This window comes from Clupea harengus, chromosome 26, assembly GCF_900700415.2.
Source record: "Clupea harengus chromosome 26, Ch_v2.0.2, whole genome shotgun sequence".
Lineage (NCBI taxonomy): Eukaryota > Metazoa > Chordata > Actinopteri > Clupeiformes > Clupeidae > Clupea > Clupea harengus.
In genome coordinates, this window is record NC_045177.1 from 7326942 (window position 1) to 7469174 (window position 142233).

The 142233-nt window shown below is 42.8% G+C and overlaps 6 protein-coding genes across 16 annotated transcripts in view; 3 read left to right on the forward strand and 3 right to left on the reverse strand.

Annotated features, from left to right (window-relative positions):
- Nucleotides 1-4885: 4885 nt before the first annotated feature.
- On the reverse strand, nt 4886-20813 carry LOC105900442 (NACHT, LRR and PYD domains-containing protein 12-like). 3 transcript variants are annotated; one of them, XM_031563809.2, is made up of 10 exons: nt 20084-20813; nt 17169-17290; nt 12283-12338; nt 11810-12082; nt 9969-11574; nt 9266-9442; nt 8864-9037; nt 8599-8772; nt 7725-7771; nt 4886-6850 (listed from the first exon to the last, which is right to left on the reverse strand). In XM_031563809.2, the coding sequence occupies exons 2-10, from the start codon at nt 17225-17227 to the stop codon at nt 6306-6308; spliced, it is 3111 nt and encodes a 1036-aa protein (XP_031419669.1). In that variant the 5' UTR covers nt 17228-17290; nt 20084-20813; the 3' UTR covers nt 4886-6305. The 3 variants fall into 3 exon arrangements, with proteins under 3 accessions (XP_031419669.1, XP_031419670.1, XP_031419668.1); XM_031563810.2 differs by lacking the exon at nt 20084-20813 and adding an exon at nt 19090-19170 and having other exon boundaries at nt 7725-7747; XM_031563808.2 differs by lacking the exon at nt 20084-20813 and adding an exon at nt 19090-19170.
- A 26424-nt stretch (nt 20814-47237) lies between these two features.
- On the reverse strand, nt 47238-63606 carry LOC122128880 (NACHT, LRR and PYD domains-containing protein 12-like). The gene is made up of 5 exons (XM_042703867.1): nt 63118-63606; nt 61384-61560; nt 59661-59834; nt 58431-58604; nt 47238-47532 (listed from the first exon to the last, which is right to left on the reverse strand). Exons 1-5 carry the CDS (start codon nt 63564-63566, stop codon nt 47355-47357), a joined length of 1152 nt encoding a protein of 383 aa, XP_042559801.1. The 5' UTR covers nt 63567-63606; the 3' UTR covers nt 47238-47354.
- Nucleotides 63607-83013: 19407 nt separating this feature from the next.
- On the forward strand, nt 83014-86590 carry LOC105888640 (mpv17-like protein). The gene is made up of 4 exons (XM_012814381.3): nt 83014-83729; nt 83994-84064; nt 84331-84360; nt 84741-86590. Exons 1-4 carry the CDS (start codon nt 83426-83428, stop codon nt 84930-84932), a joined length of 597 nt encoding a protein of 198 aa, XP_012669835.1. The 5' UTR covers nt 83014-83425; the 3' UTR covers nt 84933-86590.
- A 135-nt stretch (nt 86591-86725) lies between these two features.
- On the forward strand, nt 86726-101039 carry bmerb1 (bMERB domain containing 1). The gene is made up of 6 exons (XM_012814382.3): nt 86726-87235; nt 92658-92778; nt 94506-94579; nt 97470-97584; nt 98564-98646; nt 99205-101039. Exons 1-6 carry the CDS (start codon nt 87133-87135, stop codon nt 99321-99323), a joined length of 615 nt encoding a protein of 204 aa, XP_012669836.2. The 5' UTR covers nt 86726-87132; the 3' UTR covers nt 99324-101039.
- Nucleotides 101040-101663: 624 nt separating this feature from the next.
- On the reverse strand, nt 101664-124724 carry LOC105888639 (meiosis regulator and mRNA stability factor 1). Of its 6 annotated transcripts, none has more exons than XM_031563587.2 (27): nt 124368-124724; nt 123341-123553; nt 122090-122899; nt 121586-121760; nt 121008-121222; nt 120308-120425; nt 119895-120067; nt 118075-118608; nt 117302-117453; nt 116793-116933; nt 116222-116411; nt 114801-114979; nt 114525-114605; nt 114195-114431; nt 113717-113836; nt 113367-113566; nt 112600-112820; nt 112190-112332; nt 111619-111752; nt 109947-110149; nt 109344-109571; nt 108737-109024; nt 107667-107897; nt 106834-106894; nt 106020-106124; nt 105695-105862; nt 101664-105291 (listed from the first exon to the last, which is right to left on the reverse strand). In XM_031563587.2, the coding sequence occupies exons 2-27, from the start codon at nt 123494-123496 to the stop codon at nt 105038-105040; spliced, it is 5517 nt and encodes a 1838-aa protein (XP_031419447.1). In that variant the 5' UTR covers nt 123497-123553; nt 124368-124724; the 3' UTR covers nt 101664-105037. The 6 variants fall into 6 exon arrangements, with proteins under 6 accessions (XP_031419447.1, XP_031419446.1, XP_031419444.1 ...); XM_031563586.2 differs by having other exon boundaries at nt 113385-113566; nt 116793-116969; nt 124368-124723; XM_031563584.2 differs by having other exon boundaries at nt 116793-116969; nt 124380-124722.
- A 703-nt stretch (nt 124725-125427) lies between these two features.
- The window catches only part of LOC105910172 (transcription activator BRG1), a 22328-nt gene continuing 5522 nt past the window's right edge, over nt 125428-142233 (forward strand). The window contains exons 1-28 of one of the 4 annotated variants that reach the window (XM_031563811.1): nt 125428-125620; nt 126528-126706; nt 126816-126951; nt 127093-127530; nt 127865-127960; nt 128166-128424; nt 128732-128858; nt 129163-129336; nt 129719-129892; nt 130603-130785; nt 131187-131237; nt 131569-131699; nt 132301-132355; nt 133291-133391; nt 133721-133868; nt 134590-134753; nt 135721-135787; nt 136562-136672; nt 137655-137897; nt 138243-138356; nt 138700-138807; nt 139128-139214; nt 139396-139442; nt 139563-139729; nt 139999-140162; nt 140500-140727; nt 141924-141950; nt 142118-142195. In XM_031563811.1, the coding sequence (XP_031419671.1) occupies nt 126536-126706; nt 126816-126951; nt 127093-127530; nt 127865-127960; nt 128166-128424; nt 128732-128858; nt 129163-129336; nt 129719-129892; nt 130603-130785; nt 131187-131237; nt 131569-131699; nt 132301-132355; nt 133291-133391; nt 133721-133868; nt 134590-134753; nt 135721-135787; nt 136562-136672; nt 137655-137897; nt 138243-138356; nt 138700-138807; nt 139128-139214; nt 139396-139442; nt 139563-139729; nt 139999-140162; nt 140500-140727; nt 141924-141950; nt 142118-142195 (3849 nt within the window). In that variant the 5' untranslated portion in view covers nt 125428-125620; nt 126528-126535. The remainder of the gene's footprint in view (nt 125621-126527; nt 126707-126815; nt 126952-127092; nt 127531-127864; nt 127961-128165; nt 128425-128731; nt 128859-129162; nt 129337-129718; nt 129893-130602; nt 130786-131186; nt 131238-131568; nt 131700-132300; nt 132356-133290; nt 133392-133720; nt 133869-134589; nt 134754-135720; nt 135788-136561; nt 136673-137654; nt 137898-138242; nt 138357-138699; nt 138808-139127; nt 139215-139395; nt 139443-139562; nt 139730-139998; nt 140163-140499; nt 140728-141923; nt 141951-142117; nt 142196-142233) is intronic. The other 3 variants (XM_031563812.1, XM_031563813.1, XM_031563814.1) reach the window with 3 other exon arrangements.

The window sequence follows — 142233 nt, forward strand, 5'->3', positions numbered from 1 at the left end:
CATTTTGTGTCTGGGCATGAGGACCCAGTATGAGGAAGTTTGGCTGAAATTGCATTGGAGCAATTATTCATTTGGAACAATTCGACATTTCTAAACCAATCTAATGCTTGCAAAACTTCAGTGTGGTTCCAACCATCCACATGGATTTATATACCTTTTTAATGAATTAATGATAACTTGTGTAATTGATTTAACCATTTATCTTTCTTACAGTGGCTGAGACTAGCCAGGGTGGAGCTGCAGTCCAGTATCTGGCGGTAAATGAATTATTTATGATCGTAATGGTGGCCTTCTTCGGAGCTCTTGTAGGGGCAATTCTGGGGGCAACTGATGGAGTACAAGGATCGCTTGTTGGTGTGATATTTGGAAGTGTGATTGGTGTCTTGTTGGCTATATTATACATCAGACTAACCAGGTTTGTGTTGGGCAGTGGGGGAGTAAGTTTTGTCAGTGATTCATCTTGTTCTTCTAAATCAACTGAAAAACTTAAAAAGCAGTAGGTGTAATTGCTAATGGACTTAACAACTCCATATATAAAGTCAACAATAGAATACCTTTACTGTCTGCAAGTCATGCAAGTGCTGAAAGTGTGATGACTGTACACTACAAACGTCCACTAGTCAGCCTTTTTTAGGTGTTTTTCACCTAATTTGGAGTGCAAGCTCTTCATTCTGACCCTTCTCCATTGTTTGTTTGTCCTCTCGCAACTCCATTTTGTACTCAGAGAAGAGCATATCCCAATATCCACCAGTTGACATAACATCTTTTATAAAATAAATTAAACTATTGACCCAAGGGCTGCTCAAGGTTGTTATGTTTATGTTTTCTTTTCTTAAATCAATGTAATAGTGCCCCTACTGCAAACACCATGTGATGTGAGTCATTCAGTAGCAGATCAGCCATTTAACAGTATGAATCAAAACATACTGCAGTAATGATCTCAAACTTATCAAGCCCATAATGTTTTGTTTCGTGGAAAAGAGATATTTTTACAAACTTTGTTAAACATGAAGGGGCACAGGAAGAACTGTACAAGCAGTGTAACATGCACAGTAATATTGATCATGCTTTAAGTGTTACATGATTATAATTGTAATTCCAGGTGTATATTATTCATTATAAATAAACGGTACAAAACAAAAAAAAATTCTATGATGTTTGAAATTACTATCATGTCTTTGCCAGGCTTAAAAAATACTTCCCCAACACACCTCTATCATCACCAGTTGAGGAAATACTTTGGCTTGCTAAAGTATTTAACCCCCCTGAAAGTATTGAACCCCTATATATTAATACTTGGTCAGTTCCAGCTCTGCAGACTGGTCCTCATTCGCGAACATTTTCTGAAGTTTCTTCTGAAATGTTTCTTACGGACTTCGGAAAACCAACGTAAGAAAAACATCTCCGCCAGATTCATGAACGCCTGAAAATGTGAAACGTAATTGTTAATGATACAAATATTCTCATATTTATTATTATTATAATGATTTAAATCCGAGGATGTCTGTAGAGTTGATGTGGACGCAATCACCAACGATTTCTCACAAATTCAGCCCTTAACACTTCTAACACGGAGCGGCCCAGTGGGGCATCTTGTGGTTTTTTGAGAAATCGAATTTGAGAAAACTCTGGCCGATTTACGACTGCTATTTCGCGTTCCGAAAGTCTTCTGAAGTTCAGAATAAATCCCAGATGAGAAAACTTTCATGAATGCCAAATTTGTTCCTAAATCCACCGGAAGTGGAGTTCAGAAGAAATTCCTTCTTAAATTTTCTGCTGTGTTTTACCCCATTCTTTTTATTTAAATAAAGTGAAACAGAGTTTTGCTTCCCATAGTTGATTAGGACAATGGTTTTGTTGGAGTGTTTCAAAGTTTTCCATACAGCCATTTTTGTTTAATAGCCTACACTGTTTCATATGATGGGGGTTTTAGATGGCACAGGACCCCCAATGCCTCCCCATGGCACCAGGACTGGGTGTATCTAGACTATAAGCAATGTCACAAAACCAGTCGCACAGATGGAGCCCCTGAATTGTACTTTCTTTATTTGATTTGACTTGACAGTCAGTTGTTGACTACATACAGATGTTGATACATACTAGGCTTCTTTAATATATATGGCACTGAATCATAATGCAAGTTAGACAAGTTAGACCTCTAACTGGACCTCTTTGAATTTTAATTCAATACCCCTGTTCTAGAGCATAAATGAAAAATACTGAAAAAAAACAAGTATACCTTATGTTGAATTTATATACGATGCTGTTAGAAACCCAACTATCACTACAAAGAAGGGAATTGCATATGACTTCATTCATTCTTTGAGAAGAAGGAAGGCCTTGTGTCTCGTGGTAGGGTGTTCCCGTGGCAACACTGTGATGTGTTCATGGTTCTCCTCTGCTCGTCTCAGCCTCTCCACGGATCAATCTTCTATGACTAGAGAAAATAAAAAGAACAATCACAATCAGAGTATCCAGTAGGACTTTTCCCTAATCTGTTTGTGTCCACTAAAACTGCTTATTTAAAGGCACAGCCCAAAATTCTGCACTTTTGGTCAAGTTCAGCACATTGACCCAGACAGTCCCCCAGCCGTCTATTCTGTGTGTGCGCTCCAAAAACTCTGGAGTTGGTATACAGTTCTGGCAATGTAAATGGAAAACATTTCAAGACAATGTACACAATGCTTCAGGAGCACAGAAGGGAGAGATGCAATAGTATTGGCTGTTGAGCTGAAATATCAACATTCTTTCACCAGAATAGCAGACTTTGCCTTTAACAGCCTATAGGCCCTAGCCAGTCATTTATCCATTACCTGACATAGATATGCTATATCCCATGGGCGGTTCTAGACACTTTTTAGGGGGGCTTTATCCTAGTCACCCTAAAACTATCAAGCAAAAATGTCTTAGAATAAACATTTAAACTTATCGAAGACACTGAATAAATGTGCTTATTGACACTGGTAGTCTTCACATCCCCCCCTACAAGTGAAATCCTAGAACCAATGCTTCACTTTGGTCTTCTATATTGGCATTATGGCCTGTCATATCACACAGCACAACACTTAAGGAAACTCCACTAGAAGTCCACACCATATTGCCAATGCAAGCAATATCTTCTCTTGAAAAATATTAAATGAAAGTGAAACAGAGTTTTGCTTCTCATCGGGTCTCATTGTGGGTTGGGACAAATCGGTTTGCTTGGAGTGTTTCAAAGTTTTACATACAGCCATTTGTGTTTAATAGCCTATATTTGTATATATGATGGTGATTTCAGATGGCACAGAACCTCGCTTCCCCCTCCTGTCCATCAAAGATATCACAGTACCTCAACCCCTAAATGTGAATTTGGGTCTGGTCTGGCGCACACACATAACGGACAACTAGTGTGTTGATGAATACCATTTACTATTAAATAAACCAATAAAGAAAACACCTAGGCCTATATTATAAACTTTATTTGTAACATTTTGTACAAAATAATGCAGCTCTTTTTATTTTCATCATTTTCAAATTAATTTGATCATTGTTTGCAGTGATTAATACAATTATGGCCAGCAAACTGACTTCCCTCAAACACAGACAGAACTAAACAGAGAAAAAGACTGTGGATTAATCCTTACAAACTCCTTTTCAACACGTAAAATATCTGATGATGATATAGCAATATTTGCCTTCAAAGTTTCCCTGGGAAAACGTATTATGAATAATTTCACCAGCCTCATCCTCTCACTCTCTGGTCTCACTCATCACAGCTTCCAGAGGGCATGTGCACTTTCATAATCAGTAGGTCTTTCATCTTCAGAAAACATATAGATGATTCAGTCTGCTGTAGAAACTACACCCTCACAACCACAGTCAGGATGTATCACACATCAGCGGTTCCTTCTCTGTTCTGTCTTTTGCCCATCACATTGGCAGGATATTTGGCTCACAAAAGTAAGACAAACAAGTTTATATGAGAACCTGAACACACAATAGTCAATCTGATATTCTCGTCTTTCAACTGATCTTTCTTACAGAATATAGATAGATACATGTGCAGAGAACACATGGGAGAATGTGTGTATGTTCAATTATACATCTCTGTGTGTGTGTGTGTGTGTGTGTATGTTCAACTACCCATCTCTGTGTGTGTGTATGTGTGTGTATGTGTGTGTATGTTCAACTACCCCATCGCTGTGTCTGTGTGTATGTTCGACTAAAGATCTGTGTGAGTGTGTGCGTTTGTGTGCAAGTTCAACTACTGTGTGTCTTCCTTCCTGACATGTGTATTTGTGTGCGTTGTTAGAGAACACCCTGCAGCAACACGACAATCACATCTAGGGGTTCACAAATGAAAACTGTCTACCTGGAGTCCCTAACCTGATGCGCAGATAAACATGGTCGTAAGAGTGTATGAAGCCAATCGAGGAGATGAAAGAACAGAAGGAGCGCTGGTTTACATCCCAGGACTCGGCCAACCCAAGCCACAGGCCCCCTGCGGCCAACCAGCCCCTGCAACCGCGTTTTCAGTTCACAGAAGGGGGAGGTAGGCAGACAATGACGGGTAGCTGGCCCCGACATCCTGGTTGCGCTCCACAAATCTGTGACGAGGCAAATGCCCAGCTGCAGAGTCCAGGAGAGGACCGGCAACCAGCTGTTTAAAATCCATAATGAGTCAATGAGCAGCCGACAGGCAAAGCAATGCCCCCTCTAGTGGATGGAATGGGAACATGGCAGTTTAGTGTCTGACCTAAAGTGCTTACCTGTCCTAACAGACATACAGAATTAGTTAGGAGACACACACACACACACACACACACACACACACACACACACACACACAGTGATGAATAGTTGATCACACACACAGATAGCTAGGAGACATGCACACACACACCAACACATTTTACATCTTTATTTGAGTCACCAATTTAAAAAAATACACTTAAGGACCCAATTTTAGCAGATGCATTAATTGCTCGGACATGATTCAAACATGTGACTCAATCAGCAGTAATTATACAGCAGCACAACACATCTTATGGCTAAAAACAAACAGCAAACAATATTGTGTCTAATGGCATTTGCATCAGAAAACATGTCTGCATTGCACAAGGAGAACATTTGTGGTTTAACAAAACAATTGGTATGTGTCAAAGACTAACCGTTTCGAGAGTCTTTTAGTGAAGGCACAAAAGGCAGCATGGAGAAAAGGCTCTGTTGTTGTAAATGTATTTGTCCTCCACCAGGTGCATAATCCAAGAAGTGAAAAATAAACAAAAAGACTGATTATATAAATTGAAACAAAAAATATTTACAAACTGTATATGTACAGTCAATAGTACACCATGTCCCTACACTGTGATAGCACATAAGTATTATCCTTACTCTCCTGAGGAAAATAAAGAAAAGCATACATATATAGCTCACCAACAAACTCTCATCCAAGAAGTTCTTAGTACAGAACCCTCCCAACCACTACCACGCTAACCCTTTTATCAGGTAGCTGAGCTACCCCTAATTGGCCCATACTACCATAGGCCCACAACACAGGGGTAAAATCATGTGTGAGAAGAAATACACATTATACAACATTAAAAAGGTACCAATAATAATTATGGCGAATACAGAATGAGAGTCAGGGTACCAGATGGAGAGAGTGGGCTGGGTTGGAAGCACCTGAAGTCCGGCTTTGACTGTAAAGATCTGGACATCCTTGTCAATAGAGGTATTTTGGAGAGTGGTGTGAGACACGGAATGGTCCACTGAGGACATGCAGGCTAGCTTTCCCTGAAGTTTAAGCCCAGTCCAGTGTTTCTGGCACTGACCATATTTGGCTGACATCAGGACTGCTCGGCTGCACGCAGTGATTGTGTAATATAGTAACACATTTGGACTCTTTCATCTGTAGAGCAGACCACTCAAAAGGCATCAGTCCTGTTTAGCACATCTGTTATGATGTTCTCTTGGTGTGATGACATTTGCACATGGTCAGCGTATGCCTGCACAGGGTTTGGGGAGATGGTTTCAGGTGGGGCGCACTGGCTCATCCAGTCCGCCTTTTGGTTAATTGACAGAATAAAGTTGACAGTGTTCAATAGGCAGCCAGTTTTTAATGCCTAGGCGCAAGGGTTTTGGTTGTCTGAGCTGTACACCACACACACACACACAAATGTATAGTTGAGTGGATGTCAAGTTTCCCTTGAATACAATGCGGTGTAAATATAATTTAAATAACAATATTTTCCATCACACAGTGGTGTTTGAACAGGAGTGTGTGACTCTTCTGCAGATTCTGATGTCCCTGCTGAATTAAGAGGTCATGTAATCTGGAACAGGGACACTGAGGAGCCAGAGTCAACCCAAAACACAGGATAGACGGGCTCAGTGAATTTGGGGCGGAACGTGTCCAGGAGGGTGAGTCTGTCAGAGGAGACGCTGTAGAAGGACAGAGTGCCTGCTGGCCAGTCCAGGTACACTCCTACTCTGCTGCAGCCGGAGAGGGGGGCCGGGAGGGGAGTGTACTTATCGGACATAGTAGAGGTAGAGTACCAAGAGTAACCAGAGTTACCGGACATATCCAGACACCAGGACTTGTCAGTTTCTCCAAACCTGTCCTCACTCCTCCCTTTCCTCTGGATGCTTTTATATGCCACTCCTATCACAACACGACCACTCCACTCAACCTCCCAGTAGCAGCGTCCAGACAGACCCTCTCTACACAGCACCTGAGGCCAGTAGTCAAATCTCTCTGGGTGGTCAGGATATGGCTGCTTCTTTCTCACACGTGTCACCGTCCTGTTCCCCTCAGAGAGAGAGAGTTCTCTGTGTGCTGTGTTGGGGTCCAGTGTGAGCTCACAGGCATCTGCAGACAAGAGGAGAGAACATCCTCATCAGAATATGGGGTAGGCACTGTTCACTGCACCCATCCATACACACACACACACACACACGCACAGAGGCACACAATCATACAGATGTTCAGATACACACCTCTTCCTGCTTACACACAACCAAACGCATGCTCAAAAACACACCATCACACACAGATCTAACAGATGGTGTGTGTGTGTTCAAGTTCAAGTTCAAGTTCAAGTTTATTATCATTTACTCATAAACAGCATTTATCAGTAATGAAATTCTTTGTGCTCAATGTCCGTTCAACTTAGAGAATAAATAAATGGAGAATGGAGTATCCAGCATAAATAAATAAATAAATACTGGAGAACGGAGAAAAAGGGTAGGAAAAAGAGAAAAAAATTGTAGTGCAAAAAGATATTTCAAGGACAGTTCAGCATCCTGATGGCATGTGGGTAAAAACTATCCCTGTATCTGCTGGTACGGGACCTTATACTCTTGTATCGCCTTCCAGAAGGCAGGAGGGAGAAAAGACTGTGTGCTTCTGTGTTCAAAATTCTAGGAGGAGAACAAGTGTGTGTGTGTGAGTGCATGATTCAATGTATCTGTGTGCGAGAAGGCAAGAGGGAGTGTATGAGTAATCTCTTGTGTGTGTGTGTGTGTGTGTGTGTATGGGTGTGTATGTACATCCTTGTGTATGTACATCCTTGTGTATGTGTGATATTTGTGTGTGTGATTGAGTGAGTGCATGTGTAAATATTTTATCGCATTCATCTCGGCCACAATAATCTCATAGATTAACGCGTTAACTTTGACAGCCCTAGTTCATACACAATCACGCGTATGTAATTTTTCAGGGAAAAATAAATAAAATCACTCACATTTTCTCAGTCCTGGTTTCATCCTACACTCTCCTCCATGGTCATACCTCAAGAAAGAAGGGGAGAGGAAAATACAGTTGAGGCACAAAACTGTGAGTTTAGCACGTGAACTGATTTGTTATCAGTGTATAATTTGTATCATTCAAAACTATATAGGTTTTGTAGATGAACAGGGAAAACACTAAGCATGCAATATAAAAACAGTAATATATTTCATAGTCTGGTTTCACCTGGGATATTTTTTCAGGACTGTCACATAGCTGTCCACAGACACACTGGACCCCCTTTAGTTAAAAAAAGTTACTATGTTTATGCTTGGTGTCAATACTAATCTTTTCAAGGGCCTAAAACAGAGACTTTTGGAAACGCTGCTGGCCCAGTTTAGTTAGAAAAATCTGGGGTTACATTTTAGTTATTAGCGAGCTATGAGCAAGCTATTATTCAAGCGATCTGCAACAATGCCTGTGTCCAGCAGCATTATGGTTTACATTGTGCATAAATGTTCAGGTGATATGCATTTTTAGGCATGTTAGTATGGATGAAGATTATTTCTGATACGGAGCTAAAATACTCGTCTGGATGGAGATTGTTCTCTGTTACAAAATGTAAACGTATTAGTGTGGACGTAGCCTAAGTTGTTGCTCTTAGTGAAAAGACTATTCCCATCCCCTCCATTAAAAATATCCCTCCCAACCCCTTGAGCCTTGGTGCCCTCAGCAACTGCCTGTATCATCTACACCAAGAACCACCACTGTGTCCATTTTAGGATGAGGGAGAAAACCTACACATACATGGGGACAATAGGCAGTCTATCAAGAATACTTCACCTAAGATCAAAATGTTATTTACATCCAGATAAACACCCAGCATTCACCTGAAAGTCTCTAGTTTACAGTTGGGATCATGCAGTCTCTCTGAGAGCTCTCTGACACCTGAATCTCCTGGGTGATTGTAGCTCAGATCCAGCTGTTTCAGGTAGGAGGGGTTTGATTTGAGGGCAGAGGCCAAGAAAGAACAGCCCTTGTGTGTGATGAGACAATGGCTCAGCCTGAAACAAGAGATTATCTTCACAATTACAGTCAGTCAGACTCTACATTTATAAAATATATTGTTTTTAGGTAATGTTTAATATAACTGACCAAACTGTTTCCAGCTTGCATTGTGGATATCTTAGTCCCACACAGAGCAGCTCCACTCCTTCATCCTTCAGGTCATTGTTACTCATGTCCAGTTCTCTCAGATGGGAAGGTGTCCCTTGTAGCAATGATGCCATCATTTTACAGCTTGCCTTAGAGAGTCGACACTGATTTAGCCTGTTTAGAAATTAAGATTAAACATTAAAAGTATTTCGAGGTATCTCAGTTGCATATATAATTATAACTCTTTTATTCATATTCATAGACATGTAAACACACTCAGTGTTATGTAATAAGCATCTCTCTCAGCCAGTATGTCAGAATGCTTTTCCAAAATGGTCCCAAGTTCTCATCATTGTTGTTAACAAGGCTTTACCCACAGAACTCACCCAAAACTGTACTCACCAAACTCTCCTAGAGACTTTCACTACAGGAAGCATTCTGTGGAGCCCTCGCTCTGATCTCAGGTATTTCTTCAGATCAAACTCATTCATGTCTTTAGTTGACATTAGCAGCAGATAAGCCAAAGCTGAACACTGGGCTGGAGTCAGGTTCTTCTCCTCATCTGCTGAGTTTAGGTACCTGGGTAACATTTTAAACACAATATTCATAATCTTACTGATACTTGAAAAGCCTCTGATTATTAGCCTCTTATTTAGACAATGCACCTCTTTACTTCCAAAGTTCAGAACAAAAGAGTAATACAAATGACAAGAATCAGCAGTAAATCAGCAGATTATGAATTTGACACAAGTTGGCAACATAATTTGAGGACTATTCCTTTATCTGGGGAACATAATTGCACAGACTTGATGATTTCAATGCATTTATGATCTTTTCCTCACCACAAACAGTTACAGTACGTGTAGGAAAACCAACATGTTTAAAACAGTAACCCCCCCCAATAACTGAGGCCTGCTAATTGCTCAAAGCCCCTTGAGACAATTGTATTGTTTTGTCGCTAAATGCAATTTAATTGAATTATATTGAATTATTAGTATGTACTCTTTCGGAATCAAACCTATAACACTGGTGTTGTTGACACCATGCTCTACTAATTGTGCTATTTATCAATTCCTTTGAATCTGAAATGGCCTGTATTAATTACCTGTTGATCTCCTCAATCAGTGAGTTGTCCCCTAACTCATTCAAACAGTGGAAGAGGTTGATGATCCGTTCTGGTGAGATGTCTTCCCTGATCTTCTCTTTGATGTATTGAACCGTTTTCTTGATGCTCACACCTCTGACAGCTAACTGTGGCAGCAGCACATCCAGGGGGGACCGGATTTTTGGCTCCAACATTGGAGCCAGGCCGAGGAGGAAACGGACAAAAAGATCCAAATGTCCGTTCTGGCTCTGCAGGGCCTTTTCCACAGCAAATATGTAAAGGTCGAACCTTGAGTGTGTGAACAGCCAGCTGGTCTTCTCTATCCAGTTCATTTCAAAGGGATTTGCCTGATGAACACCTTCATGAACAACATAAAGAGCTGCCAAGAATTCCTGTACACTGAGGTGCACAAAGCTGAAAATTTTCTCTCCAGTTGCAGCACTCTCCATGTTGAAGATCTGTGTACAAACTCCAGCCTGCAGTGCTCCGCAATCTACACCAATGCTACACTCTTTCAAGTCCTTCTCATAGAAGACCAGGGTTCCTTTCTCCAGATGTTTGAATGCCAGTTTCCCAAGTTTAACAAGGAACTGCCCTTTTTCCTTTCCACTCATCTTCTTGTCCTCCGGATAGCTGTCATTCATTCTTTTTATCTGAGAGACACAATACAATGTGTACATTTCTGTCAGAGTTTTGGCTTCTTTGCTCTGATCTTCCAGTATTTTGTCCTTCAAATTGGCTATAATATAACAGAATACTGGTATGTGACACATGATGAGGAGGCTTCTATTCTTGTTGATATGATCAATGACTCTCTTGGCCTGCTCTGGATTCTTTATGTTTTTCTGAAAGAACTCAATTATCTGGAGGTCATTGAATCCCCGAACCTCTGTCACCAAGTTGAAACACTTACGTGGGATCAGACTGCCTGCTGCTGGTCTGGTTGTGACCCAGATGAATGCAAAGGGCAGTAGCATACCCTTAATGAGGCTTGTTATGAGGATGTCAACTGATGATTTTTCTTCAGGCTCAGAAATACACTCTTCAAAGTCCAGCCGGAGTTTGCTTTCATCAAAGCCGTCTAAGACAAACAGACTTTTGCATCCACTGAATTCGGGGAAGTTTTTCAAATCTTTGAGATCAGTGTAAAATTCAAAAAGAAGATCAAAAAGGCTGTAGCATTTTTTTTTCTTTACGTTTAACTCCCGAAATAGAAGGAGAAAAACAAAGTCTATGTCTAGATTTGTTTTTTCCTCAGCCCAGTCCATGGCAAACTTCTGCACTGCAATGGTTTTGCCCACACCCGCAATTCCCAAAGTCAAAACTTTTGTGGCAGACCTGTCTGTGAACATGTTTGCCAACTTGACTTGTTCATCTTCAGAGCTTGGTCCTGCCCCAATCTGTCTCATGTCAATTGTCGATACTTCATGGTCACAGATGACCCCGCCTGTGCGGCCCTCTACAATGTAAAGCTGAGTGTAGATATCTTGCACTCTGCAATCTTTACACTCTTGATGTACAGTAGAAAACCTGCTTTTCAGGTGTGCCCGAAGCTTCTGTTTTAGTGACTCCTTCTGTGAGAGAACAGTGTGTGCTGCATCACATTCTTAAAAAGATTAAAAGTGAGATGTAATGTGGCAAAATATGGTGAAATAACATTGAACAACAATATAACAAACTATTCTATGTTTAGCAAGGTTTAGCATGGTTGTATACATTGCATATGATATCTTGATCTCCAGGTATGGTTTTCAATAAGAGAAGGAGAAGGCGGAGAGTGAGAAATTACTATAGAAGCAACAATATATACTTATAAATATAATGTTTTGTTAAATATATACCTGTGCCTAGTTTTTTCTGTAAGTCTGTGGCCAGCTGGTTCTTGTCCATCTTCCTTAAGATGGTCAACATGACCTTGGGAGAGTCTGCCACACAGTGCTTTTGAACCATTTGTTCCACAATTTCATCAGTGTCAGCTTCCTCCAGCTTCCCCCATGGTATTGCAGATCTTTCCTTGAGAATAGTCTTGAACCTCTTAAGCTCGGCTTTAGACAGATCATCCAATGCGCTCCGCATCAGTTGGGGGATTGAAGACAACGTTTTGCACATTCTGTCTATTGCACAAATACACATCAGAGTCAGATTATTGCAAAAGTATTTTGCCATACAATTAGATGCCATGCATTTTTATTTTAATTGGTTTATAGGATATGTTTGTAAACATATTTATAAATATATTTCTAAAACGTGTGAAATCAAGTATTTTTTTTCAAATGCCCTAGAAATGACCTAGAGTGATAATCTGTCATCTTACCAGGTATCATCTTGTTTTCTTGGTCTTCCCCGGTTGAGTGCTTCATATCATCCACCCTGTGGTGTGGAGTGATGGAGTGAAATTAAAGATGTATACTTTATTTAAAGCTTTTTTGTTGTCTTGATGTATGCACCATTATGAGACTGTCATTTATTATATTTTATGGTTTTGTGATTTGTTTTCCCTGTGGATTTCATAATTTCATGTCAATAAAACATCTGAATAAAACATCAATTAAACCTATATTTTCAATGTGGTGTGATCAGTAGTAAATGATCTTTATCTTACATGCACAGTAAGTTATTAAATAAATACATTATCAAATTGTTTCTACACAGTATGTCTGTGGTTTTTTGTTTCAGATCACAGTTTATGATAACAGGGATGCCTGTCTGATTGTTCCTTAACTATGTGCAAAAATAAATATCTGTTTATCTATCTATTATTCAGTAAACCCAAAATAATGAAATCTGAAAAAAAACACTTTGAATACTAGTAGAAGATATTCAACCCCAAGACAATCGAGCAAAATTGCAATCTATTGAAAAATCTATCAAAGACAACTGTTAGATTTAGGTGGATTTCACATATCAGACCATATTAATAAACCCCCCACCCTTTTAGCTTCAGTCACACCAAATGGCTGAAGCCAGACATACTAGTATTTTAACTAGACCCCTCTGCCTGGCATTTACACCTCAAATACCTCGTTCCTCTCATGCCCCCACATTCACACCTTCACCCCCAGACACACATACCACCTCAAACTCTTCCAAGCAGACATATTGTCCACATCCTCTAAAGCAGGGCCCTCAAACTCAAATTACCTGGGGGCCAATGAGCCAGTCTGGCCATATTTTTTTGATCTGTTGGCTTGCCTATCACAATACTGTAGATACAACTTTTGAGTGTGGCAAATTTGTCATGTGTGATTAGTGGTACAATCGTTAGTGTTGTTGAATAACAATTAGCTGACCTGAGTTTCATTACATTTCATTTACATTTCATTTACATTTCGTCATTTAGCAGACGCTTTTATCCAAAGCGACTCACAAGGATGTATACACATTTTACATTTTACACTGATGGCACACTGGACATCACGAGCAATTAGGGGTTCAGTGTCTTGCTCAAGGACGCTTCGACAGGGAATTGAGCTAGCAACCTTTTGATTACTAAATTACTTCTCTACCTCCTGTACCACTGTCGCCCCTGCAGTTTCAATTCCAGGGCAATGCAATATGCTCTTTGGATAAAGGTGTTAGTTATAGTTGCAGTTTTTGATCACCTTGAAGGAAGCCCATGGATTACATAGTGGGATAATGTAATAGTGGGATAATGTCTGCAGGCATGAAAACGGGTCAGGGGTGAAAAAGGTGAGAAGGATATTACCCCTCTAGGGGGGTCCGGGGGCCCCCGTAAGAACATTTTTAATATTCCATATTTTAAAGCATCAATCTGATGCATTTTGAGATGCTTTTTTTGCCAACCTGGGGAGAGCTGGAGAAACTTAACTTCAGCCATGAGTCCAAAATTATTATGGCCTTCTTACTAAGTATTATGCACTGATGTCACTGGGTCTAACATACAGTATAAGAGGCACAATGTGGTAAGGGCACCACAAATGGCTTAATGCATAGCACATGCTGTAACTTAACTTGTCTACTCTTCCATCATGATTGACAGCCAATACAATGTAATACAATGTTTTAATGTTTTAATTAGGGCTGTCAATAGATACAAAAAAAATAACTAATTAATCTCACATTTTGAAATTCATTAATCTAAATTAATCGCAATTAAAAGTTTGTTTGACTTCTAAAGACTAAATCTTATAAATTAACGAGTAATCACTTTCAGACAGCGGGTATTTTAGACACTGTTGTTTAATTGTATTTTTTTTTTAACACAAAACTACACGCAGAACTGTGTTTTCAAAGAGGCTCAGGCCTATAACTTACCTAGCCTATAAAGTGCCAGCCAGGTACAGACTGTGTGCCGCGCAGAGTAGATGTTAAAATGGAAGTAGCCTAGCAGCTGCCAACACAATACGGGCACTCTCAGTGCCTAAAGTGGTCAGTTTGCCACTTATCTCCCATCTGTTTGAGACGTCGATGAATTCCTCTGCGCAGTCCTCCGCTGTATGTCGCGAATGTTTTTTTTTTTTTTTTTTTTTACTTCCAATGCAAAATATCTCAATTTCCATACATTGTCAATAAAATGAGCTGTGACACCCAGGTAATTGTCATTTCTGACTGACGTCCAGTTGTCACCAGTAAGGGCGACGCTGGCAACTTGTTCGAGGAGCTGCATTTTTCGTGCTCTCTCGCCGTCATACAAGGAATGTATGCGACGGTAAATCGTAAGAATTGTCCCCTGAAGCAATTCGAATCACCTCAGACAGTCCACCGTCCTCAACTATGTTTATGGGCCGACAGTCACCGGCAACCTAAACTGCGTAAGCGTTGGTAACCTTTTCACGGACTGGTCTAGTTATTTTCCTAGTGAAGTCGTGGAGTGTGGGTTGGCGACCATCTAACCTGGGACTGCTTTCTGTCGGGTGCTTTGCATTAAGGTGATAACTTAAAGACGAGCTGCTTCTGTGATGGCTAAATTCAGCTTGACAAATGCTACATACAACTTTAGTTTTGTCGGTTGTTCTGTCATTTTTACTCTTAAACAGAAACTTTCCGCCCAACAATCCCTCTGCTCTCTCCATCTTCAACTACCGTCTCGCCTCCCCCAAAAAACATTTCTCATCGAATCTACACGATTCACGTAGGTCACCTATTTTGTTTTCTAAACGGCGAATTTCGCCGAAAGGTGAGGGATTTTCATGCCTGATGTCTTCATCGACCTCTACGTCTATATTCTTCCTTCATACATGCACATTTCAAAGCAAATGCTGTACTGCACAACTTTTGTATAGCTGGTAACAAGGCTGAAAACATACAAAACAAAGCAGAAAACTGAATAAAGTTTCAACAAAAATCAGAATTAATTTATAAAATGAAATAAATGTATTTATAATAAATATCTTTCAAGTGTATAGTTTCATTTGTCTGTCAAAATACAGCATCTTTCCATCTATAGTGATCTATAATTAATAGTTTACTGATATGCTCATCATTGATGGTGCACCGTCTTCCATGACAGACCAGCATGCTCAATTGCATCACATAGTTGCTCAAATACATCCTTAGCTGTGGTACGGCCTTGCATTGTTTTTACACAAAGTAATTCCTCTGTCACTTCAAACTGGTTATTAACACCGCGGAAAATAATTGAGAGCTGAGCATTTATGTCAGTACTGTAGTCCAGAGCCACAGTGTCACGTCTGTGCTGAATTCCACTCCGGCCACGCCCCCTTCAGCACACTCACTGTCACTCACACTCCCAGCTGCATGCCATCAGTCTCGTGCACCGTCCCAGCTGCCCTGCATTCGCGTCTCCCAATCACACACACCTGTTTCACTCCTTACATATACCCGTCACTCCGTGTCTGGTCTCGTCATTGAATGGACGAACGTACTGCCCAAGACGACCAGCTCCAAACCCATCTAACGCTTCCGGTAGTGATGGCGAAATGAAGCTTCATGAACCCTCAAAGCTTTCCAGCCAGTCGTGTTGAAAAAAGGTTCATTACTCGAACCTTCGAAGGCACACTAGTGACACCTGCTGGTCAATAAAATTTCAGTGTAAGAAAGATTCTCGGGACAGTGAATTTGTTCAATTTGTTGTGGTGCGCAAGGCCTGCTAAAATAGCATGCACACAAACGTATGGTGAAAAGAACGTACCCCCATTAATTCAAATTTCGTTGTATGCGAATACAATGACAATAAAGGCTTTATTTTTCTATTGTTTCTTCTAATAATTGTATGACCAAGGATTTTAAGGATTGTATGGTGGCACAACGGTTGGTGACTTCGCCTCCTGTGTTCATGACTTTCTTGTCCGGCTTTGAACCGTATTTTGTTCTGTTCCGCACCCTTGTACACATTAGCCAGAGTTAGAGTCTGTTTTGTTTGATCTTTAGTTTATGTCCCTAAGTATAGTCTCTGTGTTAGTTTGATATCCCCTGTTAGATTATTAGTTTATTCGTTTCTCCCTGTTTGTGTTTAACGCTGGGGATCTCAGTTTTCTTCGTCACCCTGTTTGTCTGTTCCGGTGTTTTGACACAGCGTATCTTAGTTTCGTTTCACTGTTGCCTTCTGCGTTACACGTTAGTTTGGTTACAATCCTGTGTTCAGCTAGAGGCAGATCCTGACCAAGTACAGGCTCAGTGACCGCAGTCTAGACATAGAAAAAAGGGAAAAAATTAAATCATGGTTGCCAATGGAACGAAGAGTATGTGGTCACTGCATGCCCGGTGAGGTTGAGACTGATGTGCACTTTCTCCTTCACTGTGAGAAATACGAAAATATTCTGAACACCTATTTCTGCAGGTTTGCTAGACTACTCCCAGGGTTCTGAGATGTAGAGGAACTAGAGGTATTGCCTGTCTTGCTTGGACAGACAGAAGCTCTTGCTGCTAAATACATTACTGAGAGCCATTGAGCCAGGGTCAGTGCCTAGACACCACCATTGTACAGACACATACACTCATACACATCATTGCCAACACCACATGCAGGTACACACACACACACACACACACACACACACATGCAAACAGACACACTCACAGACACACATGCACTTATAGGTGTGGTCTTACACATTATTGTGCACATACACACATTATTACATGTAGATTCCTTTTGTACTACGAATTAATATTCTGTGAAAATGGTGTTCACTATTCAACAAAAGAGCCGACAAGGTAGATGGTAGATCTGGGTTATGGCGTCATGAATGGTAAATGAAACACGAGAACACAACATACTCTATCGTGTCCTCCATGTCTGTCGAAACCAGGTTGGGCTTTTGTGATGATACAGCCATCTCTCCTCACAGGAAATCCCAGGACTTGTTAGGGAGAATCTTCACTATTTTACATCTGGACACCTGGGTAAAGGGATACATATTTGTTAAATCAGAACATTAATATATTAATTGAATCTAAATATAGAGGTGTGTTTTTGAGTGCAGTTGTTAACAGCTCCTTTCTGGGGTTACTGAAAAGATATGCAAGATATATATATATATTTTTTATTTTTATTATTTATTTTTTTTATTTTTTTTAGCTGCTTGCGCCACAGCTCCCCAGATAGGCAAAACAATAATATACAACAATATCACTACTTCACTGCCGCAGGACTTTGATTCAGTCAAATCTCATGCTCATATTTTTCAAGACAGTCAATACAAAAAAGTCTGGTGGAGCTTCTTCTATCATGCAAATGTTATGTCAGTGTTTACAGAAAAAGATAAAGGGATACAGATTTGTTAAAAAGAAAACATTGACGTATACATTGAATGTATGAATGGATATCTGCATTTAAATAAAGCTACAAAAATGTTTTGTTACACTGTCATTCTTCTTTTCTTCCTCACTGCAACTGATCAGAGTTCCAAGCTTCAGCCTTACAGCTAAGCCTTCCTGAGAAAGGAAGTCCCTTTCTTACCGACAAAGGCCCAACCCAAAGCTGCCTGCTTAAAGACGTTGGGAAATGTTCCTGGAAAGGTTCCACATGTCACACATAACTCTGCATCTGTACGCACATAATGTGCTACACAGATCAGTGTCTCAGTCTCCATATTGCCACCTAGGTTTAACAAACAAGGCTGACTTCAGTCAGTTTATATTGTCGCACAAACGACACACAGCAACACACACGTGCATATATAGGTGGCGACACAGGACACACACGCACACGCACACGCAGGCCGAGGTCACAGTGAATTAACTCTCTGCTTTTATCCCATCCTGGACTGTCCTTTCTCCGGGACCCCAAGAGCAGTGGGCAGCCTTTAGGCGCCGGGGGACCAAGTCAAGTGATTCATCTTGATCAGGGACGGAAATCATCGTGATAGTCCTCATTGTGATAATAATTGTTATTATTGTCATTATTATTATATCAAGTATCCTCTTGTCTGAAAGACAGGCTGGGATAGAAGGGAATGACCTCAATGTAGGTTATATCTTTATTACATTAGGCAGTAGAAGTGCTTTGCAAAAAGAGAACTTTCTAGACTATATCCAAAGTGTCTGTGATTCCATGAAGTGAATGGTCTAATGAGTGGGCTATTTTTCTATAAGCTGCACTATCTAACATGATGTGCTACACTGATCAGTCTTTCAGTGTCCATGTTGCCACCTTGGTTTTTCAACACAAGTTCTAACTGAAAGCAAAGAGTTTCAAAGAAATGTTTTTTTTTCTTTCTGTTTTGTCCAAATAGGCCCAACCCAAAGCTGTGTAGCTGAACAGGTTTAGTCATTTCAGCCAAAGCTCGGCATTTCACACACAGAGTATCTCTCTATGTCTGTATGAACATGGTGCTTGCAGTCTCCAGTGTTGCTACATTTGGTTTTGAACAGACACTGTGGTCATTGTGGGATCTGGATTATTAGTCCACGACTAACTGGATGATTGGGTTCAGGCCAGGCCAGGTTTATGTGTATGTACTGTATGTGTTAAATATGTTGTCAGAGGTGATAGTACAAAATACATGATCATGAAGGTAGAATTGTGTAGAAATGCAGAGTATGATTTGCTGTTGTGAAAAATGGCGAACTGTAGCACCGAAACACTAATCACAATTGTTATTCACAACTTGCAGAACCACATGTTTGGAGGTTTCAACTATAAATTCTGATCTGCAAAAGTGTAAAAAACGAATGGCAAAAGTAATTTCATACTTACAAAACCACAGGATTTGTGTTTGCAAAGTGCTCATGAGAGTAATCTTATCACGTGATTTTTGGCAGCAAGTCAGGCATGTCTGTGTGTGAAGAATGAAAAAAAAAATCAAGATGTGCAATATATTGATTTCAAGAAACTATAAGCTGTGGCTGTTCTAACACAAGCATCCATTGGGTGGCAGTGTTTCACTGGCCATGAACATTACAAGTGTCATGCTGTTCTGCTCAGCGCAAGATGGGGGGAAGATAAGCCCTTTAGTAAAGCTACTCTCCGGTTTACCTGTAACTGTAATATGTGTGTTGCCATGGGTTTGAGTAAACACAGTTCCCACCCAGTTAGTCAAATTATTCCATTTGTGAGAGGAAAAGCAGATAGCCTTAATAGCCTAGAGGTACAGATGCCATGGTGTATTTGAAGGGGAAAAAGTCTGGCATGTTTCCATATAGAGTCAAAATCAGTATTCAGGACTTATATTTATACACCTAAAAATTACTTTAGACCCTTGTGAATAAAGTGAGTAAACTGATAAAAATGTAGCCCATCTATGTAACTATTCTGAAGACGTTTCACACAAATGCCATTTTAGTGTCAAAATGGGTCCAGTATTCACCAGTGAATATGGGGCGAACAATCTTTTGGTTTTGTATCTTTTGATACAGTTTTCCTCTATGTATTTCCTGCTGCAAAACAGCTCAGAAAGTAGCCTACCTGCTAATATGTTTATGATTGTGAAATAAATCTCTGGTTTCATCCAAGGCATTTGCAGTAGTGTTTATTGTAGCAATACAGTTGTATGGTGTCCTCATATTTGCTAGATACTGCAATTTTTGTTGGTGGTTAGGTGAATAAAGCCATACATGTTTGATGACATTAGAATCACATAGAGTTACGATTACAACGGTATACTATATCACTTGATTGAACTGTCAAAGAGGAGCAGTGTGTGTGTGTTTGTTTGTGTGTGTATCCACTTACTCTAACTCTATCAACTTACCCATGTTTGTCACCAAGTCACAAATCTGGAACACCTCCCTGAAGTGAATTAGAGAAACAAAAACATTGCTGGTTGTATTACAGTAAGAGTATTTTAGAAAATCATGATATGACAAAATGCCCTGTTATGTATTTGTAGATTTGATTGTCACTTCAGCACCTTTAAGCACCAATATCCTTATTGGTCTGTATGCATGTGAATATTACACAGTGTGAGTGTGTGGGTGTGTTTGTGAAATAAATGGACAGTTTGTAATACATAATTTAGATTATAGAGTTTCCATATGTGTGTATGTATTAAATAACTCAGCAGTGCATGCTTCTCTCCCTACAAATAACAGTGTCAAAAGTTAAGGTGTAGGAGGCGCTCTTTCACTATATTTCTGATGATTTCTGTGAACATTAAAACAGCAAAATCAATAAAAACAGTGAACACTAGTATAAATAACCAGCAGGTAATGTTACATTTTGGAGCTAATGTTAACTGTAATATTGTAATATAATGTGATGTCTGATATCCATTTCCACAGTTTACTTGGTAAAGTCTAATTGCAAGCTTAACTAATTGAGCATAATTCACATTATATCTATGAAGCAGAAGATCTACTTTTTATAGCTAAATGTTTATAGTTCAGTGGTGTACATATCTGCTCTCCCACACAGCAGAGTAAGACAACATCAATGTTTTTCACATTCGACCTTACATCCTAGAAGTGTCAATAAGCAGAGCCTCTGACAGAGCTCTTTCAATCAGAAATCTACATGAGTAAAATACATTAACGAATTCATGTTTCGTGTGGTATACAGCTTCTTCCCCCCCCCTGTCTATGTAACACAGGTGAGCACCCTGTACTGTTTACATGACATTGTTTTATCTCATTTAACACATGCTGAAGTCTGTAATTCAACCAACAATCCATACAACATCTCTATGAACCCACAACTCATCAACACCCATCAACATGCATGTCATGATCCACCTTACCTCAGCGTCCAAAGGAGTCGTCCCTTAGCCACTCCTCAACTGTCCCTGAGGACACAATAATTCCACCTGCTGAATATGTGAGAACAGCAATTGAACACGAAGTAAAAAGACTGAGACGGGTCTCTTTTATAGGAAGAGTGACTGGACACACAGTCTATAGAAAAACAGGAAGGATGCGGTTTTGCCTATGCTTGCTTTTATTTTAAATGTTTTTTAACAGTATTCTGTACATACAGTCACATAGTCAGCCCCATCAGTGTAGGCTATTACAATCTCCATGCATAGACTGTAGATAGATGTAAACATGTTATGTTTATTGTCAGTGTTGTGAAACTGTCATTTCATGCTGGATTTGATAATAAATGCACTCCAAAGCCATGGCCCAGACCCAGAGAGAGGCTGATTCTGGGCTGGAACTGGCCCTGATGGGGCCAACATCTGGTAGATTGCCTTCACACTTAGGACTGCTGTACAGGGAACTGGGTTTCCAGTTCATTTTGTACTGAGAGAACTATGTGAATTTTGTATCGGCTCACCAGACAGCAATTGTCGGAGAGAGAGGCTGATAATACTGATAATGTTTAATCTTTTTTTCTTTTCATCAGTATTCATTAATACACACTGAATCTGATAATAAGTGAACTCTTTCCTGACCTGCTCTTCATAGTTTTGCACTGATAGTATATTCACAACAATTAAGCACTACAATTTTAAACACAAAACTGCCTTCAATATAAAATAAGAAAAACATAAAGATGAAAATTGTCAAGTGTATGGAAATGCTATAGGGTAATCTAAAGGAAGTCATTTTTTATTTAAATTCTATATTACTTTTTAATAGGTGCTGGACCACAAAGACTCAAAATGTGAAGTGAGATTGTTTTCTGTAACTGTTAGTTTCACTTCCTGTCAGCAGCAAGGTTATGTGTTTGGCAACACTGAGTTGGTCTCTGTCTCGTGGTGTATTTGAGGGGAAAAAAGTTCACTTTCATGTCTGTAAAGCCTGAAGTGCAGCATTGTTCCATTAATGTAAAAAGTCAAAACGGTATTCAGGACTTATATCTAGTTATAACTGTTGCTGTTATTTGGACAGGCTAGAATGTAAGCATTTCTGGGTGAATATACTTATGATGATTTGACCTGAATGAGGAAGGAGGAATGATTAGTGGTCTCACTCCCTTCCTCTTGGTCAAATCAAAGTGCCTCGATGGACCTGGGCCTCATGAATAGGGTGACACCCCTATACTCAGAGTACATATAAGTGAAATGTTTTAAATGGCTAAGTTAGAAGATTCTTAAGTTGAGCTCTGCTGGGTGAACTGGATCTGTCTCCCTTGGTGGCCACCATTGTACAAGATTAAACCTGTTTCCTGAACTGATCATATCTAAGACTGGGTCTCCAAATATATGGTGTAAAATTAATACCATAAGTAGTCTATCTATATAACTTTTTTTTTTTTTAAGTTTCACACTTTTACATAGTACCAGTGTTACCAAGGGCGTAGGTTTGCATAGGGACTAGTCACGACCAAAGTTTGGGAAAGACGCAATTGTCCCCACCAATATTTCGTTAATTTTAATTGCCTGTTAGAAAAAATGATTTTGCACAATATATTTGCAAACTCATTCATATTATTATCTATACTATGCTCGTCGCCCAGAAGAGTGAAACAAATATTTTTTCCAATGTGCCCTCGAGCCTGCGAGACAAGATGCTGTCATTTCATTGGCTGAAGAGGCTGACATTCTCATCACTACTAAAAGCTACTAAATACGGCAGGAAATAATAAAGCCTCATATTAGTATTTAGTTTGATCTCAGCATTGATATTTTTGACCCTTTTATGCTTTGAAGATAGGCAGTAGCTGGTCTTGTTGAAGCCAGAAGGATAAAACTAACCTCCCCACAAAATGGGACCATGCTAGTTTAGCCTGGTACCAGCAGGCTAGCAACTCAAAAGTGATATTAACTGGTGATAAGTAGGCTTATATGATCCCTTGGATAGTAATAAGGCTACAGTATATCTGTTCCCTGTTATCTCTCGACTAATGTCAGCAGTCAACTAAGCATGGTTAGTGTCTGTATTCAATTGATGCATTTCTGTGCAGGAAAAACAGCAGCATGAAGCTACAGATGTAGAGCATGGTGATGATGAATGGTGATTGAATTGTCCATTTTGGCAAAGATTGCATTAAATTACTGTTTTTTAAGGAATGTTTAGACAATGTTACCCATGAATGTAATCATTCACACTGGCTATTTTGAGAATTAATACCATACTTATATATTGTATTATACTTGTAGGTAGTTAAAAGGTGCTACAAATTGGGATGCCCAAATGTATGTATCATATAATTCATTAATACATTATTTCATTGCTCAGAAATCTAGTACAGATGATGTACGTAGGCCTAGTACAGCTCCATGAAACCTGCACCAATTACCTACATATTAAAAATGTATTTCAGAACAAACAAATGCATTGCATGTACTTCTCATTAGTGTCCCTACCAATGCTGAGACCAAACCTACGCCCTTGAATGTTGCCTCTGCCAGTCAACATATTAGAAAGGGCAGGTTCTAAGAGAACGTGGTCGCCTCTCTTCTGGAAAGATGAACGCAAGCACACTGTACTGTTTACATGACATTGTTTTATCTCATTAAACACATGCTGAGGTCATGCTGAAGTCAACCAACAATCTATACAACATCTCTATGAACCCACAACTCAACAATCATCAACATGCATGCCATGATCCACCTTACCTCAGTGTCCGAAGGAGTCACTTCTCAACTGTCCCTGAGGACACAATAATTCCATCTGATGAATATGTGAGAACAGCAATTGAACATGAAGTAAAAGGACTGAAACGCGTCTCTTTTACAGGAAGTTTTCAACCCCTGAAAGTCATCACCATTTTCTGTTTTACAAAAGACACTGTAAGAAATAACTATATCCTATGAGTCAACATAAGATTCATGATCAAGCAGCTGCTGTGACCACCTTGCCAGCATAATATCCAAAATGGACACCTGGGGACAGGAAACCAATTGAGGTGAGTGACTGCAATTAATCATAATATGGGAATGGGGGAGGCCATTGAGAACCATCTCAGTCAGAGAAACCTGATTATCATACAGAACAGCAAAAGGTTGCCAGAACTATTTGCATTTGAAGCCTAGCTCATTTACATGAAAAGCCTAAGAGGTGTCTTAAACAGTATACTCTAGAGTTGGAGATGGTTGTTGTTCAGATCTGCACCGCTGAATCCGGAGCATGTTCCACATGCTTCGTTACTGCACTTTACTGGAATAAACACAGATTGCTGCATCAACCACAAAAGAAATTTCCCTTTTCTTACAAAGACAGATTGCTACATCAACCACAAAAGAAACTTCCTTTTTCTTACAAAGACAGATTGCTACATCAACCACAAAAGAAATTTCCTTTTTCTTACAACACCTACATATATTTTTTCCAGTCCACAATCAGTCATTGTGAACACTTATATTTATTAGGACTAAAATAGTTATTTCTCTACTATACTAAATAAACGACTTAGTACCAAATAAATACATTTTAAAAGTATTTAACCCCTATATATTAATATTTGGTCAGTTCCAGCCTTGCACATTGTTCAGCTGTGTTAAACCCCATTCTTTTTAGCAGAATTTATACAGAACATCTAGGTTGATGGGATAGCGGCTCTGGACTGTAGTGCCACAGATTCTCAGTAGGATTCTGATCAGTTCTTGACTGAGCCATTCTAGAATGTTCACTTTACTGTCTTTGAGCCACTCCAGTGTTGCTTAAGCCTTGTGTTGCCCTACCTGTAGGGAATCTCTCTCCCAAGCCTTAGTTTCACAACAGACTGCAACAGGCTTTCTTGTGATATTGTGTAGATTTTATTTTCATTCATCATCCCTTCAATTCCTGTCTACATCATACACTTTGAGGATTGTCCAAAAAGCTCTATTTTGGTCTCATATCACCTTAAAAACCTTTTCCCATATCATAGGCAAACTTCATAATAATCAAATCAAAATGTTTGTCCAATGTTCTAAAGTTACCAGATCATGTATGCAACGCAATCATGTCTTACACAATTAATAATACCCTTTAACATTTTCAACCCATTTGTCAATCTGGCAACCAACATCCTATTGCGCAGTTGATCTTTCTCTATTGACGCGCAAAGTTGAAACTGCAAGGGAAAGGGAAAATGGCGACGCCGGTGTACCATTGAAGAAGGTGAAATATGTTTGTAAATGTAAGTGTTGTCGAACAGTCATCTTGCAAAGCTTGTCGTATTGATTTCAACATAGGGCACGGCGGTAAGATCCGTCAACATGTCAAGTCTCAAAAACATATCCGTGCTGCCGAGGCACAAAAGGGCACTCAGGCAATACAAATTACATCACTAAGGGACAGACCGAACAAGAGCAAGTGCTGCAGGCCGAACTGAAAATGGCAATGTTAGTTGCCAAAAACAACATCTCGTTTTCCTTTTGTGATGAGTATTCAGCCAGATTCTAGGGCCTTGTAAGGAAAGATGAGCGCTTCAGTCTGGGCTGAGATTACTTTGTGTCTACAGATGGCAATGCAAGACAGCGTTGCGTGGATGAGTGCAGTGGCCGAGTAGGAGCATAAGCCTGCATGATTGAGTTCCAATAGATGGGTACTCTGTACGCAAGCATTAGTGACTTGAATTTGATTTAAATGGCCATGACTGATGTGGCCGATTGAGGGAAGGCTGTTTGAGCAGAAGTATTAACCCAAGCCTGTTTGGCCTGGTTGGAACCTTTCCAAAAGCCAGTGAAGGATTCATCACATGTGTGATTGCTGGCACAATGGTGGAAGATATGGTTGGAGGAGGTTGGTAGGAATGGTGTCCAGTGGACAAACAAATTACACAACTACCGAAAATACTCCACTCCATGTAGTTAATCATTTTCTTTATTTTCTTTTACTTTGTCTTATTCTGCCCATGTGGGTAGACGGAGGTGTGGATTAGGGGGTTGGATCTGTGAAATATGTGAAATTAATATAAATATTCAATAAATCAACATATTGTGTTAAAGGTCACCCATATTTTGATAGAGAAATGTGAAACTCTGACTATAATCAAGGATGTGTGTGTATTAATTAATGCCTTTGTATCAATTATATGTCTTTGTGTACTGAAACATGGCTTTTTTGTGTTTCTGTGCAACTTTGATTCTTAAGTGCTAACGCCTCTTTCTCTGTGTTTGTGCTTAAAAGTGTACCCTCTGTGCATGTTCGTAAGCAAGGGCTGATAAGAGGAACTAGTAGTCCTTTTTTTTTGCCTTGCTGATGCATGACGTTGCAAAAAGCATAGCAAGATGACCTCGGATGTGGGAGACCCACCACGTGGTTATCTCTAGTGCTTTGGCATCAGATAACCCTAACTTCATTCTATATAAACCTTGTGTTATGTGTTTAACTTTGCTTCTCTCTCGTCTGCTGCAGTTTGGCAGTGAGCCCGGGCTGTCTCTCTCATCCTCCAAGATCCTCCTTGTCTGCCCATTTTCACCTAACATATTGGTTGTTTGTTATATGTGCTAGACTATTTCTGTGCCAGGAGGTAATGCCAGCCCCTTCCACTGGCCACCACCTACAGGTATATTCCTGACCTGTGGGAATGTGGGGGCCGAGGTGGTAAATCCAGGTATATTCCTGACCTGTGGGAATGTGGGGGCCGAGGTGGTAAATCCAGGTATATTCCTGACCTGTGGGAATGTGGGGGCCGAGGTGGTAAATCCAGGTATATTCCTGACCTGTGGGAATGTGGGGCCTGAGGTGGTAAATCCAGGTATATTCCTGACCTGTGGGAATGTGGGGCCTGAGGTGGTAAATCCAGGTATATTCCTGACCTGTGGGAATGTGGGGGCCTGAGGTGGTAAATCCAGGTATATTCCTGCCCTGTGGGAATGTGGGGGGCCGAGGTGGTAAATCCAGGTATATTCCTGCCCTGTGGGAATGTGGGGGGCCGAGGTGGTAAATCCAGGTATATTCCTGACCTGTGGGAATGTGGGGGGCCGAGGTGGTAAATCCAGGTATATTCCTGACCTGTGGGAATGTGGGGCCTGAGGTGGTAAATCCAGGTATATTCCTGACCTGTGGGAATTTGGGGGGCCGAGGTGGTAAATCCAGGTATATTCCTGACCTGTGGGAATGTGGGGGGCCGAGGTGGTAAATCCAGGTATATTCCTGCCCTGTGGGAATGTGGGGGGCCGAGGTGGTAAATCCAGGTATATTCCTGCCCTGTGGGAATGTGGGGGGCCGAGGTGGTAAATCCAGGTATATTCCTGCCCTGTGGGAATGTGGGGGGCCGAGGTGGTAAATCCAGGTATATTCCTGCCCTGTGGGAATGTGGGGGGCCGAGGCGGTAAATCCAGGTATATTCCTGCCCTGTGGGAATGTGGGGGGCCGAGGCGGTAAATCCAGGTATATTCCTGCCCTGTGGGAATGTGGGGGGCCGAGGTGGTAAATCCAGGTATATTCCTGCCCTGTGGGAATGTGGGGGGCCGAGGTGGTAAATCCAGGTATATTCCTGACCTGTGGGAATGTGGGGGCCGAGGTGGTAAATCCAGGCGGTGCGCCCTTCCACAAAGGAGCAGCGGGACAAGACTGGTGTATGAGGAAGTGTGAGTATCAGTAGGTATGCATTAACCAGGGTTTTAAATGGAGACAGGGAGTGAATGGGAAAGTGTCGATAGCAGTTAATAGTCACAGAATTCATCTGATTTGTAAAAGTTTAGACTAAATGTTCTAAGTTTACCTGTTTCAGACCCAGACTGATTTGTGAAATGACCTTTTATGTGTTTAGACCATATAAAGTGCTGTAGTCATTCTTACTTTCTATCTCTTCAACATACAGACTTTAAATTAACAAATCTGTTTCTGAAAGTGTAGATAAGTTGTTACACATCTAACTGAACCTTTCAGACCCATACTGATTTCTCAAAACTTCCACAAATTAATTATGAGATTGCTCGATTCTAGATGTTTCCACCGTTCCTTATTGAGGCATACACTGTTTTTGTCTAGGATACCAAGCAAGACCTGCATGTCAGATGTCTTCATTTAGTTTTTGTCATTCCTGGAATAAAGGAGTACACTGGTGACAGCAATGTAAGTCTGAAACTATTTAGATGTTCAATAAACATTATAATATAGTAGGCTAATCAGATCTGCATTATACCACAGCTTGGTTAAATTCCCTATTGTCCCTTGTGCTTTCTTTTGAATATCAATTACATTTTTTGAATGTCAATTACAACTGCACACCTATGTAGTACTTCCAGGTTGTCAATTCCAAGTTCAAGTTTAAAGTAACAGTAAGGTGTTTTGGCCTGAAACTAGCATGTTATTTTGCCTAGTTGCCTTGAAAAACACACTTAGTAAAATGGTAAATTCCTACATAGTGTTGCTTTAGATCTAATGTCACGTTATGACAGTTACAAATGAATGACACGATGGAAGTACTGTATAAGAGACAATATACTACTGCACATTAAGTACACACACACTTAGTTTCAGTAGGTTACCATTAACGGGTATATCTGTCTAAAGCCTGCAGTGATTTAACAAAGCTATGATTCAATATAATGCTTATGGAATGCCATTTCAGTCAAATTGCAATGTTATGTAGGTGAATTTCATGATCACACTTATTTATTAGAATTTGACTGGCTTCACCCACTGGTCCTGAAAAACATCATTATGAAATGAAATACAGCTTTCAGAAAGAAACTTTATTATGAAATGAAATAGGCTTCAGTTACAAAATGAAACTACACCACAAGTTTTCACAGAACTTAAATATACGGTGTGTAGTTTTTAGTGCCATCTAGTGGTGAGGTTGCATGCACCAAATGTTTATCTATGTGTTCCGGCCGTCATGTGTCCCGATTTCATTTTGCTTCATGTTTTTGCATGAAATATTATAACATTGAATTAGTACATATATAGTTTGCCATTAAAAGAAAGTAAATTAATTTGAGACTTCTGCAAAACACCATAAGCACAATGGACACATTGCATGAAAAGAGAGCTTTCTAGGTCGGGAAATTCAGGGAAACTGTAAAATTATGAACATCTCCTGGAGCATCCTTTCTGCCATCAGTTAGGACTGTGGTGTGAATCCATGTAAAATTCCCTGGAACTCCATACATTTCCACCAAATGCATTTGTTTTCTCTAGCAAATAAGCAGCAGCAGCCATTGACTCTTCAAGGCGTGCAAACATGGACCGCTTCTTCCTGTATTTTGCTGCAGAGATCAGTTGGCCTCCATGGCCTTCTCCCTCCAGGAGCCCTACCTTCCTCTCAGTGTCCCAAAGCCAGTGTCCCATTTTCTGCTGCTCTCTCTTCTAAAGCCAACACTTCATTTTCTTCACTTGATATTTTCTTCTTCTCTGATGCATCTAAGCTATCTGATTTCACCTGTTTTTTATTATTCTTAGCAGATGTTGTAATCATCAAGAAAAGAGGGAGGACAAGTCAAAGATTAGTCCTAAATATGCCCCAACTATGCCATATGTTGAATTTATATACAACGCTATAAGAAACCATACTATCACCACAAAGAAGGAGAATTGCAGATGACTTCATTAATTCTTTGAGAAGAAGGAAAGCCTCTTGTTTCGTGGTAGGGTGTTCCCGTGGCAACACTGTGATGTTCTCATGGTTTTCCTCTGCATGTGTGTGTGTGTGTGTGTGTGTACGTGTTCAACTACTTTGTGTCTTCCTTCCTGACGTGTGTTTGTGTGTGTTCTTAAAGAACACCCTGCAGCAACACGACAATCACATCTAGGGGTTCACAAATGAAAACTCTACCTGGAGTCCCTAACCTGATGCGCAGATAAACATGGTCGTAAGAGTGTGTGAAGCCAATCGAGGAGATGAAAGAACAGAGGGAACGCTGGTTTACCTCCCAGGACTCGGAAACAGCCCCTGCAACAGCGCTTTCAGTTCACAGAAGGGGGAGGTAGGCAGACAATGACGGCTAGCTGGCCCTGACATTCTAGCGGCCCTCCACAAGTCCATTACGAGGCAAATGCCCAGTAAAAATTCCCAGGCAAGTTGATGAACACTCACCTAGCCGCAGAGTCCAGGAGAGGGCCGGCAACCACCCTGCATCAAAAACATGAGCCCCGCCATTGCTCACCTGAGCTGTCCAAAATCCCTAATGAGCCAATGAGCAGCCAACAGGCAAAGCAATGCCCCCTCTAGTGGATGGAATGTGAACATGGCAGTTTAGTGTCTGTTAAGACAGTTAAGCTAGGTGCACTTTAGATCAGACACACACACACAGAGTTAGTTAGGAGGCATGCACACACACACACACACACACACATAGTAAGTTAGGACACATGCACACGCACACACACACAGATGTATAGTTGGTCACACAAACACACACACACACACACACACACAGATAGTTAGGAGACATGCACACACACACAAGCACATTTTACTTCTTTATTTGAGTCCACAATTCAAAACAAGTACACTTAAGGACCCAAATTTAGCAGATGCATGAATTGCTCCGACATGATTCAAACATGTGACTCAATCAGCAGTAATTATACAGCAGCACAACACATCTTATGGCTAAAAAGAAACAGCACCTTCTCCTCCCCAAATGTGACGACCTCAACTGGATGAGATGGAGCAGTACTTTGCCAACTCTTTTGCTTTCATTTTTGAAAATCAAACTATCCTGAGAGCCCTGGTGACCAGCTTATGCACATGACCCTAACTGCCAGAAATGAATACAAGAAATTGACATTTGTAACCAGAACCAGAGATTTGCAAGAGACTGAGATTCCACAGGCTCTGCTACGGCTGAATCAAAACAACAGCCTATTTCCAGGATGAACACTTTAGGAGGGCAGATAGATGGTAAGTTTTTAGATAGAATATCCACAGTTCTTTATAGAAGTTACAGCCATTCAGTATATGGGAGATGGATTCAATGACCTGATCTTGTCCATGGCGAATACAGAATGAGAGTCAGGGTACCAGATGGAGTGAGTAAGCTGGGTTGGAAGCACCTGAAGTCTGGCTTTGACTGGAAATATCTGGACATCCTCGTCAATAGAGGTATTTTGGAGAGTGGTGTGAGACACGGAATGGTCCTGAGAAATGCAGGCTAGCTTTCCCTGAAGTTTAGCCCAGTCCAGTGTTTCTGGCGCTGCCGATGTTTGACTGACATCAGGACTGCTCGGCTGCACGCAGTGATTCATGAATATGTATCAGATTACTACCTCTGAGACGAGAAGAGTCCGCACCATTTGCTACACAGGGAAATGGGTTAAGAGATCCAGCTATGAGCAACTGTCTCAGAGGCCTGTATTCATGAAGGCAAGGGTTATCAAAGACTTTGCTATGACCAAGAGGAGGGGAGAGGCAAGAACACTCACTCAGGTCATTCCATCTAAAGTATATTCAACCAGAAATGCTTACATTTTAGCCCAGGTCCATTTACAAGCAACAAATACAAATTAATAGAAAAAGCATTGGATTATTAAATATTGTCAATCATTATAAGCTCTGACCATTCATTCTGATATTTCCAACTGCCTCAGGGCGCACTGGCTCATCTAGTCCGCCCACTGGTTGATTGACAGAATAAAGTTCACAGCGCTCCATGGGTGGCCAGTTTTGAATGCCTAGGCGCAAGGGTATTGGATCTGTGAGCTGTACACCACACAAACACACACACACACACACACACACACACAAATGTATAGTTGAATCTATGTCCAGTTTCCCTTGAATACAATGCGGTTTAAATCATTTTTTCTGATGTCCCTGCTGGATTAAAAGGTCATGTGATCTGGCACAGGGACACTGAGGAGTCAGAGTCAACCCGAAACCAAGGATAGACGGGCTCAGTGAATGTGTAGTCGAGCGTGTCCAGGTGGTCGAGTCTGTCAGAGGAGACGCTGTAGAAGGACAGAGTGCCTGCTGGCCAGTCCAGGTACACTCCTACTCTGCTGGAACAGAAGATGTTACCCGGCATGGTACTGTTCCCATTGGACGTAGTAGAGGACCAAAGGAAACGAGGGTTACCAGAGATATCCAGACACCAGAACTTGTCGTCACTCCTACCTTTCCTCTGGATGCTTTTATATGCCACTCCTATCACAACCCTTTCAATCCACTCAGCCTCCCAGTAGTAGCGTCCAGACAGACCCTCTCTACACAGCACCTGAGGCAAGGGGTCAAATCTCTCTGGGTGATCAGGATACGGCTGCTTCTTTCTCACACGTGTCACCGTCCTGTTCCCCTCAGTGAGAGAGAGTTCTTTGTGTGCTGTGTTGGGGTCCAGTGTGAGCTCACAGGCATCTGCAGACAAGAGGAGAGAACATCTTCATCAGAATATTGGGTAGGCACTGTTCACTGCACCCATCCACACACACACACACACACACAGAGACACACACACACACACACACACAATCATACAGATGTTCAGATACACACCTCTTCCTGCTTATACACAACCAAACGCATGCTCAAACACACATACACACACCATAACACAGATCCAACAGATGTGTGTGTGCATATGTTTCTGTGTTCAAAATTCTGTGAAGAGAATGAGAATGTGTGTGTGTCAGTGCATGATTCAATGTATCTGTGTGTGTCAAGAAGGCAAGAGGGAGTATATGTGTTATCTCTTGTGTGTGTGTGTGTATGTGTGCTTCTTTATGTGTGTCTGCATCACCAGTGATAATAATCTTATCGTAGTTTGTGTGGATAATGGAGAGTAGTTCTGAAAAGTCTGTTAGAAAAGTGGGACATTGCCTGGGTGGCCTATACACAGTTACTGTCAGAACAGGAGGCTGGCACTTTAGAACTATGGCATGATATTCAAACGAGGTAAAATCATCGAAGGAGATGCTCCTGCAGCACAGGGCATCCGTAGTCCATAGTCATGCACCTGAGTGAATATATAACAGACATACTCTCAAGGTACACACCCAGTAGATCCCTGAGGTCTTTTGGCACTGAATTCCTAACAGTTCCAAAAGCCAGGACAAAGAGACATGGAGAAGCAGCTTTTAGTTTCTATGCCCCCAGCCTTTGGAATACTCTGCCATAATACTTAAGAATGGCTGAAACGGTGGAAACCTTTAAACATGCACAAGACATACCTCTTTGATCTCGCCTATCACTCACTGTAATATTTATCTGTTTACTTATCTCTAAAAAATCTGTGTCTCTTTACAAGTGTTTGTAACCTGACTTCAAGTTCCACTACCTTCTGTCTGAGCAGGAGGCAGGAGTCGCATCCAGGTGCACCACTGAGGGGAGGCATCGTAGCGATATCAGATGGGAGGCAAAGCTTGAATTTATGGATTTTCGTTAGCTATGATGTCGGGGTGACTCGCGGTGAAGTAGTCAAACTTTAAGCTTAAGCTGGCATTGGCTTGCTAGGCTTGCGTAGGCTCGCTGAAATTCTAGCTGGTCAGAGTCAGTATTAGGACAGGTTGTGTTAATGTAGCGGAGGCTTGTACAAACTCCGAGCTCACAGGAAGAAGCAAAAACCTCCTGTTTGTAGGATAAAATACTTCTTCTGCCTTCTGTTTAAAAGAATGACAGCGCCTTCAGCTAACCTGTGAGTTGGCAGTTGTAGTTATTGTAGGCTGTCCTTCCAACGCGAAAGGATTTGATAAGAATGTTTTTTCCTTAATAAAAAATTGACAGTTGGAGGTTTAGATCGGTGTTTCCCAAACACTGGGCCACTTTGTAGTGGGCCGCGAAAATGTTTCAAGTTGAAGCTAATTTTCCACGAAGAACTGATTTTTAGTTGAGAACAATATTAATATGTTTTAAACACAATATAAAATGTATAAATAGGCATAACAGACAGATCATGAAAATAATATCCGATCTTGTTCAAACTTTACAGCGTCATCAAGTTGAGGCGCTCAGTTAAGCTAACGTTCTACTCTGTGGCGATATTAGCGGAAAAATTTAGAAGTTTTTCATGCGAAAGAATGACAGCACTGGTCATACTACCAAAAACTACTCAAATTCAGCGTAAATACAACCCTGATTATATTAGATTTGGTTTTGTGAATGGAGGTGACAAGGTTGAGCCCAGAGCGCAGTGTGTTGAGTGCGCTTTAACGCTGTCTAATGAGGCGCTCAAACCTTCAAAGCTGAAGCGACATTTGGAGACGCGACCAGCACTTGCTGAAAAGCCGGTGGAATATTTCAAAAGAAAAGAAAACAGACTTCAAATACGAAAGAAGACCATTTTGACATTGACATTGGCTACACAATCGAAGAGTGCTTTGAAGGCAAGTTACTTGGTAGCTAGACGTGTGGCACAGACCAAGAAGGCCTTTACGATTGCGGAGGAACCAGGTACGCTGATATGCAACAAATGAAGAACAAACATAATGGGCTCGTGTCTAGGGGGTTTTAATAAACAAAAAGGCGATATCGAACAGAGAATTTCAAAGACAAAGTAGAACGACGAGGAAGGCCGAATAGCGTGGCGGCACGCAGGTGAAGGAGAGAGAGGCCTTCTGGTCGGCGATCCCGGCCTTAAAACATATCGGGCTGCGCCCACGGCTGACAGGCAACACCTGCACACAATTACAGCAGTAGGCAAAGTAACAGAAATAGAAACAAGGTAAAATAGCGACCCCTAAGGCAGGAGGGCGTAACACTGTTGCTGCCAGCTGCGTGGATATGTGCCACGAGATGATTGGGGAAGCTGCGAAAAAACGTGTGATTAACGCGATTATGACCCCAGTACCCTGGTCATCTGCTCCAGCAATCTCTACTTCCCCTTGTTCCGTGTTCTCCGCGCCCCTGCGCTTTTGTCCTTCTCGAGTTGTTACTTGTAGCTTTCAGTTCCGCGCCCTTGCACTTAGTTTTCCAGGGTTTGACTGTTTGTTTTGTTTAATCCTTTGTTAATATTAATAGTTACCTCCCTTTTGTGTTTCCCAGCGTTAGACGCTGAGTATCTTGGTTTTGTTCTTGTTAGCATATTTTAGTTGAGTAGTTATTTCTGTTAAACTTATGACCGTTATCCCCTTTAGCTAGTTCGTCCTCCTTGTGAGTTCTCCATTCCTCTTTTGCCTGGCTGAATCCTCATCAAAGAACTCTGTCGAACTTAAATCTACCTGAGTCCTGACTTCCCGTGATACTGTTTGTGTTGATCATCCTGGACTCATTCCTGATTGTGTGTGGTGTGTCTTTGTGTGTGTGAGTGTCCTTGTGTATTCATTCGTTGTGTGTCATGCCATGGAGTGGAGTGAACTGGTTAAGTGTGTGTGTGTGTGTGTGTGTAAGAGAGAATGTGTGTCAGGAAGGCAGGAACAAGTATATGTTAAATGTCTTCACCAGGCACGTGCACAGACATTTTGGGGGGCAGGTGCTCAAACCAAAAAAAGGGCACCCATCGCCAAAATTATTAATGAAATTAAAAATAATAATAATAAATAAATAAATAAATAAAAACATAGTAGGATATTCTCAACTTTAATATTTATTTTTGTTAACAAACTAACTCAAATTATCTCCTGAACATAACTCAGTCCTACACTCTGTCTGTCCTTCCTCATCCATGATGGGCTCCTCTGAACCAGGTTACTGATTCTCCCTTATTTGTTTTACTAGTTGATGGCCTGATCCAAGATCAAAGAGAGCTGCTACCCTGAGCTGCTCGCAGCAGTTCCCTGTCCTTCTGCTTTTGGAGTCTCTCTTTTATTGGCATTATGCTGCAAATTTTGTAAATGAGATAAATCAATGTTGTGCATAATGATCAAGAGTGGCTTACATTATCTCTGTAAAGCTGACAACACAGTACAAACAATTTTACTGTTTTCTGACTGAGTTGAAGCATAAGCAGCATTACACTAATAATATAGTCATGTAGCTCAACTTAAGACCTACCTTTCATTTCAATAATTACATTCATTTTAAATGAAACAAAACTAGTGAACTTGTCTAATTTGTAGAACCGTAAAACTGCCTTTAAATTATCTGCCTGCCTGCCTGCCTGTTTGCCTGCCTGCCTGTCTGTCTGCCTGTATCTCTCTTCCTCTCTCTCTTCATTAAACATGACAAACGTCAGTAAACAGCTGGACAAGGCTTTGAAATCACGGATTTCGTGAGTTTTGTCTTTGTTTATTTTTTTAGGAAACGTCGGACCAGTTGCGACGTAATGTTTTCAGCGGCGCTAATGTTGTGGTTAATTTATCACCAAAAAACGTCGGGGGATTGCACAAACATCGTCATTACCTGTTTGTCTGATGCTGCGGGTCAGAGAAGAAGTAGGCTGCAGCCGTTTGGCCTGGTGCTCAGCACTGCATGAGCACTAAGTGGAGGAGGAGGAGGGAGGGGCGCGTGGGGCTTGTGAGCGCCGCGGAGCATGTCGGGGCGACATTCTCACAAGAACTCAAATAAATGCCCCGTCATATATCAAAACACATTTGGGGGGAATTGATGACAGAGAGAGTAATTTTTATTCTTAAATATTGATGAATGAAGAAAAAATTTGGCTCCAGCAGAAGGGGCACTTTTCTCATCCAGGGCAAAAGGGCAGGTGCTTGAGCACCACTAGGGGTCTATCTATGCACGTGCCTGGTCTTCACTCACATACACAAACAAAAAACACACACAATCTATCACACACACATTAGCAGGCAAGCAAAAACCTAAGGACACACACACACACTCTCAGGTGTGTATCCCTTAAGGTAGGCGTCACAGACCAAACACTGCCAGGCTTGGTTCAGTAAGTGTCAGATATGAATTCTGTTCAGCTTTCATCGTTCGGATGACACGTCATGATAATCTTTTTTATTTCTATTTTTATAAATGTTTTCTTTGCTTGAGGTAACATTATCGAATACATAATAAATAAACAAATAAATAAATTACATACCTACTGGCTACATACCTACCTACATACATACAGTGGGGAAAATAAGTATTTGAACCCCTGCCGATTTCGCAACTTTGGCCACTTGCAAAGAAATGTGTGATCTATAATTGTAATGGTAGGTGTATTTTAACAGTGAGAAATAGAATATCAACAAACAAATCCAGAAAACTGCTTTTTATAACATTTATGACTTTATTTGTATTTGATGCAAAAATAAGTATTTGAATCCCAATGACCAGTTATGTGCCCAAGAAGCACACAGATTAGTCCTCATTAGGCCTAACAAGGTACACCTGATCTCAACTGGTGACGTGTATAAAAGAAACCTGTCCAAAGAATCATACTTCACACCTTCAACCTCACCACCATGGGCAAGACCAAAGAGTTGACCAAGGACGTCAGAGATAAGATTGTAGACCTGCACAAGGCTGGAATGGGTTACAAAACCATCGGCAAGCAGCTTGGTGAGAAGCAGACAACTATTGGTGCGATTATTCGTAAATGGAAGCAACACCAAACAACTGTCAATCGCTCTAGGTCTGGGGCTCCATGCAAGATATCCCCTCGTGCGGTATCGTTGATCATCCGAAAGGTGCAGAATAACTCCAGAACTACACAGGGGGAGCTTGTGAATGATCTCAAGGCAGCTGGGACCACAGTCATCAAGAAAACCATTGGCAACACACTACGCCGTAATGGTTTGAAGTACTGCAGCACTCGCAAGGTCCCCCTGCTCAAGGAATCACATGTACAGGGCCGTCTGAAGTTTGCCAATGAACACTTGAATGATTCTAAGGAGGATTGGGAGACAGGATGTGGTCAGATGAGACCAAAATCAAGCTCTTTGGCATCAACTCGACTTGCCGCGTTTGGAGGGGGAAGAATGCTGAATATGACACCATCCCCACCGTCAAGCATGGAGGTGGAAACATTATGCTTTAGGGCTGTTTCTCTGCCAAGGGTACAGGACGACTCCACTGCATCGAGGGGACTATGGATGGGGCCATGTAACGTGGAATATTGGGCTTGAACCTCATTCCCTCCCATTGAAAACGCAACCTTAAGGATTTGGAGAGGATCTGCAAAGAGGAGTGGACCAAAATCCCTCCTGAGATGTGTGTAAACCTGGTGACCAACTACAAGAAAAGTCTGACGTCTGTGCTTGCCAACAAGGGTTATTCCACCAAGTACTAAGTCATGTTTTGCTAGGGGTTCAAATACTTATTTTCTGCATCAAATGCAAATTAAGTCATACATTTTATAAAATGCAGTTTTCTGGATTTTTTTGTTGATATTCTGTTTCTCACTGTTAAAATACACCTACTTTTACAATTATAGATCACACATTTCTTTGCAAGTGGCCAAACTTGCGAAATCGGTAGGGGTTCAAATACTTATTTTCCCCACTGTACATGCGGCACATCCATCCATCCATCCGTCCATCCTTCCATCCTATCCATTCCATCCAGCCATCCATCCATCCATACATACATACATACATACATGAGTGCAATCATTAAAGTCTTACATTTTAAGTGTAAAGGTAAAGTAGATCTAAACTAATGAGAAATATTATTGTAACATAATCTGCTTCCAAATGTCAGGGGTGGGGGAATCAATTGAATTAGACATTTGCTCTAAACTCAATAATGTTTCGAATGTCTTTAACCATACTTTTTGTTACATTTACACTTACATTTATATTAATGGTGGTTTTCCAGTTGATAACTATGACTCTCTTTGCACTCATGAGACCAATGGATACTGTCTTTTTCTTAAAAGGGGGCCAGCTCATATTATCCATGTAATTCAAAATGCATAACTAAGGATTGAAGGAATCAGAATTTAAGGTTCAGAGTTAATAATGATATACCTTGGTCAACATGCTCAGATGTTAAAGTGCTCCTCTGGGCCGTTACTATATCACCTACAGTGGAGACGTTAAGAGGTTATGCGCCGGACTCTTCCTAGTAACCTGGCTACAGCAGGCAGCTTTAGTGCGCGCTGTAAGGCGAGGTTGAGGGTATGGGCAAAACATTTCACGTGAAGGTAGCCCCCCACCTGCACAGCCACAACCATGTTGGACGCATTGTCCGTAACCAAAACAATCTGTTTGTTAGCGATGCCCCACTCTTCGGTTTCCGTTTTCAGCACCTCTCACCTTCAGCTCTCATGCGTCGCCCTGGAGTTAAAAGCTGCCATTCATTTGTGATGTGATGCGCGGTTATGGTCATGTACGACTCCGTAGCTCTTGATGACCAACCGCCACACATTAAAGCTACTCCTTCGGCTAAACTCAAAGTTTAATTTACCTCCTCTTTGACTTAGAGTTTGGGGATTGCAGTGTCTGTAAAATATTTACGCGAGGGGATCACATACCTGGGCTCCAGTATGCTAAGCAGATTCTGGAAACCTTCATTCTCCACCACACTGTAAGGCTGTAAATCTTTGGAGATGAAGTAGGCTCGCCCCTCAAGTGATTTTCTTAGCTCTTCCGGAGTTTGGAGGTAACTTTATCATTTTTTGTTTGGTCCAAGGTGCGTTGATTTGGGGGTAGGACAACAACTTTGGGTCATTTCACCTCCTCAGTAGCCTGACGATATTCTAGTCAGAATATGAGTCTGATACTGCTCCATTGGGCTGTGATTAAGGGACAAAAATGCCTCTTCGCTCAATTGGATGTACCTAGAACCAATCAGAGCAACGTAGTATGACAATAATGTAGACTATCGGGGCCAGCTGATACATTAAACTTTTACCGTATCCCGTAGGAAGGACGGCAAAAACATATTTTCGATCGACAAATGCCTTGATGCCGTTTCTCTGTTCCTCTTTCAAAATGAATGTGCTGTCAATGTCTTCTAAACAGACTCGAATCTCACATGTTCAGCTCTCCAGCGGCAGCCATGTTTGTTGAAAACTAATTCAACCCAAACGCTCTTTGGTGACGTGGTTGATTACGTTACGGTTGATCATCTGTCCATCATCGTATAAAGCCCGCCTGACAATTTGATTGGTCAGAACAGACCGAACTAAGTTCGGTCTGGTATCCAGGCTACCTCCTCAGGGGCCGCTAACTACAAATAGTACCTCTAAAGTTTGTCGTATTCCCACAGTACTTAATTTTCATGTGGCATTCTTTGCCGATGGAATACTGCATGTCAAGGTCTTTACTATTCGCTTTTTGAAATTTACCCACACTTTCGATTTGAAAGAAGACAGAGCGTCATGTACAACCGGTTGTGATGGTGAAGCCATTTTCATTTGAATTTGCTGTTGAATACACGACAACAAAGCACCGCAACAAGCGCCACCTTGTGGATGTTATATTCAAATGTAATATTATCAGAGTAAACTCAGAGAAAACCAATGGAGAAAACCCAAAAGTAAAACACATAATTATATAATTAAATATTGCAATACTTTGCGCTACTGTATCGATATAATTGTGTGCGCAAAATATCGAACAGAATCGATTTTTCCCCCACCACTCATACTTTTATGCAACTCCGGAGTCCTGAGGTAACTTGAGTGAATTTTCACCTAACAGTTCTAAACAAAAATCTCCATTCAATTTCGGTCAAAGGCATTTTCGGCATCTAAGGAAACAGCAAGTGCAGGATTAGATAAGGTCATGGTGTAATGGAAGGTATGCATTCATTTTTGCATATTATCACCAATTCATCTGTTTTGGACAAAATCCACTTGGTCCTTGTGTACAAGGCAGGGTAACATTTATTTGAATCTGGCTGCAATTATTTTCCCAAAGATCTTCTGATCGACATTAAGTAACTGAATCGGTCTGTAACTTCCACATTGAAATGGATCTTCATATTTTGGAGGCAGTGTGTTATAATGCTTTGCTTCAATGTATACTTCAAGAAGTTTGTCTGCCAGAAGGTCATCAAATGTTTTGTAGAAGTTTGTTGTAAAACCGTCTTTTCCTGGGGCTTTATTACTAGGTAAAGACTGAATTGCTTTGATTACTTCAGTCTTTGTAATGTCTTCATCCAATTTGTCCTTTTGAAATTGTGATAACACTGGCAGATCAATTCCTTTAAAAAAAGTTTCTAAACCTGATCTGTTGTAGTAGTTTCACTTTTATACAATTCTTCATAAAATTCCTTAAATTGTTTATTGATGCCTTTAGGATCCTTTATAATGGTGCTGTTTGATTTTATGGCCTGAATAACAAGGATTTTTCCTTCTGCTGTCTCTGAGCGAGTATTTTGCCAGTTTTCTGGCCCATTTCATAATCAAACTTAATTTTTTCTTTAGAAAAAGTATTTAACTAAGTTTGGCTTGAGCAAGTTCCTTATATAATTCGTCATTGTCAGGTGATGCTTTGTTATGTTTTCCATTTGATGATTTGCCTTCTTTTTCTTATAAGATGCATAGTTTATTATCCAGCCACAACATGTTGCTTTATATGCCTCCCATACAGTACCAAATCTAATTTCTGAGCTCTCATTTTTCCTTAAAGTCAAGGTCTAATAAGAGGGAGTTATTTAGTGTCCATTTTGGTGATTTGAAATAACTTAAAATGTGGCAGAGAGATTTTGGAGTCACTGGTGTTACTCAAGACATCTTGGGTTACCCACAGAGAGTCTATTCTTGAATAGGTCTTATGAACATTAGAATAAAATGTATAGTTCCTGTCAACACCATGAGAAATTCTCCAAACATCGGCTAACCTTGCTCCATTACATAAGTCTACTAAAGCCTTAGATATTTTCATGTCATTTAGGGAGGGGTGGCGTGATTTACATATGTTTGGTTGGGGACATGTATTAAAGTCCCCACCAAGAATTATTGAAATATTACTGTAATCTGCCAAGAGTTCTGAAATTATATTAAAGAAGGGATGATGATTATCATTAGGAGCAAAAATATTCACAATTATTATGGGCTTATTAGAAGAATATACCTGCCCTCTGGATCTGTTAGTGTTTTTGATGTGAAAATTTACATTTATATGAATTAATATTGCTACACCCCTACTTTTATTACTCTAACATGATGAAAAAACCTGTCCAACCCACTTTTGCTTTCATTTACCAACATCCTGAGAAATCAGATGAGTTTCTTGCAAGAGTGCTACATCTGTTTTTAAATGGTAATGATAATCTTATGGAAGTAAGCTGGCAACAATTTTCAGGGTCAGACACTGCAGTTGCTCAGCACCAGCTGTATGAGCTGGGAGTCGAATTTATCACATTCATGTTCATGTTTTAGAATTATCAAAAGTCAAATGGCCTCAGAAAATGACCAATTGAAAAAAAAAAAAAAACATCAGCCTCCAGTACTGAAGGGACACTGATCACACTTGCATGATCACATGCAATGCTAAACCTATAAATATGCACAACCTCTTTTTCATACACATGTATTGAATGTACATACACATATGTATTTTTTGGGGGGGGAAATAAATGAAATGACTCACATTTTCTCAGTCTCAGTCCTAGTTCAATCCTGCACTTTCCTCCATAGTCATACCTCAAGAAAGAAGGGGAGAGGAAAATACAGTTGAGGCACAAAACTGTGAGTTTAGCATGTAAGCTAATTTGTTATCAGTGTTTCATTTTAATCAATCAAAACTATTAACGTTTTGTAGATCAACACAGAAAACACCAAGCATGCAATACAAAAACAGCAATATATTTCATAGTCTTGTTACACCTGGGATATTTTTTCAGGACAGCTGTCATAAAGCTGTACACAGACACACTGGACCCCCTTTAGTTTCCCTATCAACATATCAGATCAACCAAGTTTTTCCACAGCAAACAAACACAGCCATGCTAGAATGTAGTGCATTAGCTACAGCTCATTATTCAACACCATCGTCCCCTCCACACAGCGGCGGCTCCTGAAAAAATTCTCAGGGGGGGGCAATTTTTTTTATAATGATTAAGGCGACCCATTCAGTAGGTACAGTAGGCAAGACAATTGTATCAATTTGGTGTTAGCTGATTAACTCATACAGCAATACCTTTTTGTCCACTAGATGGCAGCACACAACAGAAAGATGCCCCTTCTAGCTACATAGAGTAGCTATAGTTACAGGTGGAAGCTATGGAAGAAAGTCACATCCAGGAGCCTTCATAAGCAAAAATGATACAATAAATTATCCCACTTATTCATTATTCACATTACTCAAATGTTGGATGATGTAAAATAGCTTAACAGGACACATGATATGTCCAGTAACAACATAAAGAAGGGGGCAACATATAAGTCATAACCAACAATATTTATTGACTGACCGAAGTATTGGCTTACAAAAGCAAAATAAGTCATCACATAGAAAATAACTCAGTGCAAGTAGCGAACATTCACACTGTGAAACTTATGAAAAGTGACGGTGGTATAGAAACACAGACCACGTTCACAGCCTGCTAGCCAAGATTTTCTATTGTACCAATTCTTGGGAAATCCTCGGGTGTAGGCCTAATAGGTCCTAATTGTTTTGTTGTCAATTTATCTTCATTAGTACGCTGACTAAAAGGAGTTTCTTTCAAAGAGCTAATCGAGTTCTTGCACTGAAAGTTAACCATCTTGACAGAATGTGACTTAATCAAAGCCGCATGACTTCCTTATACGCAGTTACGTATGACCAAAGCACGATGGGGGGAGCCCTCCCGGAAGCCATAGAGATTGCATTGAGAGCCCTGTTTTGTGAAAAAATGTATTTAACATGAGAGTCAATGAGAGAGGTCTAGGGCGATTTTCATTTCGCCCAAAAACGCCCCAAAAAGGGGCGGGGCCATTTGAAGCACAACTTTAGCCTGATTGGACAATGACATGCAGAGGCAGATCAGACGGCCTAGTGGTAGAATCGGACAGAATCTCCTTTTCCCGTTAGGCAGTGCGTCGCCATACCCGCCCCTGCCTCCACACTAACAGACAAACTACTCATGCTGGGCCTTATCCCCTCCCTCTGCAGCTGGATCATGGACTTCCTCACTAACAGACCACAATCTGTCAGCATTGGGCCTTTCTCCTCAAAGACACTTATCATGAACACTGGCTGCCCTCAAGGTTGTGTGCTGAGCCCCCTGCTCTACAAACTCTTCACACATGACTGCACTGCCTCCTATGAGAGCAACTCCATCATCAGGTGTGCTGATGACACCACTGTCTAAGGCTTGATCATTGATGGTGATGAGATAGCTTTACACCTCACTCCTGCACGCTGAGTGACATGGCGCCATAAGAACAACCTTTCCCTCAATGCCAGCAAAACTAAAGAGATGATTGTGGATCTGAGGAGAAGGAACAGAGGACATCAGCAACAACATCATCCGTTTCTTCGCATAGACGGGTCTGCACTGGAGAAGGTGGGCACCATTAAATCCCTAGGAGTTCACATCAGTGAGGACCTCACATGGTCATTCAGTACAGACAAGCTAATCAAGAAAGACCAGGAGCAGCTGTTCTTCCTCTGGAAATTGAGGTCACCCAGTATCCTTACAAACATCTACAGGTGCACTATTGAGAGTATGCTAACAAACAGGCTGACAGTGTGGTATGACAACAGCACTGCTCAGGACCACCAGTGTAATCAAGACAGCAGAGAAGGAGCTCACTTTCTACCAGAGAGTCTGCAGGCAGGCCTGAGGTATAGTAAAGGACCCCACCAATCCCATGCTGTTATGCTTTGTGCTTGATTGCTGTTGTGTCTCCATTTCCTTGTTTATGTGTGTGTGTTTTTCAGCATGTCCTATGAACCTGATGACATTTTACTGGGGTTCAACATTTTGTAGCGTTAGACATCCCTGCAGCAGTCTATCGTTATCACAGTCACCAAAGTGGTTAGCTAGTAACATCTAGTAGCTAGTATTCACGGGAGAAAAAGAACAGACTACCATCGTCTCATTTTTATAATCAAAATCGCTGAATTTGACCATGTCCTGTTCAAACAGAGGCAACTCGCGAAGTGAGGCAGCAACGAGCTGCGCCTCATCTCAGATTGTGCAATTCCTCACACACTGGGTTGAGCGCATGCCTTTTGCTTTCTTATTGTTTGTCATCACTGAAATATTTGTAGACACTTTTATTGTATGTCATTTGTATCCATAGAATAGGTAATGTATTTCACGTATGTGAAGAAGCTATTTAGTCTTGCTGATCTGTCATAAAACCACAGTGAAAAAGCACATAGGGGAGGGAAACCTAACCTCTGCCTCAATGAAGGGGGCGTGCGAGAGCCTGGAAAATGGACTTCCAATCCAGTGAAGTGATGAATACCAATGCCAGTGCTTCAAACGACAGGACAGAAGATAACTTTAGCAGCTAAACTCCGGACCAAACTCGGCTGACGGCCATGTCTTTTATGTAAATGTAAATTTTTCTGCGTTTTCACGCTTAGATTTTTCAAAAGTTACCGAGAAAAAGACACTGTACTATCCGATAACACCGTTATTGTAACCAGCAAAAATGGTTGATGTGATTTGCGAGGCGTCTGTCAGCCAACTGTCTGACTTTAGCACGTTAGCCTAAGTTAGATAGCATAACGTTATTGTAGCGTACCAACGTCACACATTACCGTAAATGCCATCTTAAAAAGGCCGCTCAAAACCAACGCTTTCAACCGAAAGACATGTCTATTACGGCATTGAGGCAGATACCTTCCATTTCGAACAGACCCGAAGACTCGAAATTAAAATCGTGCCTGTCATGGTGACATGGGTTGGCCAAACGAACAAGCTTGAAAAAAATATTCATGACAGCTTGCGTTCGCAGATTACTTGGAGGACCCCCCCCTAAAAATATTTTGATTGCAGATCTACACGAATCACACAAATGACCTATTTCGATCAGAAACGGCGAATTTCGTCGAAAGGTGACGAGTTTGCACCCCTGAATGTGACATCATTGCATAGGCTATTTAACATGGCTTTGCTATATTATCAAATATGCTCAACACTTCTGTATCATTGGGGTGCCACCCTTTGTAAGTGTATTGCTCCATGTTGTGAGAATCGGGAACTAGATGAGGCTGAACTGTGGATTTAGACATGCAATTGCTACTCTGCTATTGACCATAAGTTATTTGGAGTCTGAAAGTTATTTTCACAATTTTCATATATTTTCTGTACAATCATTTTTTTTTTAAATGTTCACAGACTTCGCGTCAATGTGTGTTTTCCCACAGTGCAGTCTCTTTCTTTTGTTCATGCCTCTGACCCTAGACAGGAGGGCGACACAAGCACAGATAATGTACCCAGTTTACCCAGACAGTCTGGCAGATGGGACTGCAGAGTGAGCAGCTCCTGCTGGAAGGAGAGAAGTGGAGAGGGGAAAAGGGGAGGAAGAAGTGCAACAACACTGTTGCTATGGGCACCAGAGCCAACTAGATCCACCCACAGCACTGCTGGGAAGCTTTGGTTGAGACAGACGTCTGTCAGCAGCACTGACTGCCATCAGCCCTGGCTGCCGCATGCTGTGACAAAGAGAAGATGAGGGGAATAGAAGTGGCTGCTGACTAGTGATACAAGCAGGACATGTGCACCCATGACTTCTAGGAGTTAAGGAAGAGGAGCAACATGCACATCCATGTAGGAATAGAAAGATGCACCTCCCGTAGTGTTCCAGACTAAGGCTACATCCACACTAATACGTTTTAGTTTTAAAACAGTTACTATGTTTATGCCTGGCATCCATACTACTAATAGTTTTCAAGGGCCTGAAACAGACTTTTGGAAACGATGATGCAGACACCCACATTGCTTCCTCATTGGGTCTTATTAGTCTCATTAATACATCCTTTCCTGATTCGTCACGATCATATTTCCAGAGAAAACAACTGCTGACCTTGTTTTCTTTGCTAACAGTTGTTGTGCAGTTAAATTCTGTATTTTATAATGCTACAACGGCCTACATGCACAGGAGGCAAGCTATTATTCAAGCGATCTGCAACAATGCCCCTGTCCAGCAGCATTATCAGCCCTACATAGAGTGCATGCCTAGTGTACGTAAATGGTTATGAGATATGCATTTTCAGGAGTGTTAGTATGGATAGAGGTTATTTCTGATACAGAGCTAAAATGCTCGTCTGGACGGAGATTGTTCTCTGTTCCAAATGTAAATGTATTAGTGTGGACGTTGCCTAAGTTGCTGCTCTTAGTGAAAAGACTATTCCCATCCCCTCCATTAAAAATATCCCTCCCAACTCATTGAGCCTTTGTGCCCTCAGCAACTGCCTGTATCACCTACACCAAGAACCACTTTTGTGTCCATTTTAGGATGTGGGAGAAAACCTACACATACATGGGGAGAATAGGCAGTCTATCTAGAATATGTCACCTAAGATCAAAATGTTATGTACACCCAGCACTCACCTGAAAGTCTCTAGTTTACAGTTGGGATCATTCAGTCTGTTTGAGAGTTCTCTGACACCTGAATCTCCTGGGTGATTGTAGCTCAGATCCAGCTGTTTCAGGTAGGAGGGGTTTGATTTGAGGGCAGAGGCCAGGGAAGAACAGCCCTTCTGTGTGATGAGACAATGGCTCAGCCTGAAACAAGAGATTATCTTCACAATTATAGTCAACATAGTGAGACTATACATTTATAAAATACATTGTTTTAGCTAATGTTTTATAACTGATTTAACTGTTTCCAGCTTGCATTGTGGATCTCTCAGTCCCACACAGAGCAGCCCCAGTCCTTCATCCTGCAGATCATTGTGACCCATGTCCAGTTCTCTGAGATGGGAAGGTGTCCTTTGCAGTACTGATGCCATTATTTCACAGCTTGTTTTGGAGAGTTAGCACTTATTCAGACTGTTTAAAAAATACAGTTGATGTACACATTTGATTCTATTATTATTTCCAAGGGTATTCATTAAGATAACTTCAGTGCGTTGTTCTTATTCTTATTGAGCAGTGCATTTGTTCTGCCGTCCTGTCCCGAGTGTGTGTGTGAGAGACTATTAGCGTGAATTGCGTTGTGTTCTATTGTGCCTCCTGAAGGAATATTTTCATAGTTGTTGAACATGGATTAATTTATGAGAGTATGAATGGCGTTATTTAGTCTGTGAGAAAATGGGCGTGGTGCCAAACAGGTAACACGCTCTGATTGAGGGAAAGTCAAATAGCGGTGTTTAATTTAATTGGCAAACCAAACAAAAGATAGATGGGTGTGACCGAACATGCCATTCATACAATGAGATCATCCATGGAACATCTACTGTTGAAAGATTAGAGCCTTTCAATAAAGAATCCGCAGATACACTATTTGGCCTCTTGTCTTCTGATTGTGAAATTTCAAATAAGTTGCTCTTTTTTCTGCAACAATCCCTTTCCCTGTGACAGGTGGCTTGTATACATGTTCAATTTTATCAGGATTGGGATCAGAGATACAGACGTTGGGGGTATTTAAACATGGTAAAACTATCATGGCGTTGGACTTCTTCTCCCCCTACAGAACCATGCCACACTGCTGAACTAATTGTGAAAGAAATGTTTCTTTTTAATTATTATCATGTGTGTTAGTTTGATATTAGTTAGTTAGTTAAATGGAAGACTAAGCTCTTTCCATTGTTCTGTGAGAGGAAGTTGAAACTGTGAGAAGACAAGATTGGAATTCAGAGGTGTCATGAAATGTTTAGGTTAAGACTGATTTATTGTTGTAGAGTCAGGGTTTTTGAGGGTCTTAGGTAAACATTCTTATCTCTGGGTAACCAGCACGAGAGGACACTAGCATGGGAGTGTCATGTCTTTGTTCTGTGAGATTTTCTGAATAAATGGTCAGGCAATTTACTCAAGGGGCAGTGTATGTGGGAACAGCGGTCTGGAACCATGCACTCCTCTTTGCCAGAGTAAAAGTTTGTTATTTATTATATTCTTGGTTGTGTGAGTCTTAATTCTGAGGTTAATACAGTCCTGATAAGGGTGAAATAAATCCCTAACACTAATTAAAGCTTCATTATTTTTTATATAGTTTTTGGAGCTTGTAAGGAGGTTGTAAGGAGCTTGTTAAACTCTGTTTTTCATATGAGAGGGAGTTTGGGAATTTCTGTTCTTTTGTTTATTTGTATTTTGTCATCAAGTTAGGTATTTGTGGATTCTCAGTTAAATGTGCTTTTCTGTTTGTTTTGGCCTTGGAGAGGGACCTTCTGCATATGTTTGGGTGAGTTCAGAGGTGATAAGAAAGGTCGAAATGTGCCTGTCCGACCCTGTGTAAAACTGACATCCTTGCATTTTAGAAAGCGCAGCTGGGATGACACAAAATACTTTTAGTCGAGCGTGGCTATTGTGTGGCTATTCTTGCTAATGTAGCAGATAAGAGATATACGTACATGTATTGTTCTTCCTCTTTTATACTAATTTCTTATACGTGTAGTCAGTAGCCAATCAGCAGGTTGGAATACAGGCGAAATTAAACAGGAAGTAATCAGAGACAGGTGAACGTTGAGAACGTGAGTGCAGCCGCCTGACTGCAGAATTGGAAGAGTGAACGATTGATTTAATGTACAACATAGTTTTAAGTTAGCGACACAAAGTGATTGCCTTCTGGCCTTTGGAGTGTGTAGCCATTAAGACGATAGCGAGGTGCAGTGCACCGGCCAAGGGAAGAAGTTACAATCGCGTTGGTTTGTGTTCGCTGTTTTTGGATCCTTCCTGCTGCCGAGTTTGACAGTTCCCTGCCAACCAGAGACTGCTCCAGAGCTCCAGCCACCAAGTGAAAAGGCTTGAGGTAAAGTGTTATTTACCAGCAAGCTATAGTGAAGAGAAACAATTGTGATACTCGTGAATGCGACAGAGAGATAACTCCGCCTGGACTGAAACAGAAGATTTTTGTTAGTTGATTTGTCACTTTGTTACATGCTAGGACAGGTATTCTCAACCTTTTGAGAGGAAGAAGAAATTTGACGCAATTCATTTAAAAAGAAACTACGAACATCAGAAATGTTATTTGTTTAAATGTTTATATATCATTTAATATAGGCATATAAAAAAATTGTCCCACCAGATAGCTGTTCGGCCAGGTCTTACCCAGAATCACCTATCTATGTAGGGTTTAAACTGTCTTATTTGCTTTTTCCCCTCATCGTACAAGCACACCGAGTACAGTGCTCGCCTTCTGCGTAGGAGTAACGCGTATCTATTCAGGAAAAGTACTTGTACCTGAAGTACACTAACGAAACTAGATAAGTAAATTGTAGAGACAGAGCAGCATATTAATTTCACCTTCCATGTTTATTTTGACGTTATAGCCTCTCGAGCGCAAGCTACCCCCAGTGCCATGGCAACCGAACGTCTGGGGCCCGTTCGTCGTAGAGTTGAAGCTAAGTTAATCAATTGGCCTTTTAGCCCGTTAAGATTAGCGAGCTGATTGAGAACAGCAAATATCGGTTCGTTAACGGCTGATCCGCATCCAAATCATGTGGTTAATTTCAACCAGGCTAAACTTACCGGGGCATTTGCGCGTGCACGTCCTACTTCAAAAGGCAGGAAAGGTCGATCACCAAAACAATGATTTTCTAACGGTATAATGGTTCTAAACTCAAAGAAAATTGCTCTTTTTGTCTCCTCTGGCGAGCAGGAGATGGACATGAACGCTTATGAAGAATACAAGACCATAATCATGGCAAAATTCAACACCGCCACCGCTGTGAGAGCAAGGTGTGTTGGGATGTTTATAGGGTGATATCTATGTATGAATACCTGTCGGCGAGTGTCAACTGGTACAGAGGATCCCTCTACCGGTTCGAAACTACAAGGTTGATAGTTCGAATCCCCTCACCTCCTTCCTCGATATAGTTCTACATTTTCTTGAATAAAAGCGTCTGTTAAATGACTAAATGTATTAATAACAAATGCAATAAATTGGAGCAGTGAAAATAAATTGTCTGTATTTCTCTCTATTCTTATCCTGAGTCCACCTTAATCATTTTCTACAATAATGATATGCTATGGTGTACTAATAACGCTCATATAATTATGAGTGCTTTGTTCTCCGCATCACCGACACTACAAAAATGTACCACTCGCAAAATAGCGCAAGACAGTCAATGTTCGATTGTGGTGTTTGCAATAAATGACTCGAGAAGGTCTTGTAAATGAATGATTCCTTGTCGGCTGAATCGGTAGCGCTCATACAAGAATAATTGATCTTGGCGATTGTAAAGAACTCGCTCCCTCCGCTAATCTTATTAACTATCTAATATCAGTCCTTGGTCAATGGGATCCCTCCTTTTTCCGGGGGTGTGGCAAGCTTATCCAGCTACACTTAAGTTAGCCTGCCCTGGAGCAGGTTAGTGCTAATCGATATGTAACTATGGTTATTTATCAAAAGTTGCTTCCACGAACCAAAAAGAGGGGCGTTTTTTATCTTAGCCTGAAAATTAGCTCACTAAACCGCTTAGCGAGCTACGACGAATACCCCCCTGAAGGCCTCTGTTTCCCCTGTCCACGCTACAACATGAACCCGGAGTTTTCAAATGAATCCGCCTAGGGTAGCGTTTTTGAAAAGCATTGTTTTCAGTGTTGGAATACGCCATTTTAAAGTAAGGGGTGTCATGTATTCCTACTAGGACTGGGCGGTATGACGGTATATACCGTGCAATGGTAGAAATGTGTCTACCGGGAGAGATTTGGCTATACCGTTTCAACCACGGTATACTCTTATTTTTAAATCCAATCGATTTATTTTTAGATAATGACCTCCGAACTATACATCATCCCGCTTATTATACGGTTACTCGCCAAAACGATAGAAGACATTCCTCAAAAAAACCTCTTTAACGATTTTGTTGTCGTTTTGTGATTTCCGCTTAGAAAAAATTGTTCTTCAGGCAAATAGAACTCTAAAGTTTCAGGTGTTGCGTAGCAACCCATTACTTGCTGACTTCAAGTTACAATGACTTTCCGTTACATTAAATGACCGGACTACTTGCGGAATGATATGAAAGATGTGAATTAGAAGCACAAAACCCGTTGCCAATGACAGCGGTCATTACTTTATCGCAGCAGTGAAAATAAAGAAATTACAGACCTGCGAACGTTGGGGTGGCTTATTCAAATCAACGCCACTTTTTTAACATTCTGAAGAGCCGTATAATACGATACCCAGTACAATTTTAAGCACATAACCTGCAAGGACTGTCATGCCTACTTGTTGAGTAATCCTCGACTGTTGGGAAAGATTCAATATACTGAAAAATATGGACTGAAAAGTGTCTAGTGTAGCCATTTATTTGCAGATTCTGTTCCATTTTTCTCAATGATTTCTCACTATTTTGATAGTTTAGATTTCTTTTCAGTATTTCAAAGTGAATGAGCTGTGGGAGCACAAGAACAGTGAGCGTCTAGCAGCGATTATCATAGACATATACATGTATGTATGTCTATGGCGATCATAGCCTAACTTTCGAGATTCTAAGTAACATGGAGACAAAACTTTTTTTGGTACTCCACATAGATCATAAACCCTTGAATATAAAAACGACTCAGTGAAATCGGTTGAGAAATGTAAACACTATAGTGCTTTCATCCAGAAAAACCGCAGTTCCATCATTTACTTGTGTCTGTTTACAGGCCAGTCTTCACCTCACCAATATGGCGGCGACGTTAGCTCGTCGCAGCAACGGGCTGAGGCGGTCAATGGAGCGTCTATGTATATATGTCTATGTGTAATGGCCAACTTCTTAATTTTCTTATTTTAATATGTGGCCATATAAAGAAAAAAATGTTGTCATCATTATTGTGTTAACATATGGACACACATTGAAAAGAAAGTTTTAACACTTGAGTTATCTTCTGAAAGTACATTAAAGAACCACTGAAAGCCACAATGATTGGCACCCTTAGTGAATATGAGCAAAACTGGCTATGAAAAAATATGTCTTTGCTGTTTATCCTCTTGGGCTGGGTTGCACCAACAAGGATTAGCTCTTAAACTAGGTCTAAACCAGGTTTGTCTTTTAATCCAGTTGCACCAAACTTTAAACCTAGTTTAACCTTAGTTTACAAATCTGTTGCACCAGTCATTTTTAAACTAGTCTAAACCTGGATTAGCATTTATATTTAAACCACCCCTGGAGGAGGTTTATCTCTGTTTTATTGACAACAAATTATAGCCTACTTTTGTCATTTTTGTCACGTTATTGCTGCAACTAACGGCGTTGGACAGAGTGATAACTTACTTGGGGTGACAGCAATTATTGTAACCTGCTATTCATAATATTTACACCCTATTTACCTGTTCACAGTCACAGCAGTACATAATCAACACAACGATTATAAGCTAGCGACGTCATCTAGTTCGTAGTAACTTATATGCAGCTTCTGTGGCTGTACTGTCATCTAATGCGCCGTCACCGTCGTAGGGGTTGGGGAGGGGGAAATCTGCTGCGGGATCATATCTATTATCTTCTTTGACAGAGGATCCATAGTCATTGGTGGTGGTCCTCCGCCGGTTTAAAATTGACCGCCGCATCTTTTTTGGCTTTAGCCTTGGGGTTTTTCCAACAGGCTTTCAGTTGTGCCCTGTCCCTCGTCTCTTTGATACCGGTAGAGCCATTGAAGCTCTCAGCTAACTGGACCCAGTTCCTCTCCTTCTTCTCTAGTGTACTGCTGTCAGTCCTCATATCCTCAATTGTAACCCCAAACTCCTCCATCAACTAGGTCAGCAACATCTTTTAAAATGTTGAAAAGTTTGACCCTCTTTGACGTGCCATAATAGCTAGCTAGCTGGCTAAAGTAACTGTGTTTATTAGCTATAGCCGCTGTAGTGGTAGGTTAAACGGTAACTACGGTATCAGTAACGGCATTTATTCAACAAGCAGCTAGTTTAGGAAAAAGAGGGGATGCATTTATTTGGGCTATTTAGTTCCGTATTTGTTAAACATACATTGTGAATTTGTTTACATTTCGTTGGAATCCATCATGGCGGACATTGCACATAAACTAATCCTGTTTTAACCCTTGTTTAAACTAGTTTAACTAATCCAGGGTTAAAATTAAGATGTGCAACACATCTCTGATTAATTATAAACCAGTTTAAACCTAGATTTACTAACGCTAGATTAACTCTAAACCAGGATTAATTTAATCCATGTTGGTGCAACCCAGCCTTGGTCTTTCACTCAAAATATTCAGAAAAAATCTTACCTTTTCATTGAGGTTAAAATATTGAAAAAAAAAAAATTTGACATTAAATAAATATTATTCTCCAAAACATGTGTGCCACAATTATTGGCACCCCTTAATTTAATGTTGTGTGCAGCCTCCCTTTGCCAAGATAACAGCTGAGTCTTCTCCTATAATGCGTGATGAGGTTGGTGAACACATGGCACGGGATCTGAGACCATTCCTACATACAGTATCTCTTCAGATTCTGAGGTCAATGCTTGTAGCCTCGGCTTCAGCTCATCCTACAGATTTTCTATGGGGTTTAAGTTGGCGGACTGTGATGGCCATGGCAAAACCTTTATTCTGCGGTCGGTGAACCATTTTTGTGTTGATTTTGAGGTGTGCTTCGGATCATTGTCCTGCTGGAAGGTCCAACCACGGCCCATGTTAAGCTTACTGGAGGGGGCTGTTAGGTTTTCATTTAATATCTGCTGGTATTTGATGGAGTCCATGATACCATGTATGCTAACAAGATGTCCAGGGCCTTTAGAAGAAAAACAGCCCCACAACATCAAAGATCCACCACCATACTTCACAGTGGGTATGAGGTGCTTTTCTGTAGGGCTATCTTTCTGTCTACGCCAAACCCACCTTTGATGTTTGTTGCCAAAAAGCTTTATTTTGGTCTCATCTGACCATATAACTGTCCCATTGAAAGTCTGACTTACATTTGGCAAACTGTAGGCACTTTAGTTTGTTGTTGATTGACAGCAGAGGCTTTTTTCTGGCAACCCTCCAAAACAACTTGTGGTGATGTAGGTGGCGTCTGATGGTAGTTTTGGAGACTTTCTGACCCCAAGACTTAACTAACCTCTGCAATTCTCCAGCTGCGATGCTTGGAGATTCTTTTGCCAGTCGAACCATCTTCCTCACGGTGCGTGGGGTCAATGTACACACACGTCCTCTTCCAGGCTGATTCTTAACATCTCCTGTCGCTTTAAACTTCTTAATTATTTCCATGATAGTGGAAATGGGTATTTTTAACTGTTTAGAGGTTGTCTTGTGTCCATTTCTTGATTTGTGCAGCTCAACAACGTTTTCGTCGCACATCGTCACTGTGTCTTTCCCATAATGATGAATGACTAATGGAATTTGGCCTGTGTCACCTTATATTTGTACGCCAATGGAACAGGAAGTCATGGTTGACCTCTTAAGAGTTCCTAATCAAACAGATGAACTTAAAAATGTAAAACATGACTGGAAATAAACTTCAGTTAGATTTTAATTATAAGATTTTTCTAGGGGTGCCAATAATTGTGGCACACATGTTTTGGGGAAAAATATTTATTTAATGTCAACAGTTTTTTTTTCTTTCAATAATTTTACTTCAATGAAAAGGTAAGATTTTTGTGAATATTTTGAGTGAAAGACCAAGAGGATAAACAGCAAAGACATATTTTTTTATAGCCTGTTTTGCTCATATTCACTAAGGGTGCCAATAATTGTGGAGGCCACTGTATAATAAACAGTGATATATACCGTAACCGTGATATAAAATTACAAATACCGTGATAGAAGATTTTGGCCTTATCGCCCACCCCTAATTCCTACCAGACTGTATTTAACGGGATGCTATGGAGCAGTTAACCTGGCTATTAACCAGTGTTCATTTTGGCAGCTATTTTAGATTTAGTCTTAGTCTTTAAACGAAAATGCATATTAGTTTTAGTCACTTTTAGTCATTTTTATCCTCCTTAGTTTTAGTCTAGTTTTCGTCGACGAAAACTCAGAAGAATTTTAGTCTAGTTTTAGTCGACGAAGTCTCATTACATTTTAGTCTAGTTTTAGTCACATTTAAAAGTCCATCTTATAGCCACATTAAACTCCTTTCCTTCCCTTCTCAGGCCCGGGGACCCCTTGTGTTGTGTCTACAACTGCATAATAGTCAAGCTTGCAGTACTTAAACTGTGGATGCAATTAGTCTCTAAGATACAGATCTCCTAGTATATGCCTACAGCTGAATTCCAATTAATTCAATGTAAATAATAATTTTAAGGCAATACTTAATTAACAGTATTATCATTAAAATATAAGAGAATATCAAGTCTAGATTTTGAAGATTCAAATGATGTGATAACACAATACAACTACTATGTATACCTGGTCTTAGTTAAATCAACCACATATCCTCCATATGAATTGCTGTGCAATCTGACATATTTAGCTAGACGGATAGTTTGAGAGAAAGTAGTGCCAATGATAATAACAATTGCATAAATAGACAAGGATATGTAAACCAATCACATATTCATTTATTTTTTCTTGATTTAATGTCATGCGTGGCCTGTCCTTCTGCAATGCGTTTACTAGCTAGTTATCGATAGCTAGTATAACTTAGCTAGCTATCGATAGCTAGTAAAACTTAGCTATGCTACCTCATAGTTAGCTAACGTTAGCTAGCTAAAAGTTTTGGAACTCATTTGCCAAGCCAAACGGGAGGTTTCAATCGAAAATGACCAGCTAGTTATCCAAGCTGACACAACCTATACACTCGACTGCCCCTTTGAAGTTAACTTAACGTTGGCTAATATATTCTAATAACTAGTTAACATTAGCTAATTATCATTGACAGTTACTAGCTAATTTACCTTGGCATAAATGGCAGGGTTGTCTTGTGCGCTTTCAGTTGCCTCTTGTTGTGTTCTTCCCACCTATTTTGAAGCCACAAGGTTTCTCTCCGGTTATTGCGGTGCATTGTGTTTTATTTTCTGTGAAGTTACAATTAAAGACTGTCCAGATATCTATTCTTATTTTTCTTCCAGTACCGAGTGCTTGAACTTCAGCCATCATAACGTTCAGCCATAGGGCGTCACTTGCATGTCTGGCCATCTCAGGGAATGGAGGAGGGATAGATACAGGACCGGGCAACATTCAACCAATGAAGTGCATACAAGTTTAGAAAAAAAAAAACAATTGTGAATGAGTCAACCACCAACATTTTCGTCTCGTCTCGTCTCGTCTCGTCAACGAAAGTTAAAATAGATTTAGTCATAGTTTTTATTTATAAAGATCCGTTTTCGTCACGTCTTAGTCTCGTCTTAGTCACGGGAAAAAGGTCGTTAACGAATATTTTTCGTCATAGTTTTCGTCAACAAAATGAACACTGCTATTAACTATCCTAGCTATCTCTAGCTTAGGGAACCATCTTAACAGTTCGTAGTTGCTAGTAAGTGTAATATGAACTCATTTTAATATGGAGTAAATATGAACTAATATAAATATTAACATGAAGCTGCACAGGCACCCAGAGGGTTTCAACCCATCATAGCTTTTTACCTCTCCTAGCTATCTCTAGCTTAGGGCACCATTTTACCAGTTTGCAGTTGCCTGTGTGTGATTAACTCATATTAATATGTGTGAATATGAACTTGTGAACAAAAACTCGTTAATATGAAGCTGCACAGGCACCCTGAGGGGTTTCTACCTTTTCCTAGTATAATTTTATAAGTTAAATCGAGGAAACCATAACATCAGCTAGATAACTATTTCCATTTAAACCATTTAAGGTTATTAAAATGTTTCTTTCACTAACTAGATAGCATTGCAACTAGGTAACTATAGCAACCCAGAAACTCAATGTTCGCTGAAAATTTGTATTTCCCAAAATCAGCTCACCAACATTCTTTACTGTGTAAAACTGACATCCTTGCATGTTGGAAAGCGCAGCTGGGAAGACACAAAAGTACTTTTTGTCAAGTGTGGCTCTTGCGTAGCTATTCTTGCTGCCATTAGAAACATTTATGGCGTCAGAATTAGATAAATCTTAAGTATAAAAACCCTGTGCGATGTCAGTGAAATTGCTTCACTTTTTAGCCTTGTGCTGTGAGTGCAAATGTTACTAAATAAATACACTGATCTACAACTCCGGAGTCCTGAGGTAACTTGAGTGAATTTTCACCTAACAGTTGACAAAAATATCATTGATCTATTACGCAGACCTGTGCATAGGAGCTCATGGTCAATTCTAACGTGTTCAGACTTTTTTTGTAATCTGGTTGAAATAATGTAGATGTCACTTCCATTTCTAAACTGCACACACTCTGTACATAAAGATAGATGATGGCATGTCCTTTGTATCTGCCTCAATTGGTCTCACTCTCTGTTTCACAAACACACAGACACATGACTGTCTCTTTTGCTTCCTGTCTGTGTTTCATATAAACACAAACAAAAAACCCACATATGGGCGCGCACACACACATACAGCCACACCATTTCTGAGGAATTGTTTTTTAAATTTCACCTACTGAATCTTTCTTACATGCCTCATAACTGACCTCAGTGTCTCCAGCTTGCATTGTGGATCTCTTAGTCCCACACAGAGCAGCTCCACTCCTTCATCCTGCAGGTCATTGTCACCCATGTCCAGCTCTATCAGATGGGAAGGTGTCCCTTGCAGCACTGATGCCATTATTTCACAGCTTGCTTTAGAGAGTCGACACCGATTTAGCCTGTTTAGATATATAGTTTGCATACACATTTGATACTATTGAGCACTTTCGTTCATATTTTTACATAACTCTTCTATCTCCTCTCTTTTGGCCCTATATGATCATTATGATGTGCTTGTATATATATTATATCTGTAAGACATGATGTAGAGATTCAATTTGGATTCCTTCCCTTTATAAACTCCACACACTCGCATACAGATTAATACAGCAGGACACATCTCTATATAAAGACAGCTGATGCAGTGTTCTCTGTATCTTTGTCTCTTTCACTTCTTATCTGTGTTTCATACAAACAGAAACAAAAACACACACACACACACACACACACACACTCTGTACATTAAGATACCTGCTACTCATTGACCTCCACTGGCTGCCTGTAGCTGCTCGCATTAAGTTCAAGTCACTTATGCTTGCCTACAGAGTGCTTGATGGTTCTGCTCCCACCTACCTAAATGCTCTTGTAAGGGCAAATGTTACACCCAGGATGCTGCGCTCTTCTAGTGAGCGTCGTTTGGCACTGCCGTCTGCAAGTACGGCAGTCCAGACTATTCTCATTTGTAGTTCCACGTTGGTGGAATGAACTACCTAGCACTACCAGAGCAGGGGTGTCCCTCTCTACCTTTAAGAAGCTTTTGAAGACCCAACTCTTCAGAGAGCACTTCCCGTCCTAACTGGCACTTCGACTAGTGCGTAACTTGCAATTACAGCAGTTACATTTCTGCACTTCTTTTTCTTTTTTTATTTAATTTTGTTATATTTCTTATGTAAAGTAGTATTTATTGCTACACCAGGTTCTATTGCTCGTAGCTTGAATATTCTCTCCCTTGTACGTCGCTTTGGACAAAAGCGTCTGCTAAATGACTAAATGTAAATGTAAGATAGCTGATGGCATGTCCTCTGTATCAGACTCTTTTGATTTCTTTCTGTGTTTCGTATGAACACAAACAAAACAAACACATGCACACACACACACACACACACAGGCACATTTCTGAGGAATTGTTATTCAATTTCAATTTGAGAGTCTTTCTTATATGCCACATAACTGACCTCAGTTTGTTCAGCTTGCATTGTTGATCTCTTAGTCCCACACAGAGCAGCTCCACTCCTTTACCCTGCAGGTCATTGTCACCCATGTCAAGTTCTCTCAGAGGGGAACGTGTCCCTTGCAGCACTGATGCCATCAATGCACAGCTTGCTTTAGAGAGTCGACACTGATTTAGCCTGATTAGAAATGAAGATTAAACATTATATTGTTGAGGTATCTCAGTTGCATATACAATTATAACACTTTTATTCATTATTATACACATTTAAACACACTCGGGGCCTCATTTACTAACAGGATTGCGCCCATTTCAGGCATAAAATAGCGGGTAAACACATAAAACCCTATTTCCAAAGGAGGCGCACCTGAGTAAAAGCGCAGATTACCGCTGCTAGGAAGTGGGTGTGGGAAAGTGGGTGTTCGTCGCAAAGAGATGGGAGGAGATGCGTAAAGTGCGCCTAATTATGTATTAGTAACGAAACAAGAGGTGTTTTAGCATGACATATCAGCTGCTAAATGAAAACTATGTGCCTGCGAGAAATTTGAAAAATACGAACTTCAGAAATGTTATTTTTTTTTTATGTTTATATTTGATATATCATTTAATAGGCATACAAACAAATATAATTACAAACTGTCCCACCAGCTAGCTGTTCGGGAAAAGTTCGGCCACGTCTTACCCAGAATCGCTGCTCATTGTATGGTTTAAACACTGATAGTTCAAGCACAACGAGTACAGTGCACACCTTCTGCGTAGGAGTAACGTGTATCTATTCAGGAAAAGTACTTGTACTCGAAGTACACTAACTAAACTACCGATAAGTAAATTGCAGAGACAGAGCAGCATATTCATTTCAACTTCCATGTTTATTTCGACGTTATAGCCTCTCAAGCGCAAGCTACCCCCAGTGCCATGGCAACCTACAACTACAGTTTTCAAATGTATCTGCCTAGGGCAGCGTTTTTGAAAAGCATGGTTTTCAGTGTTAGAATACGCCGTTTTAAAGTAAGGGGTGTCGTGTATTCCTACTAGACTATTTAACGGGATGCTATGGAGTAGTTAACCTGGATATTAACTATCCTAGCTATCTCTAGCTTAGGGAACCATTTTAACAGTTTGCAGTTGCCTGTGTGTGATTAACTCATGTTAATATGTGTGAATATGAACTCGTGAACATAAACTTGTTAATATGAAGCTGCACAGGCACCCTGAGGGGTAACCATAGTAACCCAGAAACTCAATGTTCGCTGAAAAGTTTAATTTCCCAAAATCATCTCACCAATAAAATGAATTCCAAGTGATCACAACTTTTAGTGTTGACGGAAGGGCTAAATGGAGAAATATTTATGAGTTTCTATATTTACCCGGGTTAGTTTGCTGTAACCTCGTGAACCAAAAGCTCTAATTCTAATTTTAACTCATCATCCATGGGTGGAAGGAACACGCAGGCTCTTTCTTCCCTAATTACGCTGGTAAGGCGTCGACACATTCAGATGAGGTTCTTGTTTGATAAATACGATGCAAAATACCGTGCGCTATATGTGAGTTGGCAAAGGCGCAGATTAAGCTGCGGTCCCAATGTTAGTAAATGAGGCCCTCAGTGTTTATAAAATAAGCATCTCTCTCAGCCAGTATGTCAGAATGCTTTTCCAAAATGGTCCCAAGTTCTTATCATTGTTGTTACCAAGGTTTTACCCACAGAACTCACCCAAAACTGTACTCACCAAACTCTCCTAGAGACTTTCACTACAGGAAGCATTCTGTGGAGCCCTTCCTCTGATCTCAGGTATTTCTTCAGATTAAACTCATTCATTTCTTTAGTTGATATCAGCAGCAGATAAGCCAAAGCTGAACACTGGGCTGGAGTCAGGTTCTTCTCCTCATCTGCTGAGTTAATGTACCTGGGTAACATTTTAAACAATATTCATAATCTTACTGATACTTGAAAAGCCTCTGATTATTAGCCACTTGTTTAAAAAGACAATGCACCTCTTTACTTCCAAAACAAAGTTCAGAACAATAGAGCAATACAAATGACAAGAATCAGCAGTTATATCAGCAGATTATGAATTTCACACCATAATTGGAAGACTATTCCTTTATCTGGGGAACATAATTGACCTATTGCTAAGCCCCGCCCCCCTTAGTTACTGTCGCTAACTCAGACAAGCTATCGGAGCTGACTAGAGTTTACAATGGCAGCTATCAGTGTCAAAACGATATCCCAAGAGGCTCTAGACAACTTTTGGAGATAGTTAGTTTGGAGACCTGATTTTGCCTAGAAGCCTTCAAAAGGGACTTAATTATGCAATGGAGGGATATGTGCAAAATTTAAAACTAGATATGGTGGATGACAAGCTTAAATTGGAGGCGAGAATTTACAGATCACAATGCAAGAGGGAGAAGCCTCATCTCACAGTTATCACAATTGCAGATAACAACATCCAAGACCAGAGTTGTTCATGCATCGCAGGGAAAGATTAAATTAATTGACCTTCAGTTAATTTAACTAATCTGGAGAGGCACTGAGATGTAGACCTACATTTATTAGTTTATTACATAACTAGCATTACCCTGACAGGACAGTGTCCTAACTGTCTAGCTAGCTAGCGCAGCTAGTGAATAGCTAACGTTAACGTTAGCTAGTTTTAACCAGAGATAACTTGCCTAAACCGAGCATAACATCAGAGGTGAAAGTAAGCCGGTACTGTCAATGACAATAATAATGTGAATTATGAGTATGCCTATGATCATGTAGGCTTAGTTGATTGCTTTAGCAGCGGAAAATTGCAACCTAATAAGAGTATGGCAGATAGCTAATGAACGTAGCTTTGACTGTGTGGTCTGCCACACAGCTTAATCCACCAGAGACATTTGGCCCTGTCTTGTTTTGGTTTGGGAAATGGGATGAATTATACCCCATTGCCTATCCTCTCATGATACCTTGCATCAGTGTCTACCCCATGCATATCGTTTGACCATTTTTGTTCAACTTACATTACAACAAACCCCATAAAACAAGAGAAGAATCACGGTTTCTAATGCTACTCTATGGAGTTGTAAACTCAAGATGTCCGAGTGCAGCTGTTACTAAACTGCCATTGGCTCGTCTGTGTTCGAGGGGCGGGACTTAGCGATAGGTCAATTGCACAGACTTCATGATTTCAATGCATTTATGATATTTTCCTCACCACAAACAGGTACAGTACATGCAGGAAAACCAACATGTTTAAAACAGTGACCCCCCAATAACTGAGCCCTGCTAATTGCTCAAAGCCCCTTGAGACAATTATATTGTTTTGGCGCTATATATAAATAAAATTGAATTTAATTATATTGAATTATTAGTATGTACTCTTTCGGAATCAAACCTATGACACTGGTGTTGTTGACATCATGCTCTACTAATTGTGCTATTTATCAATTCCTTTGAATCTGAAATGGTCTATATTAATTACCTGTTGATCTCCTCAATCAGTGAGTTGTCCCCTAACTCATTCAAACAGTGGAAGAGGTTGATGATCCGTTCTGGTGAGATGTCTTTCCTGATCTTCTCTTTGATGTATTGAACCGTTTTCTCGATGCTCTCACCTCTGACAGCTAACTGTGGCAGCAACACATCCAGGGGGGACCGGATTTTTGGCTCCAACATTGGAGCCAGGCCGAGGAGGAAACGGACAAAAAGATCCAAATGTCCGTTCTGGCTCTGCAGAGCCTTTTCCACAGCAAATCTGTAAAGGTCAAACCTTGAGTGTGTGAACAGCCAGCTGATCTTCTCTTTCCAGTTCTTTGAAAAGGGATTTGCCCAATGAACACCTTCATGAAGAACATAAAGAGCTGCCAAGAATTCCTGTACACTGAGGTGCACAAAGCTGAACATTTTCTCTCCAGTTGCAGCACTCTCCATGTTGAAGATCTGTGTACAAACTCCAGCCTGCAGTGCTCCACAATCTACATCAATGTGACACCCTTCCAAGTCCTTCTCATAGAAGACCAGGGTACCTTTCTCCAGATGTTTGAATGCCAGTTTCCCAAGTTTAACAAGGAACTGCCCTTTTTTCTTTGCACTCATCTTCTTGTCCTTCGGGTATTTGTCATTCATTATTTTTATCTGAGAGACACAATACAATGTGTACATCTCTGTCAAAGTTTTGGCTTCTTTGATCTGATCTTCCAGTATTTTGTCCTTCACATTGGATATAACATAACAGAATACTGGTATGTGGCACATGATGAGGAGGCTTCTATTCTTGTTGATATGATCAATGATTCTCTTGGCCTGCTCTGGATTCTTTATGTTGTTCTGAAAGAACTCAATTATCTGGAGGTCATTGAATCCCCGAACCTCTGTCACCAAGTCGAAACACTCACGTGGAATCAGACTGGCTGCTGCTGGTCGGGTTGTGACCCAGATGAGTGCAGAGGGCAGTAGCATACCCTTAATGAGGCTTGTTATGAGGATGTCCACTGATGATTTTTCTTCGGGCTCAGAGATACACTCTTCAAAGTCCAGCCGGAGTTTGCTTTCATCAAAGCCGTCTAAGACAAACAGAATTTTGCATCCACTGAATTCTGGGAAGTTTCTCAAATCTTTGAGATTATTGTAGAATTCAAAAAGAAGATCAAAAAGGCTGTAGCATTTTTTCTTCTTCAAGTTTAACTCCCGAAATAGAAGAACAAAAACAAAGTCTATGTCTAGATTTGTTTTTTCTCAGCCCAGTCCATGGCAAACTTCTGCACTGCAATGGTTTTGCCCACACCCGCAATTCCTAAAGTCAAAACTTTTGTGGCAGGCCTGTCTGTGAACATGTTTGCCAACTTGACTTGTTCATCTTCAGAGCTTGGTCCTGCCCCAATCTGTCTCAGGTTAATTGTTGATACTTCATGGTCACAGATGACCCCGCCTGTGCGGCCCTCTACAATGTAAAGCTCAGTGTAGATATCTTGTACTTTGCAATCTTTAAACTCTTGATGTACGGTAGAAAACCTGCTTTTCAGGTGTGCCCGAAGCTTCTGTTTTAGTGACTCCTTCTGTGAGAGAACAGTGTGTGCTGCATCACATTCTTAAAAAGAACAAAAAAATGTAGATGTTAAATGGTGAAATAACATTGAACAACAATCTAACAAACTATTTTATGTTTAGCCAGGTTTAGCATGGTTGCATATATTGCATATGATATCCTGATCTTGAGGTATGGTTTTCAATAAGAGAAGGAGAAGGCGGAGAGTGAGAAATTACTACAGAAGCACAATATGTACTTATAAAGACAATGGGCCTCATTCTCAAACGCAGTTAAGAACAAGTTAATAAGACATTTCTCCTTAACTCTACTTAAGCCGTTCCAAAGTTTTCTCATCTGGGATTCGTTCTTAACTTAGACCACAATTTAAGAAGGCTAAATAGCAGTCGTAAATTAGCCAGATTGTTCTTAACCCTGGTTTTTATGGGGAATTGCTTTTAAAGCTCAGTCAGTTTTAGACATAGAGACATAAAAATGACACCCTCAGAAACCTTGAACCCTTATCTTTTCAAATATTGAGAATAGGACTAGTCTCTTGCACATTTTAGTCTCTGAGTGAGGTTTCAGCTCCTAACGACCGGCCCATTAGCAAATGACAGCTATTCATATGATAAGGGTATGGTAATTCAGTGACCTCTATTGAGTCATGATGTGTCAAGAAAACCTGTGGGGGGTACGGGCCACAAAGACATTCCAGGGCCATTACGTAATGGTCATTTCCCTTGACCAAGGTGTCCCAGGTTTGTTTACACCTAAGTCATCAATATGCATTTGTAGGGACACTAGTTTTGAAGAGGTACATGTCACTCTAAAATTATAAATATGTAGTAGTGAAACCACACACACTTTCTAAATGCTAAACTCACCTTTGTAAAACTAACACCTATGTTTACAAAGTTCAGAGTTCAAAAGCCTTGCTCCAAAATCTTTACAACGTGTTTTTTGTACGAAGTCTGAGCACCTCTAAAAGTATGTTTTTGTAAGGGTTTGTTTAAAAAATGTTTTACTACATTTCTTTCACTCCCATGTTATTATTGCTGAGGTTTTCTAGAATATAATCATACATGCCACTTTTGCCTCAATGTTTTTAGTTAGGTGAAATAAACAAAACTATCAAGGCATGGCAGACTACCTAAGAGAGTGAAAAACAGGCTCGGACTCAGTAGTGTTAAGGGCCGAATTTGTGAGAAATCGTTGGTGATTGCGTTGACATCAATTCTACAGACACCCTCGGATTTAAATAATTATAATTATAATAAATACGAGGCATTGTGATGTCCTAAAATAAATAAAAGCACTACACGAACACTGCAATGGGCTCTATGCACGCCAGTAGAACGTTCACGACAATGCCAAATAATACGGCTCACTTACTTCCGGTTTACTTCCTAGTAACTGTCAGTGAGACTTGCAAGCACAGATTACAGCAGAGAACTTCAACAAAGTAGCGTCACATAATGTATAGGCTATATCGAATCATATACTTAAACATGTTAAGTCATACATTCTTAACTTGGATGAAAGAATATTCAACCTTCACAGATACTAACGATCAGGCTTGGGGAGCAGACCTGCCAACCTGCACGCATTTTGTGTACCAACCACGCAATTCTTAGTCAAAATACGCAGGTACGAAATGCCAGCTGAAACTACGCAAAAAAAAAATCAATCAATACAAACCTATACCGTACATTTATTTAAACTACATCCCTCAGATTGGACAAGATGCTACGACCTTGTGCCTGAAAGTGTTCCATTTGATACAGCACTTATCAGCGACGGAGTGCACTACAGATGTTAGTGCACTGTATTGTGCATGTCAAGGGGTATATCCTTCAGATACATTTGTATAAAAAGTTAGCCTGTGACCGTATGCAAAGCCCCTGCCAAACTGAAACTCCCCTGGCGCTCAAAAACTTTCTTCAAGGTTGGCAGGTCTGGGGGAGTAAGGGAATACATGGAACAGCGTTACGTAATTAGCATACAAAAAAGTGAACTGTATTCCGGTACAGTTACAAATAAAGAAGACGTAATTAGATTACATATACTTTTAGCAAAAATTGGGATTATTAACAGGATTACAAATAGATTTAAAAATGCAGAACATTATACTATCATCCACATGTGCACTTTACAACACGTCACGAGAAGACAACAGAGAAAAAAGGTCCATATGATGACCTCGAGTTCAAAAAATGCTTTCCCTGGCTGGAAATATCGACACTATTGTCCTCAAAGCTGAAAGTGGGTAGAACATAACAGTGCAGTGCACCTTATGGTTACACGCAGTGAAAACACTTTCGTTGTCCGAGGACTCCACGTCAAATTTCATGAAGCATTTACAGGCAAGACCAACACTGCTAACGTCTACACAGACATCCAGTTAGCTTAAGGTTAAAGTTGGTTAGCTAACTTGTTAGTATTGATTGCCTACTAACGTTATAAAAAAGGGGGACTTTGGATAAAACACAAGCCCCTGACCGAAATATATTCGTGGCAGTTTAATTGAAGTTTCAGCGTGATGTGTGACTGAGTAACATCTGTTTATTAGCAAAGCCAGTTTGGCTATATGTAAGTTAAATGCGCAATGTTATCGCGACTTTCACTCAAATAACATTTAAACAGCATATTTAAACTATAATACTATACTACTCTGTAGGTCTGCCCTACATTTCAACTTGGAACCCGTAGTCCTACTGTCAGCATTTACATAAAATGTATTCTCTATCAGTTCAGAAAGTAAAAATACTGTCTATGCTCTAAATCTGTGCCGATTTAGTTTTTTACTAGCCTATGCTTTGTAAACTGTGGTGTTGTGCACTTTCAATGTAGGTCAAGAGGCTGGTTTGCATAATGACAAGCATATTTGTCTTTAAAAAACACTCAGCAGAGGGCATGTTTAATTGTTAAAACTTGGTTTCCTCATTTTCTTTTCTAGGGTTACATTGTGCTGTTGACTAACAGAATACGCTTAAGTGAAAGCCATCTTATTGATGTCTCTTTTCTGTTGTCTTCATTTGCAAATTTGCTATTTGAGGTAATCCAGGTAATCAGTAATTGTATCGGAATACATTTTTAAAGTAATCCTCCAAACCCTGCTAACGATACTATCGCAGTGGTAGAGCAATGTTTAGATTACACACATTAGCCTACAACTAGCTAGTTAACCGTGACGATACAAAATACAAGAATGACAGGCTCATCTTCGTATTCGTGGATGTAGGAGGAGGCGTACATTTTAAAACCCTTCTCCAGTTTGCTACTGGGTGCATTTGATGAAGATTCACAGAGGCGATGAACGTCATTAATTGTGAGTTTTGGCAGCTCCGTTATTCATAGCGTATAACAGCGCCATTGTTTCAAAGTAGCGCAAGCGCCGGAAGTAAGTGAGCCGTATTATTTGGCATTGTCGTGAACGTTCTACTGGCGTGCATAGAGCCCATTGTAATTGAATAAATAAATAAGCACTAAATTCTGACTGCACACGTCACTACGGCTGCGTGCCCTTATAAGGAGCTGGCAGGGCGTGCATGTATGATAATCCAGGTGTACGAGAACGAGCGTTCAATTTAAGAATCCTCATTTGCGGGAGCACAGCTGAGAACACTTTGGCTGTGTAAGAACCCATTTCCAGGCGTTCATGAATCTGGCGAAGATATTTTCTTAAATTGGTCTTTCGAAATTATGAAGAAGATATTTAAGAAGACAATTAAGAAAATGTTCGAGAATGAGGCCCAATCTGTGTATTTTGTTAAATATCTACCTTTGCCTAGTTTTCTCTCTAAGTCTGTGGCCAGCTGGTTCTTGTCCATCTCCCTTAAGATGGTCAACACGACCTTGGGAGAGTCTCCCACACAGTGCTTTTGAACCATTTGTTCCACAATTTCATCAGTGTCAGCTTCCTCCAGCTTCCCCCATGGTATTTCAGATCTTTCCTTGAGAATAGTCTTGAACCTCTTGAGCTCGGCTTTAGACAGATCATCCAATGTCCTCCGCATCAGTTGGGGGATTGAAGACAACGTTTTGCACATTCTGCCTATGGCACAAATTCACATCAGACGTCAGTCAGAACATTGTAAAAGTGATAAAAAAAATACAAAATTGGTTTATAGCATATGTTTGTAAACATATTTATAAATATATTTGTGTGAAATCAAGTATTTTTTCAAGTACCCTAAAAAATAACCTAGAGTGATAATCTGTCATCTTACCAGGAATCGTCTTGTACTCTTGGTCTTCCCCGGTTGAGTGCTTCATATCATCCACCCTGTGGTGTGGAGTGATGGAGTGAAATTAAAGAGGTATACTCTATTCAAAGCTTTTTTGTTGTCTTTGAATATATTTCATGGTTTTGTGATTTGTTTTCCCTGTGGATTTCATCATTTAATGTCAATAAAACAAAGAACATCTTCTAAACCTATATTTTCAATGTGGTGAGATCAATAGTAAAGTGAAGAACAATTTTTTCTTAGGGGAAGTCACGAAATGGTAACAAAATCGTTAGAAAGAGGTATTTTAGAGGAATGTCTTTTATCGTTTTGACAAGAAACAGAATAATAAGCAGGATAATGTTTAGTCTGGCGGTCACCATCGGAAAATAAATCTAGCTGTGTTTTAAAGCGAAAGTTTCAGTGCGTATTCTGTGGCTCTGGACGAGAGCACTGACATACATGACAATGCTCAGCTCGCGTTTTTTGTCTGCAGTGTTAAAAACCAGATTGAAGTGACATAGGAATTACTTTGTGTAAAAACAATGCAAGGCCATACCACAGCTAAGGATGTATTTGAGCAACTGTGTGACGCTGGTCTGTCATGGAAGTCACTCTGAGGAATAACAAAAGACGGTGCACCAATAATGATCAGCATATCAGTAATAACTATTCATTTTAGATCACTATAGATGGAAAGATGCTGTATTTTGACAGACAAATGAAATTATACTCTTGAAATATATTTATTATAAATACATTTATTTTATAAAATAAAAAAGTTCTGATTTTTGCTGAAACTTTATTAAGTTTTCTGCTTTGTTTTGTTTGTTTGCAGCCTTGTTACCAACTATACAAAAGTGGTGCAGTACAGCATTTGCTTTGAAAATGTGCATCTATGAAGGAAAAATATAGATGTAGTTGTCAACATTATCCCACTATTACTGCCGTATATGTAAGTCATGGGCTATCATTGAGAAAAAAATCAACTATAACAAACAGCTTTATCCAAAGAGCATCCTGCATTGCCCAATAATTGAAACCCAGGTCAGCTACTTGTTATTCAATAACACTCACCATTGTACCATTGATTATACATTATAAATTTGCCACACTCAAAAGTGGTATCTACAGTATTGTGATAAAATAATCTGGCCCCCCCACTGACCAGACTGGACACTCATCGGCCCCCGGGTAATTTGAGTTTGAGACCCCTGCTCTAAGGAGTGACATCAGTCACATACATACATCAGATAACCCCCACATACTGACAGTAAATCTAAAAAAGACAAACATAATGATATTCCAATAGAAGCCCAGGTGTCAGGAACAGAAATACCATTTCTTTTTGACTGTGAAATCCAGCCAATTGTACTGTATGGAAGTGAGGTATGGGATCCATTCTGTCTATACCTACACTAGATGGGACAAGCATTCTACAGAAGCCCTACATGCAGAATTATGTCAAATGATCTTAAAGATTCAAAAGGAAATGGCAATCAACATACAAAAAAGAGCTCTCAAATGCTGTATGCATTTACAAAGAAGTCCCACAGACACCCTGCATTTTAATGCAGCACAAAGTCAACATCTGAACCCTGAAAAGACTGCTCTGAGTCAGTTTGTACTGAGACTAACTAATTGCCCTTTAACAGATATTTTTTTTCATACAAGTACTGCTTTTGAACTACACATCAATATAATCATCAAAGAATTTTTTTAAAAAGTTTGGAACATTGGCAAAATCTGACAAAATTTCAAAGCAAATTAGTAAATTATCTGGCAAAATACAAATGATAAGATTATGCCTTTACTGTCAGATACAAAGCAGAGGCAAATCCTGACCAAGTACAGGCTCAGTGACCACAGTCTAGCCATAGAAAATGGAAAAGAAAAGAAAATCATGGTTGCCAATGGAGCAAAGAGTATGTGGTCACTGTATGACAGGTGAGGTTGAGCCTGAGGTGCACTTTCTCCTTCACTGAGAGAAATATGAAAATATTCAGAATACCTATTTCTGCAGGTTTGCTAGACTACTCCCAGGTTTCTGAGATGTAGAGGAACTAGAGGTAATGCCTGTCTTGCTTGGAGAGAGAGCAGCTCTTGCTGCTAAATACATTACTGAGTGCCATTGAGCCAGGGTCAGTGCCTAGACATCACCATTGTACAGACACATATACATACACCCATACACACCATTGCAAACACCATGCAAGAACATATTGCGCACACACACACACACACACACACACACACACGCACACATACACAAAGTTTGTTCATCTCAGATGCCTATATCTATGCTTGCCATATCTTTGTACTCCATATGTAAACCTTGTGTTTAAATGTTAACTGTTGTGTCAATAAAGCTCAATTGAATTGGAATTTATAAGAAACTTTTCAGCCCAATGTTTGTGTAAAGGTGCTTTCACCACACTGGTGTTTCTTACACATTGTTATAGACTTGTGTTTTACAGTGAATATCAGTATTCCTTTTGTACTACGAATTCATATTCTGTGAAAATGGTGTTCACTATTCAACCAAGGAGCAGACAAGGTAAATGGCCAATATGGGTTATAGGGGTCATGAATGGTAAATGAAACATGAGAACACAACATACTCTATCGTGTCCTCCATGTCTGTCGAAACCAGGTTGGGCTTTTGGGATGATACAGCCATCTCTCCTCACAGGAAATCTCAGGGTTTGTTAGGGAGAATCATCACTATTTTACATCTGGACACCTGGGTAAAGGGATACATATTTTTTTAAACAGAACATTAATATATTAATTGAATTTAAATATAGATGTGCATATTTATATTTGCATATGTGCGAGTACATCTGTCAACAGCTCTTTTCTGGGGTTACTGGAAAGACATGCAAGATTTTGAACAAAAGATGTGGAGTAAAATGTTAATGCTGCACGGTTCAGGGTCATCCATCATAGCACTGCTTCACTACAGCATGAGTTTGATTCAGTCAAAATTCATGCTCATATTTTTCAAGACAGTCAACACAAAAAAGTCTGGTGGAGCTTCTTCTATCATGCAAATGTAATGTCAGTGTTTACAGAAAAAGATAAAGGGATACAGATTTGTTAAAAGAGAACATTGATGTATACATTGAATGTATGAATGGATATCTGCATTTAAATAAAGCTACAAAAATATTTTTGTTACACTGTCACTTCTTTTCTTCCTCAATGCAACTGATCAGAGTTCCAGGCTTCAGCCTTACAGCTAAGCCTTCCTGAGAAAGATACAATTGTCTCTATTTGTGCGCTGTGTCTGTGTACATGTTTATGTGTGTGTATGTGTTAAATATGTTGTCAGAGGTGATAGTACAAAATACATGATCATGAAGGTAGAATTGTGTCTCAAATATGAAGAAATGTAGAGTTTGATTTGCTGTTGTAAACGGCGAACTGTAACACCGAAACACTAATTGATATTCACAACTTGCAGAACCACATTTTGGAGGTTTCAACTGTATATTCTGATCTGCAAAAGTGCAAAAAACGAATGGCAAAAGTAATTTCATACTTGCAAAACCACAGGATTTGCAAAGTGCTCATTTTAATCACATGATTTTTGGCAGCTTTCTCTCACATGTCTGTGTGTCAAAAATGTGCATTTGTAGTCACCATATTGTAACATATTGATTTCAAGAAACCATAAGCTGTGGCTGTCCTAACACAAGCATCCAATAGGTGGCAGTGTTTCACTGGCCATGAACATTACAAGTGTCATGCTGTTCTGCTCAACGCAAGAAGACAAGCCTTTTAGTATAGTTACTCTTTGGTTTACCTGTAACTGTAATATGTGTGTTTTCATGGGTTTGAGTAAACACTGTTCCCACCCAATTAGTAAAATCAGTCGATTTGTGAGAGGAAAAGCAGCCTTGAGGAGTAACTGTCGGGGGAGAATCCGTATTTCCGCTGGGATCCGTATTGAAACCGGAAGTGAGTACGTAATCCCGGTCTCTGGTTGGTTAAAACTTGTCATCCCCGACAAGTAACACACCCGTTGTGTAAAATATGCGAATGTCAGCACATTTGATTCTATAAGACTATAAGAAAAGCCTGTGGCAACAGCAAGTAACGAACTAGTCAGTTGGCGAGCAACTGGATAACTAACAAGCTAGCTGGACCTAGAGTTTAGGGGTGATGTGCTCTGAGTGCAAAAACAAGATGCAGACTATCAAATTAATTTTTACAGATGTAAATAATTATAAAGACTACTTATCAGTGCTATTCAGTACACCACATACCGCAGCAAATTACAAATGCATACATTAAACGGAATTAAGTACTCACTTCCGGTTTCAATATGGATCCCACCGGAAATACGGATTCTCCCCCTACAGTAACATTAGTTGGTTATCTAGAAAGCATGGGGCACATTATCATTACGTTAGGCCCCAGGGCTAAGAGAGTTTTAGAGGGGGCTGCAGCTGGATGGATAGAGAGCCTCCCACCAGAGGTTATGAAGAAGATAGCCTAAATAGCCTAGAAGTACAGATACCATGGTGTATATGAGAGGGAAAAAGTTCACTTCCTGTGAAGTCTGAAGTCCAGTATAAAAGGCATTTTTCCATAGCCTGGATACCAGACGAACTTAGCCCCGCCCACAAAATGTTAGGTCGGGAAGTTCGGTCTGGTGTCGCTCCGTTGGGGAGAAACTATCTCCTCACAAAAATCTGTGAGGAGATAGATAGACCAATCAAATTGTCAGGGCGGGCTTTATACGATGATGGACAGATGATCAACCGTAACGTAATCAACCACGTCACCAAAGAGCTTTTGGGGTGAATTCGTTTTCAACAAACATGGCTGCCGTTGGAGAGCTGAAATGTGGAGATTCGAGTCTGTTTTAGAAGACATTGACAGCACATTCATTTTTGAAAGAGGAACAGAGAAACGCGATCAAGGCATTTGTCGATCAAAAATATGTTTTTGCCGTCCTTCCTACGGGATCCGGTAAAAGTTTAATGTATCAGCTGGCCCCATGGTCTACGTTATGGTCATACTACGTTGCTCTGATTGGTTCTACATATATCCAATTGAGCGAAGAGGCATTTTTTTTCCTGGTTCGGTTGAAACACGCCCCATAATTACAGCCCAACGGAGAGGTATCAGACTCATATTCTGACTAGAATTATGAGTATGACATCGTCAGGCTAATGTTTCCATATAAAGAGTCTGAAACAGTATTCAGGACTTATATTTATACACCTATAGATAACTTTAGAGTGAGTAAACTGACAATATATGTAGCCTAACTATATAACAATTTCAAGACATTTTACACTTGAATACAGTACTGGTGTTGTGGTGTAGCTAACACCAACACCTCATGTATTACTTACCTGGCTGAAAGGTTTTATTATTGCAGCCTATTGCTGCACAATGCATGGGCGTTTTGAATCTAAAGATAACAGGTATGGTACAAATTTAATATCTGTGCCTTATTTTGCAACTCATTTTTGTCAGCAACTACCTTCATATCTGAACCGTCTCTGGTTCAGCTCAGTACCAAAGGTCGCCAAAGAGAGCAGAAATACGGTACCTATGTTGCCTGATCTCATGAGTCTGTGTTTTCTCCTGTTATGTCTGTCTGAAAAATGCCATTTTAGTCTCAGAATGTTAGGAAGATATGTAGCTTGTAAAACAAATGGGTCCAGTATTTACCACAAATAATCTGTGTTCATGTGAACCGTCTCAGTTCTGAACCGTCTCTGGTACAATGAGTCCAGCCATGTTTGTGAACCATTCGCCTATAACTGCTAAATGACTAAATGTAAATGTAATTTGTATCTTTTGATACAGTTTTCCTCTGTGTATTTCCCCCTGCAAAACAGCTCAAAAGTAGCTTTCCTGCTAATATGTTTATGATTGGAAAATAAATATCTGGTTTCATCCAAGCATTTACAGTAATGTTTATTGTAGGCAATGCAATTTTAAGTAACATGCATGCCATGATCCACCTTACCTCAGTGTCCAAAGGAGTTGTCCCTTAGCCACTCCTCAACTGTCCCTGAGGACACAATAATTCCATCTGATGAATATGTGAGAACAGCAATTGAACATGAAGTAAAAAGACTGAAAAAAGGACACACATCTATTTTACAGAAAGAGTGACTGGACACACAGTCTATGGAAAAATGGGAAGGCTGTGGTTCTGACTACGCTGGCTTTTGTTTGAAATGTTCTTTAACAGTATTCTGTACATACAGTCAGATAGTCAGCCCCATCAGTGTACAATCCCTATGCATAGACTGTAGATAGATGTAATTATGTGACACTTGTGACTTGCTGACTTGTTGTGTAACTGTAGACGTGTCAACTTAAATGTCACCAATAATTCAGTTACCTCAGTATCGAGGCAAAAACACACAGTTCATACATTCAGTTACCCTCATTTTTATACTATTACTACATTTCCGTCTACTCTTCCAAGGCAATATCTTGGTGTCAGAACAAAAATATTCTACGTTTATTATCCTACAACATAAAATATCAAATAGGCACATACAATTAATCAAACTCCTTTTTGTATTTGTTTGTATTAGTATATTTAGTCTAAAATAGGAGAAAAATGTAATCACCTGTAAGATGTTGTTTGACTGAAGTTATGGTGAACTGGTTTGGGCTCCCTTCAGTTCAGTGAATGGAACGTCCCTTATTTTTCCAAAGGGTGTATCTAGACTATGAACACAAAAGCCACAAAACCAGTTCTCTAGTCTACTATACCGGAAGACCAACCAACCAACCAACAAGCAGTCATACACTAGATGGATTTTCTGATTTAGAAATAGTTTTTCTTTCCACTGACCCACCCATATTTGTGCTTAGGATTTTACTCATGGTATTAAATTAGCAAAAGGATTTTGCCAAGTTATTAAATTAGCTTGAATTCATGTTTGGTGGACTTTGCTTGTTGCTTTGCTAGCTGCCAGTTGCCTGTCAATGACATGAGAGTAGCAGCAATGGCATTCATCTCAGTTTCACGCCTATAATGGGAAAGATGTAACACCACAGAGAAAGATGTCTGCTGTTGGTCGAACTCATATACCCCTCCTTCATCATATCCTTCACTTTGGTACTCTGTGTTGGCATGTCTGCCATGTCACACAGTACAACACATAAGAAAACCATAAGTCCACACCATATTGCCAATGCAAATCTTCTCTTGAAAAAAAAATGTAATGAAAGAGACACAGAGTTTTGCTTGTGTCTCATCGTGGGTTGGGACAAACCGGTTTTGTTGGATTGTTTCAAAGTTTTCCATACAGCCATTTGTGTTTAATAGCCTACATTTTCTCATCTGATGGTGATTTCAGATGGCACAGAACCTCACTTCCTCCTCCTCTCCATCAAAGACATCACAGTACCTCAACCCTCAAATGTGAATTTGGGTCTGCTCTGGCGCACACACATAACGGACAACCAGTGGATTGGGAGGAGCAATTCACTGTATTTTGACAAAAAGTGACAACACCATTAACTTGGCTGCTAGGCTAGTTCATAGAAATCTTCCAAGACAAAATGTCTTTGTGTGTTGATGAATATCCCATTTGTTGCATGGATTCTGCCTACCAAAGGTGCTAGGACTGGGTGTATCTAGACTATAAGCAATGTCACAAAACCAGTCCTACTTAACAAGAAGACACACCTACAAATGAACAGTCATACTTTGGGGATTCATTGTTCAGTTGAAAATTGATTCATTGAATACAATGGCATGTCTGAAATGCTTGAATAATGAAACCTCATGAACCTCATGAAACAAATCAAAAAAATATCAGACAAATATCAATTTCAAATGTCACAGATTGCATGAACTCTGTTTTTTTACATTCCCAGCAGGGTACTATGCCTCACTAAGCATACTTTTAAGTGAGTACAAGGCTAGATATTCATATAACATGAACGGTTCATTCTTTTGCCAAATCAATGTCCGTGTCAGTAATTTTACCTGAGGAAATTACATTGGACATTTATTTTTCCCTTTGTTTTATAATGAAAGGAAACATATCTAGTTTGTTTGGTCTATTTGTTGTGTGTTTCTGTATTTCTTTCCAGCTTAGCTTGGCAACAAAACCATTGAGTAAGAACATTGGAAATTTTGTTAAGAAGTCCAGCAGGTGTTGTGTTTTCGTAGGTGTAGATTGAGTAGGTGGTGTTGGTATATGTGTATGCTGGATAAAAGTAGGTGGTGTTGGTTTCTGTGTATGCTGGAAAAAAGTAGGTGGTGTTTTCGTAGTCGTGGTGTTCTGAATATGTGTCTGATGCATTTATTTTCTCTCGCAAATAAGCAGCGGCAGCCAGTGACTCTTCAAGGCGTGCAGAGATCAGTTGGCCTCCATGAAGACAATGTCTCAAAACCGGTATACTTTACCACATGACCCACCAACAATATGCAGTCATACTTCCAGGCTGATATAGTTCTGTTGAAAATGGCTCAAGTGAAGGGAGAGAGTATACCTCGATCTATAACTTTGATGAAGTGACAACGTGAACAGTTGAAATGATGGATTGGAGACCAACTTGATTCACCCCCCGAACAATTCAATATCATCTACTTAATCGAAGCAGTGTACATGTGTCACCTGAGTGCAGAAATATGTGTCAGCAGAAAATTAATTTGCATAATTTATTATTTAATTTGAAATGCTCAACTTCAATAGATGCATTGAAAAACTGAATCTGAATAACATCATTTAAAATGAAATGTATTAGTTTGGAACTGAATTCCAATAAACTTGAAATTGAATGTAATACTTTGAAATTGAATCTAATCTAATCTGCTCTGAAACTATACAGTGGGGAAAATAAGTATTTGAACCCCTGCCGATTTCGCAAGTTTGGCCACTTGCAAAGAAATGTGTGATCTATAATTGTAATGGTAGGTGTATTTTAACAGTGAGAAATAGAATATCAACAAACAAATCCAGAAAAGCGCATTTGGGCAGTGCGGTTTAAATAGCACTCCACAATGACAAAAAAAAAAAACACACACGAGAGGTTTTGAGTAGAATATATAAAAAACAAAGATTTATTTCATGAAAACATAGTGCTCAACACTGTCCATTAACAACTCTCAACAAACTGTAAAATTGGGCATGAGAGGTTTAGAGCAGAATGGTTTAAGAAACATTGGGTTGGGTTCCAGAGGTTTAAACATTGGGTAGTAGAGGTTTAGAGTAGACTAGATTCAGAAACATTGTGTACAAGAAGTTTAAAACAGACTAGATTAAAAAAATACACAGGGTGTAGAGGTTTAGCGCAGAATAGAGTGAGAAACACTGGATGATACCAGTGGTTTAGAGCAGAATAGATTCAGAAACACTGGATTATACTACATGTTTTCGAATGCCAATTCGGTACCCTTCGTCCAACTGCTCTGCAATACTCAGTCTTCCAAAGAGGTTTAGCTTCAGGCTGTTATTTAGATGGCTAAGGCCAGATTCATGCTTTTACATTTTTCAGTAAAGTGCTTTAGATCCCTTATTCCCGTTGTAATCCAGAGTGTTTCAGACCCAGGACTTTGGAACAACAAGACAGGGGAACCAAAAAAAACGCATTACTAACTGAACAACCAGCTAACCAACTCTGCTTAGCATAGCCTACAGGTTTGACGAGGAGCTCCGGGTGCGCTGTAGTCTGCTGCTGAATGTTTATATCCGTTCGGGTCCCAAGTCTTTCACTCTCCTCTTGTCAATATCTAATCGTCGATTAAACAGTGTTTAACATAAGGATACCACAGAGTTTTCAGTCACCGATGTCGCCATATTCACAAAACAACGTTTCTGCTAGCTATGATGCTCTCCTATATGCTTATGTGATGGGAATGACATCACATCATAATTTCTGGTCTCTGATTCGCTGAATAGTCCAATCGCGTTGAAATAAGAAACGATAGGAAACAATGTCATTGGTTAGGGCGCAATGACTTTGTGCCCCAGGATCGAACTTTCATCCGCCAATGAGAAGCTGCCCTTGCTCAAATGACTGTGAAACAAACGAGAGGGCGAGCGCCCATTGACTTTCATTTGGCCGGCGCCCCACCAGGGAGGAGGGGCTTTTCTCAGTGATAACGAATGGCAATATATTATATTTGGTCACATTTAACTTACAATTATACATCACACATTTCTTTCCAAGTGGCCAAACTTGCGAAATCGGCAGGGGTTCAAATACTTATTTTCCCCACTGTATTTAATCCTCACTAAAATTCAGCTCTCTACATACTTTCACATTCAGTTCTGACCATTCAAATTTAGTTCTCCTAATTCAATTTCAGTTCTTGCAATTCAATTTTAGTTAGCTGAGACACGCACATCTGGATGTTGAGGAAGAGGAATCCAGTACAGATTCACAGACTGTAGTGTCGCAGGGCGCATTTAGGAAATAATAAATAAATGGCATGGTGAACGCCAAGAGAAGCCTCAAGATAAGAAGTTGTTCAGTGATGCTGAATATTGAAACTTCGTTGACTATAGTAAACTTATAGGTAAGGTTAGACTACGCATACAATGAATAGTATGCATTTACGGTGTATTCTCTTAAAAATATGAAGAATGAGGATGAAGAAGAAAGACGCACAGCACCACAGCACCACAACTTAGCCAACGTTACATTGCAGTCAACAGTGAGACAAAATGCAGGGACCAAACTAGATTCAAAGTTGTTCTCAATTCCAGTCAGTCAGTAAATCTGCTGGCACAACTAGCTAAGGGAGAGGCAGCAGAAGCATGACCCAGTGTGGTAGAAACAGCAGCATGACCCAGTGTGGTAGAAACAGCAGCATGACCCAGTGTGGTAGAATCAGCAGCAGGTCTCAGTGTGATAGAGGCAGAAGCAGGTCTCAGTGTGGTAGAATCAGCTGCAGGTCTCAGTGTGGTAGAATCAGCTGCAGGTCTCAGTGTGGTAGAATCAGCTGCAGGTCTCAGTGTGGTAGAATCAGCTGCAGGTCTCAGTGTGGTAGAATCAGCTGCAGGTCTCAGTGTGGTAGAGGCAGCAGCTCAAAATCCCATATTTTTATGCTAATATCTCATTCAGCATGGTACAAATGGCATTTTGCGACGGAATTTTTGTAAGAATTAACCAATTGTGAATTTTAACTTTCTTTCGGCATCTTGTATATTTTGCATTCAATTTCTTTATAGTTAATTTAAAGCCAAGTGTCTATTTTTATATCTTATAATTAAAATCTAACCGAAGTATATCTCCAGTCATGTTTTACATTTTTTAATTCACCTGTTTGATTAGGAACTCTTAAGTGGTCAATCATGTCTTCCAGTTTCACTAGGTTATAAATATGAGGTGACACAGGCCAAATTCCCGTGAGGAGGATGGTTCGACTGGCAAAAGAATCTCCAAGGATCACAGCTGGAGAATTGCAGAGGTAAGTTTAGTCTTGGGGTCAGAAAGTCTCCAAAACTACCATCAGACGCCACCTACATCACCACAAGTTGTTTGGGAGGGTTGCCAGAAAAAGCCTTTGCTGTCAATCAACAACAAACTAAAGCGCCTACAGTTTGCCAAATGTTACCGGGACTTTCAATGGGACCGGGTTATATGGTCAGATGAGACCAAAATACAGCTTTTTGGCAACAAACATCAAAGGTGGGTTTGGCGTAGACATAAAGACAGCCATACAGAAAAGCCCCTCATACCCACTGTGAAGTTTGGTGGTGGATCTTTGATGTTGTGGGGCTGTTTTTCTTCCAAAGGCCCTGGACATCTTGTTAGGATGCATGGTATCATGGACTCCATCAAATACCATCAGATATTAAATGAAAACCTAACAGCCTCTGCCAGGAAGCTTAACATGGGCCGTGGTTGGACCTTCCAGCAGCATAATAATCCAAAGCACATCTCAAAATCTACACAAAAATGGTTCACCAACCGCAGAATAAAGGTTTTGCCATGGCCATCACAGTCCCCCGACCTAAACCCCATAGAAAATGTGGGGATGAGCTGAAGAGGAGAGTCCACAAGCGTCGACCTCGGAATCTGAAGGATCTGGAGAGATACTGTATGGAGGAATGGTCTCAGATCCCATGCCATGTGTTCAACAAACCCCATCAGAGCTGTTATCTTGGCAAAGGGAGGCTGCACAAAATATTAAATGAAGGGGTGCCAATAATGGTGGCACACATATTTTTTTGAGAAAAAAAAAATGTCATGATAAAAATGTAATGTTTCTTTCAATTATGTTACTTCAATTAAAGGTTAGATTTTAGTGAATATTTTGAATGAAAGATCATGAGGATAAACAATAAAGAAATGTTTTCGCATCTCGTTTTGCTCACTTTTACTAAAGGGTGCCAAAAATTCTGGAGGGCACTGTATGAGCACATCTTAAGGTACAGTCTATAAAGGAGAACATAATCGCGTTTAGGCTACTTTACCATTTAGACCAACTCATGCGAAACGTCAGTAAAGTTTCTGGTTAGTTACTCGGAATCCCGCAAGCTTTAACTAGGACAAAAACATGCACAACGCCAGATTTTAACAACTGATTTTAACAATGTCTGGAAATTCCAGTTTCAGTAGGTTACCATCAATGGGTATATCTTTCTAAAGCCTGCATTGATTTAACAAAGCTAAGATTCAATAGAATGCTTATGGAATGCCATTTCGTCAAATTGCAATGTTATGTAGGTTAATTTCATGATGACACTTTGCATGAAAAGAGACATTTCTAGGTCAGGAAATTCAGGGAAACTGTAAAATTATGAACATCTCCTAGAGAATCCTTTCTGCAGTCATTTGAGGACTGTGTCCATGGGCATAAATCCGTGTAAAATTCTCTGGATCTCCATGAATTTCCACCAAACTAGAGCTTCATGGAAACATACGGAAATGTACAGGTCCATGCAGTTTGCTTGTGTTTTTTCACATTCCCCATTCAGAGGAAACCCTTCTTTTCATGCAGTGGCATTCTTGGTCAGTTTGAGTAAAGAGTAAAAATGAATAAAAAAGTGAGAAGATTTGCTATCTATTAAAGCCCTCTGTCTCATGTTCTTTACCTCAGTGATTGGCATCCCACTGCAAAGACCTGATCAATGGAGCCTGATGCTGATAGTTTGCTTGGGGGTATTTTCATATTTCATTGTTTTTTTCTTTGTGCTCTGTTCCTATGCTTAATATTGTGGCGTGCTGGGAGCATGTTGTGTTGATGTTGTGTGTAAGTGTGCGTAAGTTGTCTGCCAGAATGCTTTGAGAATGCGAGAGTGAATGATTTATTGTTAAATTCTCAGTTTGTTCAGTTTGTGTTCTAATTTCGAATGTCTTGTGGTTCTCCTCCTTGGTAATGTGTATTGTTCTGTTTGTGAGTCAGTGTGTTTATGATGTGTGCCCTATTAGTGTCTGTAGTATTGGTGTCCGGTCTACCCTTGATCTCTCTTGTGAGTCCATGTATAAATGCCCATGTCATCAATTCTGTATCAGTGTTTGACTACTGTTGTACCTATTCGTAATAAACGGCATAGAGGCCAAATATATGACTGGCTCTGTGTGGTTGCTACCTTATCAGTGGGATTTGAAGATGACCATGCTCGAGAAGACAGGAGATTGGCTGGAGCTGGGGTCACCGCTTAAAAGCATTATTCCAAGGCGCTTGCTAGATCACATGGGTGTGCCCCCAGCTCAGGGACGTCGAACCTGGAGCAGCAGAGGGAGCCAGAGCCACGTGACCAACGCAGGAGGATGGAGCCGCACCACTGTCCTCCAGGGCGTTTGTCATCCTCAGCCATCCCTTCCTCCCTTGTTCCCGAACAACGGTCTGTGGAGCAGGCTACACCTTATACACCAAATAAGCTTTGATCCATGTAAATCATTTTTGTGATAGGCACAGATTGTCTGAAATAAAAAAACGATTTCAATTGAAGGACAAAAAAAAGTCTGTTATGTTATTGTTGGCCCTTTACTTGACTTGGTCCCCGAACCAACCGTCATGTCAATAATACAACCTCAACACCCACGGTCACATTTATGGCAAATTGTGCTTTTGGTGACACAGTGCGTCGCTCTGGTGCAACAACATCGAAAGTCGTGTCGTGAAAGGTTGCTCTTGTAAGGACATCCCACCTAACATAACGTCAGAGTGGGCGTACACATTCTGGTCACAATCTCCACCATCTCTCTTGGTTTCAGCAGTTGACGTTTGAGATTTTTGCGCACGCGTTCATCTTTCCACCGATTTCTCCGATACATGAATGTCAACTGGGAGGTGGATGAAGGTACCATGTAGTGTCCATATTATTTCCGTGAATAAACTCGAATGCATTGCTTGTGACAGACCTGTTCACAAACGCTACACGATGTTTTTTGAAATTATATTATGATGTAGGTTATAGCCTACTGCATTCTTGTGCAGATGTCAAATGATTATTTCATTTAAGGGCTTATCCAGGCTGCTGTCACTATTCCACCGACCAAACAGCACAATCGAACAAAACCTACGTTAAAACGTTGGGTCGTTTGCTGAACAAGTGTCCGTACTTTGTACGGTAATGTAAGCTACAATGAGAAAGGCATTCTTAAAACATGTGAAACGGTTTCCGTGGGTAACCAACGTAACCCTCTATGGCTGCTTATTCGCCGGTGGAGACGTCGTCCATCAGTGGTTTACTAGAAAAGAAGATATGGATTGGAAACATACAAGGAATGTCGCCGTGGTTGCTTTCAGCTTTCATGGTAACTTCAACTTTTTTTGGATGAGGTTTTTGGAGCGACAATTCCCTGGCAATTCTGTAAGAATGGTGCTACGAAAACTTCTTTTGGATCAGACCACCGCAGCACCCCTAGCAACGAGCGTATTCTATACGGGTGAGTAACCTATGGTATGAGGTCACTTACTAACTACACCGGCGAGTCACGCAAGTTAAATGTTAACGCAGGCTATTTGTCACACTGTAACGCTGTGAACTTTACCGCTTGGGACACATCGGTGTTACCTAACGGAGGTCAAGAAGAAGACACAATGGGACACATAGACTTGCCATTTCAAAAAGCACCTGTGCCAGCTTCTCTGATATCCCTCTCTGCAATGTAACCTGATCCTGTTTCAATTCAGTTGTCTTTTTTCATCAGGTGTAAGTATTCTAGAAGGAAAACAAGATATTTTCCAAGACTGGAGGGAGAAGTTCTTCAACACATATAGGGTAAGCATATCTGAAAGTTATTGAGTGAAAAGTGGAATGCTCTAACTGTAACCTTAGGGGACCCCTACAGACATGAATTTAATAGCTGCAAGAAGGAACTGAAAGCAAAAGAAAATCTACTGTACCATGACACAAGATCTCTATCTGTCTAACACATGCGCACACACGCCTACATTTGTATACATCTAATACACATATGATTATGTGTATACACCAGTTTGAGTGGGAATAAAACAATTGACATGGTTCCTGTGTTTCTTTTTCAGACTGGCCTCATGTACTGGCCATTTGTGCAGGTAAATAGTTGACCCACTAAACACCCTGACAAACACTGGTCTTGACACTAGTCAAGACTCCTAACACACGGTTTATGCAGTAGATATCATTGTTGGTTAATATTGGGAATGAAGGTTAACAAACTGATGAATAGTGTCCGGTGTTGCAAGAACACTGGAATGCATGTAAAGTTCCAGGTGTAATCAAAGTGACAAGTCCACCAATTAGTACAATTTGAATGACCAGTTGAACGCTGGAATTTGCGTGATATGTTGAAGGATGGAATTTTTCACCCAATTAAAGGGCCCTTTCACTGTTTGGTTTGGGTGTAACTGGTGTTGTGTGTGCTTACTCTCACGATCTTGCCCCGTACTTGTTCTTGCTCTCCTCTTGCCAACAGTTCCTGAACTTCGCTCTGGTTCCACTCTACCTGCGCACTGCCTTCACCGGCTGTTGCGCGTTCGTTTGGGCCACTTTCCTGTGCTACTCGCAGCAGAGTGGTGACGGGACAGCCATGTCTGCACTCGCCTGGTTACGAGGCCCAGCCCCTCCCACAGACGTATCACCACCGAGTACAGGAGGCGACGAGTAACCATGGAAACGCCACAAACAAAAAGTAAACCTCAGGGAGATAGTATGTGTGTGGAGGTGTGTGTGTTTGGGTGTGTGACCGAGAGAGTCCTCCCAAAAACTTTTTTCATTAGCCTCACAGGTAAGCATCAGACTGACTGACTGATAGGCTGACTCATTTGGTGCTACGATACACAAAAATATGTTTGTAAGGTTGATGTTTATCATGTTTGTATGGTAGATATATATCATGTTTGTATGGTAGATATATATCATGTTTGTATGGTAGATATATATATCTGGTGACTGTGGAGCACAGAAGCTCATACTTGAACATTCTGCAGCAGAAAAGTTGCAGGCTCTGTTGTTGTGATGGCATTGTGCACATCATTCAGACGTAGTAGATGTGGTCTTCGTCTCTGTAACTTAGAGCACTATTGTTTGCTCTTTAAAAACACAACTTTAGGCATAATTTTCATAGTTAATGAAGACTCTTTGTATGCACACAATCACTGTTGAGATACATTTAATCTAGCCTGTTCTGTGCTCATACTGAGGTTCAGGCTTATATGGGTAGGTATAGTATGAGGCCCAATACAAAAAGGAGCTGTTTTAGTGTTTTAGTCTACACTACTTTCTCCTTTTTCAGTTAGCTTCCTTTTCTTTTCTTGTGCTCTAAAGAAACTCCATTGATCCTGGCTGCCACGTCCAGGGTTTCTTTGGGATACTGGGTCTCTGATCCCCACTGGAATCAATCATTAGTTTATACATAAGTCAGTGAACTTTGATTTGAGGCAATCATGATGTGACTGAAGATTTTGTTGGAGAATCAGTTACGGCTAGTCTAATCAAGCTAGCCAGAAAGCTGGGCGTTGGTAAATGTTTGCACTGTAGGTATAAGTGGGTAAATTAATGATTAATTGTAATTTTAGCCAAGTAATGACTTGACGTTTTACGGACAATAGATGATAAGGAATCTACCCCCTTTCTGCATGAAATAATCTGCTTTATATTCACTTTGATCTGAATAGAGTTAGTGATACCAGAGTAGAAATGTTTTAAGTCTATACACCATACATATTTAAAGTCTGCGTATCACAACCCTTCAGGTCCTTTCACATGCTAAAACATGTGTTTTCAGTGTCACTGTAGTATGTTTTTGTTGATAATCAGTACTTCATCCTTCCAGCTTGTGTAGACATTTCTGACAGTTTCCAGCATTGTCCATTGGCTTGCTGCTTGCTGTTGCTGCTCAATGTGTCCATAGTGAAAAATTACTGTATGAACTTTAGTTCTCAATGTAAAAACTTAAGACAAAGGGTCTGACATGAAGTTGAACTTTTTAGAAAATTCTATTTGGTTAAAAAGAATGTTTTATGAAGAACTGGAATGTCTGTTATGTCACTTGGGGAATTTGCACAGACAGCGGATTTTATGCACATTGTGTAGATGAATGGTAAAACATGTACGTATGTATCTCCATGAAGTGATCTCAAGTGGTCAATTTCCAAGGGATCCATTTATTATTTTTTGTGCAAAACTCCTCTTATAGATACAGTATATTTTTCTGTAGAGTATTTATTCTGAATAATTCACTAATGTATTGATCTATTGAAGTTGTAATTGCTGTGTACATGTGTGGTACAGGGGTATATAAATAAAATAATGAGATATGTTGTCCATCTTCTTTGTCTTTGATGTGTGAGGCATCCAGTCTTTGATGTGTGAGGCATCCAGACATTATTTCTTTGCAGGTCCTTTTCATTCAGTTTGGAAACATAACGCTACTCTTTAAAGCATGGGTGATTAAATATAAATAAGCGGCCTCGCTATCGCGTACCCTCCTTGGTAACGCTGGCTCGGTTATGATACTAAAAGCCCTGAAATGCCCCGACAGACCTGTTCAATTATACTTTGTAGAGACACATCAAAAATCTAGTTACGGTTAGTCCACACCACCACGTCCATATTGTCTTGTTTTTCAAACCTGCTCCTCCTGGATCTCACATACCGTTGTGCGCATGCCCGCTGCATCCCTCAACATCCCAGACGTCAAAAAAGCCGTGTTTCTTACCAGGGTAGAGGAAAATGATCAACCCGGTCCGGTGGAGCGCACTGAAGGCTTATTTCGCCTGAACGGCACACTGACACAAGTTGCAAGCTTGTGAGATAGAACCACAAGGACTGGACTGAGATTATTTTGACAATTTGGATTAACAATCATGTCTGTTTCCACTATGGAATTAAAGAAATCAATTTCAGACACAGAGAGAACGTTGAAGAGCTACGGCGCTGTGCAAGAGACCGAATGGAACACGGATAAAGGTGAGGGTCATATGTTGGTTTTCAAGTCTGATTGGCGTGATAGCTTATGTTTTAGGGACATCGTTATTTTTAAATGCTTTCTCCCTCCAACTCATGTTGTAGAAGTATGCGTTTGAAACTGATTGCAAAACACCCTCTGCTAGGGTAGCCTATATGCTCTTTTGTCCGGCAAATAACACATGCTACTGTGTGGGGCTGTTCATCTTAATTCTAGATTTGCATGTTGCCTGCAATAGATATTAGTGCTGTCCACTGTCTGTGATCCAGTGACACATATAGCACGTCACTCCACCATGGTCACTAGGCTTTCAATCAGGAACCCTAATTTTAGAGAGACAAATCATATTTCATTTTGACAGAATCTGAAAACGGACGGAAAGACTAATATAATGCAGGGTAGCTACATCGTCAGCCATCATACACAAAGGATACAGAATAACATACATCCTGTATAGATTTTAGAAAGAAGATTCCAAAGGAAAACAGGATGGTAAACGTAGCTTGCTTCACGGGAGAGGTTCAATAAACCCTAGATTTTTGTAGTTGCCTTCAAATAATCACAGTTTGAAGGCACTGTAAAGAACTCTGTCAGGAAGATCCCATATCTCCCAGGCTTTCCCTGTGGAGGAACTCGAAGGATCTACGTGCCACCCTTGTCCATATTGACAAACAAAAAGCATGTGTATTTAAGAACAGTCATAGAATCATAAGAAGAGGAGAAAACCTCAAGAGCCTTGTTTCTAGGATGACATGTGGCATCCTATTTGATAGAGAGTAACCATAAAATGAAATCAGAGATCCGGAGATTAATTCTGATGTTCAGTGTGAAGAGGAGCAGCTGCCACTATTTTTAGCCCCGCTCTCTTTCTCTCTCTCTCACACACACACACACACACACACACACACACACACACACACACACACACACACACACAGCGTCACACCTAAAGAGCCTCACGTCATGCATTTGAATGAAAACAGACATATATGCATGTGCTCTAACCCAAACACACACACACACACACACAGACAGACAGACAGACAGACAGACAGACAGACACACACACACACACACACACACACACACACACACACACACACACACACACACACACACACACACACACACACACACAGACACATCTTAACTAATCACTGATCATTCTAGGTTTGCGTTGTTCTTGGACCCCTGACCAGCACAGACCTGGGTCTCATAATTCTGTATGGAATCCTTAAAATCCCCAACGTTTCCCAAAATTCTATAACAGTGCTCTACACAACAGTGTGAGTATGAATGCCAGTTGGAGGTTATACAGTTATTTAACATGAAAACCTAATTCCTCTTTTACATTATTTTCTCTCTGTTATAGCGTGACCTTTGGGGGCTAATGCAGATTAATGCTGTCAAAAACATTGCTCCCCTGCACCATAACCATTAAGTACATATAGGCATATTAGGCAGCCGAGCTCTGTCCACTCACTTTGTCTCTTTTCCTCCCCTCCCAGTCTATACTGTCTCCACTGTGGGATGCCGCTGTAGTCTCTTTACCTGATGTACTTGCAGAAACCTACACCTACCCATCCCCACCACTCTGTCAGGCATTAATTCTGCCCCGCTCATGATACATGTACATATTCTGTGTTAACCTATTTACCCGTAACGTATTGTTTTGGCGCTATATATATGAAAATGTATTGAATTGAATTGAATTGAATTGATGTTATGTTATAGTACAGTACCATACCGTTGTGTTTGTAGCAGACAAGTTGCAACTTTAGGCAAATTACTGCATCACCTCCTGAGTTTGCAGCTGTAAATCACACCTCGTAAAAGTGGGTGTCTGGTTACATTCCCTAATCACTGACTGATCAGATTCAGTTGAGAAGCACCTGTACGTTTCTGTGCTGTCTGCAGTTGCAAGGACTTAGCTATAAATCAACCCCAACAGATCAATTGAAAAAAAAGCACACTCTACACTCTCATTCTATTGGCTTTAAAAAATATATAATAACAGACCTCCTCTTAAAATGGGGTATTTTTATTTGCGGGTGGACTGTACATGTTCTCCTGAGTCCACAATTTCTTTATAGAACTGCACTGAAGAAATTACACCAGCAGGGACATGAGGCAGTTTTAAAGCTTCTGTGTGGATTTTATTATTAAAGTTTTGGCTGATGGCCAATTAGATCCCCTGGTCTAGTCACACCAGCCTTGAGTGGGAAGGGTGATACTGTTGACTGTGATGGCACAAGGGCAGTATATACAGTGTGTGTGTGTGTGTGTGTGTGTGTGTGTGTGTGTGTGTGTGTGTGTGTGTGTGTGTGTGTGTGTGTGTGTGTGTGTGTGTGTGTGTGTGTATGCTTGTGGACTGAGGTGTATGAGACAGAGACAGTCGGGCAGATAAATGAGAGAGATAAAGAGAGAGAGAGAGAGAGAGAGAGAGAGAGAGATTGAAGCACAGACAGAAGATTGGCTAGGTACGTCTTTTTTTATTATGAAACAGTGCAGCACTGACTGGGAAACAGACTCAAGCAATACCCCAACAGTGCTAACCCCAACAGTGCTAACATTGAAGGTGCTAACACTCTGGGTTACTTATTTTCAAGACTGATGAGACAACAGACAGGTAGTTCATATGCTGACACATCCCTTATTCCCAGCGACCTCTGAACTTTTACATCAGAGACACAGAAAGCCATAGCATTTACAACAAATCAGTTGTGTTTTTGTAATGCACTTGATTCTGCTATTTAAAGTAGGCACCTATAGCCTTGTGTTCTGTATAGACTGAATGCTTGTAGCGTGGATTCACTGGGGGGAAAAAAACATACCACATCCCAGTCTGATGTCTGCAGAGCTATTTTAAATCTTGCCCTGAGAGCGTCCGGGAGAGAGGCATGTCAGAGATGACGTCCAGTCCACCCTCTATCTGCTCGCTTCAGGCTCCACACGGAGGTCTGACCCGTCCTGTCAGTTTGTGCTGACTAGCCAGACACGGGCCTGGAGGCTTTTTGAGCTCGCTGTTTCGCTAAGCTTACAGTAATGGAGGAGACGCGGTGACACTCTCACAGCGGGCTGGCAGTCGTCTTTACTTATGTGTCGTGTGTCCACCCGAAGCCTTGACCTTTGACCTCCCTTTGTCGAATTCACAAGAGCCGTCTGCTCAGAACACCTCTTCCTGTGCTTGTGTGAAGTTACTGGCTTTTGAAAGATTTTAGTGTTTGGTAGATTTTCAAAAACCTTACATTGGCTTTAGTGCATGCACATGCATGCACGTTGTCAATGTGGTTTCAACTAAGTCTAATCAATACTTTTAAGACCAGGTATTACGATGTACTGGTGCTTTCACTGATGGCAAAAAGCAGTGGTTAATTGCCAGTCAGTGTTTTGTGTTCTTGACTCCACAGCTGAAGGGGCAGCAGGGCAGTGCTTATCTTGTCCGCTGATTCACTGGAGCAGAACATTTATAATTGCCTATTGTGAGTACAAAAAAGGCAGGCAGGCCGGCTGGCATGTCTTGTTGCAGTACAATGACACAGGACAACAACCTACTAGTTGTTGGTGCTCTGGTCACAGGAGAAATGTAGAGGCTGGCACACTCACGGCCGATCCACTGACTGCGACATTAACTGTGTGCGCCTCTAAATATTAAAATATTATTGTTCCCTAGGTATCTATTAGCGTAGTTACAGGCCAATCCGATTGACTTAGTAGGGCGATGCTGACATGAAATTGATGAGGCATGTTTGTTTTCTGAGTTTAGCGCATTCTGCTGCTTGTTGAAAAGATTTAAGACAGATGAGAATCGAAATTCTCAAAACGTGTTAGTTCAACCTCCACATCATCTAGTCACTTGTGCACATCACAACAGCAATTTCATATTCTTTTGAACATTTGTGCAAAAAAGGTATGTACAATTATGTACAAAAATGAGTGTAAACCCCTTACAGGCCACCAAGCCCGAGGATTCAAGAAATATACCAAAATGACTTAGGAAAAGGTGATAAAAGGAGCTTAGAACTGCAAAGGACTGGAGGACACTGGGAGAGACTGCAGCTGCTAAGGTTTTGCTTTGGACATGATGTCCATGCTTGTCCATAATTATATGTGACAAACACAGATGAACAGCATATTCATCAGAATGGGTTTGATTAAGCCACACGGCCACAGTCTATGGGCAATCTATCTAAGTTCTATTTTACATTTTATTAATCGTTAATTCATGGCCAGTGCTTTGGCCAGTCTTACCCCAGACCTGGAGTATAGGTACATTATAAAGGCTTGGATGTATTTCAAAACAAATCCCCATTGTGGGGAAGTGTAAAGAAATCTCCCACCATCCCTGGTCAGGGAGAGCCAGCAGCTCTCGTGTGAAGGCTGGAATCACATGACTTCAATACAGCCTCCCTTCAGTCAGGCATCTGTTGGCCAGCCCATGGTCACATGACTTCAATACAGCCTCCCTTCAGTCAGGCATCTGTTGGCCAGCCCATGGTCACATGACTTCAATACAGCCTCCCTTCAGTCAGGCATCTGTTGGCCAGCCCATGGTCACATGACTTCAATACAGCCTCCCTTCAGTCAGGCATCTGTTGGCCAGCCCATGGTCACATGACTTCAATACAGACTCCCTTCAGTCAGGCATCTGTTGGCCAGCCCATGGTCACATGACTTCAATACAGACTCCCTTCAGTCAGGCATCTGTTGGCCAGCCCATGTAGATATCAGCCTTCCAGAGATACTCTTCCTCTCATCCTCCATTGAACTCAAGCCTATTAGATATCCCCTGGTATTCCCCGTTAAGGTATATTACACCTGATGGTTCCTTTACCTTAAGAACTACTATGTACTTATACAGAATTACCATAAACTCAAATACATGCATAAATGCATCATAAAATGAAATACATCCATTTTACTAATTTCTCACGCAATTTCTATACAATTTCTATTGCAGTAACAGTTCCATATTGTCATGTCCCTTGTCTTCATCTTAGCCTCACCATTTGTCAAACTAATTTGAGGGAGGGTGTGTCTTTTGTCTGTCTTTCGTCTGTCTTTCGTCTGTCCTGTCCTCTCCGGCTGACCAAATGAGTATTTCTTAGGGTGATATCCTGTGTAAGTCTGACTGGGGTAATTTAGTTCCAATATGCAGAGTATACCAGACTCCTGAACCTTTGAATGTAAGGTTGCGACCAGAGAAGCTGTTAATTATCTTTGGCTTTTTCTATTTAACATGTGAACTATCCCTGGAAATATGGTTCATTTTCTATATAACACGTGAACTATCCCTGGAAAACTGGTTCATTTTCTAAATAACACGTGAACTATCCCTGGAAAACTGGTTAGTTTGAAGCTCTGTGCAGGGACAGATTTTAAGCACCTTCCACATGTCTTCTGTCTCCTCCCCTGTCTCCCCAGGCCAGGGGGACGTGTCCATGGCCGAGAGCACCATGTCTCCCGACGAGATCGAGGTGGAGATGGCTCGCATCCAGCGCCTCCGGGAGGTCCTGGTGCGCCGCGAGTCCGAGCTGCGCTTCATGTGAGTCATCAGCGCAATGTCATCACCGTCACCGCCCACCATCACCACGGCAACATCAGGCCACGTCACCCCTTTAAGTGCTTTGGCGTGACGCCCTCTGCCGCTCTGATCAGGAACGTAGACATTGTTATACACACAAACACTGACTGCATGTTTACATATAGACTCTTTGCATGCGGGTATTACGGTGATGTATTAGGTTTTTAGCAGTTTCCCTGCAATTGTATGAGTGTATTATTCCTGTGAATGTTGATAAAGAGTCCCACTGTTCTGGAATCAGAAGACAAGGTTTATGAATGGTTCTGAGGCTCCACACAGGTGCTCTAAATGATGTGTTGGGGGATGGGGCTATGAGGTCCTTTTGGACTTTTTTTTTGTTGCCTGGTGCATGGTGCAAAACAAACTGTGATTGAAGTGTAGAGAAGTGAATACACTACATACATACACACACACACACACACACACACACACACACACACACACACACACACACACACACACACACACACATACACACACACACACACACACACACACACACACACACACACACACACATACACACACACACACAAACACACACACACACACACACACACACACACACAAACACACACACTAAACAGATGGAGAGACAGAATGCAGAAGCTGCTGGAAGCAGTAATAGGGTACATGAACAAGAAAGAGAGCGAGAGAGAGAAAGAGAGAGAGGGAGACAGAGGAAGAGAGAGAGGAAGATGGAGAGAGAGAGGGAGACAGAGGAAGAGAGAGAGAAAGAGAGAGAGGGAGACAGAGGAAGAGAGAGGGAGAGAGAGAGTTGGAGGGAGCGATGTAGAAGGGGAGGGGGACGCTAAAGAGGGAGAAGGTGGAAGAGTGTGGATGAGTCATCTGCTGTTTTATCGCACGGAGGGTGAGGTCCCTCGTTTGGCTGTCACCGCAGAGCAGAGGCAGGAGGAGGACGAGGAGGAGGAGGAGAGGTGGGGGAGGAGAGGGGACTGGACCAGGAAGCTTCAGTGAGCTCGGAATGAGAGGGAGTGACAGGCGACATGCCTCCCTGTGACAGCGGGTGATTCATCTCCCCTCACCTGGTGGCCCTGAGCATCCAACATCTGGGAAGATTCATTTCCTCCAGTCTGTTTACATCTCTGAATATTAAAAACATTCATTCACAAAGCTGGACTAATATTACATGGCCACGATGAAGGATTGCTTCACTGCTAAGGCGTGCTTTATAGATAGATGGGGGAACTTTAAGCACGAGGACCCGGGACTGTCAGGAGCAGTTGAGACTCAAGGTTGGAGATGATTTAAGACACATGTCAACTGTGGTAATTTAGAGCTCGGGGGGAAATAAACTAAAGACGCTGGATATGAAACTGCCTAGGGCTTCATGAATATGGAGAGCAGGTCTCAGATCAGAGTCAGACACTAAATTAACTCAAGATGTGACCTTCTACTTAGTTCTGGTTTGCAATCTTTCCACTACTATTTCTTGATGTGCAAAAAGAACGTACTGAAAACCTGACCAGAATGCCACGTGTCTGTCAGCCTTACTGCTTAAGCCATATGCATACTTATGAAGAGGTCATTAAGTATCTACTTTACATACTGAAAGTGTGCCCCTGGTGTAGGCAGCACAGAGAGCTAGCGAGGAGCAGAGAAAAAGTCTCCTCTGAGAGACATCATTTTAGGGAAGCTGAGATCTTCTGTCGTTGTTGTTGTCACAGGATGGATGACATTCAGCTCTGCAAAGACATCATGAGCCTGAAGCAGGAGCTGAGGAAGATCGTGACGGTGCCAGGTAAGCTCACCAGCACTCCGTCAACCCCCCCACCCCCCCATGGGAAGAATACAAATAGGGATGGCTCAAAGGCAGCTGCTTTGTGAGAAGTATTCCGATGTAATCACTCTCCGAGCCAGAGACAGACGGACTCTTTCAAGTGCACACGTCTGTCAGCGGGACGGAAAAGACAACTTTCTCTTTTTCTGTGAAGGACAGTAATACACGGAACTCCAGCAGTAAATTCTGAGGTCTGAAATAGAAAGTATAATACCCCATCATCACCACCACCACCACCACCACGACCACCACCACTCCAAACCACATATTACAAGCTGAATGCACCTAAAACTGTAATACTGTTGCTGTACCTGCCGCCTACCACTGGGTGCCCAGTGGCCTCCACTTTAACCCACGGCCACGGCCATTATGGCTCCTCTGGAGGCCTCCACTTTAACCCACGGCCACGGCCATTATGGCTCCTCTGGAGGCCTCCACTTTAACCCACGGCCACGGCCATTATGGCTCCTCTGGAGGCCTCCACTTTAACCCACGGCCATTATGGGTCCTCTGGAGGCCGGCCCACAGCAGTCGCACTGGTCTGGTCAGCGCAGGCCATGGTTGACGCTGCATAGGAGAGAAGAGGCCCAGGTAGAATTTGAGCGTCCAAGTATTAGTGTTTTGGAGACGGCAGCGGCGGTGGCAGCATCAGCACTAGGGCTGTGGTGGTGTGGAGTCGATAGACTGTGGGTAGCTGCTCACTCTCTGGGAGGGCAGCCAAGAAGACATACACCTGCAGTGAGGCTAGAGAGAGATACACTGTACTTATGCAGACATAGAAGATGAGAAATGGATGCACTGCTAACCTACGGAAGGAGTACAGCTGCAGTAAGCTACTCTATTGACATTCCCATTCCTGAGGAAGGAGTCATTTTGGGAATATAGTGCGTACGCTTGTTTTATAATAAACATAGCATACGTAGCGTTAGATCGTTTTTGATAGTTACTATAATCTCCACCACCATTAGAGCCAACTATAGTCATTGTCATCATCATCATCATCATCATCATCATATTACCAATATTATATCATTATTATTATTATTATTGTTATTATTATTATTATAAGGTATTTGTATTTCCTCCTCTGTTCCACACCCTGGTTCCCTTGCACCTCCCTGTGAGAGAGTCAGAGACCAAAGGAAGCTGCTGACTTTGCTCTGGATGTCCACTACATGCACGATCTAGAGCCGCTCTTCAGCATTGGCCTAGTTTGACTCTCTCTTCCCAAATGACTGTGACATTGGGATGTATGAGCACCTGTGAGCCCCAGGTGATGACTGTGACATTGGGATGTGTGAGCTGCTATGAGCTCCTATGAGCCCCAGGTGATGACTGTGGCCCTCAGAGAGCCAGTCCATCAGCAGGAGCCGGAAGCCTTTCCTTTTAATGGGGGCAAAGAGCTGAGGGGGCACTTTCTCGGTGTTGGTAACATGGCCAGCTATTCCCCAGACGGACACTGCGTTTGTGTGTGTGTGTGTGTGTGTGTGTGTGTGTGTGTGTGTGTGTGTGTGTGAGAGAGAGAGAGAGAGAGAGAGAGAGAGAGAGAGAGAGAGAAAGATGAAGGTCAAGGAAATAAAGAAAAACAATAGTAAGCAGCCCCAGTGCAATCAGATAGATGCAAACTCACACAAACAAACAAAGTCTATTGAGATGACCTTGCAGAAAAGAAAGAAATAGCTTGCACATCTGTCAAAAACCCATTTATCAAATAGTGCCATTTCCATAGACTTACCAGTGGAGGTCACACTGTAGATCACAAATAACTGATACACTCCTAAGGGCATAGACATTATAGTATAGTCAATGGCTATCGGTCGTAATGGGCACGCTAATTAAAGGGGTTTTGAAATGAGCTTGATGACAGTGAATCTCTCTCTCTCTCTCTCTCTCTGGAGACCATAATGGCTATCATAATATCAGGCAAACATACTGCATTGCACGTAATATCATAACATCTAAACACGGCTTTAGCACTCAGATCTTTTTATTCTTGAGACATAATTTTTCATATTCATATTTCATATATGTTTTGAGTCATAATAGCTAGGTTTAGCTGCTTGGCCCCATCTGGACGGCCACATACAACTGTCTCTGCAGTTGTAGTGAAGGAGAACAGTTAACAGCCACTGTCTCTGCAGTTATAGTGAAAGAGAACAGTTAACAGCCACTGTCTCTGCAGTTATAGTGAAAGAGAACACAGTTAACAGCCACTGTCTCTGCAGTTATAGTGAAAGAGAACACAGTTAACAGCCACTCGGATGCTGTGCCCTCCTGGGCCTCTGCAGCCTGATTAAAACATAATTTTAATCAGTCCAGCCATAAAGCCCTTGCCGTTCGGAGATGGAATTAAGTTAACGACTCCCACGACACACGACACTAACGACACTCACCACAATATATCAAGGTGAGCCAATCCAATTAGTGAACAATGTGCCCTCGTCTAGCTGGTATAAAAGGCCGGCCTTCTGTAGCATTCTCCCTGTAGCGGCCCTTTTTTTCTTTCTTCTCCTTTCTTCTTTCTACCGTTTTTTTTTTCAGTTCCGAAACCACGCGTCTCTATCCCATCCATCATGAGAGCAACCGAGACAGACTCAAGACTTGCAGCGTGGAGAACGCAGCTGTTTCTCCGTCAAATTTAATCACTCCCTTTACGCTCATGCAGGGACGCTTCAGTGGCTCTTACATACTATGTGTATAAATAGCTTTAAGGAAGACAGTATGGAATATAGTTGAGATGAGTAGCAATATTAGAATCTGTTGTTATCTGAAGAACACCCACACCACTGTGAGACGGCGATAAACTAACCCGGCACACCACACCACACCACTTGTCATGTGTTCCCTGAAGAGAAAGATAAGACCAAGAAGCAGCGGCAGCGGGAGGAGGAGCTGATCCTGAAGGTCCATCAACTGGTGCAGAAGAGGGACTTCCTGGTGGATGACGCCGAGGTGGAGAGATTACGGTGAGAGGCGCTTCACAGCAACAGGAGGGCGTGATTTGTTATCTGGCCGTATTTCTTTGGGAGGTACCCCTGTCACACTGTGATTACGTGTAAGGGATGAATCCAGGGCAAACTGTTCCAAATGAATCACCCTATCTAAAAACAAGACCAAACTGTACTTAAGCGTGACTTTGTTTATCAGTGTCCTGTAGTGCTTGCGTATTAAGGGAATTTTCATTTTTTTTAACCACAGACATGTGATTTTCTGGTGCTGGTTATGAAAGATTCTTTTCAGGGGACCAATAAACAAAAACTGTCCCCAAAACATTAAAACATTAAAAACCAGCATAATCCAGTTGTAACTGTTAAAAAAAAAAAAAACTGACTAATGGACATATCCATCAAGCCTCTGTTCTTTCGACCATCTCCCAAAATACATTCTTGTACAGATCGCAAAGCCTCAGGTCTGCTTCTTTAAAAAAAAAAATCTTGAGCATCGCCACTCCCACTGGTGCTCCATCCTGATCTTCTGTGAACTGATGCCACTGCAGGCGACTGGGGACCTGGCGTCCAGTAAGGGCCATTGATCTGTGCAGCGCGGGGGGGGTTTGTGTAATGACCTCCTGTAAAAGCTCAGACTAATGACTCCCCCTAGCAGGATCAGTGAGTCACAGATCGCAGGTGAACCTCCCCGTTTAACCGCCCTGGCAGCTCCCCTGTCACTAACAATATTTATGCTCGTATCATATTTATTTTCTCTCCGACAACCCACAAGGACCCTGTGGAGCCTAACGGCTTTGTGGGAGTTTAATGGAGTCAGGGAAGGAGGGGGGAAAAAAACCCTCTGTGGTGGTTGCTGCTTGTCGTCTGGTGAGGGTATGCTCAGGGAGGAGGGTGGGGGTGGTGGTGGGTGGGGGGTAACTCTGCCAGACCCTGTGGCCTCGGCCCACGCCCAGGGGGGCTGTGAGTCATCCTCGCTCTCTTCTCCTCTCAACCACAGGGAGCAGGAGGAGGACAAGGAGATGGCCGACTTCCTCAGGCTCAAGCTCCTGTCGCTGGAGAAGCTCGCCAAAGTGGCAGAGGGTGAGTGCTGCACCGCCGTGCCAACATGTTGGTTTCTCGTTTGAATAAGGATCGAAATGAAGGAGAGGAGCGGAGAGGAGGGGAGAAGGGAGGAGGGGAGAGGAGAAGAGAACATATTTTACAAACCCAATTTCTTTCAAAGGGAGAGGAGAGCACATTTTCAAAGAAGTCTTTCTCGTGCCTTCTAAGTCACTGCCCATGCTACCCTAATATACATGTTTAGTCATCTTCTGGGCGCTTCATGAAGGCTGCCTTTTCATTAGTCACAGTGGCTGAAAGATGATCAAATGTAGCACCCTTCCAGAGATGCCACGTGTCCTTAAGCAGTCACAGCACACCAAATCCCATCTCTGTATTCAGAAAGGCAGAAATATGGAGGAAAGAAAACATTTGATTGACATGATCAGGGACATCAAAGAATAAATAAAGCAACCACTATAGGATATTTTGAAATGCTCTGAAAATTCACTGCACCTCATAGATCAACTTTCACTTACTTGAAACAATAAAAAATGTCAAGCTTATTGGAGCTCTGTCACCTTGTATCCTCTGTCACAGGTTCTCCCAAGCCCAAGAGATCTGTCCCAGACCCTCCACCCAACAAGCCCTCCGTCCTCAAGTCCAGCGTCACCATCATCAAGGACTGCTGTGGCGCCACCCAGTGTGCCATCATGTAACAAAAACGCCCTCCCCTCACTCCCCTCCCCTTACGACGCCTCAACCCCCCCCCCCTCATCCCCCCAGACTCTCACATAACCTCAACCCATCTCCTTGCACTGAGAAACCTGGGTGCTCAAGTATCCTGCCAAAAGTGACAAAACAAAACAAGCAGCCGAGGCATGTGACCACGCCAGTATGCGCGCTGTCCGAGGCTGTAGGCAAAACGTTTATCTGATCGAGCAAGCTGCCACTCATTGGTGGCTAATGGAGCGGGACTTCGCCCCAGCGTGGTTTTAACATATTGGATTGTCGAGCTGGCAGTTGTCACATTAACATGCAATTAGTCCAGCAATGATGTGCGGATAAGGCGTTTGTCAGCAAACTCCCCACAAACCTCTCTCTAGAGTCTAGACCATTTACCGCGGCTCCCCCACGTTCTGCGCAATATGTTTAGGTTATATAACAACATCGTTTAAGGATTCAGCAGTTTGGAGGCTGAAGTTTGGCTGAAAGTGCTGGTGTGATCCTCTCCTGAGATTTCAGCTGGCTGAATTGATTTCTTCATCCTTTCTTTTCTTTTTCAACCATTGCTGCATTTTTCTACTCAAGCAAAGGCAACTTTCACGCTGGCCTCTGTGTTAGATCATTTGTGCCACATCTGGTAGCAGGATGTGAAGAAAATGTACAACACTGCCTTGAAGTCAGACGAAAACATGTGACGTGACAGGCTGACACTGTGTGGGTTTTCTCCACGATTATTTATTCATGGAATGTTTCTGAAGCTCTTTCAGTTGAGGCCTTTTTCAAAGGAGAATGACGTTTGTGTGATTTCTTGTGTCACGTTTACAACTACCAAGCACAAACACCTCGATGCTTTCACCCCCATCTGCTCCCAGGTTTCTCTTGCTAGAGGTGGGGCTGAGAAATATCCCATCTCTTCGCTCTGTCACCACGTAGTATAACGGGTATACACACACAAATATTCCTCCATCGTTACCCTTTAATCAAAAGCTGATCTCTGATCGAGGGCCAGTCTTGCATTGTGGGTCGAGTACGTGGGTAGCTCTGGGTTGATCCTAGATCAGTTCAACCACTGTGAGAAGCGTGATGGAGGGGCCCTCCTGAGCCAGCAAGGGTCCCTGGAACAGTGAACTATGGTACCTCTCCTGGTTCGTGCAAAGATCCCTTCACCCTCATCCCTTTATTTTCATATGCAAACACATGAATATAATATGCATTGATTACTTATTTTACATTGATTAACTGCAAACACAGGAATATAATATGCATTGATTACTTATTTTACATTGATTAACTGCAAACACATGATAATATGCATTGATTACTTATTTTACAATGATTTACTGCACACATTGATTAGAGTCAACACTGATATTGATATACTCTGGATTTTTTTGCAGACAAAAGACAAAAAAAAAAAAAAATCTTAAATGTAATGCAAAGACGAATGCAATTCTTGTAAATACCTCTCTGAATAAGCTCTGAACAGAAAGATGACTGGCATCTCACTCCCAGTAGATAGGCTAGTGATTAATTGCCACACTAACGAGATCTGGTAGTTATTTACTGCACCCGTTCTTCATGAAGTGTTTGTGTATTTATCCCTCTTAGGACCTTTTGCTATAGATCACACAGTAATTATATGCAGAAATGTGCTGATCCTTCTCCATGTCTGTAAATATATGTTTAAATAAAAAAGGCATCTTTCTGGATTGACTGTGGTTGTCAAGAAACAGCCAACATGGGTACTTCATCTTACCAGATAATAAACATGGTCGTTACTATTTATGAACTCCCATGAGGAGACTGGTCTCCTAGCAACACATCAGCAAAGTAAGAGACATGAACAAGAAATGTTTTAATACCAAGTGAACACGATGGCTGCTAAAACACTAAAAAATAAATGTTTGGACCGTCTCAAGGCACACGGTATCTAACCCATTTGATGATTAAAGAAATGTCAGTACAACCTCTAGGTGACCTTCGAACCTCTGATCTGAGTTCACAGACATTTGCACAAAATTTGAAAAAGGTCAGAACTCCACATTCATAAAGAAAAGCTGTTACTAGAACTTACAGGACACTAAAACTTGCAGTATTGTGAAGTTCAGATTTTTGAGGTGATTCTCCTTGATCTAACTGAACTGTAGGCTGAAAACTCTGTGATACAAACAGTACTGATGCCATTAGGAGATATACCTGTTTTAAAGAGCATGGCCGGGCTGGTCAACACAACCATTTAAGACTAAACAAATACATAACAGGGGAACACACACACACACACACACACACACACACACACACACACACACACACAAAAGGGCATAACAACAAGAGGCTTATGTAATGCTTTATTAACTGGCATAATTTGGTCCCTTCAAAACAAATACAAGAACAGAAACATGGCCTTGGGGAGAGGGGGGTACTGAACTCAGAAGAAGAGGTCAGGATGAAGTCAGAGATTTCAGTGTGAGAGATTCCACCCCTCCTGAACACAGCTTTAAAGAGGTTCCCAATGAATCTGAAACGAATGGATCTGCTGCCAGGAGCGTTCATGTAATGATCGGACATGGTCTTGGGCACTCGCCACATAATATAGATTTGCTTAACTCCATTTTCAAGAATGACTCAAAATAATGAAGTGCTGATGTTCACACGATTTCACAAAGAAATGAATGAACCGTTTACTTAAACTTGCCTTTAAAAATGAGCACAGATATGACACGTATGCCTTGGGCGAAAGTTGCAAACAAAATGGACACAGGCGATTCCCACGACAAGGGGACAAAAACAAACTTTGTAAACCAAAGTATGAACCCACAGGCCATCTCAACTAAGTGATGATGGATTCAAGAACAACACTGAAATGGGTCAACATTATATATTCTATGGCCCACAGAAAAGGGGTTCACTCGTTTTCTGGTGTTCCTCCTAACAACGCCACATTAAACAGTATATATTTATATATGACTCAAAACTATGCAAACGTGCATAGGTAAAGAAAAACATTGCACTTCAAAATGGTGGCACTAAACAAGACTCTTCAGAGTTGGTCAAAACTGTGCAGGGGGGGGGGGGTTTCTATGTTAAGAAAAAAAAAGATATAAAGAATAAGACATTATGGAGCATCATTTAGGACAGCATTTAAGTCATAACAGGATCTTAACATGTGATTTATTTGACCAAAATAAATCTTTGGGCTTAAATAATGCATTAGAAAAAAACAAAAACAATTATTTAAAAAAATTCTAGAACTTTCATTGCATCAGCATTCACCCTAGCTGAATTAACCAGAACGACTGCCCACAAATCATGAAAGACAAACAAACAAACAAACAAAAACAAACCAAAGACACAGACAGGCAACTACAAAACAGGACTGTGGAACTGGAGATCTCAAAATCAGTCCAGTCTTAGAAAAACACACACACAAGGCCACTGTTTTAACTAAAACACAAACACATGGCCACTGTTTTAACTATGACACTAGAGTCTGGAACTGGTGTGTACCTTCTCCTCTGTGCCATCCAAGCCTATTAATTCACTCTGACTCATTGTAAAGTAATCACTATTTGCCTGTCGTAAGTCAGTCCCAAACAATTCACAGGACAACCAGCCCCCCAAAACATGCAGGACGAGTCTCCCATCTCAGCTACCCTCTACAGAAACATCTCCTCAAAAAAAGAAGAAAAAGACATCAATAAAACTACGGCCTACGCTGTCAGACGCTGGCGATCATCTCGGATTGCTCGCTAGTTCTTCTCAATGGTTCCCTGGCTGATACAAGCCATTGTAAAAGCCAGGCTGTCCCCACAGTTGCCCAGTGAGCCTCTGTGCGTCCCACCGAGAGTCGCTCGAGCCAATCGCATTGTCCCGCCACGCCACCAGGTGTGTACACATAACAAGGCCTGGCATTTTATCCACGGCCGGAAAAACTGGCCTCACTGGATATGAATGAATGCACAGCCACAACAGAAATGGTGCCTGCTGGAAGCCTCTCAAACACCACAACTTAAAGAACAAAAAGAGAACAAAAATGAACAACAAAAAACCAACAACAAGACACAAGGACGCAAGGTTTCAAAGACTTCAACCTTGGCATTTCCACAAGATAACGGTTGCACGAGACTAGCAGAACTCCCGTTTAGGTCATCTGTGGATGAGTTACACAAGACGGAAAAAAACAAAACAAACGACCACAACAAAAAGCGCACAACACATACTTATCTACATAACCAAGTGAACGACAAAAAACAACCACTACCACAAAAAAAAAAAAAAAAACCCTCACATACTTATCTACATAGCCAAGTGCAGCTTCACCAGCTTTTTAGATACCAACACAAAAAACGTTTCACGTCAGATGATGTATGCACGCCAATGTGCATATCTGGTTGTCCTCTCTACCTACCCAACCTTAGGCCACATTAAAAATAAAGGTGGAGCGAGACGTAGCACAGTCGAAGGAGCGTCAGATTTGCGTCCATCAAAACTGGTGCAGCCTACGCTCACAGAAACCTTCCCCGGGATCTGGACGCGACCTTCATTGAAAGAGAAGTCAGACCCCATTTGAGTTTCTTTGACGGCTCGGACACGTCACACAGAACAGAGGCATTATCCTGCATGTTTTGAGAGATGATGTCTGCGATGCTGACAACGAACAGACGCCGAGAGGACCCAGATCTTCAGGACTGATCTAAAACTATATACGCCACTAAATAATGTCTAATCACAACCTATACACTCTTTCCTTCAGAAGTGTCTAACTCAACAAGAGAACTCAAACAGAACTCGCAGAACAACTGTTCTCTTCGCAAAACACTAGACAAGACTTAAATGAAATGAATGACTTAATGCCATTGACAAAATTAATGGTTTCCCTTCAAAATGACCTGGACTTTCCACCCCCCCTTGCTCATAACCAAGGACATCATCCTTTACAACATCAGGTCAACATCATGAAGGGCTGAGATGGTGCCTACCATCATTCATTATGTAAACACATTTTCTAGCGATGTGCATGGTTAGGACGACAGATGTGATTTAAAAAAAGGCTATCATATTTTGGCCAGGTAAGCCATTTCTAGATTGAGACAACACGTACAGAAATATGCTACTCAAATCATTCTTAAACTTACTGATCATCTTCATGTGTCATCATAAAAAAATGCTAGTTCTTTAAAAGAATAGAAGTGTTTTAAACTCTAAATGGCTCATCTGCTGTAAGATCTTTAGGGTAAATGACACTCGATGACAGAAATTAAGAAGACACTTAATTAGTGAAATGAATCTAATCCTTTGATGCTCCAAGGTGGCGTACCCCTGTACAGTTTCAACCAACTATAAGTGACAGAATGTCTGCTTTCTTTTTTTTTTTGTGGAACATTTCATGCAAAGTCTATCAAGACACAATTTCCTTGAAAATAATTGCTCCGAGCACAGAATAAATATCTTCCATCCTTTTCATCTACTACACTTAATTATCCTGTAGAAAAATAGAAAACAAAATACTGCAATGCTGCTTTCAGTGAAATACAAAGACAGACACGACTTGGTAGAGAGCCGATTGCAGAATGCCCAAGACCACTGCGGATGGAAGAGGAATAAATAACACGAGAAAGAAAAATGGCACGGTGGAAAACTAGCTTAAATGCGGGGGGTACCATCTGGAAAGGGGTGGATGGTGGACTTAGGGGGAGGGATGAGAGAGTCACGCCGTAGTGGCGGGGGTGAAGGAGAAGTTGGCGGCCAGTTTGACCCGGGTGCGAGGCGTGCGCTTGCTGGGGCTGTCCGTCACAGGAGCGGCGAGGAGCGGTGATTGGGGCTCCAGGGCGGCGGCGGCCGTGGCCGCCAGGGTGGTGGTGATGCTGGTGTCGGAGTTGGCACCATCCTGGCTGCTGGAGTCGTCACAAGCACTCGGAGCAGAAGCTGAAGACCAAGGGACTTCCTCTGAGCTAGCTGCTTCTGTTGACCAAGCACCACAGAAAGGAAAAGAAGACGGTCAACCTACAGGTACGAAACTAACTGGGAACTGGTAGTGGTGGTGGCTCAGTCATCTAGTTCACTGTTAACCAAAGCTGACATACAAAATAAAAGCACCCTTCATGACTAAGCTTTAAGCTGTGTTCAGATTGAAAGCACAATACTAGCTAAAAGAAAAATCCAAACAGTACATCAAAGTAGAGCTTTATACTCTGAAGTAGAGCAGAAAGACCCTGCAGTACTCCCATTCTTTTAAGAAACAAGCTAGTGGAACCTTCAAGGCATCATCTACAAACTGAGCTCAATCGTGAGTTTGAGTGTGTGTGTAGTGAGTGTGTGTGTGTGTGTGTGTGTGTGTGTGTGGGGTGTGTGTGTGTGGCCTCACCTGTCTGCAGGTCGTTGTGGTCCTTCTCTTCAAAGTGGATGAGGTCAGCAGGCTGCAGGGGCACAGGGTCGGGGTGCAGCTGGGGGGAGGGCAGGCAGGAGGGGACGGGTCCACACAGCAGGTCCACCGGGGAGCCCGAGCCCAGGCACAGCAGCTCCGGGTCGCACCCTGGGGGACGGAGCACAGCAGGGAGACGTCAACGCACTTACAGCCACAGGAAATGGAGGACAGCAGTCAATGGCTGAGTCAATAAGAGGCCATCTTTCAGTGGCCTCAAACGTGTCTGAGTGTGTGAGTGTGCGAGTGTGTGTGTACACGCGTGTACCTGGACTCTGGTTCCCTGATTTGGCACTGCTGGAGCTCTGGCTGTCTGCCCTTACTCTGTCACCCTCCGGGCCAGGACTGTCTCCAGGGGCTGAGCTGTTCCGTACTGTGGGACACACACACAAACACCAAATTATTTACTGTCCCAAGGCCTTTTCACAACTAAATGAACACTACCTAATGTTTGCCAGATTGTGGTCAGATTGTCCTTAACACTTAACACTTAGGGAAGTAACGGTCACTTGCTGTTTGTCCACAGGAGGGGACAATACCGTTTATGCGGATATAGTTTGATTTTTTACATAACGCGCTTCTTCCGTAAAGCCATGCCAGTGTTAGCAGCTCTCTCTCTGCAAAACCCCAACCCCACTCTCCCTCTGCGTCTGCCGTGGTCCCTCCAGACCACATAGTGGCAAAGAATGTTCTTTAATTCACTGTAACGGCTTTTTATTTTAATGTAGGCTATGGAGGTTATATATTTTTTCCTACATGTTTTGCATCTGTATATTGCCAAACAGTGAAGGAAACCCGGTCTTTGCATCTCATTCTGACCACAGTCACACTGTTTTAATAAAAGTGCTTGTGACATCTCAACTGAACAGTCAGCCCATTTCGTGCATCAGTATTCAGCCAGCGAAAAAAATGCCGGGATCTGATTTTTGGTCGACATCACCCAGCCCTAAGCTGAGCCAGTCAGATAATACAGTTAATATGTCTACAAATCGGTCAGACACTTAAGAAAAGGACAGTCTAGTAATTCAAAGGAATGACTGGACTTCACCACACGCCAAAAGAGTTTTAAAAACAGCCCATACCTTTCATCTCATTCTTCAGCACAATGATCTTCTTGTGTCCGTGGCCTTTGATCCAGATGACCTACTCACAGAGAATACACCGGTCACGTGTGGATATAGCCTTCATATCTGTTATCAAACACACTAGTATTGTATAGACTACATCGCTTTTGCTTCAAATCAACTCAGGTTCCCACATCACCACAATGAGGGCTAATGTGCAATGGAAATTGTCAGGGTGGCAGAAAGCCGAGGGTAGATGCAAGACCAGCCCGACATTGTTTTAGTATAGCACTAGCTGCAAGCAGACATCCTTTTAAAACATGCTTGCTTAGCATGCAGCCAAATCCCCTGCATAGTTTATTGGAGCTATGAGTCTAGGAATATGTGTGGTGTGTTTTACAGAGCGAGTGTGTGTGTGTATTTTACAGAGTGAGTGAGTTTGTGTGTGTGTTTTACAGAGTGTGTGTGTGTGTGTGTGTTTTACAGAGTGTGGGCCGAAACACAAACGCGTTTTTTAAAAACGGGACGCTAGCAAATGCATTGTTTCCTATGGTATGGCGCGCCTTGCGTGTGCGCCTTTTCTCCGCCACGCGTTGCGTCTTTCTGGCGTTTTTTAGATGCGCTTAAAAGTTGAACTATTCTCAACTTTCCAGCGCAAGGTGCGGAGGCGCACCGCTCATCAAAGTCACACTCGGCCCAGGCAGGTTGCGCACGCAGCTCCGCTTCCTAGGCGCCGGGCAAAACAGCCTGGTGATCCTGCAAATGTTTTGCCAAGGCGTTTTTGAAGCGTCTGCCGTTTTAAAAACGCGTTTGGTGTGTGCGTGCGTGTGTTTTACAGAGTGAGACTGTACCTGAGGGATGGCGGCCAGCAGCTCGTCCAGTGTGCCGTAGCCGTACGTGCGACACTGCAGGCTGAGGCCCGTGTACTTGCTGAAGGCGCTGGGGAACTCGCTCAGGAAGATCTGGTGGTAGTGGTAGGTGTGCAGGAGCGCGCGCACGCGGCAGGCAAACTGGTAGAGGCGCGTCAGCCTCACCCGCTCCCTACCGCCACACTCGCCATCCCCCTCTTCAACCTCGTACAGCTGCAGCAGACAAAGGCAGCGAGGTCAGACACTGAAGTACTTCAACCCCCATACGACCTCTGACCTCACCAACACATCTCCGTTTTCTTTATAAAAACGCCCCCACCTCAGGGTTTCAACAATCATTTAGAAATATACATGTAAAGGTTTTAAGAATTCTTTAGAAGCACAAAGCCAAGCCATTCTTCTGGTATCTGGTAAAGATCTGAAACTGATTTTGCATAAGAAATAATACTATAGCACAACTTTGATTAGTATCCTGAAAGCCCTAAAACTGAAATACCTTTTCAGTCTTAGCACCATAACATTTATGAGGCTGATCTCTTTGCCTTCTTATAGACATGGTTAGATCATTCTGGTCATGTGCTCATAACTCTTAAAACTAAAAAGATTCGGAGAACAAAATAAAAATCCCTTCGAAAGTTCGCCGATATTCTACTCACACAAGAAACCCTTCAACAATGTGTGAGTAGAATATCAGTGAAGTAAAGCCAGGAATGGTAAGCAACTTCTGATTCAAAATAAACTGCTTTGGAATACATTTAAATGTAATGTGTGGTTTAACTAGTCTCATGTAACCTTACCAACACCACCAACAACATTCAAGAGAAAAGAGCTCTGGTGTCAATATCAGCAGTTTTCCAAATGTAGCTATCGAAATCGAATTGGAACTTGAAAAAAAAGGTGGATCTGTACATCTCTAAATGACATGACTGAAATATCACTGGAGATCCTATTCTTCACCCTCCATCTTCCTCTGGCCCCATCACAACACCAATCCTCCAACACTGACACAATCAGATTCTCTAAGACTCCCGGTCTCCCAGTGCAGCACCTACCTCCACCAGGAAGGGCAGGCTCTTGAGCAGCTCGCTGAGGGACAGGAAGCCGTACTCGCAGGGCTTGAGGGGGGCGCTGTGCGCGGCCTCGTACCGCTGCTGGAGCTGCTCCACGTCGGGCCAGGCCGGCTCCTGCCCTCCCGCCCCGTCCCCCTTGCCCTGCCTCTGGGGCGGGGGGGCTGAGCCTGGGGCCGGCCCCATCAGCAGCGTCAGCAGCTGGGAGGTCAGCGCCCGCAGAGACTTCCTGTTGATCAGCTGCACCTCGCGGCCCTCGGCACCATCCACCACCTGAGGGGGTAAGAGGAGGTTCATTCACACTGATGCCAAGACATAAAACAGCAGGATGTTTGTAATTTACTGGCAAAGCCACAGGGTGTTAACAGTATCTGTAATTATCCATTTATTTATTTATATATAAATAATTAACACACACACACACACACACACACACACACACACACACACACACACACACACACACACACACACACACACACACACACACACACACACACACACACACACACACACACACACACACACACACACACACACACACACACACACACACACAAGGATGGACTAAATGGTCTGTGGATGCCATTACCTTAACCACATGGCAGAGCTTGGCCAGCAGCTCGGGCAAGGAGTTGGCGTCGTAGTCCTGCAGGCGGAGGCCGTAGCCGAAGGTCTTGCTGTATTCGGCCAGCAGCTGCTGCACGGGCAGACGGCAGTCCCTCTGCGCCCGCAGCAGCTTCACCAGCTGCGCCGCCAGCGCCTTCACGCGCTCCACCTCCGTCAGGCACAGCACCTTCTCCTCCCCACACTCAAGCACCTGAGGGAGAGAACACACACGAGAGAGAGACAGAGACAGAGACAGAGACAGAGACAGAGACAGAGACAGAGACCAAAGTTAGAGTGTAGAATGTGGGACAGATAGGAGAACAACCACTACTACAAGGCTGCTGCATTTCGGTGCCGATTTCCACCCACAAGGCCAAATGTGAATTTATTTGAAATTCTTCCATGTCTGAGTTCAATATTGGTTACTTAAAAAGTTATGTTTGCTTTCAGACAGAGAACTACGGTCGATGAAACGTCAAAACCAATCTGTCGATATTCTCTCACACACAAACACAAACTCCTTTTCCATCCCTCTCCCCCTTTCTCTCTCCCTCTCTCTCTCAAAAGGCAACACTCGCCCACGCACCATCAGCACATCAGGGATGGCCTCGAAGAGCTCCACCAGCTTGGTGAAGCCGTAGTGGGTGAGCTTGCACTGGCGGCCGAAGTGGTGGTGGTAGGTGGGGATGAACTTGCTGAAGGCCATGCGGAAGTGGGGCTGGTGGCGCAGCAGGTCCACCACCTCTTTGGCAAACTGCCTGGTGCGCTCCTGCTCCTCCGCCGTGCGCTCTGGAGGGAGAGGAGGGACACACACACCAACACACAGGCATTAACACACACACACCAACACACAGGCATTAACACACACACACACACACACACACCACAACACACAGGCATTAACACACACACACACCACAACACACAGGCATTAACACACACACACACACACACACACACACACACACAGGCATTAACACACAGACATTAACACACACCAACACACAGGCATTAACACACAGACCAACACACAGGCATTAACACACACACATACCAACACACAGGCATTAACACACAGACCAACACACCGGCATTAACACACACACACCAACACACAGGCGTTAACACACACACCAACACACAGGCATTAACACACACACACACACCAACACACAGGCATTAACACACAGACCAACACACAGGCATTAACACACACACACACACACACACCAACACACAGGCATTAACACACACACACACACCAACACACAGGCATTAACACACAGGCATTAACACAGACATTAACACACACACCAACACACAGGCATTAACACACACACCTTAACACACAGGCATTAACACAGACATTAACACACAGACCAACACACAGACATTAACACACAGGCATTAACACACAGGCATTAACATAGGTTGCTTAACATTGGGAATTGCTTAATTAACGCTATGTTAATAATAACAAAAGTTGCAGCTCTACCAGAAGAGGACAGCCTCTATTAACTGGAATACTACCTAAAAGTTTGCCTAAATTTAACCACATACCCTAGTCATGGCAAACTGCCAGCGATAACAATAATAGCAGTTTTAAATATCGATTTAGCTCATAACAATAGTAACCTCCACACCACATAATATAACAATAATGACATGAAGAACGATACTATTGAGTAACGTTATCACTTTCAGAGCGATTGTGTGAACGATAAAAAAAAAAACATCACATTTTAAGCGTCACATGAAAACATGAAATATATTTCTGAGAGGTTTAACTTAGTTGGTCAGTGTGGACGCTTATTGTTGTCCTTATAGTTATTATTGGCAGCGTGGACAGCCCTTACACCTTCTAAGATATTTGGAGTTTGTTCAATTGTAAGCTAACGTTAATGTTATTCTTTCCATTGAATTCAATTACCTTCATACTGCCTTGCAAGTTGGTGAGTGTTGACGTTAGGTTACTTTCTAACAAGCCAGGTGGCTAAAATGTGCTATATAGCTAAAGGTGTAACGTGCACCTTTTAGCTGGCTTTCGTCAGGTTGTTAGGCTGTGTTGGACCGTTTAAAATCTTAAAATCCCTTCACTTAGTTAGGCAGCAAATCTTAAAATATAGTTTTGATATTTAATTCTGAACAGCCAAAAAGTGCGATATTTCGACCATGTCGGTCAGCAGTGTTAAAACGTACTCATCTTGTAAAACTCCCGAAAGTTTCCGTGTGAGTGTGTGTGTTGAGGGGGTTCTCACCTCTCTTGGGCACAGAGATGACCATGTCGTCATCCTGCTGTGTGATGGTGATTGTCGTGTCGGGAATTTCCGTGAGGAGGTCCATTAGGTCACACATGCCGTAGTCAATCACACTCCAGTCTCTCGAGAAGCACCTGTGGCACACAGACACATCCATTCATGCACTGTTGTATCTGGTGTATCTGGGTGCTATAGATTTGACATGTGTCTGTAGGACTTCTTGTCACAGGTTTAACCGCTATTAGATATGCATGGTGCAACATGATCAAATGAGACATTCAGGCCTTTGGAAAGACATGAGATACCAGACGAAGTATAGGGATAGTTCAGCATTAAATCTGTGAGAGCTGCACCAGCAGAGATGGCAAAATAATACTGAAAACATTTTCCCCTCCTAGCAAACATCATTGATTTGCTCTCCATCCATAAAACACACAGAGTAAGGAAACACAATCTGGATCCAAACTCAAGCTACCTGGCCTTTACAAAAAACAGCCAGCATAACAAAGATGGTTCAGATTCTATTTATTCTATGGCAGCATTATAGGATGAGCACCAGAGTTGTACTGACCAGTGGTAGGCCTGCATGAAGTCCCGGATGACCACCTGCTTGCTGGCCTGGAACTTGAGCAGCTTGAGCAGGTCCTGGGTAAAGCGCTTCACCTGAGAGCGGTGGGTCAGGGTCAGCAGACGCTTAGAACCAAGGCCCAGAATCTGTGCAGGAACACAAAACAGGATGAAACAAAAGCTCCTAAAGAAGGCTCAAGCCTCCAAATTCCAGTGAATCTGGAGTCAACTGAAATATTTAAGACACACATGGGAGTCAACTCAAAGCTTTGGATAACAATGCCATCCTAAGGCTGAGCTACAAATCTAAAGTAGCTATACTATGTGAAGCTGAGCATGTGTGAGTGACTTAAGAGTCTGTTTGTCTCCATCTCTCTCTGTGTAAATGGAGTGAAGAGACAGAGACAGCCTCACCTGTAGTACATGAGGCACAGCCTCCAGCAGCTCCAGGAGTTTGGAGTAACCGTAGTCGGAGACGCGGCACTGCTTGGCGAAGTGGTGGTGGTAGGCTGGGATGAACCTGCTGAGAGGCATGAGGCAGGAGGGCTGGCCCTTCAGCAGGTCCACAAGCTCACGGCTGAACTGGATCAGCTGGGGGTTCCCCACCGGGCTCTTGCAGCGCGGCACCCACGGGTCTGAGAGAGGGAGGGACGGAGAGAGAGAGAGATTTAGAGAATTGATAAATAAAATGTATATATAAATTCAACTTGTGGGTGGTGGTCTCTGCTCAATATCTCCAGGTTCTTAGAAGATGCACACAACTGAAATCATGTCTTTAACAGAAGGCCTGAAGGAATTACAATTAACAGAGTGACTCCAGATCTGCTGTTGGCCGTAACATGACTGCATGTGGTAAAGCAACACCTCCCACACCATTCAAATGCAGCCATCTGCCTTTGCCAGTGTAGATAGTACCAGGAATGAATTATTAGCCAAAGAGACACAGACACACACACACACACACACACACACACGGGCTGAACGATTAATTGCATTTACGATAAAATCGCGATATGATAAAACACGATTTTGTAACCGCAACGTGCGCGATTACAAAGTGGTCTAAAAAAAAAAATATTCGCAATTCGATTATTTTCCCAAATCGTTCAGCCCACACACACACACACACACACTATCATCTGAAGTGTATTTGCCATCATTATAATGAGCTTAACACCTACACTGACATGCCTCTTTACCAGCATTCGGCGGGGGTGGCTTATTGTGGATCCACTTGACGACCTTGAAGCCGTTTTGTGCCGTGACGACAGTGACCCCGGGAATGCAGGTGATGAGGTGCTCCAGGGGGACTCCATCCTCCAGCTCGCCCTCCTCTCCCACCGTCAGCGGGCTGAACTCCGTTGCATAGCATTCTGGGAAACTGGAGCACAGAGACAACAATTACACCTCAATTCACTCACATACATCACAAAAACATTACAAAAAGGTTCACATGTAAAATGCCTAAAAGATTAGGTCATCCCCGTTGCAGTTGAAGAGTGTGAAAGTACATAGTTCCTGCAGGACTCACCTGAGCAGTGGTATTGTGCCCTCGTGGGACTGAAGCAAGCTGTGCACCTGGGCAGCCAGTGTCTTCACAGAGACCACAACAAACGGGATCTTATAGGAGTCTGGATCATAGTCCGCCTCGCTGCACAACAAAGACAATATTTAACACCAACTCACTCAAATAAGGCAAACAGTAAAAAGAACACACATTATATCCCCAGCCACATGAGCAAATGGCCAGACACAACAAAACCCCTCAAAACATAAACACTAGGACAGGCAACAGAGCCACCCAGATAAAAACATTTTGCATCAAGAACAAAACCCTTTGAAACAGAGCCACCCAGATAAAAAAAAAAATTATTGCATCAACAACAAAACCCCTTGCAACAGAGCCACCGAGATAAAATAATATATATCAACAACAAAACCCATCGCAACAGAGGCAACAGCGCCACCCAGAGGGCACCAGAAAGACAGACAGACAGACGCTTCCCCACCTGAAGCTGCTCTGGGTGTAGTGGCGCTTGCAGACTGGCTCGTGGTACTCCAGCTCCTCAAACACCACGGGGCTGCCACTCGCCGAGGAGCCGTCGTGGGACTGCGAGGAGCCCAGCGGACTCTGCCGGGCCTGGCTGTTGGGCAGCAGGCACACCAGACGCCCGCCGCCCTGCTCCCGCACCGCCACCACCTCGGGCAGCCGGTACAGCTCGCTCACCACCAGCTTATGGCCAAACCTGAGGAGGCCAGGGGTTAGGCGCAGTGTTGGGTGTCAAAGGGTGAGTTGGGGTTGGTATGACGGGGATATGAAAGGAGGAGAGGGATCTTACTTTTTCTCGTAGATCTCAGTGAATTTGAAGAGTGGAAGGCAACTGGCTGGGGCATCTTGAAGAATACTGATAATTTCAGAACTGTCGAGAAAACAGATAAAAACGTTTTGTGAGCAGCACAAAACACAGGTTAACAGGAGTTTCTAAGCATTAGCTTGGCAAAGAAACTCAAGTGTGCATACACGTAGGCAAAAACACAAACTAAACACACAACGATCATTTCAGGTCTTGAAGCCCACTGCATTTTCTGACCCAAGAGCACAGATGAGCCATTACCTGAAAACAGTGAGGGACTTGTTGTTGGCACCGGTGAGGAGAGACACCTGGATGCGTTTGCCTCCAATCTTGTAGCGGTGCAGCGCTCCGATGGCCCCGATGGCCTGCTGCAGGGAGCTCATCTGGATGGTGGCCTTCAGCTGGTAGTCTGTGTGGGGACTCAGCTCCACACCCTTCACCTGAACACACATTAGAATACACACTGGTGAGGACACCGCTACTGATAAACACACACATTAGAATGTGCACTGGTGAAGACACTGCTACTGACACACACACACACACACACACACACACACACACACACACACACACACACACACACACACACAGTATGCGGAGAAAAGGACATTGAGTAGGCTGCTGACCATCTTGGACAATGACCACCACCCACTTCACAGTACTATTAACGGACAGAGGAGCATTTTCAGTGGCAGACTCCTGTCACTGTCATGCTCATCGGACAGGCTGAGAAAGTCCTTTGTCCCCAGGGCCATCCAGCTTTTTAATGCCACACAGAAGGGGAGGGGGAGGGAGATGGACTTCTCTGCATGAGTCTTCCTCAGTCTCCCCTCCTCTTCTCAGCTCTTAATTTTTCCATCCCACTGTCCATCTTTTTATCTTTTTACTCTTTTACTGGCTATACTAGCCCATTGCACAGTCTTTACTATTTATATCACTTTGCACTATCCTCACACACACAAGCACAAGTACTCTATCTTTGCACTATCCACACAAGCACATGAACACTATCTCTCTGCACTCTTTGCACTACTTTCCTTGTGGACATCAACACTGACACAATCAATGCACACTGTAATATCTGTATAATATCTGTATACACCCCACTCCCTGTGAACATGTTTTTCCCTATGTGTATTGTTTGTATGTATGTTTGTGAGTTAAGTTAAGTGTATAAGCTACTGGATGACCTAAATTTCCTTCGGGATTAATAAAGTATCCATCTATCTATCTATCTATCTATCTATCTATCTATCTATCTACACACACACACACACACACACACACACACACACACACACACAGGTGAGGACACTGCTACTGATAAACACACACATTAGAATGTGCACTGGTGAGGACACTGCTACTGATAAAAGTACACAAATATTCTGTTAAATAAGGCACTAAGGGTCCAGCGTTGCGGTAGATGTCTGCGCACAACTGCTTTACAAATAAATAAAATAAATACAATTTATCTGATCGTGATCAATATTGACAAATAAATCATGATTATGTTTTTGGTCAAAATTGAGTAGCCCTACCAATAGTCTAATGCTGTCTACGATATATACACCCTATATATATATATATATATATATATTTATTTATTACACACACATACATACATATTACAAACACCCTACTCTCAGACTGTTGACACCGGAGTATTGTGCCCTTACCTTCCCATGCTTGGCAAAGGTGTCCTGCAGGATCTGCTGCAGCTCCTTGCGGGACATGCGGTAGTCCAGGTTGGACACCTGGATGTCCGCGCCGTCAGAGAAGGGCTCTGCGGAGGCGTTGGCGTCTGGGCCGGGGCTCCTGGGGGCACTGAGGGGGGACGAGCGGTTGGACAGGCAGGGGGAGCCACTCCTGCAGAAGGGAGGGGGGGGAGACAGGACAGACCAGGCTTTAGAGAGCATCTCTCTCAGGGGCTTCATTCATAAAACTCTACATAGATTGAATCCTAAGACATTGCGCACAACACAAACAAAATCGACAACACAAACATATTCAAATTTATATAACCGTGCGGCGGACACACGTACGTGACTATCTCGTTACACATACCGATCGGCACTGAGCACAAGAGTCACTCCTCCCAGTATCACACACACCCTCACAAATGGTCAATGTAAAACTTCTCATGACCATGCTAACGTTTAGAACAAGCCTTTAATCATCCCCGTGTCCCTCCACCTGCGGTACTGAACTCTAGCGGAGTCAGTGAGAGAGTGGAGAGCTGGTTCTCACCGTGAGGACCAGGAGCCCTGGGAGAGCAGCATGGGGCTGAAGCTCCTCTGCAGGCTGAGCTTGCTGAAGGCCGAGGGCGTGCTGACCGTGAAGGGCTCCGCGGGGGAGTCGGTGGCACTACGCACCCCAGACAAGTCCCTCCTGGCAGGGGCGTGAGGAGACCCAGACAGGTCCCTCCTGGCAGAGGAGTGAGGAGAGAAACAGGCTGAGTCACGGTCGCTCACATACAGGTAGCATTCCATCCTGTGGACCATCCATCCACAGGCATGCTTAGAACACTAGATTTGATCACAGCTTCTACTCTAGCATAAAGAACCCCTGGGTGAAAATTCAATATCGCCACCAAGATCAAGTACACAAAAGCATTTGGAAGAGAATTGTATTCAACTAATGCAATAAAATCACTACAAAAAGGTGTTTAGGACTCTCACTGACTGAAGCCACCAAATGGTTACGGTTACACTTTTTCATTAGGCAGATGGCCAGATCCTTCATGTATAATTGGCTACCTCTTGCCGCGGTACGGAGCGTCTCCTGCCAGGCCGGCTCTCTGGTGGTTCTGGAGGGTCGTCTCCCCGTTGCTGTGGGGTGAGGCGGAGGAGGTGCGTCCTTTGTCCGACAGGAAGCCCATCCGGGGCTTGGTCTCCGCAGGGCCTAGCTCCTGAGCCAAGAGGACAGCCACATCACATGTTAAAAAGGTCAAAAGGTCAAGCAAGCTTCCAACACCAGCACTATCTGGTATGAAAAGACAAGCTGCAAGCAGGGAAATGATGGATGAAAATAGCGGAGATGGGAGGAAAACAGGGAAATCTAGGACATGGAAAACCATCATCTGAATTCACTGAAGTTGGGTAAAGGGTTTGCTTTAAAAGGGTTATATACATAAAGGACATATGTATGTCACAGTACAGATATGTTAGTCCATCCTATCCGTCAATTTAACTGCATGCATGTTGAATACTAAGTATTAGTCATCTCCCATTTTCCAACCCACTCCCGCTATCTGGCGCCATCTGTTAGCCAAGGGTTAGCACAAGGGTTAGCAAGCAGCATGCCAATGCAGGACAGGAGACAGGAGTCTTCTACAAGCTAGAAGGAGCAAGGAGGAGTTAGGCCAAGGAGCAGGGCAAATGGCAAATGAATAAGGATGAGGATGCTGATGATGATGATGAAGGTTGGCAGAGGAGCAAGCAAGCACAGGTAGGTATGAGTAGAGCATGAGGGCAGACGGGGGCAGGCATGCGAAGCGCCGCGGGCATGCGGGCGTCACGGGCATGCTGACCTGAGTGGGCCTGCTGGCAGCATGCGGACCGCCGCCTTTCCTGGGGCTGTAGGGCCGCTCGGGCACGGTGTAGCTGGCCACCTGGCACGGCCGGATATGGGCTCCAGCACCGGCGCGGCGGGGCCGGCGGGGGGAGCGGGGCTTCTCCACCGGGAGGAAGAGTGCAGCGGACAGCGAGGAGGAGGAGGACGAGGAGGGGAGGACAGAGGGCAGCTGGACACGTCTGACAGAGTCGTCGTCGTCGTCATTATTGTCTCCCTCCTCCTCTCCTTCTCCTCCTCCTCCTCCTCCTCCCTGCTCTTCCTCAGGGGAGAACGAGACGTGAATGCGGCAGCCATAGACGTCCTCGTTCTCCATGCGCTTGCGGGCGCGCTCTGCCGCCTCCAGGGAGCTGAAGCGCAGGACAGCCGTGCCGGCCGACAGGCCCAGCACCTTGCCGCCGCAGTTGTCCGACAGGCGCCTCAGCCTGTTGGCCACGCTCTTGCCGTCGCGGTTGGTGGGCAGGTTGTGGACAAACAGAATGTTGAAACCGGGCTGGTGGAAGGCAAAGAGAAATGGACCACTCGATGTGTTTGCGGGGGCTAACTGGGCTGTCAGTTCTGCTTCTCCACAATGACAGTCAAAGAGCCCAAACACAAAGGGTTGTTCAACCAGGACAGCTCTGACTAAGAGCTTTTGACGTTATGGTTGGTTTTTAACGGATTTTAAACAAAGTGTGTGTATTAGGGATACACAGAATCTAATATTTTCAGTCAGAAATGACAATACCAATAACTGTGTTCGGCCACATGACTAACAAATATATTATTGACCAAACTGTGACCAGTGTTTAGGTTTGTATCTTGCTGCGCTTTAAGGCAATCAGTACCAGCTGCATGCTGTTCAGTTAATAGCAAGCTGCCCTCTGCTGGTGTAGGACAATGCTAGCAGAATAGGACTATCATGCTGGCCTTAATCTACATTACCAAATCATACTTAAGCGCACAGAACAACACAATCATGTGCTGTTCGGTTCTACTGTGCCAATTAAAACAGTTCTCTACACTAAAAGATACAATCATAAGAAGACACCTAGTTGGTATGCGGCATCTAAGTTCACATGATAAAAGGGGTTAGCCAACCTGAACTGAAGGCATTGACATTAAAAACACCAGACTGGCCTTAATCAGTAAAACTAATATGTAAAAAGCTTGCTTAAAGTTAATGGCATTTAGTTTCAGCAATGAATAAATAAATAAATAAATTAAAAAAACAAAACAGTCAGTTACTTGGTGCATCACTTGTGTGTATATACACACACACACGTGTGCAAGTGTGATGGCCGTGTGTGTTCGTCAGCTAGTGAGGCACTCATGAAGATGCACTGTACTGCATTTCAGGTTTCTGTCACACTTGGCTGCATCTACATGCAAATAAGCGTTCTCTTTGCTGACAGTTAGCAACATGGGCCTACGTTACGCTCTGCCAGTGTGGTGGTTTGGGGTTAGTGTAAAACACCCCATGCAGAGCTGAAGGGGGTTCCCTTGGATGATTACTGTAGTAAAAAGGCCTTTCAGCATCACACAGGGCATGACACACACACACACACACACACACTATTCAGGGACACGGCACATCACACTCAGGTTTCCCTGAAGGCAAGAGCTCATTTCAAACAAGACCTACAACATGCTCAATGGAACTGCGGTAAGGTTGTATTTCGGTCTGTACACCTTAACTAATTAACCAAATGTAAGAACCCCCCCCCCCCAAAAGGTAACAGAGTGAAATGTAATCTTGTTGTTATTTGGTGAACGCACTACAGGGCTCTGTGGTCCTACCTGAGATTTCAACGGCATCCTTGGCGGCAGGCCAGACAGGAACTCCTCGAAGGCCACATGGCGATGTGCGTGCTGGAGCAGAGCGCCGGACACCTGGTTCTTGTGTACCAGGATCACCTGGAAACCATGGCGATGGCGAAGGTCACTCAGCTCACTGGCAAAGTTGACGTCGGCTGTGAATGACAACACGAAGCACAGAACTCACGTTTCTTGTCAAATTCAGCCTACATAACTTCAACCTGACCTTAGAAGGGCCAGAACTGAAACCAAGACAAATGAAACTGGCTGTATGCATATTTAGTCACATCGGGGCAGGGGGGTGGCGGGGGGCATGGAAGAGATAAAGCCAGAAGTCCTCAGGGACATTCTGAGTGGACGCAGGCCCAAGGGCCACACTAAAACGGGCTACTCACAGGAGACCAGCACCACGGTGGCGGGGGCGGTGTGAGTGTCGGCGAAGCGCCTCAGGCTCTGGCGCAGCTTGTCGTCAGCGGCATTCTTTGCTGTAGCGTTGATGTGGGCCACAGTGACCTGGGAGCACAAGATAAAACCAATTGGATTAATTTAATAAAATGCCTGATGGTCGGCCAAACCCACAAAACGACATTCTGTTTTGGCTGACTCAAAATCACTCAAAGTTCTAACGTTGAGACTGCAAACTTACATCAGTTGTAATGGAAAGATTACCACTGACGTCATCTCTTACGGGTTAAAGATGTTGTCCTGTACTGGAGCATTCCGCAGTCGAGAGATAAGGCTGCACCTGCTCCCCCTCCCTCTAAACTTTGCCTGTCCTTGAGTAACTCTGCTCCTCAGGCACTGTCTCACAACACCAGGCCTCACTGCCAAACAGTTACTTTCCATTGAAAACAAGTTGTGTGATCACCGAATAGTAGGCTGTGTGTGTTGTCTATTTGGGGACTCTGCCTGACAGCTGGGTCCCAACTGGTAATGAAATGTTTAAGTTTTTGCTGGATGTGTTTGAGTTTATCTAAATTCTAAACGAAGATTTCCTCTACTCATCTTCAAGATTCTTCCATCGCAATTAACTTAGAAATTAGTGTTTTCCTTCATTGAAAACTATGAGGGTTATCCACTTTAAAAAAAGTGTACCTGGCAGTTGTTCAGCTCCTGGATGACATCCTTGTTCTCCTTGCTGATGTCACACACACAGATGAACTCAGCCTCGCGGTGCCCGGGGAAGAAGCGTGCACGGAGCCTCTGGACCACACTGGCAGCCGAGCGCCCAGTGGGCACCGAGCAGTTCTCTATGTCCCAGAACACGCCCACCGGGGGCAGGCTCTCCTGGGTGCCACTGTCTGGTGAACCTGCAACACACACACACACACACACACACACACACACACACACACACACACACACACACACACACACACACACACACACACACACACACACACACACACACACACACACACACACACACACACACACAGAGAGAGAGAGAGAACTAAAACCCAATTCTAAAAGGCAAGAATCAGCTCTCAATTGAAGCTCAAGCCAATGAAGGCATAGATCATTTTCACTCAAATCAAATACCTTACATTCCAGGTACGTCGAGTTGAGTTTATATATGTCAAACACGTTTTCAAAAGACTTATAGACTGTCTGGACCAGTAACCAGGACAAATTTGACACCCAACAAACTCCCTGAGTCGATAAACACTGACCGTATTTTTGGCTGGTTTTGCCCAGGCTGGACCCAAGGAGCAGCAGGCCGTCTGTGGAGGCTCCGGTCACACCACAGCCGTTGCACATGGGCACGGGGATGGGGGCGGACTGGGCGTGAGGAGGGGGGATGTTGGGCCAGAGTTTAGCTGGCTCCGAGACCAAACCTTGAGCAGGCTGAAAGTGTTCAGACAACATAAAATCAAAACACATATCACCTGCCTACTGCCTACAAGGTCCTTTTCTAAAGACATTACACTCTGATGACACTCTACTTCCCTCAGCTCTAAGGAAATTAAAATATTTATATAACAAATGCACAAGGCTTAATTGATGAAAGGAAAACCGATGATGGCACCAACATGTAATTACACATTACACACGATTACGCTCTGGTGGTTTACCATAGGTGAAAAACTGTGGGCCTGCATCTGGGGATAAAAACAACCCAAGCTGACTTTCTGCTGGTAAGTGTCTCTTATACTAAAAACATTAGTTCAACCAACCTTGCTCAGACAATCCTGGCAGTAGTGCACCCCTTTCAGACAAACTGTGCGCTTGATACCGTGGTGCAAAGGGTGTGAGCAGACGGGTGCTGGTGAGGTGGAGAGGCCACCGTGATGGTGATGGTGCGGGTGCTGAGGCTGCTTCCCTGCCGTCCCGGAGCCGAGCTCCCCGCCGTAGCGGTAGTACCCAGAGGACGGGGCTGCAGGGCACGACCCGTACATGGGCTGCCCGTAGGCCTGGGAAAGCTGGGGGCAGGTGGGGGCGTGAAGGGGCTTCAGGAGCCCCGAGCAGCAGGGGAGCTGGGAGAGGGAGGCCACGGGCTGGGAGGTGGCCACTGAAGGGAGGGAGGACGGCACCTGCCCAGCGTGCCCGGATAAGAGAGATAGGTGATGAGGGACTGTGGAGGAGGAGGAGGAGGAGGAGGGAGCGGACGTGGAGGTGTTGGACGAAGAGGAGGCTGCCTGGCATGCGGCCCAGGCATGAGCAGCGCCTAAGGGTTTGGAGAAGAGAATAGAACCACCACCAGCACCACCAGTAATGCTACTACCTCCACCGCACAGATCTCCAAACCCACGAGCCTGGCTCCCCAGCAGGTCAAGGCCGGACTGGGGGTGCAGGCTGGCCTCGCACTGGGAACAGGTGCTTACTTTGGGGCTACCCGGCTGTAGTGGAGGGGCTAGGGAGCCTCGCGAGGGGAGGCAGGGGGGCGGAAGGGGGGCGAGCGGAAAAGGCTGGGAGGCAGCAGGCAGCGGAGGCGGGGGCACATCTTTCAGCTCCAACACAGGCGGTTGACTGTCCATGTAATTGTTCTGTGTGGAAGAGAGGGAAAACCCAACGGAGGAAGATCAACACGCTGTCTCATATTTAGAAATCTAGAGGCAGAACTACTAATTGTTTTAAAACAAAATGTCAAATCTAATTGCCTATTTATATAAACAGGAAATTGTACAATAATGCTAAATTAAGCATGAACATTAACGACTGCAAGATCAGCGCCTTTATTTGACACCATATGCTTTGTTATTAGTCAGGGTAGTGGGGTCAACTACGGTGCCCAGGTGATAGAAAAGTAGGTGATATATAATTGTCTTTACCCAACATGAATACATATCTGTGAAAACAGTAAGGCAAAAACTTGCTGCCTGGCCGGGATTCGTAAACATAGCTTTCCCCTCGTAAGAATATCGCTAAATTCATCTCGTACATACGCACGCAACACAATGAACGGTAGTCAAGACTAGTGGTCTCACCTGGTTTGCTGTAGTAGGGACAGTTGAAGAGAAGCAATCGGAGAGTTTCCAAAACTTGGATGGCGGGGCTAATGTTACCTTTACATTTTCTGGTGGCTCGAGCCATGAGAAGGATCTAGCGCTGCATATCGACCTTTCCTTCCCCAGTTCTTCCATTTTGCTTCCTACACGGGTGTCTCACCATTCTCTCAAAACTCTCGTCGTTCATGCTTTCTGCGAGGGAAAACGAAACTCTTTGTTTATATTAGCAAGTAAGCAAGCTAGCTCCCCAGTAATCCACACATTACGGTGGATAGCCCAAGTTGACTAAGTAACGTCAACCTCTAGCATGATATGGAACTCACAGCATAACTTACTTGATTACCACATCAGTCAGTAAATGTAGTCTCTCAAATTACCTTATTAACGTTAGCTAACCAAGCTAGCTCGCTAGCAACACTGATAAACTAGCTTAACATTAGCCTGTTGAAGTGGTCAGGGTAGTGAAGTAATTGGAGAAAAAAAATGTCCTTACTATTGTATACTGTTATGAACGTGGTTGGTATTCGTTATCTTGCGCTTCTTTGTTATTGGTTAGGACGTGTACAAACTATGAGCACTGAACAATAGTGTCGATATTTCGCAAGAGTTCACGGTTTGGTTAACGTTCTCTCTTTGTCATCTCATCTTCTATGATTCATTTTGGCAACCAACCACAAAATCATTTAAGGTTTGCTATCTGTAGCTGATGATAAAATGGTATCCTGTTTACTTACCAAACCTGAGGCTGAATATCATTAGACATTAGCGGAGAGGGAAGCTAAACTATCCACTAGCAACCAGCAAAACTCCATTGGATAACGTTATACAATTGAGCTAGCGTTAGCTTACTGTTGGTAAACACCAGCGCTTACATCATCTGTATTGTGCACTGATAAGGGGGTAGTTAATGTCAGTTACTTAACATAACCCCATTGACAAGGAACGAACCGATGCCACACACAAAACACCACATGTTGTTTACTACAAAACCGAGCATTTAAGTTACCTATTATGTTACCTGTGTTCCATCCTTCCACCTCGCCTGCTCTGTGCAAGCTCGCGCTAAGACCACCACAGTTCCCTTGGTAACCCGACCTTTTTCACACACCACAAACCTTGCAGCAGCTGTCGCAAATTAGCAAACGTCTGGAATTTCAGGCTAGTACCATCAGAGCAACATCCACTGTAATATCTTCATTGCTTACATTTACATGAACTGTTTGTCCATTTGAATGGGCAAAAGCGTGAATATTGAGCCAAAATACTTACGCCAAAAAAAAATAAAAATGCATAACTCAATTCTGAGAGAATACTGAACCTTTTAATGCATTTATTCATTGGCATTTTTGGTTGGATATTTACTGTTAACGGCCTCTAAAAGTATCACCATACACCGACAGCACTGTAAACCATTGTCACAATTACTAAAAGAACGTTTTAATCTCATGACTAGATTTATTTTAGTCCTTCATGGATCAATTGACCAGAGGTGATTATTGAAGTGTTTCAGAGAGAAAATAAACCCAGGCCATGCATCATTTTAAATTGTTTAATGCAGTTAACCAAAACACATGTTTGCCTCACACCATTATATTTGTATGGGTCCTAAGGATCTTCAAATGGATTGAGTGGGAAAACATTTAGGTAGTGTATTGTTTGTAATGTTCTCAAAACTTCAGGATATGGATAAAAACATGACTTGATTGTCCAGTTTGCATTAAATTAGCATGCATTTGATTTAAATTCTACAGGTTGCATTCAATTAAATTACATTCAATTAAAGTAGGCCTGTCCAATTATTTTTGTGTTTTTATGTTATCACTTATCATTTAATGTTAATTGTGGGACTTTGTTACAGTCTTCGGTTTCACTGAGTAAAAACTTTTACTGGTGCTATTTTACATACCTACAACATAGTTGCTGACGTTGTCCTGTGCCTATAACCTTGGGTGCGATGCGATCATTGACGCTCCCATTTACTGTTCGATTTGGGAGCCTACAGTAAAGCGCAGACTACAGTGCCTGTGGAATTCCTCATCGGTTGCTAGTCTGAGCTGAATTCTGAATCTCTTTTGTCCACACGGACGTTCCATAGACTGATGCAGGCTTCTGCGAAGAAAGAAACCTGAGTAGACTAGCCTTTACTGCCTGTCTCAAGCGTACAATACAGTTAATGTGTCCATAAAAATGGCTGCTGTATTTATTCGGCGTTATTAAGACACTGAGCAGCATACATCGCCACGACTTGGCTTATTGCTGGTAAGTCAGTTGCTGCACCAAAATAGCATTCCCAAGCTTTGATCAAATAACGCCGCCATATCCTTGCTGAATTTACATTTGGCGATTTCGGAATACCTCTCGTAATGCTGCTGTGCAAAGCAATATTCGCGATATCATTAATGATACTTTGGTCGTTAGGGTAGGATCCTAGTTCTCTTTTTTCTTATGCAGAAGCAGTCGTGTCGCGCCGAAGGGGGCGGTGGGAGGGTGCGCAAAGTGAGTTGATGGCTAGAATTGGCTGGCAATTATAACCGTCTTCTGTGATGATTGCCTAATTAATAGAACCCTGAAGCAGGTCAAGATATCTAAGTGACGTAGTTTGCTGGACATTTCTATGACTGCCTTTCACGGTATAACCTTCTTTGCTGGTTTATAAAATGGCCTCCCTCTCGAATGCGTTTTCCCAAATCTTGTGTCCCTCCTATCCAGTAGACAGTCGTTTTGTGGTCAAAGATGGGCCTTTTAAGAATTTGGATGCATGTCACTTCTCTGCACTATGTCCAGATTTTCATACACTACATAAGAGGCGTGAATGTACTTCTCCAGAATCGGCCATGTAATTAGCTTGTAATCCTCAAACATACCCAGAACAATCTGAAAACTTCAATTCATTTAGGCTACCAGAAGGGTTTGAATTAATGATTTTATAATAAATATAATTTGCCAGACTAAAGAAACCCAGGAAGTGGAGGCAATACAGTTCAAGAACTAAATACTGTCAGAGTCAGTTATTGTTATGGCTTAGATGGTTTGGAATAATACTTGACATAATTGGAGGATGTGGATATAATGTACCAGTATGCATAACACAAAACATTTCCTAGCAAATTATAAAAATTGTTAAAACTCTTCAGACACCACTTGATGAAGAGTTTTTGCCCTCCAGGGAAAGGGATGTCAACTCCGGATCCTCCAGAGGGAGGGGCCCCCAGACCTGGCCCTTCCCCTGGCTCCGCCCACAACATGATGGGTCGCAGCCCGGGCCCGCCCACCTCGTCAGCCCACACCATCCCTCCATCAGGACCACCAGGGTTTACCCAGGAGAACATGCATCAGTTACACAAAGTAAGACCTCCGTTTTTACTATGGAAAACCACTTTTTCACGCTGTTTAAAAGTCTGTTTTGCCTCCTCAAACTTGAGACTGGCCGTGCATGGTTTGAATTGTTTCTTAGCAGCCTGTGGAGGGCACGCTGGAGAAGAACATCGCTGAGGACCCTCGCTTCAGTCAGATGAAGGGGATGTCGATGAGACCTGGAGGCCACGGTGGCATGGGGCCGCCTCCAAGTCCCATGGACCAACACTCCCAAGGTCCACAGATGCATGGTGTATTTAAGTGAAACTGGATCAGTCTGCTAAAACTATCTGCTTCCTGTTCAGCTACTGTAGAAGAAATCTCAAGAAATCATGAGAAGCTCTCAAGCGTTTTATGGTTCTCCTCCATCTCTGCAGGTTATCCATCTCATTTGAGTGGCTCAGAGCACGGTTCCAGTCCAGTGTCTGGCAGTGGTCCTCCTTCAGGTCCTCTCCTGCCCTCCTCCTCCTCTGGGCCTGGTTCTGGGCCCATGGAGACCAGCGAGCCCCAGCCCATGAGCCAACCGACCCGCTCGGTGGTGTCGGTCGGGGGACCCAGCGGCGGTCCTGTTAACACGGACAGCACATGCGGGCCCACCCCGTTCAACCAGAACCAGCTGCACCAGCTGCGCGCTCAGATCATGGCCTACAAGATCCTGGCACGTGGGCAGCCTCTACCGGACCACCTGCAGATGGCGGTGCAGGGCAAACAGCCCATGCCAGGCATGCAGCAGCAGCCCATGCCCACCATCCCCCCGTGCACCGGTCCAGCCACGGGCCCTGGGCCCATGGGCGCCGGGTTCAGCAGAGGTCACGGTAGGTGGAGCTGTGGGAACCAAACACAGAGTACAAGAAAATGTTACTGCTCGTTTGAGACAGCAATACACATATTCTAGTGACCTGCTTCTCGGAGATATGTCAGTTTCTAATGTGCATCACAGTAAGTGAGTAGTGAGTCGCGTAGTGTAGCCATGTCACATCAGAAATTCAGTGTCACAAGTTTCCAATAATTGTTTTGAACTTGCAGTTGCTCTTACAAAACTATCTGAAACATTGTCTTTTTTTCTGACTTATCGGTGACATCACGAACAGTCAATCTGAAGGTAGAGTTCAATAGATAGTGTTGTGACTTGTCAATGATTTCTTTAAGGAATGGTGGGGCCCAACATGCCTATGGCTGGTCCTTCAGGGGGTCCCAACATGCAGGGACAGCCTCACGGAGGACCCCCCAAAAACTGGCCTGAGGGTAAGTCACAAAACGCACCTGAAATGGTCAGCCATCCAAGTATTGCAAGGTTTGAATACTAGTACATGGTTCATTTGGAAAGTTTTTTTATTTAAGTATTTTTTTTGTAAAAGGGTATTGTATATAGCTATAGAGTGTTTTTAAAGCTATTACATAATGCAGGCACGTTGAAGGCCATTGCTAACTACACTCTCCTGTGCTGCAGGACCCATGGGGAATGCTACCACCCCCTCCAACGCCTCCCAGAAGCTGATCCCCCCACAGCCCACGGGCAGACCCTCCCCCACACCCCCCTCGGTGCCCTCTGCGGCCTCCCCTGTCATGCCCCCCCAGAACCAGATGCCAGGGCAACCCGGCCAGCCCACATCCATGGTGTCCATGCACCAGAAGCAGATCCGCATCACGCCCATACAGAAGCCCTGCGGTCTGGACCCAGTGGATATCCTGCAGGAGAGAGAGTACAGGTAGTGTTGGACTACTGAACACGTGGCGGCCTCAACACACTCTAAGATTATAAAGACAACAGTTTATAGCCTTGTATTATTGGCTAATTATTAAGGGTATTATTATAGTGTAACATTTCTTTAGAATTAATGCTACCATTTAAATTCAAGTTCAATCAAAGTTTCCCGAAAGAGGTGCCTGTGATTGATAAATGATTGGGAGACAAACCTGTTGAACACTCTCTAAACTGACTTGTGGGTAATGCATCTCTGACCCCACATCCTAAGCGTGCCCTCTGACCCCACATGCCCTCTCTCTCCCTCTCAGGCTGGAGGCCCGCATCACACATCGTATCCAGGAACTGGAGAATCTCCCGGGTTCCCTGGCTGGAGACCTCCGCACCAAAGCCACCATAGAGCTCAAAGCCCTGCGGCTGCTTAACTTCCAGAGACAGGTACACGCCGCGCCTGACACTGGACACAGGAACTCCGCTGCAGAGGGTGTTACGCATCATCATTAACTATGGTTTTGCTTATTTTTGGATTTTATTTCATTGGGGAATGTTGTGTGTTTTTCAAAAGCATGTTCCCCTTCCCTTTAGAAAATGAAAACACGGTATCTGCTCCTCTTATCAATTTATTTGGTTGTAATAGCAAGTCTCTACACCATAGTTTTCATCCATCTCTGTCGCTCTCACTGTCTTTTTCTCTCTTTCTCTTTCTTTCTCTCTCTTTCTGTCTTTCTCTCCCACCCCTCAGCTGCGGCAGGAGGTGGTGGTGTGTATGCGGCGGGACACGGCCCTGGAGACGGCCCTGGACGCGCGGGCCTACAAGCGCAGCAAGCGGCAGTCCCTGCGTGAGGCTCGCATCACCGAGAAGCTGGAGAAGCAGCAGAAGATCGAGAGGGAGCGCAAGCGCCGCCAGAAACACCAGGTCAGCATGTCCACGCTTAGACCATGCATTAGATCATGCATTCGGAAACGCTTAGACCATGCTTTAGATCACGCTTAGGTGGGATGTTATTGATTAGACCTCTGCTAGAACTCGGCGTAGAACTCATAAAATATTGACTGTTCATTCAAGCTTGATATATTACCTCACACTGCCTTAGAGGCACTTTGTTTGCACAGCATCTAGACCTTTATCCATAGCCCCAGTTTTATAATACACACTGGGAATTAGAAGAGGATTCTCTCAGTTAGATATGGGTTTTTGGTCAATGAGGTGTGGAGGTGAACTTACAGACTTTATTACGTGGAGACTAGAGGATGGTGTTTTGGGACGTACATTTTGAACCTCCTGTCTCTCCGTACAGGAGTATTTGAACAGCATCCTCGCGCATGCTAAGGACTTCAAGGAGTACCACCGCTCCATCACAGGCAAGATCCAGAAGCTGACCAAAGCCGTGGCCACCTACCACGCCAACACTGAGCGCGAGCAGAAGAAGGAGAACGAGCGCATCGAGAAAGAGAGAATGAGGAGACTGATGGTGAGGACACACACACACACACACACGCGCACACGCGCACACACACACACACACACACACACACACACAGACACACACACACACACACGAATACACACGCACTCACACACACACGCACACACACACACACACACACACACACACAGACACACACACAGACACACACACACACACACACACACACACACAGACACACACACACACACACAAATACACACACACTCACACACACATGCACACACACTCACACACACACACGCGCACATACACACACTCATACACACACACACACACACACGCACTCTCATACACACACACACACACACACACACACACACACGCACATACACACACACACACACACACACGCACATACACACACACACACACACACACACACACACACACGCACATACACACACACACACACACACGCACATACACACACACACACACACTTATCCAGAAAATAAAAACATGAAATGCACACATAGACACACACCTTCACAACACAGTAGGTTTTAACAGACCACCTACAAACACACACATACACACACACACACACACACACACACACAAACACACACATACACACACACAGGAAATCCATTATCTGACCATCTGGCCATTATTACAGTCAAGCAAATAAATCAGGTCTGAGTTTTCACAAGAGAGTGAAGACATAACTTCACTGGGTGTGCTTCCCCCAGGCTGAGGATGAGGAAGGCTACCGTAAGCTCATCGACCAGAAGAAGGACAAGCGCCTGGCCTACCTGCTGCAGCAGACGGACGAGTACGTGGCCAACCTCACCGACCTGGTGCGCGCCCACAAGGCCGTGCAAGCCCTCAAGGGGAAGAAGAAGAAGAAGAAGAAAAAGAAGACGACGACGACGGTAACTAAAGACCTACCTCAGACAGACAGACAGTCTCGGAAATGTTCAACTAATTAAACGGACGGCATACCTTGTCACTCCAACTCCGGATAGGAATCTGTAGCATTTACTGTCATATCGTTGACCTGCCTGTGTCGTCTACTTTGCGCTTCTTTGCGTTCTTAACTATGCTTTTAACTATGTTTATTATAGGTTGTTTTAACTATGTTTTTTTTAACTATGTTTTTACTGTAGCACTCTGAGATTCAGATGAATATAGAGTGCGCTTTAAATTAAATGAATTATTATTATTATTATTATTATTGTCAACTCTGCGCAGTGGGCCAGACTAGCGAAGAATGGTTGGCAATATAGATGCTGTTTGAGACGTTGGGTAAGATGGTTTCTGTTTCCCCTGACAGAAGGTGGAGACTGCAGAAGGTCAGGCAGGAGGAGTGGGGCCTGATGGAGAGGTGCGTGTGGACACAGACACCTAAATAGCAGTCATTGGCTGGGCCGATACGCCAGCCAATCAGCACTAGAGAGACCTAAGCAACAGCCCGCCCCTTCTTTATGGCTTGGTTTGCTTCTTTCAAAATGGCTTTGCTGTATTTGATCGAAACACACAGATTAATTGAAGAAAGAACAAACTGCTTTAATTTTCTGAAGTAATTGATAAAATCGGCAAAAAAATAAGTCAGGTTTGGCTGCAAAAGGAATGTTATTTGCTGGTGTCCCAGACTCTAGTGGACGCACTCAAAGGTTCCCATGGTTCCTTGTCCCTCTGCACTCTGTCCTTTCCAGGCGCTGGATGAGACCAGTCAGATGAGTGACCTGCCGGTGAAGGTCATCCACGTGGACAGCGGGAAGGTCCTGACCGGGGGGGAGGCACCCAAGGCAGGGCAGCTGGAGACCTGGCTGGAGATGAACCCAGGGTGAGTCCTCTTGTGAACCCAGGGTGAGTCCTCTAGTAGTGAACCCAGGGTGAGTCCTCTAGTAGTGAACCCAGGGTGAGTCCTCTAGTAGTGAACCCAGGGTGAGTCCTCTAGTAGTGAACCCAGGGTGAGTCCTCTAGTAGTGAACCCAGGGTGAGTCCTCTAGTGAACCCAGGGTGAGTCCTCTGTGAAGAGAGCTTTGATCCCAGGGTAAATACTATAGTGAACCCAGGGTGAGCTCTCTGGGAAGAGAGAGATGAACCCAGGGTGAGTCCTCTGTGAAGAGAGCTTTGATCCCAGGGTAAATACTATAGTGAACCCAGGGTGAGTTCTCTGGGAAGAGAGCTGTGAACCCAGGGTGAGTCCTCTGTGAACCCAGGGTGAGTCCTCTGTGAAGAGAGCTGGGATTAAGCGGATTTAGCAGAGGGATTAAGACAGACAAGAAGATTGCAGGTTTATGAGCTGCCACTAATCTCTGAATCTCATCACACCTGTATGTTCCTCCATGATCTCTCTCTCTCTCTAACACGCTCTCTGTCTCTCTCTCCTTCTCTCTCTCTCTCTCTCTCTCTCTCTCTGTCTCTCTCTCTCTCTTTCTCAGCTATGAAGTGGCACCCAGGTCCGACAGCGAGGACTCTGGCTCTGAGGGAGAGGAGGTATGAGATTCTGTCCCTCAGTTCAGCTCCTGTGTAAAATGTCTGAGGTAAAGGTGTTCTGTTGCTAGTGAATGTCCCACACGGGGCCTTGGCTAGTGTACTATACAGGCCTATGTGGCTCAGCTCAGGGCCTATGTTATGGCTGGTCATAAGTTTGAATAGTTTGAATTTCATTTGAATTTCAACAGTCCTGTGTTTTTCCAGGTGATAGGACACTGACTACTAATGGTCCATCTAGTGGCTAACTGCTTAGTAATCAGGGGGATTTGAATCTCTTTATTTTAGTGCTGTACTCAGTAGTGCAGTGCACTGAGTTTTGTTTTCAATAGTAGTAAATGCTTCAGAAGCTGAAGAGGAGAGGGTATCAATGACTAGCTTGCAATGTGCACGATGACTGTGACAGAATTACTGCTCACATTCAACCTGATTAAGTTGGAAAGGTGTGAGATTTATGTTTGTAATGTGTGTGTGTGTGTGTGTGTGTGTGTGTGTGTGTGTGTGTGTGTGTGTGTGTGTGTGTGTGTGTGTGTGTGTGTGACACTTCAGAGGTTACTCTGGTTATTTGTGTGTGTGTGAGACACTGCAGAGGTTACTCTGGTCATTTGTGTGTGTGTGTGTGTGTGTGTGTGTGTGACACTGCAGAGGTTACTCTGGTCATTTGTGTGTGTGTGTGTGTGTGTGTGTGTGTGTGTGTGTGTGTGTGTGTGTGTGTGTGACACTGCAGAGGTTACTCTGGTCATTTGTGTGTGTGTGTGTGTGTGTGTGTGTGTGTGTGTGTGTGTGTGTGTGTGTGTGTGTGTGTGTGTGTGTGACACTGCAGAGGTTACTCTGGTCGTGTGTGTGTGTGTGTGTGTGTGTGTGTGTGTGTGTGTGTGTGACACTGCAGAGGTTACTCTAGTCATGTGTGTGTGTGACACTGGTCATTTGTGTCACAGGAGGAAGAGGATGAGCAGCCCCAGTCCTCTCAGGCTGCTGCGGACGACAAGAAGAAGATCACCGACCCCGATGACGAAGTGGACGCCCGAGACATCATCGAGTAAGAGACACGGGGTCCCTGCACACATACACAGGGTGTCTTTGCAAACACTAATAAGGCTAGTGGTATAGGTTTTTGGGCAGGTCCATGGAGACCAAACTAGTCTTTGTTCAGTCATGAATATAGAGGAACCGGCATCATGAACACCCACAGCTAGAGGCAGCTGGAGGCAGTGTGTCCCTTATTTGTGTGTGTCTCTCTCTGTGTGTGTGTGTGTGTGTGTGTGTGTGTGTGTGTGTGCGTGTGTGTGCGTGTGTGTGTGTGCGTGTGTGTGCGTGTGTGTGTGTGTGTGTGTGTGTGTGTGTGTGCGTGTGTATCTTGTGCTGCAGTAATGCTAAGCAGGATGTAGACGATGAGTACAGCAGTGCAGCCTTCGAACGCGGCCTGCAGTCCTACTACGCCGTGGCCCACGCCGTCACAGAGAAGGTGGACAAGCAGTCCTCCCTGCTGGTCAACGGCCAGCTCAAGCATTACCAGGTGACACACCTCCGGCTCACTCACTCTCAGGCCAGTCGTGGTCTACTGCCACCGTGATCAGAAATGGTTCCCCTTTCATGACTTGCATTTCCTTTCCGCTGTAATAACTTGCATTTCCTAGTTTGCTGTCAGTATTTTTAATAGTCTTTTGCATGTCACAGTAACTTCCTGTATATTGGTTCTACTTCTACCAGAAGAGAAAATGCAGCTTTAGTCTTTTTTGCAGTTCATGAAATGGTTGACCGCTGTGTTGTAGGCATTTTCTATGCTGTGAAAAAAAAAGTTTTTGCTTAGTGTACAATCAGTTTTGTTCACGCGTTAAACTGATTTGACGGTTTTAAAAGAATCACTATCACTCACCGACTCAGACACTAGGTGACAGGAGCCCGTCATGTCACGACCTTTACAGGGCTGAGATTAGAGCCTCAAACATAGAATACAGGAAATGCACAGCTACTCTTGAGGGGTCAGCCTAGCATGCTACACAAAACCTGACATATAAAAATAAAGGTTGCACACTCTGCTCCCATTCCAACCCTTAATAGCCAACCTTTTAGATTAGTGTATCTTACAAATGTTCCTTTTTAAATGAACTACTACTTTTGTATTTCAGTAAGCACCTTGTGTGTGTACCTGGCCAGCCACATAGACTGCTTTGATAGTAGTGACAGTAAGTGACCATGAGTTGGGAGATGATGAGCTTCTTCCTCCTCCTGTTTAGATCCAGGGTCTGGAGTGGTTGGTGTCCCTCTACAACAACAACCTGAACGGCATCCTGGCTGACGAGATGGGCCTGGGGAAGACCATCCAGACCATCGCCCTCATCACCCACCTAATGGAGTACAAGCGCCTCAATGGGCCCTTCCTCATCATCGTGCCCCTCTCGTGAGTAGCCCTTCCTCATCATCGTGCCCCTCTCGTGAGTAACCCTTCCTCATCCTCGTGCCCCTCTCGTGAGTAGCCCTTCCTCATCATCGTGCCCCTCTCGTGAGTAGCCCTTCCTCATCATCGTGCCCCTCTCGTGAGTAGCCCTTCCTCATCCTCGTGCCCCTCTCGTGAGTAACCCTTCCTCATCATCGTGCCCCTCTCGTGAGTAGCCCTTCCTCATCATCGTGCCCCTCTCGTGAGTAACCCTTCCTCATCCTCGTGCCCCTCTCGTGAGTAGCCCTTCCTCATCATCGTGCCCCTCTCGTGAGTAACCCTTCCTCATCCTCGTGCCCCTCTCGTGAGTAGCCCTTCCTCATCATCGTGCCCCTCTCGTGAGTAGCCCTTCCTCATCCTCGTGCCCCTCTCGTGAGTAACCCTTCCTCATCCTCGTGCCCCTCTCGTGAGTAACCCTTCCTCATCATCGTGCCCCTCTCGTGAGTAACCCTTCCTCATCCTCGTGCCCCTCTCGTGAGTAACCCTTCCTCATCCTCGTGCCCCTCTCGTGAGTAACCCTTCCTCATCCTCGTGCCCCTCTCGTGAGTAGCCCAACCCACTCAAGTACCCTCCTCTCCTCCCAGTTTCGGAGTATGAATGAGTTGCTTCTACAATCACATTTACATTTAGTCATTTAGCAGACGCTTTTGTCCAAAGCAACGTACAAGGGAGAGGACAGTCAAGCTACGTGCAATAGAGACCTAGTGTAACAATAAATACTACATAAGAAATAGAATAGAAGTGCAGGAATGTAACTGTTAAGTACTAACTAACTCTTCCCTAAAGGGACTCATGGGCTATAGTTGACCGTGTGGGACATTCTGGTCCTACGCATCATGTTTGACAGACACGCTCACTGCACTTCCCACTAACTCCCACAGGGGGGCAGTGCATGCGTTGTTTTGAAGAGTGTTTCTGTTTTGTGTGGCAGGACGCTCTCCAACTGGGTGTATGAATTTGACAAGTGGGCCCCGTCTGTGGTGAAAGTGTCCTACAAGGTGAGCAACAGTGCAACGATCTGAGCTTTCTTTAAAAGAGCAAAAAGGCAATTTTTTTTAAGAATGCAAGCTCAGTAAATAGGGAGTTTTCCAAATGAACTGCATGTCAGAACCTTTTAATGTAGTCTTGTGTTAATCTTACCCTGGAGCTGGAAGTAAACATGAACTGCCTTTAAGTAATTTTAGGCTAAATCTACTAGGGGTGGGAATCTCTTGGCACCTCACGATTCGATTCGATTCCGATTCAGAGGTCAACGATTCGATTCTAAACCGATTCTCGATTCTAAACCGATTATCGATTCTAAACCGATTATCGATTATCAATTCTAAACCGATAAAACGATTATCGATGCATCTCGATTTTTAAAACATTTGAGTTTGCTACTCAGAGTCTCAAATCACGTCCTACTTTGTGTTTGATAATTAAAGAAAATCAACAGATCTATCTATTTTTTTATTAGAGAAAAAGTGTGTCCTTGTCACAATTATGACTTTCTATGAACAATGCAATAATCGATGCAGCTTGCATTTCAACACAAAATGAATGTGTAAAAAAAAAAAAAAAAAAAATATTTTTTTTTTTTTACTATTTTTTTATTTTATTAAAAAATCGATAATGAACTTTTCTGAATCGAGACAGAATCGTTCTAGAGAGAATCGAGAGAAATCGAAAAATCGATTTTTTCCCCCACCCCTAAAATCTACATATATGTACTTTGTTGGTCTCTGGGGTTAGTAAAGCAAATTTTTCCGGTTTCGATCTTTCTCTTTCAGGGATCTCGTGCCGCGCGAAAAGCATTCGTCCCTCAGCTGCGCACTGGCAAGTTCAATGTACTCTTGACAACCTATGAGTACATTATCAAGGACAAGCAAATCCTGGCCAAGGTATGGAACGTACACCAGTCACATACACACACCCTCACACACACACACACCACTCTACTCAGTCATACAGAACTTACACCAGTCACATACACACACCCTCACACACACACACACCACTGTACTCAGGCATACAGAACTTACACCAGTCACATACACACACCCTCACACACACACACCCTCACACACACACACACCACTGTACTCAGTCATACAGAACTTACACTGTGCCGAGTAACGAGTTTTGGACCAAGTCTGCTCAGGTCTGGCCATAAAGATCCCATTTGTCCTGTATTCAGTTCAGTTCTGCTACAGCAAAACATTCCCTTTAGTTTTACTCCCCTCACTTCACCAGCACTGCCTTCATCATCAAAGCTTTCCCATCATTCATCACTCTCTCCAGCCTTTGCTCCAAACCCCCCCAAGGTCCTAAAGTCCCCTCTATTGCATGTCAGTGCTCTTCCGTAGGTGCGTTGGGATATAGTTGAGCGGCGCGCGCGCGGTCCTCTGTCCCCCCCTTGCATCTGCTACGCATTCATGTATTCATTTGCGCTTTGGCTACTGACACTGAGCAGGTAGGTGCACACATATGTGTGTGAGAGAGAGTGTGTGTGTGTGTGTGTGTGTGTGTGTGTGTGTGTGTGTGTGTGTGTGTGTGTGTGTGTGTGTGTGTGTGTGTGTGTGACACATACCCGGCCTCATGGGGACCTCAGACTCTTGCAGTCAAGGACTACATGGAGCCTCCTTCCCTTTCAGTTTGTTTTGTTTGTTATTTTGCATTTTTTTGTCATTCAAATATGTAAAAATGCTCTGTGCCAACAATGGCACCTGATGTCGTCCTGTATGTGAGAGTGTGAATTTGTGCATGTATCTGTGTGTGTCTGTGTGTGTCTGTGTGCGCATGAGTGTGTCTGTGGGTGTGTGTGTGTGTGTGTGTGTGTGTGTGTGTGTGTGTGTGTGTGATCGCGTGTGTACACGGACACAGATCCGCTGGAAGTACATGATCGTGGACGAGGGCCACCGCATGAAGAACCACCACTGCAAGCTGACGCAGGTGCTGAACACACACTACCTGGCGCCGCGGCGCGTCCTCCTCACCGGCACGCCGCTGCAGAACAAGCTGCCCGAGCTCTGGGCCCTGCTCAACTTCCTGCTGCCCACCATCTTCAAGAGCTGCATCACCTTCGAGCAGTGGTTCAACGCGCCCTTCGCCATGACCGGAGAGAAGGTCTGACACCGCCACCACTGTGAGGCTGTGTGACACAGATGCTGTGGTTTTGCATGGATGTGCTGGATGTGCTGGATGGCTGGCTGGCATGAGGATAAGTGGAGTGATGGGTGTGTGATGGATGACTTAGGTGGATGGAAGGGTGGAGCGGATGGAGTCTGGAGTGGAGAGAGTGAAGCCTGAGGTAAAACCAGTGGATGATGGACGGAGATGATCTCTCAGGGTGACGGATGAGTTCTTTAAAGTGAGTGAATGAGGTGAAAGGACGTACGGCTTTCATGCGTAGGGGGGGAAGAGCTCACGCTCGGGGGCGACATCACTTCCTCCTCTTCCTACGCGACACAGGTGGACCTGAACGAAGAGGAGACCATTCTCATCATCCGTCGTCTGCACAAGGTGCTCCGCCCCTTCCTGCTTAGGAGGTTGAAGAAGGAAGTGGAGGCTCAGCTTCCTGAGAAGGTACAGAGAGCTCTGTGAACTAGTGATGCACCAGCATAGATTATTTTTAGTATTTATAGGCCAGTATTGGTATCTGATTATTTTAAAAAGCAACGGACCGATATATCCAGCACCAATACTGACTTATTGCTTGTTCTTACACAACTTTTCTGCTTACTTTTTTAAAGGTTTACAAATTTGGTTTGTTTTGTTGTTTTTTTACAACTGGCAATTATGGCCAGTGTGCAAATATTTTAAACCAATTATTGGCCAATACTTATTCATGCATAGACGATGGCTAGTCTTTGGATCTGACCTCCTCCACTTCCTGTTGACCAAGGCCTCTCCCCTGTGGCATCCCTAGGTGGAGTACGTGATCAAGTGTGACATGTCAGCCCTGCAGAGGGTGCTGTACCGCCACATGCAGGCCAAAGGAGTCCTGCTGACAGATGGGTCAGAGAAGGACAAGAAGGTGAGGCCGACAGAAGTGCTAGCATCCCCTGGTTGATGTAGTTAGTCTCTGTGTGTGTGTGTGTGTGTGTGTGTGTGTGTGTGTGTGCGTGTGTGTGTGGCGAATGTAACCAAGTTATGAGCCTCTACCACATAAAGAACCACCGCTGCAAACTGACACAAGTCCTGCTACCACCTGCTATGTGGTGTGTGTGTGTGTGTGATATATAGTAACCTAGTTATGAGACTCTATGGTCTCCACATTCGCTTTCTGTTTCAGATATTGTGAGCCTGAGGAGCTATTGAGTGCCATAAATCTGAAATGATTCAATTCTGTTACAGGGCAAAGGAGGGACCAAGGCTCTGATGAACACCATCGTGCAGCTGAGGAAGATCTGCAATCACCCCTACATGTTCCAGCAGATCGAGGTGCGGTGTCGCACCCTCTGTGAAGGGGTTTTCATCACTAAATCTGGGCTCAGTCCCAATGCATACACGGGGGATCAGTACAGAATATGTGGATGTTTACCATAACGTAGAGCCTATAAGCTTGCGCCTATAACACTTCCTGTTATGATAACATGATGTTGGATGTCTCCCCTTTTCCCAGGAATCCTTCTCTGAGCATCTGGGTTTCTCTGGAGGCTTTGTTCAAGGGTGAGTGTGTTTTGATATTCACCAGAAACTACAGTTCCCACAATACCTAGGCAAATATAAAAAAGTTAAAAAAAAATTTAAAGTAAACAAATACTGTTGTGCTCTGACCTCCCTGTCCAGCCCTGACCTGTATCGCGCCTCGGGGAAGTTTGAGCTGCTGGACCGCATCCTGCCCAAGTTACTGGTCACCAACCACAAGGTGCTGCTCTTCTGCCAGATGACCTCCCTCATGAACATCATGGAGGACTACTTTGCCTATCGCAGTTTCAAGTATCTGCGTCTGGATGGTGAGGGAAGGGGATCCATTGGTTTCTCTTTCTCTTGCTCTTTCTGTCTTTCTGTATTCTTTCCTCTCCTTCTCTCTCATCTTCCTGTTTCTACCTCTTGGACCTTTTACGCCTCTTTTTAATGTCTATATAATATAATAATATCTCCCCTCATTATTAGTGATAATACATTCCATGCAACCTCATTTCTCTTCCTCTCCCTCCACAAACGAGCTTTCAAAGCCATATTGACCTCCATGTGTGCTGATCACCGACTGCTCTGTCTGTAGGCACCACTAAGGCTGAAGACCGTGGCATGCTGCTGAAGACCTTCAACGACCCAGCCTCCGACTACTTCGTCTTCCTGCTCAGCACCAGGGCCGGGGGGCTGGGCCTCAACCTGCAGTCGGCCGACACCGTGGTCATCTTCGACAGCGACTGGAACCCACACCAGGTACCGAACCACCAGCTCTACCAGCCATCGCTAATCTCAGTCAACATGAAACTCCACTCACAACTACCATCTGGTCTTTTGACTGGGACTTATCAGACTGTTTTTTTTTTAAATATTGACCGTTTTTATTTCCAGAATTTCTGTTTCAAGTAGAGATGTACCATATAATCCTATAATACAATCCATTTGATTTAACTTACCATTTACATTTTTTGTATTAGTTCAGTCTGTCAATTGTGTAGTGCTATTCTATGTAATGCACCTAGATTTAGATTGTTACCTCACTAATCCCGGTTCTCCTCTCCATCCCCGTAATCCCCCCCCCCCGCGTCTCCAGGACCTGCAGGCCCAGGACCGGGCCCACCGCATCGGGCAGCAGAACGAGGTGCGCGTGCTTCGCCTCTGCACCGTCAACAGTGTGGAGGAGAAGATCCTGGCCGCCGCCAAGTACAAGCTGAACGTGGACCAGAAGGTGATCGAGGCCGGCATGTTCGACCAGAAGTCCTCCAGCCACGAGCGGCGGGCCTTCCTGCAGGCCATCCTGGAGCACGAGGAGCAGGACGAGGTCTGCCATTAGTATATTTATACGCACCTTCCTACTTCCTGTTTCTGTTTTCACCCTTTAGACCTGTTGTTCTCCCTCTCTTTTCTCAGCTTCTCTGTCATACCAAGATTTCAATTCAATTCAATTCCAATTTTATTTATATTGCGCCAAAACAATAACATTGTCTCAAGGCTTTTTACAGAGCCTGAACCCCCTTTAAGCAAGCACAATGGTGACAGGGGCAAGAAAAAACCCCCCTGTTAAATCAGGAGGAAACCTTAAGCAGAGCCACGGCACTAAAGGGGGGGGCCCATCTGCTTAAGGGCTGGCCGGGTAGAGATAGAAAAAAGGGGGGTGGGGGGGCAATCAGGAACATAGCAGAAGAAATCATAAATGTATCATGATGAGCATGCTAGCATACATGAGGTAAATGTACACAGCATACATGTGGTGAATTTACAGAATACATACAAACATAATGTGGTATATGATGCATACAAAATTGGTAGTGGATAATGTGGGGAGAGAGCATTCAAGTATTGTAGAACAGCTTACTGGGTATACATGTGCTTGTAAGGTTAATATTACAAGAGTAAGTAGAGTAATGGAACAGAAAAATGTTGATGGTGGCGATTATTTACATTGCAGGAAAATGCTAGCACAGAGTATGGGGTAGAATTAGTGTATGACAGTGTGGTAGGGGTGGGTGGGTGTAGGCCGAGGGTTTCTACAGGTAGATCGGGTGGAGAGACTACAGCAGCATCCCACAGCGAAGTTAGTCTAGACTAGGAAGGGAAGACAAAGAGAGAGTTCGGTAGAGTTCGGCTGCCAATACGAGTAATGGATATGGTGATGAGGAACAATGTTTCCACATCCATCAGCGAACAAAAGTCACGCTATATGAGAGAAAATATTTGGTTAGTAGACATCAATTTGATAAACAGATAAGGAGATCAATTTAGGTAAGCAAATAAAAGTAGGTAATATGGCCGCTTTATCAATATCAGTATTAGCAATATAATATAGAAGGAGAGGGAGAGAGAGAGGCTGCCTGGCAAGGTATATGGCAATTTTATTTCTGTTTAGTTTTGATGAGTTGTGATTGGCTGACATGGTGCATGTGGATTTTAGTTAGGATAGCAAGGGTGGCAGGATACACAACAGTGCCCAACTGGCTGGCGGAAAAAAAACTTTGAAATCAATTCTACTTTTGACAGGGAGCCAGTGCAGAGAGGCAAGTACAGGTGAGATATGATCATTTCTCTTTGAAGAATGTTTTGTTTGAGTCTGATGGTAGAACTGCTAACTGATGTACTAATGAGGGACTTACTCTCTTTGACGTTGTTTTTGGCATGTTTCAAACACTTGATACTGAGGGTGTGAATCTGTATCTCCCCTCCTTCATCACCAGGAGGAAGATGAAGTTCCCGATGATGAGACCCTCAACCAGATGATCGCCCGAAGTGAAGAGGAGTTTGACCACTTCATGGTTATTGTCAAAACTCTCTCACACACACACACACACAC

Coding starts and splice junctions, on each gene's coding strand:
- LOC105900442 (XM_031563809.2), bottom strand. CDS start 17,227: ATGGCTGTATCATCACAAAAGCCCAACCTGGTTTCGACAGACATGGAG. Junction 12,339..17,168: donor GACATGGAGGACACGATAGA/GTATGTTGTGTT, acceptor TCCACACCACAG/GGTGGATGATATGAAGCACT. Junction 7,772..8,598: donor TGTAAACTAGAGACTTTCAG/GTGAATGCTGGG, acceptor TTCTTTCTTGAG/GTATGACCATGGAGGAGAGT.
- LOC122128880 (XM_042703867.1), bottom strand. CDS start 63,566: ATGGAGAGTGCTGCAACTGGAGAGAAAATGTTCAGCTTTGTGCACCTC. Junction 61,561..63,117: donor CTGATTGAGGAGATCAACAG/GTAATTAATATA, acceptor AATGTTACCCAG/GTACATTAACTCAGCAGATG. Junction 58,605..59,660: donor TGCAAGCTGAACAAACTGAG/GTCAGTTATGTG, acceptor ATATCTAAACAG/GCTAAATCGGTGTCGACTCT.
- LOC105888640 (XM_012814381.3), top strand. CDS start 83,426: ATGAGAAAGGCATTCTTAAAACATGTGAAACGGTTTCCGTGGGTAACC. Junction 83,730..83,993: donor AACGAGCGTATTCTATACGG/GTGAGTAACCTA, acceptor TTTTTTCATCAG/GTGTAAGTATTCTAGAAGGA. Junction 84,065..84,330: donor AGTTCTTCAACACATATAGG/GTAAGCATATCT, acceptor TTTCTTTTTCAG/ACTGGCCTCATGTACTGGCC.
- bmerb1 (XM_012814382.3), top strand. CDS start 87,133: ATGTCTGTTTCCACTATGGAATTAAAGAAATCAATTTCAGACACAGAG. Junction 92,779..94,505: donor GAGTCCGAGCTGCGCTTCAT/GTGAGTCATCAG, acceptor TTGTTGTCACAG/GATGGATGACATTCAGCTCT. Junction 94,580..97,469: donor GAAGATCGTGACGGTGCCAG/GTAAGCTCACCA, acceptor TGTTCCCTGAAG/AGAAAGATAAGACCAAGAAG.
- LOC105888639 (XM_031563584.2), bottom strand. CDS start 123,496: ATGGAAGAACTGGGGAAGGAAAGGTCGATATGCAGCGCTAGATCCTTC. Junction 114,432..114,524: donor ACTGAGATCTACGAGAAAAA/GTAAGATCCCTC, acceptor TGGCCTCCTCAG/GTTTGGCCATAAGCTGGTGG. Junction 110,150..111,618: donor CATCTCTGTGCCCAAGAGAG/GTGAGAACCCCC, acceptor CTCTCCCTCCAG/AGCGCACGGCGGAGGAGCAG.